General features: G+C 54.4%; 1 protein-coding gene and 1 non-coding gene across 5 annotated transcripts; one reads left to right on the plus strand and one right to left on the minus strand.

Moving 5' to 3' along the window:
• Positions 1 to 8,887: 8,887 nt before the first annotated feature.
• LOC147090601 (polyamine-transporting ATPase 13A3-like) lies at positions 8,888 to 107,561 on the plus strand. Of its 4 annotated transcripts, XM_085977370.1 has the most exons (34): positions 8,888 to 9,153; positions 25,437 to 25,521; positions 27,407 to 27,611; positions 29,868 to 29,961; positions 32,614 to 32,787; positions 35,268 to 35,453; positions 37,773 to 37,924; positions 42,924 to 42,993; positions 43,947 to 44,081; positions 44,169 to 44,241; positions 45,103 to 45,234; positions 46,744 to 46,929; positions 47,449 to 47,606; positions 48,946 to 49,134; positions 51,085 to 51,146; positions 52,724 to 52,874; positions 53,508 to 53,624; positions 54,478 to 54,495; positions 55,678 to 55,831; positions 58,340 to 58,460; positions 62,962 to 63,086; positions 65,433 to 65,608; positions 67,210 to 67,341; positions 69,551 to 69,630; positions 72,747 to 72,789; positions 74,543 to 74,652; positions 74,782 to 74,878; positions 75,814 to 75,886; positions 78,491 to 78,668; positions 82,706 to 82,899; positions 89,312 to 89,400; positions 92,183 to 92,263; positions 104,049 to 104,138; positions 107,093 to 107,561. In XM_085977370.1, exons 4-34 carry the CDS (start codon positions 29,911 to 29,913, stop codon positions 107,312 to 107,314), a joined length of 3,819 nt encoding a protein of 1,272 aa, XP_085833496.1. In that variant the 5' UTR covers positions 8,888 to 9,153; positions 25,437 to 25,521; positions 27,407 to 27,611; positions 29,868 to 29,910; the 3' UTR covers positions 107,315 to 107,561. The 4 variants fall into 4 exon arrangements, with proteins under 4 accessions (XP_085833496.1, XP_085833494.1, XP_085833498.1 ...); XM_085977368.1 differs by lacking the exon at positions 27,407 to 27,611; XM_085977369.1 differs by lacking the exons at positions 8,888 to 9,153; positions 27,407 to 27,611 and adding an exon at positions 20,365 to 20,649.
• Positions 72,369 to 72,442, minus strand: trnan-guu (transfer RNA asparagine (anticodon GUU)). The gene has a single exon. It is a non-coding gene; the product is annotated as a tRNA-Asn (tRNA).
• Positions 107,562 to 111,687: the final 4,126 nt, after the last annotated feature.

Consider the following 111,687-nt stretch of genomic DNA (forward strand, 5'->3'; position numbering starts at 1 on the left):
GGGCTGGGGTTACCGGGGGTGGGGCTGGGGAGGGTTACCAGGGGGCGGGGCTGGGGTTACCAGGGGGCGGGGCTGGGGAGGGTTACCAGGGGGCGGGGCTGGGTAGGGTTACCAGGGAGCGGGGCTGAGGGTTACCAGGGGGCGGGGCTGGGGTTACCAGGGTGCGGGGCTGGGGTTACCAGGGAGCGGGGCTGGGGTTACCAGGGGGCGTGTCTAGGGTTACCGGGGGCGGGGCTGAGGTTACCGGGGGCGGGGCTGGGGTGACCAGGTGGCGGGGCTGGGGTTATCAGGGGGCAGGGCTGTAGGTTACCAGGGGGCGGGGCTGGGGTTACCAGGGGGCGGGGCTGGGGTTACCAGGGGGCAGGGCTGGGGTTACCAGGGGGCGGGGCCGGGGTTACCAGGGAGCGGGGCTGGGGTTACCAGGGGGCGGGGCTGAGGGTTTCCAGGGAGCGGGGCTGGGGTTACCAGGGGGCGGGGCTGGGGTTACAAGGGGGCGGGGCTGGGGTTACCGGGGGCGGGGCTGAGGTTACCGGGGGCGGGGCTGGGGTGACCAGGTGGCGGGGCTGGGGTTATCAGGGGGCAGGGCTGTAGGTTACCAGGGGGCGGGGCTGGGGTTACCAGGGAGCGGGGCTGGGGTTACCAGGGGGCGGGGCTGGGGTTGCCAGGGTGCGGGGCTGGGGTTACCAGGGGGCAGGGCTGGGGTTACCGGGGGCGGGGCTGGGGTTACCAGGTGGCGGGGCTGGGGTTACCAGGGTGCGAGGCTGGGGTTACCAGGGAGCGGGGCTGGGGTTACCAGGGGGCAGGGCTGGGGTTACCAGGGAGCGGGGCTGGGGTTACCAGGGGGCGGGGCTGGGGTTACCAGGGGGCAGGGCTGGGGTTACAAGGGAGCGGGGCTGGGGGTTACCAGGGGGCAGGGCTGGGGGTTACCAGGTGGCGGGGCTGGGGTTACCAGGGGGCAGGGCTGGGGTTACCAGGGGGCGGGGCCGGGGTTACCAGGGAGCGGGGCTGGGGTTACCAGGGGGCGGGGCTGAGGGTTTCCAGGGGGTGGGGCTGGGGTTACCAGGGGGCGGGGCTGGGTAGGGTTACCAGGGAGCGGACCTGAGGGTTACCAGGGGGCGGGGCTGAGGGTTTCCAGCGGGTGGGGCTGGGTTTACCAGGGGGCGGGGCTGAGGGTTTCCAGGGAGCGGGGCTGGGGTTACCAGGGAGCGGACCTGAGGGTTACCAGGGGGCGGGGCTGGGGTTACAAGGGGGCGGGGCTGGGGAGGGTTACCAGGGGGCGGGGCTGGGTAGGGTTACCAGGGAGCGGGGCTGAGGGTTACCAGGGGGCGGGGCTGGGGTTACCAGGCGGCGGGGCTGAGGGTTACCAGGGGGCAGGGCTGGGGTTACCAGGGGGCGGGGCTGGGGTTACCAGGGGGCGGGGCTGGGGTTACCAGGCGGCGGGGCTGAGGGTTACCAGGGGGCAGGGCTGGTGTTACCAGGGAGCGGGGCTGGGGTTACCAGGGGGCGGGGCTGGGGTTACCAGGGGGCGGGGCTGGGGTTACCAGGGGGCGGGGCTGGGGTTACCAGGGGGCAGGGCTGAGGTTACCAGGGGGCGGGGCTGGGGTTACCAGGGAGCGGGGCTGGGGTTACCAGGGGGCGGGGCTGGGGTTACCAGGGGGGCGGGGCTGGGGTTACCAGGCGGCGGGGCTGAGGGTCACCAGGGGGCAGGGCTGGGGTTACCAGGCGGCGGGGCTGAGGGTTACCAGGGGGCGGGGCTGGGGTTACCAGGGAGCGGACCTGAGGGTTACCAGGGGGCGGGGCTGGGGTTACCAGGGGGCGGGGCTGGGGTTACCAGGGTGCGGGGCTGGGGTTACCAGGGTGCGGGGCTGGGGTTACCAGGGAGCGGGGCTGGGGTTACCAGGGGGCGGGGCTGGGGTTACAAGGGGGCGGGGCTGGGGTTACCGGGGGCGGGGCTGAGGTTACCGGGGGCGGGGCTGGGGTGACCAGGTGGCGGGGCTGGGGTTATCAGGGGGCAGGGCTGTAGGTTACCAGGGGGCGGGGCTGGGGTTACCAGGGAGCGGGGCTGGGGTTACCAGGGGGCGGGGCTGATGGTTTCCAGGGGGTGGGGCTGGGGTTACCAGGGGGCGGGGCGGGGCTGTGGTTACCAGGGGGCTGGGGTTGCCAGGGTGCGGGGCTGGGGTTACCAGGGGGCAGGGCTGGGGTTACCGGGGGCGGGGCTGGGGTTACCAGGGGGCGGGGCTGGGGTTACCAGGGTGCGAGGCTGGGGTTACCAGGGAGCGGGGCTGGGGTTACCAGGGGGCAGGGCTGGGGTTACCAGGGAGCGGGGCTGGGGTTACCAGGGGGCGGGGCTGGGGTTACCAGGGGGCAGGGCAGGGGTTACAAGGGAGCGGGGCTGGGGTTACCAGGGGGCGGGGCTGAGGGTTACCAGGGGGCAGGGCTGGGGGTTACCAGGTGGCGGGGCTGGGGTTACCAGGGGGCAGGGCTGGGGTTACCAGGGGGCAGGGCTGGGGTTGCCAGGGGGCGGGGCTGGGGTTACCAGGGGGCGTGGCTGGGGTTACCAGGGGGCGGGGCTGGGGGTACCAGGGGGCGGGGCTGGGGAGGGTTACCAGGGGGCGGGGCTGGGTAGGGTTACCACGGAGCGGGGCTGAGGGTTACCAGTGGGCGGGGCTGGGGAGGGTTACCAGGGGGCGGGGCTGGGTAGGGTTACCAGGGAGCGGGGCTGAGGGTTACCAGGGGGCGGGGCTGGGGTTACTGGGGGCGGGGCTGAGGTTACCAGTGGGCGGGGCTGGGGTTACCAGGGGGCAGGGCTGGTGTTACCAGGGAGCGGGGCTGGGGTTACCAGGGGGCGGGGCTGGGGTTACCAGGGGGCGGGGCTGGGGTTACCAGGGGGGTGGGGCTGGGGTTACCAGGCGGCGGGGCTGAGGGTTACCAGGGGGCGGGGCTGGGGTTACCAGGGGGCGGGGCTGGGGTTACCAGGGGGGCGGGGCTGGGGTTACCAGGGGGCGGGGCTGAGGGTTACCAGGCGGCGGGGTTGGAGTTACCAGGGAGCGGGGCTGGGGTTACCAGGGGGCGGGGCTGGGGTTACCAGGGGGCGGGGCTGGGGTTACCAGGGTGCGGGGCTGGGGTTACCAGGGAGCGGGGCTGGGGTTACCAGGGGGCGGGGCTGGGGTTACAAGGGGGCGGGGCTGGGGTTGCCAGGGGCGGGGCTGGGGTTACCAGGGGGCGGGGCTGGGGTTACCAGGGGGCGGGGCTGTGGTTACCAGGGGGCGAGGCTGGGGTTCCCAGGGAGCGGGGCTGGGGTTGCCTGGGGCGTGTCTAGGGTTACCGGGGGCGGGGCTGAGGTTACCAGGGGGCGAGGCTGGGGAGGGTTACCAGGGGGCGGGGCTGGGTAGGGTTACCAGGGAGCGGGGCTGAGGGTTACCAGGGGGCGGGGCTGGGGTTACCAGGCGGCGGGGCTGAGGGTTACCAGGGGGCAGGGCTGGGGTTACCAGGGGGCGGGGCTGGGGTTACCAGGGAGCGGGGCTGGGGTTACCAGGGGGCGGGGCTGGGGTTACCAGGGGGCGGGGCTGAGGTTACCAGGGGGCGGGGCTGGGGTTACCAGGGAGCGGAGCTGAGGGTTACCAGGGGGAGGGGCTGGGGTTACCAAGGGGCTGGGCTCGGGTTACCAGGGGGCGGGGCTGGGGTTACCAGGGGGCGGGGCTGGGGAGGGTTACCACGGAGCGGGGCTGAGGGTTACCAGTGGGCGGGGCTGGGGAGGGTTACCAGGGGGCGGGGCTGGGGTTACCAGGGGGCTGGGGTTGCCAGGGTGCGGGGCTGGGGTTCCCAGGGGGCAGGGCTGGAGTTACCGGGGGCGGGGCTGGGGTTACCAGGGTGCGGGGCTGGGGTTACCAGGGAGCGGGGCTGGGGTTACCAGGGGGCAGGGCTGGGGTTACCAGGGAGCGGGGCTGGGGCTACCAGGGGGCGGGGCTGGGGTTACCAGGGGGCGGGGCTGGGGTTATCAGGGGGCAGGGCTGTAGGTTACCAGGGGGCGGGGCTGGGGTTACCAGGGGGCAGGGCTGGGGTTACCAGGGGGCAGGGCTGGGGTTACCAGGGGGCGGGGCTGGGGTTACCAGGGAGCGGGGCTGGGGTTACCAGGGGGCGGGGCTGAGGGTTTCCAGGGGGTGGGGCTGTGGTTACCAGGGGGCGGGGCTGGGTAGGGTTACCAGGGAGCGGACCTGAGGGTTACCAGGGGGCGGGGCTGGGGTTACCAGGGAGCGGACCTGAGGGTTACCAGGGGGCGGGGCTGGGGTTACAAGGGGGCGGGGCTGGGGTTACCGGGGGCGGGGCTGAGGTTACCGGGGACGGGGCTGGGGTGACCAGGTGGCGGGGCTGGGGTTACCGGGGGCGGGGCTGAGGTTACCGGGGACGGGGCTGGGGTTACCAGGGTGCGGGGCTGCAGGTTACCAGGGGGCGGGGCTGAGGGTTTCCAGGGAGCGGGGCTGGGGTTACCAGGGGGCGGGGCTGGGGTTACAAGGGGGCGGGGCTGGGGTTACCGGGGGCGGGGCTGAGGTTACCGGGGGCGGGGCTGGGGTGACCAGGTGGCGGGGCTGGGGTTATCAGGGGGCAGGGCTGTAGGTTACCAGGGGGCGGGGCTGGGGTTACCAGGGAGCGGGGCTGGGGTTACCAGGGGGCGGGGCTGATGGTTTCCAGGGGGTGGGGCTGGGGTTACCAGGGGGCGGGGCGGGGCTGTGGTTACCAGGGGGCTGGGGTTGCCAGGGTGCGGGGCTGGGGTTACCAGGGGGCAGGGCTGGGGTTACCGGGGGCGGGGCTGGGGTTACCAGGGGGCGGGGCTGGGGTTACCAGGGTGCGAGGCTGGGGTTACCAGGGAGCGGGGCTGGGGTTACCAGGGGGCAGGGCTGGGGTTACCAGGGAGCGGGGCTGGGGTTACCAGGGGGCGGGGCTGGGGTTACCAGGGGGCAGGGCAGGGGTTACAAGGGAGCGGGGCTGGGGTTACCAGGGGGCGGGGCTGAGGGTTACCAGGGGGCAGGGCTGGGGGTTACCAGGTGGCGGGGCTGGGGTTACCAGGGGGCAGGGCTGGGGTTACCAGGGGGCAGGGCTGGGGTTGCCAGGGGGCGGGGCTGGGGTTACCAGGGGGCGTGGCTGGGGTTACCAGGGGGCGGGGCTGGGGGTACCAGGGGGCGGGGCTGGGGAGGGTTACCAGGGGGCGGGGCTGGGTAGGGTTACCACGGAGCGGGGCTGAGGGTTACCAGTGGGCGGGGCTGGGGAGGGTTACCAGGGGGCGGGGCTGGGTAGGGTTACCAGGGAGCGGGGCTGAGGGTTACCAGGGGGCGGGGCTGGGGTTACTGGGGGCGGGGCTGAGGTTACCAGTGGGCGGGGCTGGGGTTACCAGGGGGCAGGGCTGGTGTTACCAGGGAGCGGGGCTGGGGTTACCAGGGGGCGGGGCTGGGGTTACCAGGGGGCGGGGCTGGGGTTACCAGGGGGGTGGGGCTGGGGTTACCAGGCGGCGGGGCTGAGGGTTACCAGGGGGCGGGGCTGGGGTTACCAGGGGGCGGGGCTGGGGTTACCAGGGGGGCGGGGCTGGGGTTACCAGGGGGCGGGGCTGAGGGTTACCAGGCGGCGGGGTTGGAGTTACCAGGGAGCGGGGCTGGGGTTACCAGGGGGCGGGGCTGGGGTTACCAGGGGGCGGGGCGGGGCTGGGGTTACCAGGGTGCGGGGCTGGGGTTACCAGGGAGCGGGGCTGGGGTTACCAGGGGGCGGGGCTGGGGTTACAAGGGGGCGGGGCTGGGGTTGCCAGGGGCGGGGCTGGGGTTACCAGGGGGCGGGGCTGGGGTTACCAGGGGGCGGGGCTGTGGTTACCAGGGGGCGAGGCTGGGGTTCCCAGGGAGCGGGGCTGGGGTTGCCTGGGGCGTGTCTAGGGTTACCGGGGGCGGGGCTGAGGTTACCAGGGGGCGAGGCTGGGGAGGGTTACCAGGGGGCGGGGCTAGGTAGGGTTACCAGGGAGCGGGGCTGAGGGTTACCAGGGGGCGGGGCTGGGGTTACCAGGCGGCGGGGCTGAGGGTTACCAGGGGGCAGGGCTGGGGTTACCAGGGGGCGGGGCTGGGGTTACCAGGGAGCGGGGCTGGGGTTACCAGGGGGCGGGGCTGGGGTTACCAGGGGGCGGGGCTGAGGTTACCAGGGGGCGGGGCTGGGGTTACCAGGGAGCGGAGCTGAGGGTTACCAGGGGGAGGGGCTGGGGTTACCAAGGGGCTGGGCTCGGGTTACCAGGGGGCGGGGCTGGGGTTACCAGGGGGCGGGGCTGGGGAGGGTTACCACGGAGCGGGGCTGAGGGTTACCAGTGGGCGGGGCTGGGGAGGGTTACCAGGGGGCGGGGCTGGGGTTACCAGGGGGCTGGGGTTGCCAGGGTGCGGGGCTGGGGTTCCCAGGGGGCAGGGCTGGAGTTACCGGGGGCGGGGCTGGGGTTACCAGGGTGCGGGGCTGGGGTTACCAGGGAGCGGGGCTGGGGTTACCAGGGGGCAGGGCTGGGGTTACCAGGGAGCGGGGCTGGGGCTACCAGGGGGCGGGGCTGGGGTTACCAGGGGGCGGGGCTGGGGTTATCAGGGGGCAGGGCTGTAGGTTACCAGGGGGCGGGGCTGGGGTTACCAGGGGGCAGGGCTGGGGTTACCAGGGGGCAGGGCTGGGGTTACCAGGGGGCGGGGCTGGGGTTACCAGGGAGCGGGGCTGGGGTTACCAGGGGGCGGGGCTGAGGGTTTCCAGGGGGTGGGGCTGTGGTTACCAGGGGGCGGGGCTGGGTAGGGTTACCAGGGAGCGGACCTGAGGGTTACCAGGGGGCGGGGCTGGGGTTACCAGGGAGCGGACCTGAGGGTTACCAGGGGGCGGGGCTGGGGTTACAAGGGGGCGGGGCTGGGGTTACCGGGGGCGGGGCTGAGGTTACCGGGGACGGGGCTGGGGTGACCAGGTGGCGGGGCTGGGGTTATCAGGGGGCAGGGCTGCAGGTTACCAGGGGGCGGGGCTGGGGTTACCAGGGAGCGGGGCTGGGGTTACCAGGGGGCGGGGCTGAGGGTTTCCAGGGGGTGGGGCTGAGGGTTTCCAGGGGGCGGGGCGGGGCTGGGGTTGCCAGGGTGCGGGGCTGGGGTTACCAGGGGGCAGGGCTGGGGTTACCGGGGGCGGGGCTGGGATTACCAGGGGGCGGGGCTGGGGTTACCAGGGTGCGGGGCTGGGGTTACCAGGGGGCGGGGCTGAGGGTTACCAGGGGGCGGGCTGAGGGTTACCAGAGAGCGGGGCTGGGGTTACCAGGGAGCGGGACTGGGGCTACCAGGGTGAGGGGCTGGGGTTACCAGGGAGCGGGGCTGGGGTTACCAGGGGGCGGGGCTGAGGGTTACCAGGGGTTGGGGCTGGGGTTACCAGGGGGCGGGGCTGAGTGTTACCAGGGGGCGGGGCTGTGGATTATCAGGGGGCGGGGCTGGGGTTACCAGGGAGCGGGGCTGGGGTTACCAGGGGCCGGGGCTGAGGGTTTCCAGGGGGTGGGGCTGGGGTTACCAGGGGGCGGGGCTGGGGTTACCAGGGGGCTGGGGTTGCCAGGGTGCGGGGCTGGGGTTCCCAGGGGGCAGGGCTGGAGTTACCGGGGGCGGGGCTGGGGTTACCAGGGGGCGGGGCTGGGGTTACCAGGGAGCGGGGCTGGGGTTACCAGGGGGCAGGGCTGGGGTTACCAGGGAGCGGGGCTGGGAGTTACCAGGGGGCGGGGCTGGGGTTACCAGGGGGCGGGGCTGGGGTTACCAGGGGGCAGGGCTGGGGTTACCAGGGAGCGGGGCTGGGGTTACCAGGGGGCGGGGCTGAGGGTTACCAGGGGGCGGGGCTGAGGGTTACCAGGGCGCAGGGCTGGGGTTACCAGGGGGCAGGGCTGGGGTCACCAGGGGGCAGGGCTGGGGTTACAAGGGGGCGGGGCTGAAGGTTACCAGGGGGGCGGGGCTGGGGTTACCAGGGGGCGGGGCTGAGGTTTACCAGGGGGCGGGGCTGGGGTTACCAGGGGGCGGGGCTGAGGGTTACCAGGTGGCGGGGCTGGGGTTACCAGTGAGCGGGGCTGGGGTTACCAGGGGGCGGGGCTGAGGGTTACCAGGGGGCGGGGCTGGGGTTACCAGGGAGCGGGGCTGGGGCTACCAGGGTGAGGGGCTGGGGTTACCAGGGGGGCGGGGCTGAGGGTTACCAGGGGGCGGGGCTGAGTGTTACCAGGGGGCGGGGCTGTGGATTATCAGGGGGCGGGGCTGGGGTTACCAGGAGGCGGGGCTGGGATTACCAGGGGGCGGGGCTGAGGGTTACCAGGGGGCGGGGCTGGGGTTACCAGGGGGCAGGGCTGGGGTTGCCAGGGTGCGGGGCTGGGGTTCCCAGGGGGCAGGGCTGGGGTTACCAGGGTGCGGGGCTGGGGTTACCAGGGAGCGGGGCTGGGGTTACCAGGGTGCGGGGCTGGGGTTACCAGGGTGCGGGGCTGGGGTTACCAGGGAGCGGGGCTGGGGTTACCAGGGGGCGGGGCTGGGGTTACCAGGGGGCGGGGGCTGGGGTTACCAGGGAGCGGGGCTGGGGTTACCAGGGAGCGGGGCTGGGGTTACCAGGGGGCGGGGCTGAGGGTTACCAGGGGGCGGGGCTGAGGGTTACCAGGGGGCGGGGCTGAGGGTTACCAGGGGGCGGGGCTGAGGGTTCCCAGGTGGCGGGGCTGGGGTTACCAGGGGGCGGGGCTGGGGTTACCAGGGGGCAGGGCTGGGGTCACCAGGGGGCAGGGCTGGGGTTACAAGGGGGTGGGGTTGAGGGTTACCAGGGGGGCGGGGCTGAGGTTTACCAGGGGGCGGGGCTGGGGTTACCAGGGGGCGGGGCTGGCGGGAGGCTGCACCTCTTTGGATTCCAGCATCGAGCGGGAGCGGAGAGAGAGCGGGGGGCCGAGTGACAGGAGCCCAAGCCGGGAGAGAGAGCGTGAGGTCCGGGGCCGGAGCCGAGTGACAGGAGCCGGGAGAGAGAGCGGGAAGGCCCGGGGCCGGAGCCGAGTTAGCGGAGCCGGCGGCCGAGAGAGCGAGCGAGAGGCCGGGGCCCGGGGCCTGTGCCGGGAGCGAGGAGCCGCCGTCGAGCTGTGGGGCCGCTCAATGCCATGTGATGTGGAGCTTCACCTGGGTGAGTGGCGCCCGGAGCCTCAACACCCCGCGAACCCCCGATCCCCATTCCCGATCCCCGATCACCATCCCCGATCCCCACATTCCCCATTCCCGATCCCCACATTCCCCATTCCCGATCCTCATTCCCCATCCCCGATCTTCATTCCCCATCCCCGATCCTCATTCCCCATCCCCGATCCTCATTCCCCATCCCCGATCCTCATTCCCCATCCCCAATCCTCATTCCCCCTTTCCCCATCCCTAATCCTCATTCCCCATCCCCAATCCTCATTTCCTCTTTCCCCATCCCCAATCCTCATTCCCCCTTTCCCCATCCTCAATCCTCATTCCCTCATCCCCCGATCCCCTTCCCCATTCCTGATCCCCATTCCCATTCCTGATCCCCATTCCCTGCCTCCCCCTCCCCAGTTCCCCCTGATCTTTATTGCACCCCCCCCCCCAGATCCCCGCTCCCCCTCTTCCCGCATTCACCGAATCCCCCTGCTCCTCACTCTAGTACTCTCGGGCTGTGAGCGTGAATATAACCCCCAGTCACGAACCCCTCGCTGCGTGAGGATCATTGGGTTGGTGGAAAGGGGTCCATTTCACACAGGACCTGCTCTCAGACTGAAGTTATACCGTCAAGACAGAGCTCCTCTCCCAGGTGGTTTGGCCGAGAGCCTGGGTGGGGCTCCCCTCCCCTAGGACAGGGTGGCGTTCCCTAGGACACAGTGCATCTACCATATTGTCTGTCGCTGAGCTCGGGGGTGGGGAGGGCTTTTTAAATCTAATTGATGTGCAGAACTATAACAACAACTTGTATTTATAGAGCACCTTTTAACATAGTAAAATGTCCCAAGGCACTTCACAGGAGCGATTATCAAACAAAATTTGACACCGAGCCACATATGGAGATATTAGGGCAGGTGACCAAAAGCATAGCCAAAGAGGTAGGTTTTAAGGAGCGTCTTAAAGGAGGAGAGAGAGAGACGGAGAGGTTTAGGGAGGGAATTCCAGAGCTTGGGGCACAGACAGCTGAAGGCACGGCTGCCAATGGTGGAGTGATGGAAATCATGGATGCTCAAAGAGGCCAGAACTGGAGGAGCGCAGAGATCTCGGAGAGTCGTGGGGCTGGAAGAAATTACATTGATAGGGAGGGGGGGCGCGCGAGCCACGGAGGGATTTGAAAACAAGAATGAGAATTGTAAATAGTGAAATGTAGAGCGAAATGTGGCATCCAGCACGCCGGCTCCAGGCAGTCACCTCGCTCAGTGTTTAACCCACCTGAGCAGTCTCCTGGGAGGGAGAGGAAGGAGGGGGAGGGCAGGGTGGAGGTGGAGGAGATGAACCTGTAACTAATTCAGCAAAAAATTTCCTCCCAGACTCCCCGAGGAACTCGAGCCAGACTCATCGCCAAGCGGGAGCATGACTCACCCACAGCCAGGCTCAAATTTCCATCTGCTTTTACCTGGCGGGTGCCAGCCTGCCGCTGATGTGGGGGGAGCCATTTCAGACGGCTTTATAGCACAGAGGGAGGCCGCTCGGCCCATCGGGACCGTGCCGGCTCCCTGAAAGGAAAGAAAGAACTTGCGTCTCTACGCGCGGCTTTCGCAACCTCGGGACGTCCCGAAACGCCTCACAGCCAACCAAGTACCTTTTGAAGTGTGGCCTCTGTTACAGTGTAGGAAAGGCGGCGGCCAAATTGCGCACAGTAAAATCCCACACGCAGCAGCGTAATAATGACCAGATCATCTGTTTTAGTGATGGTTGCGCGAGGGTTAAATATTGGCCCCAGGACACCGGGGAGAACTCCCCCCCCCCCCCCCCCCCCACCCCCTGCTCTTCTTTGAAATAACGCCTCACGATTAAGGAGCCCTCCCCTCAGTCCCATTCCCCCGCCCTTTCCCTCCCTAGCCCTTATTTGATATATTTTCCTATTTCCCTTTTGAAAGCTATTCCGCTTCTCGCACTTTCTGGTTGGGCATTCCATCCCTCTAGTATCTAGTAGTGTCAGCTGTGACTCAGAGGGCAGCACACTCGCCTCTGAGTCAGAAGGTTGTGGGTTCAAGTCCCACTCCAGGGACTCGAGCACATAAAGCTAGGCCGACACTCCCAGTGCAGTGCTGAGGGAGCGCCGCACTGTCGGAGGTGCCGTCTTTCGGATGGGGCGTTAAACCGAGGCCCCGTCTGCTCTCTCAGGTGGACGTAAAAGATCCCACGGCCACTATTTCGAAGAAGAGCAGGGGAGTTATCCCCGGTGTCCTGGGGCCAATATTTATCCCTCAACCAACCTAACAAAAACAGATGATCTGGTCATTATCACATTGCTGTCTGTGGGAGCTTGCTGTGCGCAAATTGGCTGCTGTGTTTCCCTCATTACAACAGTGACCACACTTCAAAAAAAGTACTTCATTGGCTGTAAAGCGCTTTGGGACGTCCGGTAGTCGTGAAAGGCGAAATGCAAAAAATTGTCCTAATCTCAACCTTTGTTCTTTTGATAACGATCTTCAATTGATTGCCTCCAGTTACTGGCTAGCAATTAAATAGTTTCGAGGTGACCAGTTAATTGTCACAAAGCGTGAAGCATGTTGGATTCAGTGCCGACATTCCCTACAGTGGGTTGGCTTATCTCTGTGTAAACAGTTTACATGTGGTCACGCGCCAGTGTCATGTGACGCCAGCCGTGGCTCCACGGTAATCCCCTCGCCCCCGAGTCAGAAGGACGTGCGTTTGAGACCCACTCCAGGGACTTGAGCACATAATCCACGCCGATGCTCCCAGTGCCAGCACTGAGGGCAGTGCTGCACTGTCGGAGGTGCCGTCTTTCGGAGGAGACGTTAAACCGAGGCCCCGTCTGCTCCCTCAGGTGGACGTAAACGATCCCCCGGCCACTATTTCGAAGAAGAGCAGGGGAGTTCTTCCCCGGTGTCTTGGCCAATATTTATCCCTCAATCAACATCACTAAAAATAACAGGTTATCCGGTCATTGCTGCTTCCTACATTACAACAGTGACTACACTTCAAAAAGTACTTCAACGCACTCCTGGCTGGCCTCCCACATTCCACCCTACGTAAACTTGAGGTCATCCAAAACTCGGCTGCCCCGTGTCCTTCTTCTTCTTATCGTGTCCACGGACAGTCTATACATAGCCCAGCCAGAACTGGACACATTTTTGCGCCTTGTTGTTGGATTCGGCAAGATCTGCAACAGTGCAGGGTTCCTCTAACGATGGGCATTGCAGGAGATGTTGCATAGTCTGTGCCTCAGTTCCACATTCACAAGTTGTCGGGCTGGTTGAATATCCCCATTTGCTTAGTGACACCTTTGAGCAACCTACACCGGTCCTAAGTCTGTTAAGGCACTTCCAGATTGCCCAGTTGCAATTAGCTCCTGGGGGAAGGCTTTCATCAGGAAAAATTTCCATCGCTGGGGGTTGTTCAAGACTGGCGAGCCAGTCTTTCCACAAGGCGATGCGGGCTTCAGATGAGGTTGATTGTAATGGAACAACACTGTTCATGAAGCTCTTCCTTGACTTTAGGCGGCTGGGTGTAGGTGTATGACAATGCAGAGGGTGTCTCTCATCTGATGTTTGACGGAGTCGCTCTTTCTTGCTGACTACCGTTCTTCTTATATCAGGGGGAGCGATACCCACCAGGATATATAGGCTGTTGGTGTTTGTTGGTTTTAAGCAACCTGTGATAAATCGGCAGCTTGCATTCAGAACGGCATCCATCTTCTTGGCATGAGTAGACCTTTCCCATGCAGGGCAGGCATATTCGGCAGTGGAATAGCAAAGAGCAAGTGCACTGGTTCGCAATGTTTTCGGGCTTGCTCCCCATCTTGTGTTAGTGAGCTTATTCAGGATGTTGTTTCGTGCGCTCACTTTTGCCTTTGTCTTCTCGATGTGGCTTTTGAAGGTGAGGCATCGGTCAAGGGTGACTCCTAAGTAGATAGGGTGCTCGCAATGCGTCAGTGTTGCTCCACACCAGGTTACTTTCAGCTGGCGTTTGGCTTCACGGTTTCCGAGGTGGAATGCACAAACTTGCGTCTCTGATGGGTTTGCGCGAAGGTGGTTTTCTTCATAGTAGGACTTTAGTCCCTCCAAGGCCTCAGAAAGCGTTTTCTCCACGGTGTTAAAATCAGTGCTTTGGGCAGTGACACATAAGTCATCAGCATATATAAAACGGCGTGTGACACCGTCTATAGGTTGGTCATTTGTGTAGATGTTGTACAGCAAGCAGTGCAAGCACGCTTCCCTGAGGAAGACCATTCTTCTGAATACGCCACCTGCTGCGCTTCCCACCTAGTTCAACATAGAACCGGCGATTCTGAAGCATGCTTTCTAACAGCTCTGTTAAGTGAATCTCTTTTGTCATCTCTAGAATCTTGCAGAGGAGACGTCTGTGGTTCACTGTATCGTATGCTGCTGACTCACACCAAGTCCCGTTCACCCATCACCCCTGTGCTCGCTGACCTACACTGGCTCCCGGTTAAGCAGCGCCTCGATTTAAAAACTCTCATCCTTGTTTTCAAATCCCTCCATGGCCTCGCCCCTCCCTATCTCTGTAATCTCCTCCAGCCCCACAATCCTCCGAGATCTCTGCGCTCCTCCAATTCTGGCCTCTTGTGAATCCCCGATTTCAGCCGCTCCACCATTGGCGGCCGTGCCTTCAGCTGCCTGGACCCTAAGCTCTGGAATTCCCTCCCTAAACCTCTCCGCCTCTCTCTCTCCTTTAAGACGCTCCTTAAAACCGACCTCTTTGACCAAGCTTTCGGTCACCTGTCCTAATGGCCCAGAAATTCGGGTCGGGGGCTTCCCGCAGGTGCAAGCCCCCGACCTACACTTACCTAGCGCACCGGCAGTTGAGCTCTGGGCCTGCGTAGAATTCCTCTCCGGGGCCTGGCCCAGAGGCCGGCGCGCTGTGCTTGCGTGTCCCAGGGGCATAGTTAGTGCGATGCGTCCCCTGGGATCACGTGAGCCATGGGCAGCCAATCGGAGGAGGGAAAAGCCCATTCATAAGATTGACAGGAAGACCTGTGAGAACTTATAAATACTACGGGCCCTAAGCTCTGGAATTCCCTCCCTAAACCTCTCCGCCTCTCTCCTCCTTTAAGAAGCTCCTTAAAACCGACCTCTTTGACCAAGCTTTTGCTCACCTGTCCTAATGGCCCAGAAATTCGGGTCGGGGGCAGCACGGTGGCATAGTGGTTAGCACTGTTGCCTCACAGCGCCAGGGACCCGGGTTCGAATCCGGCCTCGGGTGACTGTCTGTGTGGAGTTTGCACATTCTCCCCGTGTTTGCGTGGGTTTTCTCCGGGTGCTCCGGTTTCCTCCCACAGTCCAAAGATGTGCGGGTTAGGTTGATTGGCTATGATAAATTGACCCTTAGTGTTAGGGGGATTAAATACGTGGGGTTACGGGGATAGGGTGGGATATGTGTTGGTGTAAGGGGTTCCGGGTTCGGGTGGGATATGTGTCGGTGCAGGCTCGATGGGCCGAAATGGCCTCTATCTGCACTGTGGGGTTTCTGTGATTCTGTGAAAACAGTAGTTAACCTTCAAATACATTTTTTTAAATCACACTTTTAAAATAAACTATAAATTACATTAAATAACTATTTTAAACAATAATTGATTTTTGGAAAAAATAATTTTATAAAAAAACAGGGCTAAAAATAAACTTACCTTGCTTTAAAGTATTTAAAAATAACAAACCTGTGGGAAAAATGTTTTAATTTTAATTAATTGACCACTTACCTTGTAAAAAGCAGTCCTTACGCCTGGTTTTTACATTTCTAAAATCTAAAGACTTACCCTCACGGAAAAACCTGTTTTAAAAAAAAAACGTCAGTTCAAAGCGCACGCGCAGACCCCCGCGCGCACGCGTTCGACCTCTGCACCCCTTCGTTCAGAGGATCGGAAGTGCTGGTTTCCCCCGCATGCGCAGTGCGTGCAAGGAAACCGGCACTTCCATCGGGTCCACGCGTGAGTACCCCGTGCGTACTCACACGCGTTGGGACCCGAAATTCTGGGCCAATATCTCTTTATGTGCATCGGTGTCACATATTGATAATCGCTCATGTGAGGCACCTTGGGACGTTTTACTACATTAAAGGCGCTGTATAAATACACGTTATTGTTGTTCATTGACCGTAAAGCGCTTTGGGACGTCCTGAGGTGGCGAAAGGTGCTATATAAATGTATGGTCGCATTTTAAGAAAATAGGGGAAAAAGAAAGACTTGCATTTCTATAGCGCCTTTAACGACCACCGGTCGTCTCAAAGCGCTTGGCAGTCAATGAAGTACTTTTAAAGTGTAGTCACTGTTGTAATGTGGGAAACGCAGCAGCCAATTTGCGCACAGCAAGCTCCCACAAACAGCAATGTGATAATGACCAGATAACCTGTTTTTGTTATGTTGGTTGAGGGATTAATATTGGCCCCAGGACACCGGGGAGAACGCCCCCCTGCTCTTTGAAATAGTGGCCGTGGGATCTTTTACGTCCACCTGAGAGAGGAGACGGGGCCCTCGGTTTAACGGCTCATCCGAAAGACGGCACCTCCGACAGTGCAGCACTCCCTCAGCACTGCACTGGGAGTGTCAGCCTAGATTTTTGTGCTCAACTCCTTGGAGTGGGACTTGAACCCACAACCTTCTGACTCAGAAGCAAGGGACCGGCAGCCTAAATCATCCCAAATATAGAAACATAGAAGATAGGAGCAGGAGTAGGCCATTCGGCCCCTCGAGCCTGCTCCGCCATTTAATGAAATCATGGCTGATCATCCAAATTCAGTACCCGGTCCCTGCTTTCTCCCCATACCCCTTGATCCCTTTAGCCTTAAGAAATATATCCAACTCCTTCTTGAATATATTTAATGAATTGGCCTCAACTGCCTTCTGTGGTAGAGAATTCCACAGGTTCACCACTCTCTGGGTGAAGAAATCCCTCCTCATCTCAGTCCTAAATGGCTTACCCCTTATCCTTAGACTGTGACCCCTGGTTCTGGACTCCCCGACCATCGGGAACATCCTTCCTGCATCTAGTCTGTCTAGTCCTGTTAGAATTTTATAAGTTTCAATGAGATCCCCTCTCATTCTTCTAAACTCTAGCGAATATAAGCCTAATCGACCCAATCTCTCCTCATACGTCATTCCTGCCATCCCAGGTATCAGTCTGGTGAATCTTCGCTGCACTCCCTCCATGGCAAGACATGCTTCCTCAGATAAACATGCAGGACATCGGTCTGATCTGTGGTGTGAGCTGAGTGGGAGGGAGGGAGAGCAGATACCAAAGGCACGACAGCGTGCCTCGGCATTCCTGGTCTCGGGAGGGCAGTGGAAAACCAGCCAGGATTTCCCGCTCCTGATCGCGATTCAGTGACACCCCCCCCCTGCAGACGCTGGACACCGCGCACCCCAGTTCGAGATCAACTGTGGTGCCACTCTCGGTGGAACAGCCTGCCAGCAGTCGCCATCCGAGCTCGACCACGATAAAATGGCTGCCCGGGCAAGGAAGCAGACTCCAGCTTTCCATGGGGTGGCCTGGAGTGGAGTTCCAGAAATCCCCCTGCTACGAAACAAAACCCCCGAACTCCCTTTCTTGAGGCGTAGTTCTCGAATCTCGCCCCTTCCCCACTTACGTAAGACCATAGGAGCGAGAGTAGGCTAGACGGCCCCTCGAGCCTGCTCCGTATTCAGTAAGATCATGGCTGGTATTCTACCTCATCTCCACTTTCCCGCCCAATCCCCATATCCCTCGATTTCCCCTAGAGTCCAAAAATCTATCAATCTCAGCCTTGAATATATATCAATTATATTCTATAGACTCTGGAACAGTTCCCATGGACTGGAGGATAGCTAATGTAACCCCACCATTTAAAAAGGGTGGTAGAGAATTATAGACCAGTAAGCCTGACATCGGTAGTGGAGAAAATGCTAGAGTCCATTATAAAAGATGTAATAGCAGAACACTTGGAAAAAAGTGACAGGATCGGACAAAGTTAACATGGATTTACAAAAGGTAAATCATGCTTGACTAATCTACTAAAATTTTTTGAGGATGTAACTGGTAGAATAGATAAGGGTGAACCAGTGGATGTGGTGTATCTGGACTTTCAGAAGGCTTTCGATAAGGTCCCGCATAAGAGATTAGCGTGTAAAGTTAAAGCACATGGGATTGGGGGTAAGGTACTGACTTGGATAGAAAACTGGTTGGCAGACAGGAAGCAAAGAGTTGGAATAAACGGGTCTTTTTCCGAGTGGCAGGCAGTGACTAGTGGGGTACCGCAGGGATCGGTGCTAGGACCCCAGCTATTCACAATATATATTAATGATCTAGACGAGGGAACAAGATGTAATATCTCCAGTTTGCAGACGACACAAAGCTGGGTGGGCGTGTGTGCTGTGAGGAGGATGCAGAGAAACTCCAGTAAGATTTGGACAGGTTGGGTGATTGGGCAGAAGCATGGCAAATGTAGTATAATGTGGATAAATGCGAGGTTATTCACTTTGGTGACAAAAACAGGAAGACAGATTATTATCTGAACGGCAATAGATTGGGAAAAGGGGAAGTGCAACGAGACCTGGGTGTCCTTGTGCACCAGTCGCTGAAGGTAAGCATGCAGGTGCAGCAGGCGGTTAAGAAGGCAAATGGTATGTTGGCCTTCGTAGCGAGAGGGTTTGAGTACAGGAACAAGGATGTCTTGCTGCAGTTGTACAGGGCCTTGGTGAGACCACATCTTGAGTATTGTGTGCAGTTTTGGTCGCCTTATCTGAGGAAGGATGTTCTTGCCATGGAAGGAGTTCAGCGAAGATTCACCAGGCTGATACCTGGGATGGCAGGAATGACGTATGAGGAGAGATTGGGTCGATTGGGCTTATACTCGCTGGAGTTTAGAAGAATGAGAGGGGATCTCATTGAAACTTATAAAATTCTAACAGGACTGGACAGACTAGATGCAGGAAGGATGTTCCCGATGGTCGGGGAGTCCAGAACCAGGGGTCACAGTCTAAGGATAAGGGGTAAGCCATTTAGGACAGAAATGAGGAGGAATTTCTTCACCCAGAGAGTGGTGAACCTGTGGAATTCTCTACCACAGAAGGCAGTAGAGGCCAATTCATTAAATATATTCAAGAAGGAGTTAGATATATTTCTTAAGGCTAAAGGGATCAAGGGGTATGGGGAGAAAGCAGGGACAGGGTACTGAATTTGGATGATCAGCCATGATCTCATTGAATGGCGGAACAGGCTCGAGGGGCCGAATGGCCTACTCCTGCTCCTACCTTCTATGTTTGAATGACTGAGCCTCCACAGCCCTCTGGGTAGAGAATTCCAAAGGTTCACCGCCCTCTGAGTGAAGAAATTTCTCCTCATCTCAGTCTTAAATGGCCGGCCCCTTATCCCGAGACTATGGCCCCTAGTTCTAGACTCTCCAGCCAGGGGGAAACAACCTCTCAGCATCTACCCTGTCAACCCCCCTCAGAATCTTGTATGTTTCAACGAGATCGCCTCTCATTCTTCTAAACTCCAGAGAGATCAAGCCCAATCTACTCAATCTCTCGTCATAGTACCACCCTCTCCTCTCGCTTGCGCATTTGTTGCGACGGCCCTGGCGAATCCAGCAGCCGCTTGCGCGCATTGTGTCCTCTGCAGCACTTAAAATGAAAAAAGAAAAGAACCAACCGCCAGCACGCCCCCGTGCACAAAGAAAACTTCGGTTTTTGGAGGATTGATAAAATGGCAACGTGTTTCCAAGGAAGTGGTTGCAGGAAGAGGCTTTTTTTAAAGGCCTTATTGTCATGCAGGGGTTGGCCGCCTTGTGCATTGTTTGGGCATCTCCTGTAATTGTGCCTGGCTCGCAAGGCTGCACGCTGGCTGCTCGCTGCTGCTTTCAGTGTGGGAGAAGGAGAGAGCAAGCTTGGTCCTCCTGGGTGCCTTGTCAGCTAAGCAGGTATGTTCAAGTAATTCTGTCTGATGCTTAGGCGACGGGTTTGCTTAACTACCTTTTTCGGCTCCGATCTTTTGCCCCAGGCTCCCAACGTTTCCCTCCCCCCCTCCTCCCCTTCTCCTGCTGCGCCCAGATGTCCACCGGGCAGCGAGCGTTGATCGACCGGGGGGAGCATCACAGCCCGCGTTCACCCTAAGCAGAGGAAGAAAGACCTTGCATTTCGACAGCGCCTTTCACAACCTCCGGATGTCCCAACGCGCTTTACAGCCAATGGTGTACTTTTTGAAGTGAAGTCACTGTTGCAATGTAGGAAACCTGGCAACCAAATTGCGCACCACAAGCTCCCACAGACAGCAGTGTGATAATGACCAGATAATCTGTTTCAGTGATGTTGGTTGAGGGATAAATCTCGGCCCAGGACACCAGGGAGATCTCCCGCTGCTCTTCTTCGAAATAGTGGCCGTGGGATCTTTTATGTCCACCTGAGAGAGCAGACGGGGCCCTCGGTTTAACGCTTCATCCGAAAGATGGCACCTCCGACAGCGCAGCCCTCCCTCGGTACCGCGTTGGGAGCGTGGGCCCGGATTATGCGCTCACGCCTCTGGAGTGGGGCTCGAACCTTCTGACTCAGGTGAGAGAGCGGACTCCGCTGGACAGGGAGTGGGAGGGCGGTGGTGTCGCTTGGAAACTGCCCCATGCTCCCCCCCCCCCCCCCCCAGATCCAGCACTGTGGAGGAAAAGCCCCCCCCCCCCCCCCCCCCGTTGTGACTTGTCCTTGTGATCAGCGCCGAGGGGTTCTGGGGTAATTCAGGTGGTAATCCCAACAGGATGTCCGTGGCCGCCCGGTCCGATCTTACTGTGGAGCGCCCATGCATAAATTTGACTCGTTTTGTTTAAACAGAAAAATGATTACAGCTTTGATCAAAATTGCAAATGCGTACAGAACCTGTTCAGAGAATTTTGCCTTTTAAGCTTCTCTTGCTTGAGCTCTGTAAATGCTGCTTTCGCGACTAGCTGTCTTAATTTTGTACAACCGTACATCATCTGGTGCGCTGTGTCGATTTGGTTGCCTTTGTCCTACTGGGCAAATCTGGCAGCAGAAGTACTTCTCTAGCATACTTCGGCATCGCTAATTAAAGGTTCGAGAGGGAGATGCGCCAAATTAAACACAGGTCAGCCTTGGCTTGGTGTCAAGTGGCCCCACTCCAGAGACTCCCAAGCACATAATGCAGGGCGGCGTTCCCAGTGCCGGTGCCAAGGGAGCGCTGCACTGCTGGAGGCGCCGACTTTCGGGTGAGACGTTAAACCGAGTCCCCCGTCTGCCCCCTCGGGTGGACGTAAAAGATCCCACGACACTATTGGAAGAAGAGCAGGGGAGTTCTCCTCGGTGTCCTGGGGCCAATATTAATCCCTCAATCCACGTAACAAAAACAGTGTTATCACGTTGCTGTTTGTGGGAGCTTGCTGTGCGCAAATTGGCTGCTGCGTTTCCTACATTACAACAGTGACTTCATTGGCTGTAAAGCGCTTTGAGATGTCCTGAGGTCGTGAAAGGTGCGATAGGAATGTAAGTTTGTGTGTTTTCTTTCTTTGTCTCCCTGACCTTTTTGCTCTCTCTCTCTCTCTCTATCTCTCTTTCTTTCTCCTTCTCTATTTCTTTCCTTGTCTTTTTTTCCCCCTGCATTCTTTCACTTTTCTGTCCCCTCGTGTAGCGGACGTGGGGAACCTTCTGCTTGTTTAAAGTGTGAGATGTACGGCAGGAGTCTCGGTGTGAGGGTTTAGTTAGTCTGTAAAGATATGAACGATCCATTGCAGGGAGTTACACTTGTGCCTCTTCCAGTCCCTGTCCTGGTGTATTCCTCTGTAACCGTGTTCAGCACACATGCCTGTCTGTGGAACCGTACCTACAATCGGTGCAGACTTTAGACTCTCTGTAGCTGTGCCTGACTCATTTACAGTTAAGGTAGAAACCTGTCCTGTGACTACACCTACAGTCAGTGCAGATGCCTGTCTGGGTAATGTACCTCTATCTCATCTGAACTACAATCGGTATACAGGCGCCGGACTATGGAAGTGTAGCTCGTCTAACTGTAGTTGTTGCAGGCATCTGACTGCATCTGCGGCTGTAACTGCAGTTGACTCATGCGCCTGTCTCTAGAACTGTACCTGAATCTCTCATAACGGCAGTCAGAGTCGATGCCTGTTCATAACTGCAACTTTGGCTACAGTCGGCGCGCAGGCGCCTGTCTAACTACAGTCGGCACGCAGGCGCCTGTCTGTAACTACAGTTGGCGCGCGGACGCCCGTCTGTAACTACAGTCGGCGCACAAGCGCCTGTCTGTAACTACAGTCGACTCGCGGACGCCCATCTAACTGCAGTCGGCGTGCAGGCGCCCGTCCGTAACTACAGTCGGCGCCCAGACGCCCGTCCGTAACTACAGTCGGCGCCCAGACGCCCGTCCGTAACTACAGTCGGCGCCCAGACGCCCGCCCGTAACTACAGTCGGCGCGTGAACGCCCGTCCGTAACTACAGTCGGCGCCCAGACGCCTGTCCGTAACTACAGTCGGCGCCCAGACGCCCGACCGTAACTACAGTCGGCGCGTGGACGCCCGTCCATAACTACAGTCGCTGCGTGGATGCCCGTCCGTAACTACAGTCGGCGCCCAGACGCCCGTCCGTAACTACAGTCGGTGCGTGGACGCCCGTCCGTAACTACAGTCGGCGCCCAGACGCCCGTCCGTAACTACAGTCGGCGCCCAGACGCCCGACCGTAACTACGGTCGGCGCCCAGAAGCCCGTCCGTAACTACAGTCGGCGCCCAGACGCCCGTCCGTAACTACGGCCAGCGCCCAGACGCCCGTCCGTAACTACAGTCCGCGCCCAGATGCCCGGCCGTAACTACAGTCCGCGCCCAGACTTTGCTGTGAAATGTAAATGAAAACGTGAAAATAGGCACAGAAAGAAATGGCCTAATTGCAAGTCTGTGGGATGTCTATAAAAAGCAAACTGGAGTTCACCCAGCAATCAGGCGGAGACTGCGAGGCGCTGAACCTTTTAATCACCGGGTATTAGAAAAGTTCCAGATCTGCGCTGCGGAGTGTGTTTATGGAGCAGTGGTGATTCGTGGAGCAGAGGCCAGGCACTTCACTGCGGGCACTTGTAATAGTGCGTAAAGTTGAGGTTATCCAAAATTCTGCTGCCCCGTGTCCTAACTTGCACCGAGTCCCGTTCACCCATCACCCCCACCCCCCCCCCCCCCACCCCGCTGTGCTCGCTGACCTACATTGGCTCCCGGTCCAGAAACGCCTCAATTTTAAAATTCTCATCCTTGTTTTCAAATCTGTCTCCACGGCCTCGCCTCCCTCCCTATCTCTGTAATCTCCTCCAGCTCTACAACCCTCCCGAGATATCTGCGCTCCTCCCATTCTGGCCCCTTGAGCATCCCCGATTTTAATCGCTCCACCATTAGTGGCCGTGCCTTCCGCTGTTGAGGACTTAAGCTCTGGAATTCCCTCCCTAAACCTCTCCGCCTCGCTACCTCTCTCTCCTCCTTTAAGACGCTCCTTAAAACCTACCTCTCTGACCAAGCTTTTGGTCATCTGCCCTAATATCTCCTTGTGGTTCGGTGTCAAATTTTGTTTGATAACGCTCCTGTGAAGCGCCTTGGGACGTTTTACTACGATTGAAATTCTCTTAATTTCCCTCTTCTCCGCCATATCTGGAATGCCCCGCTCCCTGTTCCAAGGGCAGGCGGGAGTTTCCGGCTTCTAGAAAATTCTGTCAGAATCCAGGCGAGACATGGCTGTGTGTTTATTCCTGGGCCGTGAAGCCCCGCGTGGTCGAACAGCCCGGGGCCCCGTGGAGCCCATAACCCCCTGCAAGAGTGGTTGCCATCGGGGTGGGGGGCGGGGCGAATGATTTGGAGATGGTCCCTTGGAAAGGAACAACATTACAGTTTGGCGTGGAAGTGCCAAAGAGTGAGTAATGGTGTCAGGAATCTACGGGCAGGCTCCCAGCGACCTGCCGACTCGAACAGCTACACAAATAACAACTGAGGCTCGGCACAGCCACCTTCTATTTATAGCCGAGGCGCCCTGCCTCTCGGCTTTGAGGCCAGCTTTGATGGGTAGGTGGGTAAACTGAGAAAACCTTTCAAGGCCAACTTCACGCAGGGAGCTCCCGCAAAATGGCCGACTTCACGTAGGGACCTCCTCCAAAATGGCCGACTTCACGTAGGGAGCTCCCGCAAAATGGCCGACTTTACGTAGGGAGCTCCCGCAAAATGGCCGACTTTACGTAGGGAGCTCCCCCAAAATGGCCGACTCTATGCAGGGAGCTCCCCCAAAATGGCCGACTCTATGCAGGGAGCTCCCCCAAAATGGCCGACTCTCTGCAGGGAGCTCCCACAAAATGGCCGAGTCTATGCAGGGAGCTCCCCCAAAATGGCCGACTCTATGCAGGGAGCTCCCCCAAAATGGCCAACTCTGTGCAGGGAGCTCCCCCAAATTGGCCGACTCTATGCAGGGAGCTCCCCCAAATTGGCCGACTCTATGCAGGGAGCTCCCCAAAATGGCCGACTCTCTGCAGGGAGCTCCCCCAAAATGGCCGACTCTATGCAGGGAGCTCCCCCAAAATGGCCGAGTCTATGCAAGGAGCTCCCCCAAAATGGCCAACTCTATGCAGGGAGCTCCCCCAAAATGGCCGACTCTATGCAAGGAGCTCCCCCAAAATGGCCAACTCTATGCAGGGAGCTCCCCCAAAATGGCCGACTCTATGCAGGGAGCTGCCCAAAATGGCCGACTCTCTGCAGGGAGCTCCCCCAAAATGGCCGAGTCTATGCAGGGGGGAGCGCCCCCAAAATGGCCGACTCTATGCAGGGAGCTCCCCCAAAATGGCCAACTCTATGCAGGGGGGAGCTCCCCCAAAATGGCCGACTCTGCAGGGGGGAGCGCCCCCAAAATGGCCGACTCTCTGCAGGGAGCTCCCCCAAAATGGCCGAGTCTATGCAGGGGGGAGCGCCCCCAAAATGGCCGACTCTCTGCAGGGGGGAGCGCCCCCAAAATGGCCGACTCTATGCAGGGGGGAGCGCCCCCAAAATGGCCGACTCTATGCAGGGAGCTCCCCCAAAATGGCCGAGTCTATGCAGGGAGCTCCCCCAAATTGGCCGACTCTATGCAGGGAGCTCCCCCAAAATGGCCGACTCTATGCAGGAGGGAGCTCCCCCAAAATGGCCGAGTCTATGCAGGAGGGAGCTCCCCCAAAATGGCTGACTCTATGCAGGAGGGAGCTCCCCCAAAATGGCCGACTCTATGCAGGAGGGAGCTCCCCCAAAATGGCCGACTCTCTGCAGGAGGGAGCTCCCCCAAAATGGCCGACTCTATGCAGGAGGGAGCTCCCCCAAAATGGCCGACTCTATGCAGGAGGGAGCTCCCCCAAAATGGCCGACTCTATGCAGGAGGGAGCTCCCCCAAAATGGCCGACTCTATGCAGGGGGGGGGCTCCCCCAAAATGGCCGAGTCTATGCAGGGAGCTCCCCCAAAATGGCCGACTCTATGCAGGGAGCTCCCCCAAAATGGCCGACTCTATGTAGGGGGGGGGCTCCCCCAAAATGGCCGAGTCTATGCAGGGAGCTCCCCCAAAATGGCCGACTCTATGCAGGAGGGAGCTCCCCCAAAATGGCCGACTCTATGCAGGAGGGAGCTCCCCAAAATGGCCGACTCTATGCAGGGGGGGGCTCCCCCAAAATGGCCGAGTCTATGCAGGGAGCTCCCCCAAAATGGCCGACTCTTTGCAGGGAGCTCCCCAAAATGGCCGACTCTATGCAGGGGGGGGCTCCCCCAAAATGGCCGAGTCTATGCAGGGAGCTCCCCCAAAATGGCCGACTCTATGCAGGAGGGAGCTCCCCCAAAATGGCCGACTCTATGCAGGAGGGAGCTCCCCAAAATGGCCGACTCTATGCAGGGGGGGGCTCCCCCAAAATGGCCGAGTCTATGCAGGGAGCTCCCCCAAAATGGCCGACTCTTTGCAGGGAGCTCCCCAAAAATGGCTGATTCTATGCAGGGGGGAGCTCCCCAAAATGGCCGACTTTAAGTCGGGAGCTCCTGCAAAATGGCCGACTTTACGCGGGCAGCTCCTGTAAAATGGCCGACTTTACGCGGGCAGCTCACGTAAAATGGCCGACTTTGCGCAGGCAGCTCCTGCAAAATGACCGACTGTACGCTGGGAGCTCGCGGAAAATGTCTGACGTCCCCCTCCCCGACGCTGAACGCGGTGGGCTGAGAAACGACCGCGGGCGCTGCACCAATTCGCGGGTCGGATTTATTAACGGTCTTGCTTTCTCTCTCTCCCGCAGGCAATCTTCCGATCGAGCCCTCAGGAAAGGGTCTGGGACGTGCAGTGGCAGCATTTCAGCTGACATAGAGACCGGAACCGAGGGGGTAAGTCCTCGATCGGCACATGTCAAAGGGGAGGGGTTGCGGTGGTTTACGCAAGACTCTCGGAATCTGGCGCCGTCCCCCCGGGGCATCTGTGAAGCCCAACGCTAAGGGGCAAACGGGAGCCGTTAGCGGGGGAGGGGGTGGTGCAGTTCGAGCGTCGGAGGAGGAGAGGCCGTGGTTCCTGCTGTTTTTTTCCCCCCATCACCCCCTCCTCAAAGGTGTCGGGTACGATTTCACCCGTGCTGCACTTTGCCCAATTGCGAGCCTATACGGTGAGGCTATTCAACCACAGGGGGCATCACCACTGACACACACTCGCCCTCCAACACACCTCCTCTGGGTTACCGTGGGAAGCAAGGACAGCTCTTTCCCCACCGCACACCCACGGCACCAAACCTTGCTCTGCGATGTGACGGGGTGGGGGTCCCAGGGACTTGAGGCGCGAGTCATTGGGGATCAACGGGTCCTCTCATTTTCTTTCGGGCTGCGCGGCCCATTCAGCGCTTTTTTTCCCATTCAAGAGCCGGCTGCGCGGGACCTCCAGAGCGCTGCACAGCCGTGCAGCTTAAAGGGGACATTGCCGGGGATGGCAGCAGGCGAAGGTTTGCTGCTCGGGCCGGTTATGGGATGGTTTTACTCAAGGTGCTCTGGTTCCCTCCTTGCCCTTTGTTTATTGCTCGGGTTTGGAGCCAAGTACTCGTCGGCTTGCAGTGATGCTCACTGCTCCTGCAAACCTGTCCCCAAAAGCCGGTTCAGTCAGAATCCTTTTTTTAAGTAAGGGAGTTATTTTGCTTGTAACAGCTTTCTGAGAAAAGGCTTTTATTTATTTCGTTATCTCTTGCTCTGCCAATACCTACTTCCTACCTCAGCTTCTCTCTCTCTCTCTCCATCTCACGTCCTCTTGATGTCTCTTTCATTCCCTCTCTCTCCTAGAATCAGACAGCACAGAAGGAGGCCATTCGGCCCATCGTGCCTGTGCCGGCTCTTTGAAAGAGCTCTCCAATTAGTCCCCCTGCCCCCCTGCTCTTCCCCCGCAGCCCTACAATTTTTCCTTGTCAAGTATTTATCCAGTTCCTCTTTTGAAAGTTACTGTTGAATCTGCTTCCGCCGCCCTTTCAGGCAGCGCGTTCCAGATCATAACAACCCGCTGCGTAAAAGAAATTCTCCTCATCTCACCGCTGGCTCTTTTGCCAATTACTTTAAATCTGTGTCCTCTGACTACCGACCCTCCTGCCAGTGGAAACAGGTTCTCCCTATCCACTCACACCCACACGCTCGCTCTTTCTCTCTTGCACTGATCTCTCATCTCCGCTCTCTGTGCACCTTCACTCGCGCTCTCTCGCACGCTCGCACTCATGTCCGGTCTCGGCACCCTCTTGCTCACTCGCTCCCTCTCTTCCGCCCGCACCCCTTCCCCCTGTGTCTGGTGAGCCCTGGCGCTCTCTTACTCTAAATTAAAAGCAGTCGCTGTTTGTCCCCGACTCTCCTCTGCTCCCCCCGCACCTGCCGGGACTCCAGCAGTCGTTCTGCGCTCACTCTGAACTGCTGCGATCAGACTCTTATTTCTTTAAACGCTTCAAGTCCTGTGGGCGCTGCTGGCAAAGGCGGCATTTATTGCCCACCCCCTAATTGCCCTGAGGTGGTGGTGATGGGTCTTCGAACTGAGGGGCTCGCTAGGCCACTTCAGAGGGCAGTTAAGAGTCAAACACATCCGTGTGGGACTGAAGTCACATATAGGCCCAGACCGGGACAGGACAGTAGATTTCCCTCCTCTAAAGGACGTTAGTCAACCAGTCGGGGTTTTTACGACAATCCGACAGCTTCACGGCCACATTTACTGATAACTGCTTTGCATTTCCATTCTTCTATTTAAAAAAAAAAACAGAATTCAAATTCTCAACATGCCACGTTGGCATTTGAGCCCGGGCTCATAACCACTACGTCACCGTCCCCTTGAACCTTGCCTGTCCCTGTGCTCAAGTGGTGAACTGTGCCAGCTCTGGACAGCCAGCTCAACAACAGAAACCAGCTCCTGTTCCCGTGCTCCCAGCTCTCCGCTCGCTCTGTGACAAGATGTCCCTCTCCTGAAGGTCAGTTGGAATCGCCACTCTACTCGTTGCCAATCCCCCCCGCCCCCCCTCAAAACAAGGTCAGCGACCCGCTCTGGATTGTGGTGACATTAAATTGTGGAAACGCACAGACACAGACGCGCGCAGACACAGACGCACACAGGCACAGACACAGATGCACACAGACACAGACGCGTGCAGACACAGACACACAGACGCGCGCAGACACAGACGCGCGCAGACACAGACGCGCGCAGGCACAGACGCGCGCAGGCACAGACGCGCGCAGGCACAGACGCGTACAGACACAGACGCACACAGACACAAACACAGACGCACACAGACGCGTACAGACACAGACGCACACAGACACAAACACAGACAGACGCACGGAGACACAGGCGCACAGACGCGCGCGCAGACACAGACGCGCGCGGAGACACACGCGCGCGGAGACACAGATGCGCACTTGCACAGACACAGACGCGCGGAGACACAGACGCACACAGACACAGATACGCACTTGCACAGACACACACACACGCACAGACACAGGCACACACATCCACCCACACAGTTTCTGGTCGGATATTCCAAGTGCTGACAGCCACCTTTTTATTAAAAAAAAAAAAAAATCTATTTTAAATTCTGCTCAATTCTCTCTCTTCACCATTCGGTGCTGATCTTAAATCAATGCCCTCTGGTTACCGACTCACTGACCAGTGGAAATAGTTTTTCGCAGCACGTACAGGGAGAAATCGTGGCTTTTCATAGTTCCCGTTATTAAAATTCCACGGCGCACTCGTGGTTCCCCATCCCAATCCACAACGACAGTCAGCGGGACCGTATAACCCAAAGCCATTGACGCAAACACTGATTAGGGAGGAGGCCGTTTCTCCGGGAAATACAGCTTATCGACCAGTCAGCAATCCTGAAAATCGTAACCCTAGCGAGCCCCAAAGTACAACGTGTCATCATAGGAACAGGAGGAGGCCATTCGGCCCCTCGAGCCTGTTCCGCCATTCAGTGAGATCATGGCCGATCTGTTCCTCAACTCCATCTACCTGCCTTTGCGCCATATCCCTCGATACCCTCACCCAACAAAAATCTAGCCATCTCAGTCTTGAAAACTCCAATTGATCCACAGCCTTTTGGGGGAGAGAGTTCCAGATTTCCACCACCCTTTGTGTGAAGAAGTGCTTCCTGACATCACCTCTGAACGGTCTGGCTCTAATTCTGAGATTACGTCGCCTTGTTCTGGACTCCCCCCCACCAGAGGAAATAGTTTCTCTGTAACCACCCTATCATATCATTTTAAACACCTCGATCAGGTCACCTCAACCTTCGACACTCCAGGGAATGCAAGCCTAGTCTATGCAACCTGTCCTCGTAATTTAACTCTTTAACCTCCGGTATCATTCTGGTGAATCTAGGCACATGGGAACAGGAGTCGGCCATTCAGCCCCTCGAGCCTGTTCCGCCATTCAATGAGATCGTGGCTGATCTGCGACCTAACTCTATGTACCTGCCTTTGGCCCATATCCCTTAATACCTTTGGTTAACAAATATCTATCAATCTCAGATTTAATATTAACAATTGATCCCGCATCAACTGCTATTTGCGGAAGAAAGTTCCAAACTTCTCCCACCCTTTGTGTGTAGAAGTGTTTCCTAACTTCACTCCTGAAAGGTCTGGCTCTAATTTTTAGACTCTGCCCCCTAGTCCTCGACTCCCCAACCAGCGGAAATAGTTTCTCTCTATCTATCCTATCAGTTCCTCTTAATGTCTTGAAATTACCCCTTGACCTTCTAAATTCTGGTAATACAACCCTAGTTTGTGTAATCTCGCTTCGTAATTTAACCTTTGGAGTCCGGCTGTCATTCTGTACTCCCTCCAAGGCCAGTATACCCTTCCCAAGGTGTGGTGCCCAGAACTGCTCTAGGTGTGGTTTAACCAGGGCTTTGTATAGCTGTAGCATGACTTCTACCCCTTCACTGCACCCCCTCCAAGGCCAATAGGGGAGACTCCATGGTGTCTCTTCCCCAACACCCCTCGGTATATTGGGTGGGGGGGAGCTGCGCTCTATGCCCCCACCCCCAGGATTGTACGGGCTGTTGAGCACAGTGTCCCCACAGTATGCGGAATGGCCGGTTCTTCCTCCCATTCAGAGGCCAAGGGGGGGGGGCAGTCCCTTGCGACCAGCCGGCCCTCGCTGTCTCGGGTACCCCCCTTTGCCGTGAGCTGACCGCCTGTGACCGGCTGCGTTGTTGTTGCAGGGCTGCAGCGGTGTGGCCGCAGACTGGTGCGACAGAGGGACAAATGGAAAGAACGGAGAAGAGGTACCTCAACGCTGAGGGCGAGGACGAAATGGTGAGTCGAGGATTCACCGTCCCGTGTGATTCTTGGGGAGCAGCGCTGGCAGAGAGGGTGGGGAGAGGTCATGGCTTGGGCAGGGGGGCCCTGGGAGGGGGAGGGTTGGGGGGACGTTAACCGAGATGGGGACAGGGCTGCCAGCACTGGGGTGTGGGGTGGGGAGATTGCTGGGCTGGGCTGCGGGATTGGGAGATGATTAGGGTGAGGGGTGGAGAGTTGCCTAGACTAGGGACGGGGAGATGGGTGGGGGGAGACGGGTTGGGGCGGGGGGAGACGGGTTGGGGCGGGGGGGAGACGGGTTGGGCGGGGGGGGGACGGGTCGGGGGGGGGGACAGGTCAGGGCGGGGGGGGGGAAGACGGGTCGGGGCGGGGGGGGGGGAAGACGGGTCAGGGCGGGGGGGGACGGGTTAGGGCGGGGGGGGACGGGTTAGGGCGGGGGGGGGACGGGTCAGGGCGGGGGGGGGGACGGGTCAGGGCGGGGGGGACGGGTTAGGGCGGGGGGGGGACGGGTCAGGGCGGGGGGGGGACGGGTCAGGGCGGGGGGGGGACGGGTCAGGGTGGGGGGGGACGGGTCAGGGCGGGGGGGGACGGGTCAGGGCGGGGGGGGACGGGTCAGGGCGGGGGGGACGGGTCAGGGCGGGGGGGGGACGGGTCAGGGCGGGGGGGGACGGGTCAGGGCGGGGGGGACGGGTCAGGGGCGGGGGGGGACGGGGTCAGGGCGGGGGGGGGACGGGTCAGGGCGGGGGGGGACGGGTTAGGGCGGGGGACGGGTCAGGGGCGGGGGGGGGGACGGGTCAGGGCGGGGGGGATGGGTCAGGGCGGGGGGGACGGGTCAGGGCGGGGGGGGGACGGGTCGGGCGGGGGGGACGGGTCAGGGCGGGGGGGGGACGGGTCAGGGCGGGGGGGGACGGGTCAGGGCGGGGGGGGACGGGTCAGGGCGGGGGGGATGGGTCAGGGCGGGGGGGACGGGTCAGGGCAGGGGGGACGGGTCAGGGCGGGGGGGGACGGGTCAGGGCGGGGGGGGACGGGTCAGGGCGGGGGGGGACGGGTCAGGGCGGGGGGGACGGGTCAGGGCGGGGGGGACGGGTCAGGGCGGGGGGGGGACGGGTCAGGGCGGGGGGGGACGGGTCAGGGCGGGGGGGGGACGGGTCAGGGCGGGGGGGGACGGGTCAGGGCGGGGGGGGACGGGTCAGGGCGGGGGGGGACGGGTCAGGGCGGGGGGGGACGGGTCAGGGCAGGGGGGACTGGTCAGGGCGGGGGGGGACGGGTCAGGGCGGGGGACGGGTCAGGGCGGGGGGGGGACGGGTCAGGGCGGGGGGGGACGGGTCAGGGCGGGGGGGACGGGTCAGGGCGGGGGGGGGGGCGGGTCAGGGCGGGGGGGACGGGTCAGGGCGGGGGACGGGTCAGGGCGGGGGACGGGTTAGGGCGGGGGACGGGTTAGGGGGGGGACGGGTTAGTGGGGGGGACGGGTTAGGGCGGGGGAAGACAGGTTAGGGCGGGGGGGGGGACGGGTCAGGGGGGGGGGGACTGGTCAGGGGGGGGACTGGTCAGGGCGGGGGACGGGTCAGGGCAGGGGGGACTGGTCAGGGCGGGGGGGACGGGTCAGGGCAGGGGGGACTGGTCAGGGCGGGGGGGACGGGTCAGGGCAGGGGGGACTGGTCAGGGCGGGGGGGACGGGTTAGGGCGGGGGGAAGACGGGTTAGGGCGGGGGGGGATGGGTTAGGGTGGAGGAGGGGGGTTAGGACGGGGGAGGGGGGTTATGGTGGAGGAGGGGGGTTAGGACGGGGGAGTGGGGTTGGGATGGGGGAGGGGTGTCGGGGCGGGGGGGGACGGGTCAGGGTGGGGGGGAGACGGGTCAGGGTGGCGGGGAGACGGGTCAGGGTGGCGGGGAGACGGGTCAGGGTGGCGGGGAGACGGGTCAGGGCGGGGGGGAGACGGGTCAGGGTGGCGGGGAGACGGGTCAGGGTGGGGGGGAGACGGGTCAGGGTGGCGGGGAGACGGGTCAGGGTGGCGGGGAGACGGGTTAGGGTGGCGGGGAGACGGGTCAGGGTGGCGGGGAGACGGGTTAGGGTGGGGGGGAGACGGGTCAGGGTGGGGGGGAGACGGGTCAGGGTGGCGGGGAGACGGGTCAGGGTGGCGGGGGAGACGGGTCAGGGTGGCGGGGAGACGGGTTAGGGTGGGGGGGAGACGGGTCAGGGTGGGGGGGAGACGAGTCAGGGTGGCGGGGAGACGGGTCAGGGTGGCGGGGAGACGGGTCAGGGTGGCGGGGAGACGGGTCAGGGTGGCGGGGAGACGGGTTAGGGTGGGGGGGAGACGGGTCAGGGTGGGGGGGAGACGGGTCAGGGTGGCGGGGAGACGGGTTAGGGTGGGGGGGAGACGGGTCAGGGTGGCGGGGAGACGGGTCAGGGTGGCGGGGAGACGGGTTAGGGTGGGGGGGAGACAGGTTAGGGTGATGTCTCTGGATTAGTGGCTGCTGCTGCCCGGGCTTGTATTGAAATCTTTTACCGTTGTGGCTTTCACAGTGATGGCTGAGCCTCTCCCCCGGGGTCAAGGACGGGTAGGTTTGGGGGTCAGGCGAGGTAGGGTTGGGCTCAGGCGGGCCGAGCTGGGCCGGATTCTGCCGACTCTCTTGGCTCTGTGTCTCCACAGGAGGTGTTGGGATTCCGGCCCTGCTGGTGGAAGCTGGGCCTGGTGGGCGCGGGCACTGTGTGCAGCGGCGGCCTGCTGCTCCTCTTCCTCTACTGGATGCCGGAGTGGAGCGTCAAGTGGATGTGCAAAGAGGTCTCGGTCAAAGAGGCGTCGGTGCTGTTGCTTTGGACCACGGTAAGAGAGCGGCGGTGGGGCCCACGGCCGTGGCGGCTTTAAGAGGGAGGGGGGGGCGGAAAAACTGTGAACCCGATAATCATGTTACAGTTTTGTACAAATCCACATCGGTTTGGCTCAGTGACTAGCACCCTGAGTCCATAAACCAGGCCGACACTCCCAGTGCGGTGCTGAGGGAGTGCTGCACCGTCGGAGGTGCCGTCTTTCGGATGAGATGTTAAAGGATCCCACGGTTACTATTTAGAAGAAGAGCAGGGGGCATTCTCCCCAGTGTCCTGGGGCCAATATTTATCCCTCAATCAACATCACTAAAAAAAACAGGTTGTTATCACATTGCTGTTTGTGGAGTCTTGCTGTGCGCTAGTTGGCAGCTTGTGCTGCAAGCTGGGTGCACAGTGCCACCTGCAGCTGGTCATTGGTACTGCCAGCTGGGTCTGCAGTGCCACCTGCAGCTAGTCAGTGGTACAGCAAGCTGGGTCCACAATGCCCCTACTAAATCTGCTAGGATGACCCCATTCCTTTTACTAAGCGCCGTCTCTCACCCCATTCCCCCCACTCTGCTAATGTTGGAAATGCGCCGGAGTTCTGTCAGAATTTGTAACGACCCCTAGTGTCAGCTGTGGCTCGGTGGGTAGCACACTCGCCTCTCTGAGTCAGAATGGCTGTGGATTCGAGTTCCACTCCAGAGACTTGAACGCAAAAATCACATGGGTTCGGGTGGGATGGAGAGTGATAGAAGATTTGAGGTTAGGATCAGATCAGCCATGATCTTATTGAATGGTGGAGCAGGCTCGAGGGGCCGATTGGCCTACTCCTGCTCCTATTTCTTGTGTAATCTAGGCTGACACTCCCGGTGCCAGTACTGAGGGAGCGCTGCACTGTCGGAGGTGCCGTCTTTCGGATGAGACGTTAAACCGAGGCCCTGCCTGCTCTCTCAGGTGGACGTAAACGATCCCACGGCCACTATTTCGAAGAAGAGCAGGGGGAGTTATCCCCGGTGTCCTGGGCCCAATATTTATCCCTCAATCAACATAACAAAAACAGATTATCCGGTCATTACAGGAAACTTTGGTTTATCCGGAGGTTGTATGTCCGGAAACCTCGATCTAACGGCAGAAATCAGCAGCCGTTTTGGTTAGGTTTTTTTTCTTCTAGCATTTTTTTTTTTTTTTTTTTAACAGTCTGGCTCTGGAAAGCGTCTCTGTAGCTTAGCAACAGCTTCAGAGACGCTTCCAAGGTACGGGCCGAGTGTTTACAAGCTGTTGCTAAGCAACAGTGTTTGTTGTCAGGTACGGAGATGAAAACCTCCCTATCCTTCAACATTAGCGCTGGTCTATCCGGAAGTTTTGATCGATCGGCAGCAGCTCGGTCCCGTCGGTGCCGGATATCGCGAAGTTTCCTGTATCACGTTGCTGTTTGTGGGATCTTGCTGTGCGCAAATTGGCTGCCGCGCTTCCCACGTTACAACAGTGACCACACTCCAGAAAAGTACTTCATTGGCTGTAAAGCGCTTTGAGACGTCTGGTGGTCGTGAAAGGCGCTATATAAATGTAAGTCTTTCTTGTGAATTAGAAAACTGGATAAAACAAGTCGGGGGGGGGGTTTCAGATTCTGACAGCTGTCACCGAGAGGCACTCCCGCTAATTCAGTTCCAAGGCTGCGAAGTAGTGCAAAGGCCTTTGATCAGGCAGCGAAAGGCGCCAGAAAGGCAGAAGGGGTAGTGAAAGGAGCTCAGTCGGGTAGGGAGGTGGCGCACGGCGATTGGAGCCCCCGGAACCAAAACTAAAACAACTTGCGCTTGTCAAGCGCCTTCAATGTGAAAAAAATGTCCCGAGGAGCTTCACCAATAGCACGAAAGGGGAGATGGATGTCAAGCCGAGAACAGAGAGACTTTATAAAGGGAGGTGCCTTTTAAGCGTAGTAAAATGCCCCCAAGACGCTTCACAGGAGCGATTATCAAGCAAAATTTCACACCGAGCCACATAAGGAGATAGCAGGACAGGTGTCCAAAGGCTTTGGTCAAAGAGGTCGGTTTTAAGGAGCGTCTTAAAGGGGGGAGGGAGAGGCGGAGAGGTTCAGGGAGGGAATTCCAGAGCTTAGGGCCCAGGCAGCTGAAGGCACGGCCGCCAATGGTGGAGCGATGATAATCGGGGATGCTCAAGAGGTTAGAATTGGAGGAGCGCAGAGATCTCGGAGGGTTGTAGGGCTGGCGGAGCTTACAGAGATAGGGAGGGGGGGGGCGAGGCCCTGGAGGAATTTGAACATGAGGATGAGAATGTTAAAGTCGAGGCGTTGCCGGACCGGGAGCCAACAACGTTGGTAAAGATCGGTGAGGGACATTTTGTGGCATTCGACATAAATGATTCGGCGGTAGAACAATGCTCGGAGAGCTGCACTCGCTGCGGCCTCCTGTACCTTTAAGGACAGTTACGGTATCTGTCTGGCCGACTGACAGGTTATTTCTTCCAACGTCTCTTCAGGACGAGTTCCGCACGTGTTTCAGAGTCAAAGTGCGCAGCATGGAGGCGCCGGGATACGAACCCCTGGGCGCGCTGTGGCCGAGCGATGACAAGGAGGCTGCGTACAGTCCGACCACCCCCGTGATCCAGCAGCCGGAGTGCGAGAAGGATCTGTTACCCAGGACCCCAGAGGTGGAAGGAGTTCAGGTCAGAGTGAGGGCTTTCTTTTCGCGTCTCGCTATCTATTTACAGGAAACTTTTTTTTTTATCCGGCACCGACGGGACCGGCGTGCTGCCGGTTGATCAAAAAGTCCGGATTACAGAGAGGTATACTTACTAAGGTACGAGAGCCCCGTACATGGCCACAGATCCAGGAGTCCCTGTTGCATGGCAACAGGTGCAGGAACCCCGGTTACACGGCCACAGATCCAGGAACCCCGGTTACACGGCCACAGATCCAGGAACCCCGGTTACACGGCCACAGATCCAGGAACCCCGGTTACACGGCCACAGATCCAGGAACCCCGGTTACACGGCCACAGATCCAGGAACCCCGGTTACACGGCCACAGATCCAGGAACCCCGGTTACACGGCCACAGATCCAGGAACCCCGGTTACACGGCCACAGATCCAGGAACCCCGGTTACATGGCCACAGACCCAGGAACCCCGGTTACACGGCCACTAATATGAAGTAAAACTTACCCGAACCTACTCCTGAATTTTGCCGGTTAAGAGAGGTTTCCGGTTATTTAGGTGCCGGTAAAAAGAGAGTTTCCTGTATAATGATTTGGTGCCCTCTGAGAGATCGGGAGGAGACGCGTCTTCAGGCTGCCTGGGCCCCTAAGCTCTGGAATTCCCTCTCTCTGCCTCTACCAACGTTGCCTCTCATTTTGTTTTGCCTGGCTTCAGAGTTTCTCCCATGTAAAAGCCGTTGGGCGGCCTGCGCGGGACCTCCAGACCGCTGCGTGGCCGCACAGCTTAACGGGAACGTTGCTCTCTGCCTCTCTCTCCTCCTTAAAACCTACCTCTTTTACCAGGCTTTTGGTCATCTGCCCTAACATCATCTTACGTGGCTCGGTGTCAAAGTTTTGTTTGATAACTGTCCTGTGAAGCGCCAGGGGACGTTTTACTACGTTAAAAGGCGCTATATAAATACAAGTTGTTGTTGTTGCAGTCGCTGTGACAGGGACAGACTTGCTGGTCTAACCAGTAACCATAACCCATTCCCCCCTGCATTATAACTGCACTACAGGAGACTGAGAGCATCCGTCCTATTGTCTAGCTTCATACGAACATGTCGGGCAGGAAAAGACGGGCTGCTCCATCAAGCCTGGCCCACTCACATGATGCCTGGAGCAGCGTGACTAGACATTATCCCTCTCTCCCTCCCCGCAGCCCGGTAATCTTCCGGGCGAGGCAACATAACAGAGACAAACCCAGGGCCAATAAGCGGGAGGGGGGAAAAATACCCTGGGACAATTCCTCTCCGACCCCCTCAGGCCATCGGGACTAGTCCCGGGAGATCGCGCGCACCGAGTGTTAATATGCACTTCTGAACTTTTCTTTCGTGAACTCCACATGGCCTCCCCGCCCTCCACTCGCATCCTATGAGGAGAGCTTGAGGAGACTCGGCCTATATTGCCTCGTATTTAGAAGAATAAGAGGTGATCTCATTTAAACGTATAAAATTCTTAGAGGGCTTGACAGGGTAGATGCTGAGAGGTTGTTTCCCCCTGGCTGGAGAGTCCAGAACTAGGGGTCACAGTCTCAGGATAAGGGGTCGACCATTTAAGACTGAGATGAGGAGAAATTTCTTCACTCAGAGGGAGGTGAATCTTTGGAATTCTCTACCCCAGAGGGCTGTGGAGGCTCAGTCGTTGAGTATATTCAAGACACAGATCGATAGATTTTTGGATATTAAGGGAATCAAGGGATATGGGGATAGTGCAGGAAAGTGGAGATGAGGTAGAAGATCAGCCATGATCTTATTGAATGGCGGAGCAGGCTCGAGGGGCCGAATAGCCGACTCCTGCTCCTATTTCTTATGTTCTACACGCTGATCCTCCTCAGTGTGATATTGAGACTCACCGGCTCCTACTCTCCTCCACCGCCCCCCCCCCCCCCCCCCCCCCGAGCTCTCCCCCCTCTTCCCCTGTGGCTCAGTGTGTAACTGCACTGCCCGGGGTAGATCCGAGTGATGGACCAGAGGGATCGAGTGAGCCGACCTCAACTGGCGCACCTCTGTATCCATAGTCTAGCGATAGGGAGGGAGAATTCACCAAGGTTCCTGTTCCAGATTGCAACCTGGCGATCCTGGGGGGGGTTGGGGCTGGTTGGTAGAGTTGGGCTTGGCTGAGATGCACCCCTTGCACGAATAGTGCACCGACACTCGTCTGCCTAGGCTGCGAAGGGGGCCACTTGGGCGGGGTGCAGCGGTGGAAGCGCGAGACTCCGGAAAGGTTGTGTTCCGACCCTCGACCCCTCCCGACCCTGATTTTTGCCTCCTCTCTTTCCGCCAATCAGGTTCGATATTTCGTCCACCAGAACGTCAAGTACGTGTGGAGCCCGCGGGGGCAGGCGTTCTGCAGACTGGCCGCACTGGAGGAGGGAGTCCCGTGCTCGGCGCTCCACGCCTGTCACAGCGCCGGGCTGCCCGCGCTCGCCAACAGCTATCGGTACGAGCCTGCGGAGGGTGAGGGGTGCTTGGGCCTAGGGATCAGGAGGGTGGGTCGGGCGGTGGGGTGGCGATTGTACAAAAAAGAAAACAGACTTGCATTTATATAGCGCCTTTCACGACCCCAGGATATCCCAAAGTACTTTATAGCCAATGAAGTACTTTTTGAAGTGGAGTCACTGTTGTAAAGCGGGAAACGCGACAGCCAATTTGCGCACAGCAAGCTCCCACAAACAGCAATGTGATAATGACCAGATAACCTGTTTTTGTGATGTTGATTCAGGGATAAATATTGGCCCCAGGACACCGGGGAGAACTCCCCTGCTCTTCTCCAAAATAGTGTGAGTTGGAGACACTCCGACACACAAGGGAGGGGGGACGAATTTCTGGACAGATTTATCCAGAATGCTGTCACACCCTAGAGGAAAGCACAGGTTCAGGAAGGGGAGGGTGTGACTGCTAGGGAGCCAGGTAGCGGGGATTTAGGAGAGGTTGAGAAGGAGGTCCCGCAGACACTGGCCCAGCCCAACAGGTACGATGTACTCGCTACCTGTGAGGACAAGGAGAAAGACTGCAGGGAGGTCAGCCACAATGCGGACCAAGGCACCCTGGCTCAGAAGGCTGTCCAAGGCGGGGAAGAGCAGGAAAAAAATGTGGTAGTGATAGGGGACTCTATAATTCGGGGGATAGATAGTGGCCTCTGCAGCCAAGAACGAGAATCCCGAAGGCTGTGTTGTCTACCCGGTGCCAGGGTAGGGGATATCTCACGGCGGCTGGAGAGGAACTTGGAAAGGGAGGGTGGAAATCCAGTTGTTGTGGTCCATGTTGGAACAAACGACATAGGTAGGAACAGGGAGGAGGTCCTGCTGAAAGAGGATCAGGATTAAGGATCTAAATTAAAAAGCAGGACTTCGAGGGTAATAATCTCTGGATTATTGCCCGAGCCATGTGAAAATTGGCATAGAAGTAGACAGATCAGGAGAATTAACACGTGGCTAAAGGGCTGGTGTGGGAAAGAGGGGTTCCTTTTCATGGGACACTGGCACCAGTTCTGGGACAGGAAGGAGCTGTACCGATGGGTCGGGCTCCACCTGAACTGGGATGGGACCCGTGTCCTAGCGGAAAGAGTAAATAGGGAGGTGGCAAAGGCTTTAAACTAGTAAGATGGGGGGAGGGATCTACAAGAAATGTAACCAGCCTAAATATAAATAAAACAGGGAAAGACAGCACAGGAAAGAATAAAGTAAGGGAGGACATTGATGGCAGGGGAATAAATAGAGTTATAGGACAGGAGTCTAAAAAGATGGTTAAACATAAAGTGAGAGGAAATCCTATTAAAAATGAGTTAAACTGTCTGTACAGCAATGCACACAGTGTCCGTAATAAAACAGGGGAGCTGGAGGCAATCATGCGTCGTGAGGAACCAGACATAGTAGGGATTACTGAGACATGGCTACAGAAAAATCAGGACTGGGAATTAAACATTGCAGGATATAACATATTTAGAAAAGATAGAGAGGGAAAAGGGGGGGTGGAGTAGCTGTACTTATTAGGGATAACATAATGGCAGTAGAAAAAAGTGATGTAGATATCAGCAAGACAAAAATAGAATCCATATGGATTGAGATAAAAGATAATAAAGGATCAATCACACTAATAGGTGTAGTCTACAGACAGACAAATTAGGGAAATGAGTAAAAAACATTGAATAATAATCCTGGGGGATTTCAACTACCCCAATATTAATTGGACAGAAGAGGTAGGTAATGGGGATAAGGGAATGGAGTTCCTACAATGTGTACAGGAGTCCTTTCTAACCCAATATGTAAAAAGCCCAACAAGGGAGGATTCGATATTGGATCTAGTAATGGGGAATGAACCAGAGAAGAGAAGTAAAGGTTGGGGAACATCTAGGCAATAGTGACCATAATATAATACGCTTTAAGATGATAATTGAGAAAGACATAAGAATGGCGAAAACCAGGGTAATAGATTGGAGAAAAGCTGATTTTTGAGGGGCTGTGACTAGAACTTGGGAAACAAAAATGGGCAACCATATTGGCAAACAACGATGTAGAACAGCAACAGGAAACATTTAAAACGGTGTTCAACAGAGTACAGGAAAAATATATTCCGCTAAAAGGAAAGAACAAACTACAGGAAACTCTTTGGTATCCAGCACCGACGGGACCGGGATGGTGCCGGTTGATTAAAAATTCCAGATAAGGAAGAAGGGACATGGAGTGACAATGGCCCAAGGTATGAGAGCCCCGTAACACAGCCAGAAGTGCTGGAGCCCCGATCACACAGCCAGAGGTGCTGGAGCCCCGATCACACAGCCAGAGGTGCTGGAGCCCCGTAACACAGCCAGAAGTGCTGGAGCCCCGTAACACAGGTACAGGGGACCAGGTTACACAACCAGAAGTGCAGGAGCCATGATTACACGGCAAAAGGTACGAGATCCCCGGTTACACAGCTGCAATTATACAATATACGGAAGCCTCAAAACCTACTCCTGAATTTTGCCGGTTATTAGAGAATTCCAGATAATTAGGTGCCGTTTAAACGAGAGTTTCCTGTAAACAATAATGAGACTCCATGGATGAATAAAACCATAAGGGAACAACTGAGGATAAGGAAAGAGGCGTACATTGAGTACACAGACAGCAGGGGAGTGTATGATAAGAGAGAATACAAAAAGATTAGGAGAGATGTCAAGAAAACAATTAGGGAGGCAAAGAGGAACTATGAAATTAAATTATCAAGGAACATAAAACAAAATAGTAAAATATTTTAGAGGTACATCAATAAAAAAGGAAGGTTGGGATGGGAATAGGGCCATTAAGGGATAGATAGGATAATACCACAGATAACGATCGAGAGATGGCAGAAATATTAAATAATTATTTTGCTACAGTGACATTGGATGATGAGATTAGTAATGAGATAAGTGCATTTAAAATTTAAAAGGGGATATATTAAATAAACTAATCAAACACAAAGAGGATAAAACCTCTAGTCCAGATGGATTGCATCCACGCATTTTAAAAGAATCTAGGGAAGAGATAGCAGAGGCATTACTACGCATATTTAATAATTCGTTAGAAAAAGGTGTAGTGCCAGAGGACTGGCGGATAGCTAACATAATACCGATATTTAAGAAGGGGGATAGAACATGTCCAGGAAATTATAGACCAGTCAGCTTAACATCGGTGGTAGGAAAAATAATGGAATCTCTACTAAAGGAGAAAATAGAAGAACATCTAGAAACCAAAAATAATATAATGAATAGTCAGCAAGGATTTCAAAAGGAAAAGTCTTGCTTGACCAACCTCATTGAATTTTTTGAACAGGTAACAGAGAGAGTAGACAAGGGTAATGCAGTAGATGTAATTTATCTAGATTTTCAAAAGGCCTTCGATAAGATACCTCATAATAGACTGATGAACAAGGTCAGAGAATGCGGAGTCGGGACAAGTAGCAGAATGGATTGCTGGCTGGCTTCAAGACAGAAAGCAGAGAGTGGGAGTAAAGGGTACCTATTCACAGTGGCAGAAGGTGTGTAGTGGTGTTCCACAAGGATCAGTGCTGGGACCACTGCTGTTCACAATTTACATTCACAATTTAGACTTTGGAATCAAAAACATAATTTCTAAATTTGCGGATGACACCAAATTGGGGGGGATAGTCAATACTGAGGAGGACTGCAACAAGTTACAAGAGGACATTAATAAACTTGCAGAATGGGCATATAATTGGCAAATGAAGATAAATGTGAGGTATTACATTTTGCTATGAATGATAGGGAGGTCACTTATCACTTGGAGGGAGCGAGTCTAGGTGGGGTAGAGGAACAAAGGGATCTCGGAGTACAAATACACAAATCACTAAAGGTTGCGACGCAGGTTAGCAAGGCCATAAAAAAAGCAAACCAAGCACTAGGGTTTATTTCTAGAGGGATAGAATTGAAAAGTAGGGAAGTTATGCTAAATCTGTATCGAACCTTGGTTAGGCCACACTTGGAGCACTGGGTGCAGTTCTGGTCACCATATTATAAAAAGGATATAGAGGCACTGGAGAGGGTGCAGAGAAGATTTACAAGGATGGTACCAGAAATGCAAAGGTATACCTATCCGGAAAGGATGAACAGGCTGGGTCTCTTTTTCTCTTGATAAAGGAGGCTGAGGGGTGACCTAATAGAGGTCTTTAAAATTATGAAAGGTTTTGATAGCGTGGATAGAGAGAGAATGTTTCCACTTGTGGGGAAGAGTATAACTACAGGCCATCAATATAAGATAGTCACCAAGAAATCCAATAGGGAATTCAGAAGAAACTTCTTTACCCAAAGAGTGGTGAGAATGTGGAACTCGCTACCACAGGGAGTGGTTGAAGCGAATAGTATAGATGCATTTAAGGGGAGGCTAGATAAGCATATGAGGGAGAAGGGATTAGAGGGTTACGCTGATAGATTTAGATGAGGAAAGACGGGAGGAGGCTCGAGTGGAGCATAAACACCGGCTTGGACGGGTTGGGCCGAATGGCCTGTTTCTGTGCCGTATATCCTATGGAATTACGCCATGGGGATCTTTTGCGCCTACCTGAGAGAGCAGGCGGAGCCTCGGTTTAACGTCTCATCCGAAAGACGGCACCACCGACGGTGCAGCGCTCCCTCAGCACCGTACTTGGAACAATATTCCCGATAAGGACCGCGCGCGCGTCCGCTCGGTAGTCTGAAATGTCCTTCGCAATCGCAAAAATTTAAAGGGGCCGCGCATTAAAAGGCCACGCAGAACAAAGCGCAGGTTGCTCCGGGAGTGTCAGCCTAGATTTTTATGCTCTAGTCTCTGGAGTGGGGCTAGAACCCACAACCATCTGACTCCGAGGCGAGAGAGAGTGCTACCCACTGGGCCAAGGCCGTTCACTCTGCGGCGGCGGGGGGGCGGAAGTGTTCACTGTGGGGGGAGATTGACTCCAGCCTCACGATTGTTCTCGTTCTGCAGGAAACTGTTTTACGGAGAGAATCAGATTGACGTGAAAGTGCCTTCAATCGCCCGGCTCCTGGTGAAGGAGGTAAGGATCCAGGGAACAAAACCTTTTCCCTTTTAGCCATTCGTCCCCGCCAAACGCAGCGGACACACCGCCGATCCAGGACGCAGGGAGATCGAGAGGCGCTGTTTCCTCGCAGCCAGTGCTGTTCCAGTAGACGAGACTCTGAACGTCGGCTGGAAAACCCTGGTCACCGTGTGACGTTCCCCCCCCCCCCCCTTGCGCTTGGGGGAAGGGGTGAGAGCAGGGTCAGTGTGGGGATAGGGCGCTGTGTTTACTGTGCGAAGGCTGGTCAAAGCCTGATCCTAGGCGAGCAGAGCCTGATGCTCCGGCCTGTCTCCCCTGCGACAAGTTCAAATGCCGACGGAAAGGATGGCAGTCTCTCCCGACTACAGTCTGCAACGACCCAAGTTTGCTGTGCTCTCCATCCCTGTAATTAAAGACAAAATTGGAAATTTTCTTCTGATAATCTGCATCTAACCTGTGCTGTACCTGCCCTGGGAGTGTTTGATGGGACAGTGTAGAGGGAGCTTTACTCTGCATCTAACCCGTGCTGTACCTGCCCTGGGAGTGTTTGATGGGACGGTGTAGAGGGAGCTTTACTCTGTATCTAACCCGTGCTGTACCTGCCCTGGCAGTGTTTGATGGGACAGTGTAGAGGGAGCTTTACTCTGTATCTAACCCCTGCTGTACCTGCCCTGGGAGTGTGATGGGGCAGTGTCGAGGGAGCTTTACTCTGTATCTAACCCGTGCTGTACCTGCCCTGGCAATGTTTGATGGGACAGTGTAGAGGGAGCTTTACTCTGTATCTAACCCGTGCTGTACCTGCCCTGTGCGTGTTTGATGGGACAGTGTAGAGGGAGCTTTACTCTGTATCTAACCCGTGCTGTACCTGCCCTGTGCGTGTTTGATGGGACAGTGTAGAGGGAGCTTTACTCTGTATCTAACCCGTGCTGTACCTCTCCCGTTCTCTCTAGGTGCTGAACCCATTCTACATTTTCCAAATCTTCAGTGTGATCCTCTGGTCCTTTGATGATTATTATCTGTACGCATCCGCCATTGTCTTCATGTCTGTCCTCTCCATCTGTACCTCACTGTACACTGTGAGAAAGGTAAGCGAGCTCGCTGTCCAACCATCAGTAAACCGGCCTGGGCACATCTGAAACCTTCTCAGCCGCTCCTTAATTTTGTCTCCTCAGCAATACGTCCTCCTACACGACATGGTGGCTGCTCACAATGTGGTGCGAGTGAGGGTTTACCGCAGTAACAATGGTGAGTCAGCCTCTTGCACACACCGTGATCTCTCTCGCTCCTTCCCTCTGTTTTTCATTCTCTCTCTCTCTCTTTCTCCCTTGCCCTTTCTCGCGCCCCCTGCTCGGCCTCGTACACCACCCCCCCCCCAGCCTCACGCCCTGCCCTGTGCCTCTCCCTCCCCTCTCTCTTTCTCCCTCGCTCTGTCTCTCTCTCTCTCCCCTCTTTCTCCCTCGCTCTGTCTCTCTCCCCTCTTTCTCCCTCGCTCTGTCTCTCTCTCTCTCCCCTCTTTCTCCCTCGCTCTGTCTCTCTCCCCTCTTTCTCCCTCGCTCTGTCTCTCTCCCCTCTTTCTCCCTCGCTCTGTCTCTCTCTCCCCTCTTTCTCCCTTGCTCTGTCTCTCTCCCCTCTTTCTCCCTCACTCTGTCTCTCTCTCCCCTCTTTCTCCCTCGCTCTGTCTCTCTCTCCCCTCTTTCTCCCTTGCTCTGTCTCTCTCTCCCCTCTTTCTCCCTCGCTCTGTCTCTCTCCCCTCTTTCTCCCTTGCTCTGTCTCTCTCCCCTCTTTCTCCCTCGCTCTGTCTCTCTCTCCCCTCTTTCTCCCTCGCTCTGTCTCTCCCCTCTTTCTCCCTCGCTCTGTCTCTCCTCTTTCTCCCTCGCTCTGTCTCTCTCTCCCCTCTTTCTCCCTCGCTCTGTCTCTCTCCCCTCTTTCTCCCTCGCTCTGTCTCTCTCCCCTCTTTCTTACTCATTCTGTCTCTCTCCCCTCTTTCTTACTCATTCTGTCTCTCTCTGTCAGTACCACACCTGTCTTGTTCCTGGGCGGGGCTGAGGGGTGAAATGTTCTCTAATTACCTGCTTGGGTGGTAATAAATTCCTCCGTTGTCCGCAGTAACCGAGGAAATCTTCTCCACCGACCTGGTGCCCGGTGATGTCATCATCATTCCGACCAATGGCATGATGATGCCCTGCGATGCGGTGCTGATCAACGGAACATGTGTCGTCAACGAGAGCTTGTTAACCGGTGAGCGCCCAGTGCTGGGGGTGGGGGGTGGTGAGGGGAATGCTCAGTGTTACAGTGCTGGGGGGGAACGCCCAGTGTTACAGTGCAGGAGGTGGGAACGGCCAGTGTTACAGTGCTGGGGGGTGAACGCCCAGTGTTACAGTGCTGGGGGGTGAACGCCCAGTGTTACAGGGCTGGGGGGATCGCCCAGTGTTCCAGTGCTGGGGGGGTGAACGCCCAGTGTTCCAGTGCTGGGGGGGTGAACGCCCAGTGTTCCAGTGCTGTGGGGTGAACGCCCAGTGTTCCAGTGCTGGGGGTGAACGCCCAGTGTTCCAGTGCTGGGGGTGAACGCCCAGTGTTCCAGGGCTGGGGGGTGAACGCCCAATGTTACAGGGCTGGGGGGGAACGCCCAGTGTTACAGGGCTGGGGGTGAACGCCCAGTGTTACAGTGCTGGGGGTGGGATGCCGGGTATCTTCCTGCTTTTGCAACAGTGCCCATTGCTGGGTTCCTCCCACGCCACCCTCCCCAGCAGGCAATGTCATCCAGCCAGTAACTGGCGTTGCCCTGGCGATGAGTCGCCGCTGCCAATCCCGCCAGAGGATTCATTGGCAGGCGGACAGCAATTTCCCTCTAATTTTTGGTGGAATGCGCGGCCCATTGACATTTCCACGCACGCGCGGTTTTTCCATTTAAAAAGCCTGCGAGTGGCCGCGCATCTTCACGGGAACATTGGCTCACTCGCGGTGTTGCTCGTGCTGGTCTCTGGCCAACATTCAGCGGGTTAAAGTTGGGCAAGGCGTTTACGCTGAACCTTTATAAATCACCCACCAGTGATACTCAGCTGGAGTGTTGTGTTCAATTCTGTGCACCGCACTTTAGGAAGGATGTCAAGGCCTTGGAGAGGGTGCGGAGGAGATTTACTAGAATTATACCAGGGATGAGGGATTTCAGTTATGGGACGAGACTTAGAGAAGCTGGGGTTGTTCTCCTTAGAGCAGAGAAGGGTAAGTGGAGATCTAATAGAGGTGTTCAAAATTACGAAGGGTTTTGGTAGAGTAAATAAGGAGAAACTGTTTCCACTGGCAGGAGGGTCGGTAACCAGAGGACACCGATTTAAGAAAATTGGCAAAAGAACCAGAGGGGGAGATGAGGAAAATGTTATTTTACACAGCGAGTTGTTATGATCTGGAATGCACTGCCTGAAAGCAGATTCAATGGTAACTTTCTAAAGGGAATTGAATAAATGCTTGAAGGGGAGAAAATTTGCAGGGCTGCGGGGAAAGAGCCGAGGGGAGTGGGACGAATTGGAGAGCTCGTTCAAAGAGCCGGCACAGGCACGATGGGCCGAATGGCCTCCTTCCGTGCTGTGTGATTCTGGGCTAATGCATCACGGGCTCCAATCTGTTTGAGCCAAACTCTGCTGCCGATCGCCGCCAGCAATGGGCCGCGGGTGTTTATAGTGGGTCGGTTGACTGGTGCTTTCACCGATATCGCGGCATTTAATGGCGCCGCCCGTCTCTCGTCCCCAGGGGAAAGCGTGCCCGTCATGAAAACCAACCTCCCGGACCCCGCCCGGTGTGCCAACGGGACGATGCAGGAGGAGGAGGTGTACAGCCCGGAGAACCACAAGCGCCACACGCTCTTCTGCGGCACAGCCGTCATCCAGACGCGGTTTTACAGCGGAGAGCCGGTGAAAGCCGTCGTCGTCCGGACAGGTACTGATTGTGGGGTGTGGTAAACCACTTTTACCGTTCACTATCGTTACACTATAGTTATCACTGTTAGATCGTTTCCCTATAGTTATCACTGTTCACATTGTTGTATCACTGTACGAGGTCGCCTCTTGTCACGCTGCTATACCTGGGCTGACCACTGCCGACTCCGCCCATGGCTCCGCCTACCTGCCCGGGTATAAAGGTGGTCGACTGGCTGGTATTCCTCCTTCTTGGATCCGATCACCCACGAGGGTGGGCTCTGTTATTCAGTCAATAAAAACCTATAGTTACTTTCTTAACTCGTCGCTTTTCATTGGACGAATTGATAGGTATATCATGGGGTATACGGGCGGGGGGGGATTTCTGGGCCAGCGCAGCAGCACAACCTACAGATCTGCATTGAAATACTAAATTAGGACGGGCATCGTGGGGCGGGCATCTCGGGCCACACGGGGCGGGCGTCTCGGGCTGGTTAAATGTTTTGAGCTGGTTAAATGTTGTGTGTTATTTTCCCCTCAGGTTTCTACACCTCGAAAGGGCAGCTGGTCTGCTCTATCCTGTACCCGAAACCCACGGACTTCAAGCTGTACCGCGACGCCTATCGCTTCCTGCTCTGCCTGGTGTGCGTGGCTGGGATCGGCATGGTCTACAGCATCATTAGCAGCTCCCTTCAGGAGGTGCGTACAGCGCGCTCGATAACCTTAACACCTTAAACATCCACCACCAGCGCACCGTGGCTGCAGTGTGTGCCATCGACAAGATGCACTGCAGCAACTCGCCAAGGCTTCTTCGGCAGCACCTCCCAAATCCGCGACCTCTTCCACCTCCAAGTTCCCCTCCAAGTCACACACCATCCTGACTTGGAAATATATCGGCCGATCCTTCATCGTCGCTGGGTCAAAATCCTGGAACTCCCTCCCTAACAGCACTGTGGGAGCACCTTCACCACACGGACTGCAGCGGTTCAAGAAGGCGGCTCGCCACCACCTTCTCAAGGGCAATTAGGGATGGGCAATAAATGCCGGCCATGCCGGCCTTGCCAGCGACGCCCTCATCTCGTGAATGAGGTGGTGATGCTCGCAGTCCGCTGCTGCGTCTCGTCGTCTGGGCTGGCCCGTCGCCGTGGAAATGATGGGCCCAGTGGGTGAAGGCACAGCCTCGATGTGGGACTGAACCGAACGGACCAGACAGTCTCAGGACACATCCCTGGTCACTTCAACCGGGACACCGGCTGTGGAGGGGTCGGGGGGGGGGCCGCGGAGGGCTGCTAGAATTAGCCTCAGTGCTGGAAACCCACAGCAGGTCAATAAGTGGTCCATAAAGAGATGAGACAGATCGTGACGTTTTTTGGGTGTGTGGGAGACATATTTTAGTGCGGTTGGATAAGATTTGAGGACAATAGGGGGGGTGGGGGAGAATGCATCAATTATAGAGAGGGGGCGGTCGGCTAAACGACCTGGAAATAATAATAATGGCCCTTTGTTGTCAAAATGGCCGTTCGTAGGAGGCCATTCGGCCCATTGTGCCATTGTGCTATGCGCCACGGCAGAACCGCCCAGAAAAAAACGATCCGCCACGTAGGGTTCCTACTCGCCGCTGGAGGCTTTTGAGCTTGGACCCAGGACCTAGCTCCGACCGGGGAAATGAACCCGGGTCCTCCGGCCTTGCGAGGCAAGCATGTTATCCGCTATGCTACGGGAGTCTGTTCCCAGTCGACCGACCTATTCTGCCGGGCGGAAGAACAAGAGGGAAGTAAGGAAGATGAGCGCCGCGCTCCAGTTCGTCGGTCGTGCCGTGCTGTCCCAGCACTTGGATCTCCGCAATGCGACCCTACATGGTAACTCGTTACCGTAATATCCAACGTATAGGCGCACTTTAAAAAAAAAAAAGTAAGCTTCGGTTTAAGTTGGGGTGTGCGGCTTATACGCCAGGCCGGCCTATAGGGGTGTCAATAGAGTGTTTATACTATGGGGGGCCGCTGACCTTTGCTGACCTCTGCCCTTCTCTTGACCTCAGGAAGAGACTCACCGCATCATCGTCGAGGCGCTGGACATCATCACCATCACCGTGCCGCCCGCGCTCCCAGCTGCCATGACGGCCGGCATCGTGTACGCGCAGCACCGCCTGAAGCGGAAGGGGATCTACTCTATTAGCCCGCAGCGCATCAACGTGTGCGGGCAGCTCAACCTGGTCTGCTTCGATAAGGTCAGTCGCCCGTGGCGGGGGGAGGGGGGCGCCCTCGAGATGTGTTCCCCCTCACACCGCGTCAGTGGCATCGCCGCGCTTGCGACGGAGGCAGTGTTGAGGGCAGAATCCCCCTCCCCCCCCCCCCCCCTCCCCTCCTATCAGCTGCTCTGATGAAGTTAGAAAAGAAGAAAGAAAGCCTTGCATTTATATAGCGCCTTTCACGACCACCGGACGTCCCAAAGCGTTTTACACCCAATTGAAGTGGATTCACTGTTGTAATGTGGGAAACGCAGCAGCCAATTTGCGCACAGCAAGCTCCCACAAACAGCAATGTGATAATGACCAGAGAATATGTTTTCAGTGATGTTGATTGAGGGATAAATATTGGCCCCAGGACACCGGGGAGAACTCCCAACCCCCCCCCCCCCCCCCCGCTCTTCTTCAAAATAGTGACCGCGGGATCTTTTAACGCCCACCTGAGAGAGCAGACGGGGCCTCGGTTTAACGTCTCATCCGAAAGACGGCACCTCAGACAGTGCGGCGCTCCCTCAGCACCTGCACTGGGAGTGTCAGCCTAGGATTTTTGTGCTCGCATTAAGCTACAGCCTCCTCCCGCCCCCACCCCCTTCCATTCTTGCCCCCTCCCTCGCTGGCTTGGCTGCTTATGACGGTTAACGTCTGTGCTGTACAGAAACCAGAACGGTCGCCGGTTCCCGTCCCTGGCCTCCTCCCGTCCCTCTTCATCAACATATCCTTCTATTCCTTTCTCGCTCATGTACTTGTCCAGCTTCCCCTTAAATGCATCTACATTATTCGCCTCGACCACTCCCTGCAGTAGCGAGCTCCACATTACCACCACTCTCTAGGGAATTCAGAAGAAACTTCTTTACCCAGAGAGTGGTGAGAATGTGGAACTCGCTACCACAGGGAGTGGTTGAATTGAATAGCAGAGATTCATTTAAGGGGAGGCTAGATAAGCACTTGAGGGAGTAGGGAATAGAGGGTTACGCTGATAGAGTTAGATGAGGAAAGACGGGAGGAGGCTCGAGTGGAGCATAAACGCCGGCATGGACTGGTTGGGCCGAATGGGCAGATTCTGTGCCGTACGTCCTGTGTAAACTCTGGGTAAAGAATTTCTCCTGGGTTTATTAGTGACTATCTTATATTGATGGCCTCTAGTTCTGGTCTCCCCTCCCATCGAGAGTATCCTGTCCGGCTGCATCACTACCTGGTATGGCAACTGCACCGCCACAGACCGCAAGGCTCTACAGATGGTGGTGAAAGCTGCACAACATACTATAGGAATTAAACTACCTGCTGTGCAGGATATCTACCCCGAGAGGTGCCGGGGGAAGGCCCTGAGAATCATTAGAGACGCGAGCCACCCCAGCCACAACCTCTTCGCCCTGCTCCCGTCCGGTAAGAGATACCGAAGCATACGGTCTCGTACCAGCAGGTTTCGAAACAGCTTCTACCCCCAGGCCATAAGACTCATTAACGAATAATTTATTATTATTTATTACTGTTGTTTTATTTATTAATACTGTATTTCTATTAGTATTTTATCATTGTTATGCCATATTTATTCCAATGTTGGGAGGACTCGTAAAAATCAACATTTCATTGTGCAGTACACACGTCTGCTGCATATATGACAAATAAAATTGAATTGTAATTGTAAGTGGAAACATCTTCTCTACGTCTACCCTATCGAACCCCTTCATAATTTTAAAGACCTCTATCAGGTCACCCCCTCAGCCTTCTCTTTTCTAGAGAAAAGAGCCCCAGCTTGTTCAATCTTTCCTGATAATTTATAACCTCTCAGTTCTGGTATCATCCAGTGGCTATCTTTTGCGTGCGTGCGGGGTAGAATTATCCCATCTCCCTAGCGCAGGCCCCCCCCCCCCCCCCTCCCTCCCCACACGGCCGAATACCTCCTTTTATTGAACCGTTTTTATCGCTCTGCAGACGGGGACGCTGACTGAGGACGGGCTGGACATGTGGGGCTTCCTCCGCGCACAGGATGGCAGGTGAGATCAGGAATGCGTTGTCCCCCCCCCCCCTCCCCAAGGCCGTATATATAGCGGTGGGTGGGGGGATCACCAGACTTGTCCTGGGAGGAAGGGGGGGGTTGCATGACTTGGGGTTGCAATAATCTGCTCGCTCCTGTTTATGGCTCGTTTGCAACTGACCCAGGTGGGGATGTAACGATGAAAGCAGACGAGGCACCCTGGGATAGGCGTGCTGTCTTGGAGCACGAGCCATCTTGGCTGTACGGTAGCATAGTGGTCTCATGGAGCTGGACTAACAACCTAGAGGCGGAGAGATTAAATCCCACCGTGGTAAATTGTGAAACTGAATTCAATAAATCTGCTACCGTGAAAGGTGTTGGATTATAGAACCATACAGCACAGAAGGAGGCCATTCGGCCCATCGTGCCTGTGTTAGCTCCTTTGAAAGAGCTGTCCAATTATTCCCACTGGAAAAATCCAAGCTTGAGGGGTGAGACTTAGTGATTATTGACACCTCAGTCAGCTAATGAGCTAGAGGCGGGGCGGCTTTTGGGGATTAGTGACACCACTGTCAGCCAATGAACTGAAGGCAGGGTGGGGAATTCGTTATAATTGACAGCACTGTCGGCCAATGAGCTGTCAGCCGGGGCGGGACTCGAGAGTCTCCAAACTCATGACCGAATCTACAGCAGAGTCTCCCGATAAAAGCAAGATTACTTCTCTGCACGCCGAAAGTCCAGCTCTTGGCACTGTTATTTAAGTGAGTGGAAGAGAGTTACATAAATACAAATTCTGTCAGTAAAATCAATCCCAGTTACTTACAGCAGTGATTGAAGGCAATATTACCCAATCAGCTCCATTCTGGTCGTGAATAGTGGTGATGTCGTTATATTCAGCCATTTTTTTGAAACCCCTGCCCGTTTGAGACCAGCTGACTCAGCCTAGACCAGTAATTTGCAGGTCAGAGGCTGGGTATTCTGCGGTGAGTGTCTCACCTCCTGACTCTCCAAAGCCTTTCCACCATCTACAAGGCACAAGTCAGGAGTGTGATGGAATATTCTCCACTTGCCTGGATGAGTGCAGCTCCAACAACACTCAAGAAGCTCGACACCATCCAGGACAAAGCAGCCCGCTTGAGCGACACCCCATCTACCACCTTAAACATTCACTCCCTCCACCACCGGCGTACCGTGGCTGCAGTGTGTACCATCTACAAGATGCACTGCAGCAACTTGCCAAGGCTTCTTCGGCAGCACCCCCCAAACCCGCGACCTCTACCACCTAGAAGGACAAGGGCAGCAGGCGCATGGGAACACCACCCCCTCCAAGTTCCCCTCCAAGTCACACGCCATCCTGACTTGGAAATATATCGGCCGTTCCTTCATCGTCGCTGGGTCAAAATCCTGGAACTCCCTCCCTAACAGCACTGTGGGAGTACCCTCACCACACGGACTGCAGCGGTTCAAGAAGGCGGCTCACCACCACCTTCTCGAGGGCAATTAGGGATGGGCAATAAATGCTGGCCTTGCCAGCGACACAAACATCTCAGGAACGAGTTTTTAAAAATCCTTCCTCTCTCTCTGTTGTCTCCGCAGGTTCTTCTCCCTGGAGCGTGACATCGCCAGCCAAAGCCTCACCCGGTCCCGCTTCATCGCTGCCATGGCAACCTGCCACTCGCTGACAAACATCGAGGGGAAGATTTCCGGAGACCCCCTGGACTGCAAGATGTTCGAGGCGACCGGCTGGGTGAGTGACCAAAACTCTACCCCACCACCCCTCCCCGTATCCTAACTTGCATCAAGTCCCGTTCACCCATCACCCCTGTGCTCGCTGACCTACATTGGCTCCCGGTCTGGCAACGCTTCAATTTCAAAATTTTCATCCTTGTTTTCAAATCCCTCTATGGCCTTGCCCCCCTCCCTATCTCTGTAACCTCCTCCAGACCCACAACCCCCCCGAGTTATCTGCGCTCCTCCAATTCTGGCCTCTTGTGTATCCCCGATTTTAATCGCCCCACCAGTAGCAGCCGTGCCTACAGCTGCCAAAGCCCTAAGCTCTGGAATTCCCTCTGTGAACCTCTCCTCCTCTCTACCTGTCCTCCTTTAATCAGCTTCTTAAAAGCTACCTCCTGTCCTAATATCCCCTAATGTGGCTCTGTGTCAATTTTTTTCTGATTACGCTCCTGTGAAGCACCTTTAGGAAGTTTTACTATGTTAAAGGTGCCGTATAAATGCAAGTTGTTGTTGAAATAAGACTCGCGCGGCCCACGGTCTCCCAATCTAACCGTCCCTACAGCGAGGTGTTGAGGCTGACTCGCTCTTTTCCTGCCTCCTCACACCCTCTTTTCATTTTGGTCACCTTTCTTCTCTCTCGTCACAGGCCCTGGAGGAGCCCACCACCGAGGAGACGGCCCTACACGACCAGATCATGCCCACGGTCGTGCATCCGCCACGGCAGACTACCTCTGCGACACCCAGCTGTGGCGATGCCGACATGGTAGGTGGGGCGGCGGCGGGGGGGGGGGACCCGGGAAAGCGTCCCGCTCGCGGTCGTGAATGAAATACACGGGAGCGCGAGAGCTCAGAATGCATTGCGGGAAGGGCAAATGGTGTCGAGCTCCCCCCCACCCCAGGGAACAGTGTTATCGCCAGGCCATTCGGCCCATTCAGCTCCACCTCAAAGACCCTACTGTCCTTCGTTAGATCAGCTGAGTAGATTATTCCAAGTGATACAGGTTCGGAAGCCAGAGATCAATCAACTTGTTGGTTTCATTAATATCAACAGAATGTACAAGCAAGTTATACATCTATATACTTACCAGTAGGATAGCCATCGAGGTCTGCAGACTACTCGCCAATCCAGTCTCAGCACGGAATACCAGAGAAGGTGCAAAAAGATTTACAAGGATGATACCAGAACCGAGAGGTTATAACTTATCAGGAAAGATTGAACAGACTGGGGCTTTTTTCTCTCGCAAAGAGAAGGCTGAGGGGTGACCTACTAGAAGTCAACTACTGACCGGTACAGGGAGAAAGGTGGGCCAACCTGGCCACTCGGCGATTCCTAGATCCTCTCATCAGTGGGCCCAAGATTTATTTTTTCCAGTTGACTTGGTTGGAAAGTGGCGGGGTGGGGAGGAATATATACGAAGCACCATAAGCAGCACCAGCAGCAATGTATCAATCGGTGACAGGAGTGAGTGAGGGGCACAGAGCTGGTGAATTATTTCTGCATGTACTCAATCATTCCTTTGTTAACCTTTATCCATGAGCAACTCCACGAGTGGTCGGCTAATAGTTTGTAAATATATCTATACTCAGATTCTTTATTTTTTTCTCTTCCTCTGCAGGAGCTTCAGGAGCTGATGGTGAGTACGATGCTCTCCTCCACGGGTCTGTTTCTGCCGCCATGTTATTTCTCCCTATTTGACCCGGGGGTGCATCATACAGTCTGGACCGCAGACACCTCAATGCGCCTGTAACTCACCGGTGGGTCTGTGTGGGTGGGACTGCTCCGACGGTTTCGTGCAACTACCGCCACCGCCCCCACCACCCACCACTTTCCAGGGGCCTGAGCTGCTCTTCCACCATGTGAGGCCTCACCCTACACAACCTGGCAAATCCTTTTCCAGTGTGAGACGGAGAGCTTCTGTGGCGATGGCTATCCTTATGGGGGGTGGGGGGGAGGAGAAGATTACATGGGAGGGGGCTGGGGGGGTGCTGAAGTCAGTGTCGCAGATTAAAACGCTTCATGTGCTCCAGGCTCACGCGTCTTATGTTGCATTAAGCGTGCTCACGGCAACATCTTGCATTTATATAGCGCCTTTTAACGCAGGAAAACGTTCCCAAGGCGCTTCACGGGAGCGTTAATCAGGCAAAATTTGACATCAAGCCGGAGGGATTACATGGTTTATGTGTTTAAAAGAAAAACTCGCTGTTAAGCATAGCGCCTTGAACATAGCAAGACTTCCCACGGTGCCCCCCAAAATAGGGTGGGGAGGGGATGCCGAGTATGAGGAGTTGATAGAAGAGGCGGGTTTTTAAAGGTGGGGAGAGAGGTGGCAAGCAGGGGAGGGGGAACATTGGGCCATGACGACTGAGGTTGTGCCATCGATGGCGGAAGGGCAGGTGAACGGCTGGCGGACCGGGGACGAGATGTTGCTCCGACGCCCTGTGCTTCTTCGGAGGGGGGTAGCAGGCAGGGAGCATCAGAAGATCCCAGGAGGAGGAGCACGGGGAGTTCTCCCCGGTGTCCTGCTGGGCCTACATTACCCCCTCGGCCGACACCGCCGCCGCCCCCCCCCCCCGCCCCGAGAAAAGCACATTAACTGGCCGTTCGTCTGGGCGGCCTGTGGTGGGATCTTGCTGTGTGCAAAATGGCCGCCTCATTAGCCTGCCCAACAGCGGTCGTCGCACGTCGCGGCCACTCGGCATCTGAAGCTCCTCGATGAGGCGTCATATATCGTCGGTCTGCAACGGTGCGGTTTGCTCGTTCCGTCCTCGTATCTCGGGCTGCCTTTTTAAAATATCTTTCTTTTGCTTCCTTTCAGAATTCCTACGAGATCGGCATCATCAGCCAGTTCCCCTTCTCCTCCGCCCTGCAGCGCATGAGCGTGGTGACCCGGACCCTCGGCGAGAGGCGGCTGACTGCGTACATGAAGGGGGCGCCCGAGACAGTGGCCAGCCTGTGTAAAAAGGAGACGGGTGCGTCTGGCGCTCTCGTCGCCACCGCCTCCCTCCACCCCTTACCCGGCTGAGTCTAACGGGGTGGCGCTGCTTACGTCCCGCGCAGGCGTTCGTGAGGGGGTGTGGGATGGTTTGCTCGTGTGTTTGTGTGTGTGAGAGGGTTTGAGTACAGGAGCAAGGATGTCTTGCTGCAGTTGTACAGGGCCTTGGTGAGACCACACCTTGAGTATTGTGTGCAGTTTTGGTCGCCTTATCTGAGGAAGGATGTTCTTGCCATGGAAGGAGTTCAGCGAAGATTCACCAGGCTGATACCTGGGATGGCAGGAATGACGTATGAGGAGAGATTGGGTCGATTGGGCTTGTACTCGCTGGAGTTTAGAAGAATGAGAGGGGATCTCATTGAAACTTATAAAATTCTAACAGGACTAGACAGACTAGATGCAGGAAGGATGTTCCCGATGGCCGGGGAGTCCAGAACCAGGGGTCACAGCCTAAGGATAAGGGGTAAGCCATTTAGGACTGAGATGAGGAGGAATTTCTTCACCCAGAGAGTGGTGAACCTGTGGAATTCTCTACCACAGAAGGCAGTTGAGGCCAATTCATTAAATATATTCAAGAGGGAGTTGGATCTATTTCTTAAGGCTAAAGGGATCAAGGGGTATGGGGAGAAGGCAGGGACTGGGTACTGAATTTGAATGATCAGCCATGATCGCATTAAATGGCGGAGCAGGCTCGAGGAGCCGAATGGCCTACTCCTGCTCCTATCTTCTATGTGAGGGAGGAGGGAGGGCCTCTGAGTGTTTGACAGAGGACGTTACACGAATTATACCAGAACTGAGAGGTTATCACTATCAGGAAAGACTGAACAGGCTGGGGCTCTTTTCTCTAGAAAAAGAGAAGGCTGAGGGGTGACCTGATAGAGGTCTTTAAGATTATGAAGCAGTTCGATAGGGTAGACGTAGAGAAGATGTTTCCAATTGTAGGGGGAGTCCAAAACTAGAGGCCATCAATATAAGACAGTCACTAATAAATCCAATGGGGAATTCAGGAGAAACTTCTTTACCCAGAGAGTGGTGAGAATAGAAACATAGAAGATAGGAGCAGGAGTAGGCCATTCGGCCCCTCGAGCCTGCTCCGCCATTCGATGAGATCATGGCTGATCATCCAAACTCAGTACCCCGTACCTGCCTTCTCCCCATATCCCTTGATACCTTAAGCTCTAAGAAATATATCTAACTCCTTCTTGAATATATTTAATGAATTGGCCTCCACTGCCTTCTGTGGTAGAGAATTCCACAGGTTCACCACTCTCTGGGTGAAGAAATTCTTCCTCATCTCTGTCCTAAATGGCTTACCCTTTATCCTTAGACTATGACCCCTGGTTCTGGACTCTCCGACCATCAGGAACATTCTACCTGCATCTAGTTTGTCCGGACCTGTCAGAATTTTATAAGTTTCGATGAGATCCCCTCTCATTCTTCTAAACTCCAGCGAGTATAATCCCAATCGACCCAATCTCTCCTCATACGTCATTCCTGCCATCCCAGGGATCAGCCTTCTGAAATTTCGCTGAACTCCTTCCATGGCAAGAACAGCCTTCCTCAGATAAGGCGACCAAAACTGCACACAATACTCAAGATGTGGTCTCACCAAGGCCCTGTACAACTGCAGCAAGACATCCTTGTTCCTGTCCTCGAACCCTCTCGCTACGAAGGCCAACATACCATTTGCCTTCTTCACCGCCTGCTGCACCTGCATGCTTACCTTCAGTGACTGGTGCACAAGGACACCCAGGTCTCGTTGCACTTCCCCTTCTCCCAATCTATTGCCATTCAGATAATAGTCTGCCTTTCTGTTTTTGACACCAAAGTGGATAACCTCGCATTTATCCATGTTATATTGCATCTGCCACGCTTCTGCCCAATCACCCAACCTGTCCAAATCATCCTGGAGTTTCTCGGTATCCTCCTCGCAGCACACACGCCCACCCAGCTTTGTGTCGTCTGCAAACTTGGAGATATTACATCTAGTTCCCTTATCTAGATCATTAATGTATATTGTGAATGGGCAGAACTCGCTACCACAGGGAGTGGTTGAAGCGAATTGCAGAGATGCATTTAAGGGGAAGCTAGATAAGTACATGAGAGTGAAAGGAATAGAAGGATCTGCTGATAGGATGAGATGGAGTAATGAGATGAATGGCATAGACGCATTTCACATAAGCATGGATGAGGGTTTCAGCAGTAGCTGGATGGAGACAGGTGATGATAAGTAGGCGGTCTTGGTGATGGAGAGGCTACGGGCTCGGAGGCTCCGGCGCCGCCTGATCTGTGTACTGATTGCCGCGCGGTGCATTAACCCGGCCCCGGACTGCACTGATGTGTCGGTGATAACCTGGTGCTCTGCGCGATCCCGGGCAGGAGGCTTTGTCGTCCCGCCGTGGAGACAGTGACACAGCAGGCAAGAATTGATTCAGTTTTACCACGCCACCTGTGATTGACCCCCGACCTTTTCTTTTTGTGACAGTCCCGGAGAATTTCTCCGACGTTCTGGAGAAGTACACGAGACAGGGGCTAAGGGTGCTCGCGCTGGCCCACCGCAAGCTGGAGGCCAAGCTAACCTGGCACAAAGTACAGAGCGTCAACAGGTAATAACAGACAGGTAGAGCAAACACAATCCCAGCACCGCAACACCCCGATCTCCCAGCCACACTCGGTGAGTCTACTCGATCCCAGCGCTCCCAGACACGCCATTCCTCAATCCCTGAGCTCCGACACTCCGATCCTCAGTCTCTGTGCTCCCTGACACTCCGATCCTCAGTCCCAGTGCTCCCTGACCCTCCGCTCCTCAGTCCCAGTGCTCCCTGACACTCTGATCCTCAGTCCCAGTGCTCCCTGACCCTCCGATCCTCAGTCCCAGTGCTCCCTGACCCTCCGATCCTCGGTCCCAGTGCTCCCTGACCCTCCGATCCTCGGTCCCAGTGCTCCCTGACCCTCCGATCCTCGGTCCCAGTGCTCCCTGACCCTCCGATCCTCGGTCCCAGTGCTCCCTGACACTCCGATCCTCGGTCCCAGTGCTCCCTGACCCTCCGATCCTCGGTCCCAGGGCTCCCTGACCCTCCGATCCTCGGTCCCAGTGCTCCCTGACCCTCCGATCCTCGGTCCCAGTGCTCCCTGACCCTCCGATCCTCGGTCCCAGTGCTCCCTGACCCTCCGATCCTCGGTCCCAGGGCTCCCTGACCCTCCGATCCTCGGTCCCAGTGCTCCCTGACCCTCCGATCCTCGGTCCCAGTGCTCCCTGACCCTCCGATCCTCGGTCCCAGTGCTCCCTGACCCTCTGATCCTCAGTCCCAGTGCTCCGACACTCCGATCCTCAGTCCCAGTGCTCCCTGACCCTCCGATCCTCAGTCCCAGTGCTCCTTGACCCTCCGATCCTCAGTCCCAGTGCTCCGACACTCCGATCCTCAGTCCCAGTGCTTCCTGACCCTCCGATCCTCAGTCCCAGTGCTCCCTGACCCTCCGATCCTCAGTCCCAGCGCTCCGACACTCCGATCCTCAGTCCCAGTGCTCCCTGACCCTCCGATCCTCGGTCCCAGTGCTCCCTGACCCTCCGATCCTCAGTCCCAGTGCTCCGACACTCCGATCCTCAGTCCCAGTGCTCCCTGACCCTCCGATCCTCGGTCCCAGTGCTCCCTGACCCTCCGATCCTCAGTCCCAGTGCTCCCTGACCCTCCGATCCTCAGTCCCAGTGCTCCGACACTCCGATCCTCAGTCCCAGTGCTCCGACACTCCGATCCTCAGTCCCAGTGTTCCCTGACCCTCCGATCCTCAGCCCCAGTGCTCCCTGACCCTCCGATCCTCGGTCCCAGTGCTCCCTGACACTCCGATCCTCAGTCCCAGTGCTCCAACACTCCGATCCTCAGCCCCAGTGCTCCCTGACCCTCCGATCCTCGGTCCCAGTGCTCCCTGACACTCCGATCCTCAGTCCCAGTGCTCCGACCCTCCGATCCTCAGTCCCAGTGCTCCCTGACCCTCCGATCCTCAGCCCCAGTGCTCCGACACTCCGATCCTCGGTCCCAGTGCTCCCTGACCCTCCGATCCTCGGTCCCAGTGCTCCCTGACCCTCCGATCCTCGGTCCCAGTGCTCCGACACTCCGACCCTCAGCCCCAGTGCTCCCTGACCCTCCGATCCTCAGCCCCAGTGCTTCCTGACACTCCGATCCTCGGTCCCAGTGCTCCGACACTCCGATCCTCGGTCCCAGTGCTCCCTGACCCTCCGATCCTCAGTCCCAGTACTCCGATCCTCAGTCCCAGTGCTCCCTGACCCTCCGATCCTCGGTCCCAGTGCTCCGACACTCCGATCCTCAGTCCCAGTGCTCCGACACTCCGATCCTCGGTCCCAGTGCTCCGACACTCCGATCCTCAGTCCCAGTGCTCCCTGACCCTCCGATCCTCGGTCCCAGTGCTCCCTGACCCTCCGATCCTCGGTCCCAGTGCTCCGACCCTCCGATCCTCAGTCCCAGTGCTCCCTGACACTCTGATCCTCAGTCCCAGCGCTCCGACACTCCGATCCTCAGTCCCAGTGCTCCCTGACACTCCGATCCTCAGTCCCAGTGCTCTGACCCTCCGATCGTCGGTCCCAGTGCTCCCTGACCCTCCGATCCTCAGTCCCAGTGCTCCGACCCTCCGATCCTCGGTCCCAGTGCTCCCTGACCCTCCGATCCTCAGCCCCAGTGCTCCGACACTCCGGTCCTCAGTCCCAGTGCTCCCTGACCCTCCGATCCTCAGTCCCAGTGCTCCGACACTCCGGTCCTCAGTCCCAGTGCTCCCTGACACTCCGATCCTCGGTCCCGGTGCTCCCTGACCCTCCGATCCTCAGCCCCAGTGCGCCCTGACCCTCCGATCCTCAGTCCCAGTGCTCCCTGACCCTCCGATCCTCAGTCCCAGTGCTCCGACACTCCGATCCTCAGTCCCAGTGCTCCCTGACCCTCCGATCCTCGGTCCCAGTGCTCCGACACTCTGATCCTCAGTCCCAGTGCTCCCTGACCCTCCGATCCCCGGTCCCAGTGCTCCCTGACCCTCCGATCCTCAGTCCCAGTGCTCCGACACTCCGATCCTCAGTCCCAGTGCTCCGACACTCCGATCCTCAGTCCCAGTGTTCCCTGACCCTCCGATCCTCAGCCCCAGTGCTCCCTGACCCTCCGATCCTCGGTCCCAGTGCTCCCTGACACTCCGATCCTCAGTCCCAGTGCTCCAACACTCCGATCCTCAGCCCCAGTGCTCCCTGACCCTCCGATCCTCGGTCCCAGTGCTCCCTGACACTCCGATCCTCAGTCCCAGTGCTCCGACCCTCCGATCCTCAGTCCCAGTGCTCCCTGACCCTCCGATCCTCAGCCCCAGTGCTCCGACACTCCGATCCTCGGTCCCAGTGCTCCCTGACCCTCCGATCCTCGGTCCCAGTGCTCCCTGACCCTCCGATCCTCGGTCCCAGTGCTCCGACACTCCGACCCTCAGCCCCAGTGCTCCCTGACCCTCCGATCCTCAGCCCCAGTGCTTCCTGACACTCCGATCCTCGGTCCCAGTGCTCCGACACTCCGATCCTCGGTCCCAGTGCTCCCTGACCCTCCGATCCTCAGTCCCAGTACTCCGATCCTCAGTCCCAGTGCTCCCTGACCCTCCGATCCTCGGTCCCAGTGCTCCGACACTCCGATCCTCAGTCCCAGTGCTCCGACACTCCGATCCTCGGTCCCAGTGCTCCGACACTCCGATCCTCAGTCCCAGTGCTCCCTGACCCTCCGATCCTCGGTCCCAGTGCTCCCTGACCCTCCGATCCTCGGTCCCAGTGCTCCGACCCTCCGATCCTCAGTCCCAGTGCTCCCTGACACTCTGATCCTCAGTCCCAGCGCTCCGACACTCCGATCCTCAGTCCCAGTGCTCCCTGACACTCCGATCCTCAGTCCCAGTGCTCTGACCCTCCGATCGTCGGTCCCAGTGCTCCCTGACCCTCCGATCCTCAGTCCCAGTGCTCCGACCCTCCGATCCTCGGTCCCAGTGCTCCCTGACCCTCCGATCCTCAGTCCCAGTGCTCCGACACTCCGGTCCTCAGTCCCAGTGCTCCCTGACACTCCGATCCTCGGTCCCGGTGCTCCCTGACCCTCCGATCCTCAGCCCCAGTGCGCCCTGACCCTCCGATCCTCAGTCCCAGTGCTCCCTGACCCTCCGATCCTCAGTCCCAGTGCTCCGACACTCCGATCCTCAGTCCCAGTGCTCCCTGACCCTCCGATCCTCGGTCCCAGTGCTCCGACACTCTGATCCTCAGTCCCAGTGCTCCCTGACCCTCCGATCCTCGGTCCCAGTGCTCCCTGACCCTCCGATCCTCAGTCCCAGTGCTCCGACACTCCGATCCTCCGTCCCAGTGCTCCGACACTCCGATCCGCAGTCCCAGTGCTCCCTGACCCTCCGATCCTCGGTCCCAGTGCTCCGACACTCCGATCCTCGGTCCCAGTGCTCCGACACGCCGATCCTCGGTCCCAGTGCTCCGACACTCCGATCCTCAGTCCCAGTGCTCCCTGACCCTCCGATCCTCAGCCCCAGTGCTCCCTGACCCTCCGATCTTCGGTCCCAGCGCTCCGACACTCCAATCTTCGGTCCCAGCGCTCCGACACTCCGATCTTCAGTCCCAGCACTCCGATCCTCAGCCCCAGTGCTCCAACCCTCCGATCCTCAGTCCCAGGGCTCCCTGACCCTCCGATCCTCAGCCCCAGTGTTCCTTGACCCTCCGATCCTCAGTCCCAGTGCTCCGACACTCTGACCTTCGGTCCCAGTGTTCCGACACTCCGATCTTCGGTCCCAGCGCTCCAACACTCCGATCTTCGGTCCGAGGCTCCGATCTCCCAGCCACACTCGGGATGAGTTACTCCCGTTCACAACCAGCCAGCTGAGTATCATCTAGCTAGCCCGTGCTACAAGGCTCCATTCTAACAGTCGCTCTTCAATGAAGCTATTGAGGTTCAGCTCCTCTGTTACAGAGCCTTCCGGCAGAGCGTTCCTGTAACGCGCAGCGCGCGCGTGCACAGTATTTCAAGCGCAGTCCACTGGAGCCCTGCCTTTGGGTGATGGGCTTAATAAACAATCTAATTCCCTCCGCAGGGCCGTGATCGAGGGCAACATGGAGTTCCTGGGGCTGATAATGATGCAGAACAAGCTGAAGCCTCGCACTGTTCCCATCCTCAGCGAGCTACGGAGAGCCTGTATCCGCACAGTGATGGTGACTGGTAGGTGGCTGCGGGTCTGAGAGTGAGCCCCGGGGGGCTAGAGATCACACACACAAACACAGAAACCCCACAGTGCAGATAGAGGCCATTTCGGCCCATCGAGCCTGCACCGACACATATCCCACCCGATCCCCGTAACCCCTACACCAACACATATCCCACCCTATCCCCGTAACCCCACGTATTTAATCCCCCTAACACTAAGGGTCAGTTTATCATAGCCAATCAACCTAACCCGCACATCTTTGGACTGTGGGAGGAAACCGGAGCACCCGGAGGAAACCCACGCAAACACAAGGAGAATGTGCAAACTCCACACAGACAGTCGCCCGAGGCTGGATTCGAACCCGGGTCCCTGGCGCTGTGAGGCAACAGTGCTAATCACTATGCCACCGTGCTGACCACGGGGGTTGGGGGTGGAAGCGTAGTCTCTGGGTTTTTCTTATTTGCTTATGGGATGTGGGGGTCGCTGGCAAGGCCAGCATTTATTACCCATCCCTAGTTGCCCTTGAGAAGGTGGTGGTGAGCCGCCTTCTTGAACCGCTGCAGTCCAGTGTGGTGATGTAGGAAACGCCGCAGCCAATTTGCGCACAGCAAGCTCCCACAAACAGCAGTGAGATAAATGAACGGATAATCTGTGTTTTAGTGATGTTGATTTGAGGGATATATTTTGGCCAGGACGCCGGGGAGAACTCCCCCTGCTCTTCTTCGAAATAGTGCAACGCGATCTTTTACGTCTGCCTGAGAGAGCAGACGGGGCCTGGGTTTTATGTCTCATCAGAAAGACGGCACCTCCGACAGTGCAGCACTCCCTCAGTACAGGAAACTCTCTTTTAACCGGCACCTAAATAACCGGAAACCTCGGTTAACCGGCAAAATTCAGGAGTAGGTTCAGGTAAGTTTTACTTCATATTAGTGGCAGCTCCTGGATCTGTGGCCGTGTAACTGGGGTTCGTGCACTTGTTGCTAAGCAACAGGGACGCTTGGTCTGTGACCGGAGTTCCTGCACATGTTGCTAAGCAACAGGGAAGCCTGGATTTGTTGCTGTGTACGGAGCTCTTGTACCTTTTAAACGATGCCTCTCTGTAATCCGGACTTTTTGATAAACCGGCACCACGCCAGTCCCGTCGGTGCCGGATAATAAAGAGTTTCCTGTACTGGCACTGGGAGCGTCAGCCTGGATTTTTGTGCTCCAGTCTCTGGAGTGAGACTTGAACCCACAACCTTCTGACTCCGAGGTGAGAGAGAGAGTGCGACCCACTGAACCACGGCTGTCACCTTAAAGTAGAGACGAGACACATTGTGATGTTGAGGCTAAAATTTGAACAGCGAGTCCAAATGGTTCTCCTGACCCCTCTGGGCATGGTAGGGGAGAGAGAGAGGTGAAAGGTCAGTAATGCACTTGGCCACTCCATTCCCTGGGCTGCAGATGTGAGATGAGTTGACTAGATTGATCCCTGAGATGAGAGGGTTGTCCTATGAGGAGAGTTTGAGCAGATTGGGCCTCTACTCTCTGGAGTTTAGAAGAATGAGAGGCGATCTCGTTGAAACATATAAGATTCTGAGGGGGATTGACAGGGTAGATGCTGAGGTGGTTTCCCCCTGGCTGGAGAGTCTAGAACCAGGGGTCACAGTCTCAGGATAAGGGGTCGGCCATTTTAAGACTGAGATGAGGAGGAATTTCTTCACTCAGAGGGTTGTGAATCTTTGGAATTCTCTGCCCCAGAGAGCTGTGGATGCTCAGTCATTGAGTATATTCAAGGCTGAGATCGATAGATTTTTGGACTCTAGGGGAATCAAGGGATATGGGGATAGGGCGGGAAAGTGTTGAGAAAGATCAGCCATGAAATTATTGAATGGCGAAGCAGGCTCGAGGGGCCGAATAGCCGACTCCTGCTCCTAATTCTTTTGTTCTTATGAGTGCTGGGGGCTGTGGGTGGGACAGTGGGGCAGGGTCACAGAAGTCACAGAAACCCCACAGTGCAGATAGAGGCCATTTCGGCCCATCGAGCCTGCACCGACACATACCCCACCCGATCCCCGTAACCCCTACACATATCCCACTCTATCCCCGTAACCCCACGTATTTAATCCCCCTAACACTAAGGGTCAATTTATCATAGCCAATCAACCTAACCCGCACATCTTTGGACTGTGGGAGGAAACCGGAGCACCCGGAGGAAACCCACGCAAACACGGGGAGAATGTGCAAACTCCACACAGACAGTCACCCGAGGCCAGATTCGAACCCGGGTCCCTGGCGCTGTGAGGCAACAGTGCTAACCACTATGCCACCGTGCTCTCCGGACAGCGCAGTTAAAACCATCCTTCACTCTGATTTGGCAGGAGACAACATGTTGACAGCGGTGTCCGTGGCTCGTGAGTGCGGGATGATTCCCCCACACGGGAAGGTGATCGTCACGGAAGCATCGCCGCCGAAGGACGGTCAGTCCGCCGCCATCAACTGGCAGTATGCTGAGGATCCGAGCGGGTGGAGGGCGCGCATGGGAAACGACACTAAGGTAGGCATGTCGGCGGTGAGCTCAGGCTACACGTGACTCCAGTCCCACCCCTACCTCGGCCCCGCCTACACGTGACTCCAGTCCCACCCCTACCTCGGCCCCGCCTACACGTGACTCCAGTCCCACCCCATCCCGGTCCCGCCAACACGTGACTCCAGTCCCACCCCATCCCGGTCCCGCCGACACGTGACTCCAGGCTCACCCCATCCCAGCCCCGCCGACACGTGACTCCAGTCCCACCCCTACCTCGGCCCCACCTACACGTGACTCCAGTCCCACCCTATCCCGGTCCCGCCGACACGTGACTCCAGTCCCACCCCATCCTGGTCCCGCCTACACGTGACTCCAGTCCCACCCCATCCCGGCCCCGCCTACACGTGACTCCAGTCCCACCCTATCCCGGTCCCGCCGACACGTGACTCCAGTCCCACCCTATCCCGGTCCCGCCGACACGTGACTCCAGTCCCACCCCATCCCGGTCCCGCCTACACGTGACTCCAGTCCCACCCCATCCCGGCCCCGCCTACACGTGACTCCAGTCCCACCCCATCCCGGTCCCGCCGACACGTGACTCCAGTCCCACCCTATCCCGGTCCCGCCGACACGTGACTCCAGTCCCACCCCATCCCGGTCCCGCCTACACGTGACTCCAGTCCCACCCCATCCCGGCCCCGCCTACACGTGACTCCAGTCCCACCCCATCCCGGTCCCGCCGACACGTGACTCCAGTCCCACCCCATCCCGGTCCCGCCGACACGTGACTCCAGTCCCACCCCATCCCGGCCCCACCGACACGTGACTCCAGTCCCACCCCATCCCGGTCTCGCCGACACGTGACTCCAGTCCCACCCCATCCCGGTCTCGCCGACACGTGACTCCAGTCCCACCCCATCCCGGTCCCGCCGACACGTGACTCCAGTCCCACCCCATCCCGGCCCCACCGACACGTGACTCCAGTCCCACCCCATCCCGGTCTCGCCTACACGTGACTCCAGTCCCACCCCATCCCAGTCTCACCTACACGTGACTCCAGTCCCATCCCCAACCCGGCCCCACCTACACCATCCAGGACAAATCGGTGCTTGTTGGCACTCGTTCCACCACCTTGAACATTCACTCCCTCCACAACTGATGTACTGTGGCTGCAGTGTGAGCACCATCTACAAGATGCACTGCAGCAACTTGCCAAGGCCTCTTCGACGGCACCTCCCAAACCCGCGACCTCCACCACCTAGAAGGACAAGGGCAGCGGGCACATGGGAACACCACCACCTCCAAGTTCCTCTCCAAGTCACACACCATCCTGACTTGGAAGTATATCGCCGATCCTTCATCGTCGCTGGGTCAAAATCCTGGAACTCCCTCCCTAACAGCACTGTGGGAAGTACCTTCACCACACGGACTGCAGCGGTTCAAGAAGGGGCTCACCACCACCATCTCGAGGGCAACGAGGGACGGGCAATAAATGCCGGCTGTGCCAGCAACACCCACATCCCATGAACCTGTCCCCGTTAATGTCTGTATTAATGTGGGGCCAGAGACTTTAGCGCTTCTTAGTCCTGATGCTTGGCGCTGCCCTCATTAACTTCCTGACTTGCCAGGATCTCCGAATCGACGTGGAGGATGACGGCCTGAAAGACAGGCCCCAGCCGCCTGAAGCCTGCTACCATTTCGCGATGAGCGGCAAGTCCTTCGCTGTGATCACGGAACACTTCCCCGACCTGCTCCCCAAGGTTAGTCTGTGTTCCCTTTCTTTCCTGCACCGACATCCCTCCCCCACCCCGGTGCCGCATCCCAATTTGCCGGTCAGCCGATGGCCTGTGCGCGCAGTGCACTGCAAACAGCTCCCATCAGGGCACTTTGGAGCTTGTCTGCTTCTCTGCTCCCTGTGGTGAAAGTCACAGTAACCTTAACCTTGAGCAAGCTTTGGCCAGCAAGCCTGCCCCGCTCTGCCCATTTTTTACATAGAAATTCATCATAGAATAGTGCAGCACAGAAAGAGGCCATTCGGCCCATCGAATTAACAGCACAGAAAGAGGCCATTCGGCCCGAGAGATCTTTATGCTCCACCTTATTTCATCTCACCCAATCGACATATCCTTCTATTCCTTTCTCCTTATCTGTCTTCCCCTTAAACGCATCTATGCATTATTGATTTGAGCTGCCTACCTAACTTCAGGCCACATTCCCCCACTATTCCCATTCCTCTTCTCTTTCCCCCACCCCTTGTCTTCACTCACACTGTCTTCTCTCTCTCTCTCTCTCTCTCTTTTCCCCCCCCCCCCACCGAACCATGTGTTCTCTTCCCCCACCTTCTATTCACCCTTCCCCCTCTCTCCCTTCCTTCAAAAGCATCCTTAAAAACCCATCTCTGCTTCCGATTCCTGCCCCCTCTCTTCCCCGCAATCCTTCCTGACTCCTGCTCAATATTACTGCGAGGTAAATGAACCATTTCCATATTCTGCACCCGATGACAGCACAAACACTCCCAGGACACAGCACGGGTTAGATACAGAGTAAAGCTCCCTCGACACTGTCCCATCAAACACTCCCAGGGCAGGTACAGTACGGGTTAGATACAGAGTAAAGCTCCCTCGACACTGTCCCATCAAACACTCCCAGGGCAGGTACAGCACAGGTTAGATACAGAGTAAAGCTCCCTCTACACTGTCCCATCAAACACTCCCAGGGCAGGTACAGCAGGGGTTAGATACAGAGTAAAGCTCCCTCTACACTGTCCCATCAAACACTCCCAGGGCAGGTACAGCACGGGTTAGATACAGAGTAAAGCTCCCTCTACACTGTCCCATCAAACACTCCCAGGGCAGGTACAGCACGGGTTAGATACAGAGTAAAGCTCCCTCTACACTGTCCCATCAAACACTCCCGGGGCAGGTACAGCACGGGTTAGATACAGAGTAAAGCTCCCTCTACACTGCCCCATCAAACACTCCCAGGGCAGGTACAGCACAGGTTAGATACAGAGTAAAGCTCCCTCTACACTGTCCCATCAAACACTCCCAGGGCAGGTACAGCACGGGTTAGATACAGAGTAAAGCTCCCTCTACACTGTCCCATCAAACACGCCCAGGGCAGGTACAGCACGGGTTAGATACAGAGTAAAGCTCCCTCTACACTGTCCCATCAAACACTCCCAGGGCAGGTACAGCACGGGTCAGATACAGAGTAAAGCTCACTCTACACTGTCCCATCAAACACTCCCAGGGCAGGTACAGCACGGGTTAGATACAGAGTAAAGCTCCCTCTACACTGTCCCATCAAACACTCCCAGGGCAGGTACAGCACGGGTTAGATACAGAGTAAAGCTCCCTCTACACTGTCCCATCAAACACTCCCAGGGCAGGTACAGCACGGGTTAGATACAGAGTAAAGCTCCCTCTACACTGCCCCATCAAACACTCCCAGGGAAGGTACAGCACGGTTAGATACAGAGTAAAGCTCCCTCTACACTGTCCCATCAAACACTCCCAGGGCAGGTACAGCACGGGTTAGATACAGAGTAAAGCTCCCTCTACACTGTCCCATCAAACACTCCCAGGGCAGGTACAGTACGGGTTAGATACAGAGTAAAGCTCCCTCTACACTGTCCCATCAAACACTCCCAGGGCAGGTACAGCACGGGTTAGATACAGAGTAAAGCTCCCTCTACACTGCCCCATCAAACACTCCCAGGGCAGGTACAGCACGGGTTAGATACAGAGTAAAGCTTCCTCTGGTGAAATTTGTGGGTGAAGTAGGGTGATTTTGTGCAGAGGTCAGATGAAATGTATATAGGTTTTGCGTAAAATTTTAGTTCAGACGTGGCCCAGAAATGATTCGAGCGGCGTGAGTCGGTTGAGCGAGCAGTGATGGATGTTTGCATCGGTGTTGCCATGTGTTACTGTCGGAGGTTTGACGCTCGATGTTTTGAACCCTAACCAGCTGCTCTTGTGCGGGACGGTTTACGCCCGAATGGCCCCGGATCAGAAAACCCAGCTGGTGGAGGCACTTCAGAAAGTGGAGTGAGTATAGACGCTGTCCTTGGGGCAGGGCTGGATTGTTCCGAGCTAATTATTAGCATCACTGTTCCTTGTGTTTATTGGCATATCTTAATTTTCCTGCTGTCCAATGAAGGTACAGGAAACTCTCGTTTAAACGGCACCTAAATATCCGTAATTCTCTATTAACCGACAAAATTCATACTCCGAAAACACATCAATAACCGGAAATGTTGCCGAGTCAGAGTCCGAGTCTCCCGTGGTGGCCGAGTTAGTCAGTGGGGGTAGTTCTCTAAACTGCCACTACTCCGTCTTCTTGGCACTGTCAGAAGTCCGAACACCTCAATAACAGGAGTTTGACTCTGTTTGTTAAAAATAACCTCGGTAGATAACCCTCTCCGTCATCCGGAATTTTTAATCAACCGGCACCATCCTGGTCCCGTTGGTGCCGGATACCAGAGAGTTTCCTGTACATAGCAACAACAGCTTGCATTTATATAGTGCCTTTAACGTCGTAAAACGTCCCAAGGTGCTTCACAGGAGCGATTATCAAACAAAATTTGACACCGAGCCGCATAAGGCGATATTAGGACAGGTGACCAAAAGCTTGAGGTAGGTTTTAAGGGGCGTCTGGCGTCTTAAAGGAGGAGAGGTTTAGGGAGGGAACTCCAGAGCTTAGGATCCAAGTGGCTGAAGGCACGGCCGCCAATGGTGGAGCGATGGAAATCGGGGATGCGCAAGAGGCCAGAATTGGAGGAGCGCAGAGATGGGGTGGGGTTGTTATCGGGCTGGAGGAGATTAGAGACAGGGAGGGGGCGAGACCACCGAGGAATTTGAACACAAGGATGAGAATTTTTTTAATGGAGGCCTTGCCAGTCCCGGAGGGCCAATGTAGATCAGTGAGCACAGGGGATGATGGGTGAACGGGACTTGGTGCGGGTTGGGACACGGGGCAGCAGAGTTTTGGATGGGTTGATGGTTACGGAGGGTGCAAGGTGGGATTATGCGGTATGTACCTGGAGTGCCTTATTACCAAGGCAAGTGAATCTGCTCTGAAACCCGAATTATCACTGACTCCAGGATTCTTTTTGCAACATAGAAACATAGAAGATAGGAGCAGGAGTAGGCCATTCGGCCCCTCGAGCCTGCTCCGCCATTTAATGAGATCATGGCTGATCATCCAAATTCAGTACCCTGTCCCTGTTTTCTCCCCATATCCTTTGATCCCTTTATCCTTAAGAAATATAACTAACTCCTTCTTGAATATATTTAATGAATTGGCCTCTATGGCCTTGTGTGGTAGAGAATTCCACAGGTTCACCACTCTCTGAGTGAAGAAATTCCTCCTCATTTCTGTCCTAAATGGCTTACCCCTTATCCTTAGACTGTGACCCCTGGTTCTGGACACCCCTGCCATCAGGAACATCCTTCCTGCATCTAGTCTGTCTAGTCCTGTTAGAATTTTATAAGTTTCAATGAGATCCCCTCTCATTCTTCTAAACTCCAGCGAATATAAGCCCAATCGACCCAGTCTCTCCTCATACGTCATTCCTGCCACCTTAGGTATCAGTCTGGTGAATCTTTGTTGCACTCCCTCCATGGCAAGAACATCCTTCCTCAGATAAGGCGACCAAAACTGCACACAATACTCAGTGTGGTCTCACCGAGGCCCTGTACAACTGCAGCAAGACATCCTTGCTCCTGTACTCGAATCCTCTCGCTATGAAGGCCAACATACCATTTGCCTTCTTGACCGCCTGCTGCATCTGCATGATTATCTTCAGCGACTGGTGCACAAGGACACCCAGGTCTCGTTGCACTTCCCCTTCTCCCAATCTATTGCCGTTCACAGAATAATCGGCCTTCCTGTTTTTGCCACCAAAGTGGATAACCTCGCATTTATCCACATTATACTGCATCTGCCCAGTCACCCAACCTGTCCAAATCATACTGGAGTTTCTCTGCATCCTCCTCACAGCACACACGCCCACCCAGCTTTGTGTCGTCTGCAAACTTGGAGATATTACATCTAGTTCCCTCGTCTAGATCATTAATATATATTGTGAATAGCTGGGGTCCAAGGACTGATCCCTGCGGTACCCCACTAGTCACTGCCTGCCACTCGGAAAAAGACCCGTTTATTCCAACTCTTTGCTTCCTGTCTGCCAGACAGTTCTCTATCCAAGTCAGTACCTTGCCCCCATGTGCCTTAACTTTACACGCTAATCTCTTATGCAGGACCTTGTCGAAAGCCTTCTGAAAGTCCAAATGCGCCACATCCACTGGTTCTCCCTTATCTATTCTACCAGTTACATCCTCAAAAAATTCCAGTAGATTAGTCAAGCACGATTTGCCTTTTGTAAATCCATGTTGACTTTGTCCGATCCTGTCACTGTTTTCCAAGTGCTCTGCTACTACATCTTTTATAATGGACTCTAGCATTTTCCCCACCACCAAACTGTGGTGCCCGGGGAGCATGTCTCTGGACTTAAACCCATAACCTTGTGACTCAGAGGTGAGTGCGCAACCATAGGATTGCACAGGATATACGGCACAGAAAAGGCCATTCGGCCCAGCCAGTCCCTGCCGGCGTTTATGCTCCACTCGAGCCTCCTGCCCTCTTTCCCCATCTAAATCTATCAGCATAACCCTCTATTCCCTTTTCCCTGATATGCTTGCCTAGCCTCCTCTTAAATGCTTGCGGTCCTGTTTCAACTCTGGGTTTTGCCAGTTTTCAGTTCAGATGAAACAGTTAATGACTTCGTCCCTGGGTGGGGTCGAACCACCAACCTTTCAGTTAACAGCCGAAGGCGCTAACCGATTGCGCCACAGAGACTGATTTTAAAAAAATACAGGCCTGAGATTTTTTTACGTCCACCCGAGAGGGCAGACGGGGGCCTCGGTTTAACGTCTCAAACGAAAGACGGCACCTCCGACAATGCAGCACTCCCTCAGCACTGCACTGGGAGTGTCGGCCTTGATTTTGTGCTCAAGGCTCTGACGGTCCACGGCGCTGTTGGGGTTTGCCTCGGTGGGAAGTGATGGGCAGGGGGTGGGGGTGCTAGAGGAGCAAGTAAGGCAGCTGCTCTGCAATATGTTCAAATTAAAACTTTTGTGCCTGCATTTTTGTTTTCAAACAGCTATTTCGTGGGAATGTGCGGTGACGGTGCCAACGACTGCGGGGTGAGTAACCGATCTGCTCAACCTCTCTGTCGTAGTTGCAAGATTTTTCTCTTCCCTCCCCCCCAGAGGGCGCTGGCTCACGTTCGGCCCCGATCAGTGGGTTCCCGCTGCCCTCCAGTACTTAACCCGAGAGCCCTTGCCTGCTGTGCAGGTCTAGCCGGTGAGTGTCAGCAGGGCAATGGGAAGCGGGGCCAGATGCGAATGGTGCCTGGCGACCTGTTCTTGTTCATATACAGGAAACTCTCGATTTACCGGCACCTAAATAACCGGAAATCTCGGTTAACCGGCAAAATGCAGGATTAGGTTCAGGGAAGTTTTACTTCATATTACAGGAAACTTTGATATCTGGCACCGATGGGACCGAGCTGTTGCCGTCCCATCAAAACTGCCAGACAAACCAGCGCTAATGTTAAAAAATACGGAAGCTTTTGAGCTCCGTATCTGGCAACAAACCCTGTTGCAGCTTCTAAACAGTCGGCCGTAGCTTGCAAGCGTCTCTGTAGCTAAGCAACAGCTTTAGCTAGACCTTGCAGAGCCTGACTGGTGGGGAAAAAAAAGCAACGAAAATAAAAAAAACTTACTGAACCGACTCCTGAATTTTGCCGGTGGCTCGAGCATTCCGGACAGTTAACCTCCGGATAAACCAAAGTTTCCTGTACTGGCCTTCCTCGATCTGTGGCTGTGCAATCGGGTGTGGCTGCAGCTGTTGCTAAGCTACAGAGACGCTTGGATCTTGTGGCCATTGTTCTGCACCTGTTGCTAAGCAACAGGGAAGCCTGGGTTTGTTGCTCTATAAGGAGCTCTCAGCTCTCGTACCTTTTAAACTATAGCTCTCGGTAATCCGGACTTTTTGATAAACCGGCACCACGCCGATCCCGTCGGTGCCGGATTAAAAAAAGAGTTTCCTGTACATCAAAGGGGGAAAAAAAGAATTTTGAAATCCAGGCGCTGCTCAACCGGGTTGTCAGTGTAGGTCAGCGAGCACAGGGGAGATGGGTGAACGGGACTTGGTGCGAGTTAGGACACGGGCAGCAGAGTTTTGGATGAGCCCAAGTTTATGCCGGGTAGAACTAGGGAGGCCAGCCAGCAGTGCGCTGGAATAGACAAGTCTAGAGGTAACAGGGATTGGCCTCCTTCTGTGCTGTAAAATGAGATGATCCTGTGCACCACAGACTCAAGGAGAGACAGGCAGGTACCAGACACGCAGCCGGCTTTGCTGCTTCATATTTCTGATGCTGGTGGTGTTCCTTTGCTTCGTATTCCCTCTGCCCTCCTCCCTGCTGTGTACAGTACTCACCGACACTTAGCGGTTAATGCTGACAATCTCTGTATCAGGAAAGACTGAACAGGCTGGGGCTCTTTTCTCTAGAAAAGAGAAGGCTTGAGGGGTGTCCCGATAGAGGTCTTTAAAATTATGATGGGATTGGACAGGGAAGATGTTTCCACTTGTGAGTGAGACCAGAACTAGGGGCCATAAATATCAGATAGTCACTAATAAATCCAATCGGGAATTCAGGAGAAATTTCTTTACCCAGAGAGTGGTGAGAATGTGGAACTCGCTACCACAGGGAGTGGTTGAGGCGAATAGTATAGATGCATTTAAGGGGAAGCTGGATAAACACATGAGGGAGAAAGGAATAGGGTGAGATGAAGAGGGGTGGGAGGAGGCTCATGTGGATGTAAACACCAGTTGGGCCGAATGGCCTGTTCCTGTGCTGTAGACTTGATGTAATTCTACGTATTCCTGCCACAGGCGTTGAAGCGAGCTCACGCCGGAATCTCCCTCTCGGAACTCGAGGCTTCCGTGGCGTCGCCTTTCACCTCGAAGACTCCGGACATTTCCTGCGTGCCGGATCTCATCAGGTAATCGACACGTCGGCTGAAATCCACGCACCCTCCGCGCTGGGTTTCGAAGCTGGGATGGGGGCGGGGGCGGGGGGTTTGTGCGGTCTATGCTTTGCTGCTGTTATTAATGGCATCTTTCTTCCGCAGAGAGGGCCGGGCAGCCCTGGTCACCTCCTTCTGTGTCTTTAAATTCATGGCTATGTACAGCATCATCCAGTACCTGTCCGTCTTACTGCTTTACTCGGTAGGTCATGACCTTTCTGTTTCTGGGGGTTTTGATGAAATGGAGGGTGTGGTGGGTGGACGAGGAAAATGAAGGTGAGCGAAACTCCGGGAGGCTGAGGCTGGAAGCTGGGGCTTCAATCCTTCCCCGCTGTGAGTAGGAGAGATATTCCCGCTGTTATCAGACTGTGTGTGGCTACAAGAGCAGGCCACAGGCTGGGTATTCTGCGGCGAGTGCCTCACCTACTGACTCCCCAAAGCCTTTCCACCATCTGCAAGGCACAAGTCAGGAGTGTGATGGAATACTCTCCACTTGCCTGGATGAGTGCAGCTCCAACAACACTCGAGAAGCTCGACACCATCCAGGACAAAACAGCCCGCTTGATTGGCACTCCATCCACCACCTTAAACATTCACTCCCCCCACCACCGGCGCACCGTGGCTGCAGTGTGTACCATCTACAAGATGCACTGCAGCAACTCGCCAAGGCTTCTTCGGCAGCACCTCCCAAACCCGCGACCTCTTCCACCTAGAAGGACAAGGGCAGCAGGCTCATGGGAACACCACCACCTCCAAATTCCCCTCCAAGTCACACACCATCCTGACTTGGAAATATATCGGCCGATCCTTCATCATCGCTAGGTCAAAATCCTGGAACTCCCTCCCTAACAGCACTGTGGGAGCACCTTCACCACGCGGACTGCAGCGGTTCAAGAAGGCGGCTCACCACCACCTTCTCGAGGGAAATTAGGGATGGGCAATAAATGCTGGCCTGGCCAGTGACTCCCATATCCCATGAACTAATTTTAAAAAAAATATTCGAGCTGTTAACAGACAGTGTGTAAATGAGATATTCCAGCTGTTCTCGATCTCTGTTACGCACAGTGACAGTGTAATAAATAAAGCTTTCTGCTCGTCATGTTGTGTGATGTACTTTTTAAATTGCTTCGGTTGCAGGTCCTAAGCAATCTGGGAGACGCGCAGTACCTGTTCATCGACCTGGCCATCATCATGTCCATTGCGTTCACAAGTGAGTAAGGGCTGGGCCGGGATAGCACGCCTGCGTCGACGGAGTTTTTGGAAAGGTGGCCGTGTTTGTTCCAGGAGATGGGAATGTTGGCAGACGCTGAACATTTGGCTTCGACCCCAATGGACCTGAGCGCAGTCCGACTTCTGACCTCCTGCTCTGTACACCCCGGTTACCAACTGAATCACAGGGACATGTGTCAGCCTGTGTACATCTTAGTCTCCTTACCTAAGGAAGGATATACTTGCCTTAGAGGGAGTGCAACGAAGGTACACAAGATTGATTCCTGGGACGGGGAGGGATCGTCCTATGAGGGGACTAGGCCTATATTCTCTAGAGTTTAGAAGAATGATCTCATTGAAACATATAAGATTCTGAGGGGGATTGACAGGGTATGTGCAGGGAGGATGTATCCCCTGGCTGGAGAGTCTAGAACCAGAGGTCACATTCTCGGAATAAGGGGTCGGCCATTTAGGACTGAGACGAGGAGAAATTTCTTCACTCAGAGGGTGGTGAATCTTTGGAATTAAGGGCTGTGGATGCTCCGTCGTTAAGTATATTCAAGACAGAGATTGATAAATTTTTGCACACTTAGGGAATCAAGGGATATGGGGATAGGGCGGGAAAGTGGAGTTGAGGTCGAAGATCAGCCATGATGTGGAATGGCGGAGCAGGCTCGAGGGGCCGAATGGCAACGTTTCCGAGCACTTCCCTCAGGTTTGGGACTCAGACACAGTATGGAGGGAGCTTTACCCTGTGCTAAACGCAGGAGCTGCTTTGGAAGAGTCTCAATCCCCAGATCTTCTTATCCCTCACCTCAAATCAGCACAAAGAAAAAAAAAGCAAATGGATTATAACCCTGACCAATAGGGTTTCAACTCGTATTCCTGGAGGTTCCATCACATTAACCCCGCCCCGCTATTGGTCGCCCGACACATCAATCCTCATGATGCCCCACCTTCTCAGCCAATCAGAAAGCGAGCCGACTCTTCATCACCCGATTGGATGATGCTTGACTGCCAGTCAAGCGGCCTTGTCAGCCCCTCTCCAATATTTTTATAACTGTTAAACAGAAGTCTTCAAAGAAAATGGGGAAAAAAACTGCTCACAGCGGTGTCCTGGAGATTAACTTTCAATTCCTGGAGACTCCAGGCCAACCCTGGAGGGTTGGCACGGCGTCGCTGCTTGAAAAGGGAAGGGCGGATTTAGGCTTGAGGCCTATGGCCTGGGCCCTAGGAAGAGGGACATGGATGGCTTGGATGACGAGGGGCAAGCCGGGGATAGCTTAACCTGTTTTCGCCTCTCTGCTTGGGTCATTGCAACATAGAAAAATAGGAGCAGGAGTAGGCCATTCGGCCCTTCGAGCCTGCTCCGCCAGTCAATACGATCATGGCTGATCCTCTATCTCAATACCATATTCCCGCTGTCTCCCCATACCCCTTGATGCCTTTTATGTCTAGAAATCTATCTACAGGAAACTTCGCGATAGCCAGCACCGACGGGACCGAGCTGCTGCCGATCTATCAAAACATCCGGATAGACCAGCGCTAATGTTGAAGGATACGGAGGTTTTCATCTACGTATCTGACAACAAACACTGTTGCTTAGCAACAGCTTGTAAACACTCGGCCCGTACCTTGGAAGCGTCTCTGAAGCTGTTGCTAAGCTACAGAGACGCTTTCCAGAGCCTGACTGTTTTTTAACAACAACAAAAAACAAAAAAAAATTGCTAGGAGAAGAAAAAAAACCTAACCAAAACGGCTGCTGATTTCTGCCGTTAGATCGAGGTTTCCGGACATACAACCTCCGGATAAACCAAAGTTTCCTGTATCTCCTTCTTAAATATATTCAGTGACTTGGCCTCCACAGCCTCCTGTGGTAGAGAATTCCACAGGTTCATCACCCTCTGAGTGAAGAAAGTTCTCCTCATCTCAGTCCTAAATGCCCTACCCCGTATCCTGAGACTGTGACCCCCTCGTTCTAGACCCCCCAGCCAGGGGAAACATCCTCTCTGCATCCAGTCTGTCTAGCCCTGTCAGAATTTTATATGTTTCAATGAGATCCCCTCTCATTCTTCTAAACTCTAGTGAATACAGGCCTAGTCGACCCAATCTCTACGACAGCCCTGCCATCCCAGGAATCAGTCTGGTGAACCTTTGCTGCACTCCCTCTATGGCAAGTATATCCTTTCTTAAGTAAGGAGACCAAAACTCCACACACTACTCCAGATGTGGCCTCACCAAGGCCCTGTGTAACTGTAGTAAGACATCCTTGCTCCTGTACTCAAATCCTCTTGCAATGAAGGCCAACATACCATTTGCCTTCCTAACTGCCTGCTGCACCTGCATGTTTGCTTTCAGTGACTGGTGTACAAGGACACCCAGGTCCCTCTGTACATCAACATTTCCCAGTCTATCGCCATTTAAATAATACTCTGCCTTTCTGTTTTTCCCACCGAAGTGGATAACTTCACATTTTTCCACGTTATACTGCATCTGGAGCCGAGAGGCAGTGGATGGGGGGAGGTTGTTGGGACGATTAGAGGAATGCTCGGAGCCAGAAATGAGGGGAAGTCTAACGCTGCCCTTGTAACTCCTTGCCTTGCAGTGAGCTTGAATTCATCCTGGAAGGAGCTCGTCCCACAGAGGCCACCGTCCAACCTGATCTCGGTGCCCATGCTGCTCTCCGTGTCGATGCAGATCCTCCTCTCGCTGGCCTTCCAGGTCGCGGCCTTCCTGCTGGTTAAGGAACAGCCCTGGTACGAGGTGTGGACCCCCTCCTCAAAGTAAGGCTCACTCGGCGACGACGGAAAGATTAAATTCATTCTCGGGGATGTGGGTGTCGCTGGCAAGGCTGGCGTTTATTGCCCATCCCTAGTTGCCCCTTGAGAAGGAGGTGGTGGGCCTTCATCTTGAACTGCTACAAGGGTAGGTAGCATAGCGGTTATGTTACTGGACTAGTAATCTAGAGGCCTGCACTAATGATTCAAGAGACTTGAGTTCAAATCCCACCACGGCAGCTGGGGAATTTAAATTCTTTTAATTTAAAAAAAATCTGGAATTAAAGAGCTAGTACAGGAAACTCTTTTTTATCCGGCACCGACGGGACCGGCGTGGTGCTGGTTTATCAAAAATTCCGGATAACAGAGTTATAGTTAAAAGGTACGAGAGCTCCGTACACAGCCACAAAAACAAGGCTTCCCTGTTGCTTAGCAACAGCTGCAAGAACCACCAAGCGTCCCTGTTGCTTAGCAACAAGTGCAGAAACCCCCCGATTACACAGCCAAGAATCAAGAAACGGCCACAAATATGAAGAAAATGCACGGTGGCATAGTGGTTAGCACTGTTGCCTCACAGCGCCAGGGACCCGGGTTCGAATCCGGCCTCGGGCGACTGTCTGTGTGGAGTTTACACATTCTCCCCGTGTTTGCGTGGGTTTTCTCCGGGTGCTCCGGTTTCCTCCCACAGTCCAAACATGTGCGGGTTAGGTTGATTGACCATGATAAAAATTGACCCTTAGTGTTAGGGGGGATTAAATACGTGGGGTTACGGGGAGAGGGCTTGGGTGGGATGGTTGTTGGTGTAGGGACCGGGTGCTAGGGTTTGGATGATCAGCCATGATCTCGTTGAATGGCGGAGCAGTCTCGAAGGGCCGAATGGCCTACTCCTGCTCCTATCTTCTATGTTTCTACGTTACCTGAACCTACTCCTGAATTTTGCCAGTTAACCGAGATTTCCGGTTGTTTGGGTGCCGGTAAATCGAGAGTTCCCTGTATCAGTAATGGTGACCATGAAACTACCGAATTGTTATAAAAACCCATCTGGTTCACTAATGTCCTTTGGGGAAGGAAATCTACTGTCCTTACCCGGTCTGGCCTACATGTGATCCCAGACCCACAGCAATGTGGTTGACTCTTAACTGCTCCCTCTGAAATGGCCTAGCAAGCCACTCAGTTCTACCAAACCACTACAAGGAAGTATACTACCTTCACCACACGGACTGCAGCGGTTCAAGGCGGCGGCTCACCGCCACCTTCTTTAAGGGCAATTGGGGATGGGCAATAAATGCTGGCCTTGCCAGCGACGCCCATGTTGTGGAGTATTTTAAACCAACACTCGACACAAGTTGTCAAGTTGTCTTTATTGCACCGGTGGGGAAACGGTCTGCTCTGTCTTAGCCAGGCCTTTCCAAATTGGTACAGCAAACGCCACATTTTTATACATTACAACACACATGTCCAGCTCATTCAAAATTCATTCCTGCCACCTGATTGGACCTTGGCCCGCATGCATCTTCACTGATTGGTCGCCTATGCCGCGTTACATTAAAGTACCGCCTTTATTATCGGAAAGGTATATGTCCGTTATCCCCCAAGCTGTTGTTGCACCTATGACCTTCGTTTATGCCAGATGGGGTTTCATCAACATTGTACTTCTGACTCATTGTCCTCCTTTCCTGCCTCTCCAGGCCTCTACTTCCAACTCATTGTTTTACTTTCCTGCCATAACAGAACTTACATCCATGTCCGGCTAGGTAATCTCAACTGCCAGCTCAGCAACTTGGAAAAAAGCTTACCACTGAGATTATTACACCATTCAGTGAAACTGCCAGCGATGTCCGTTTAACTCTTTCCCCACTGCACCCACATCCCAGGAACTAATTAAAGTCCCATGTGGTGAAGGTGCTCCCACAGTGCTGTTAGGGAGGGATTTCCAGGATTTTGACCCAGCGACGATGAAGGAACGGCCGATATATTTCCAAGTCAGAATGGTGTGTGACTTGGAGGGGAACTTGGAGGTGGTGGTGTTCCCATGCGCCTGCTGCCCTCGTCCTTATCGGTGGTGGAGATCGCGGGTTTGGGAGCGGTGGCAATCCTGCTGTGCGCAAAAATGGCTGCCACGATCGTCTACGCAACGGCAGCTCATGCGCGTCAAAGGGTAATTAATTACGCGAAGCACTTTCGGGACATTCCACCAGGTAAGTTGTGGTGTAAAACCGAGCGCTCCTGATGGCCATCCAGGGCGCTCCCTGCTGGCGTGTGTGTCTGTCAGTGCCGGGTGAGGAGGGGATCAGAGTCAGCTGAAACTGCGAAGCCCCCCCGCAGCAGCCAAATAGCCCGCCGAGAGCATTCAGACGGACGCACGAGGCCACCTGGGGAGGGCTGGGGTTGGGGTGCTGCGAGATGTTGTAGGGTTGGCTGGCAGCCCGTTTGATTGGCACCCCGTCCACCACCTTAAACATCCACTCCCTCCACGACCAGCGCACCGTGGCTGCAGTGTGTACCATCTACAAGATGCACTGCAGCAACTCGCCAAGGCTTCTTCGGCAGCACCACCCAAACCCGTGACCTCCACCTCCGAGAAGGACAAGGGCAGCAGGCGCACGGGAACACCGCCATCCCCAAGTCCCCCTCCAAGTCACACACCATCCTGACTTAGAAGTATATCGGCCGTTCCTTCATCGTCACTGGGTCAAAATCCTGGAACTCCCTCCCTAACAGCACTGTGGGAGCACCTTCACCACACGGACTGCAGCAGTTCAAGAAGGCGGCTCACCACCACCTTCTCAAGGGCAACTAGGGATGGGCAATAAATGCTGGCCTTGCCAGCGATGCCATAAGCATTTAAAGAAAAAAAAAAGCCGTGAAACCCTACACAAGACTGTGTTATACTCGTGGCCTGATTGCAATGATCACTCACTGCTGGGAGTCAGCAGCTCTCTACTGCTTGTACGGGTCCCATGGAAACCCCTGCAAGGACACAGCAGGTCTGTAGAGAGACAGTAAGTTCATGTTTTCGAGTAGTGAACCTTTGTTACCTCTGGTTCACTCAACATTTAGTCTTTTCCCTCCCAGACGCTGCTGTGTGTTTGCAGAATATTCTGACATTGAGTTCAGGTTTTCTTTTTTTTACTTCCTTCATGAAATTGGTTCAGATCCATATCAATCCAGTTCCTTTTTGAGATTGCAGCTGAGACGCGTTCATTGGTCAGTGTAGAGGGAGCTTTACTCTGTATCTAACCTGTGCTGTACCTGCCCTGGGAGTGTTTGACGGGACAGTGTAGAGGGAGCTTTACTCTGTATCTAACCCATGCTGTACCTGCCCTGGGAGTGTTTGATGGGGACAGTGTAGAGGGAGCTTTACTCTGTATCTAACCTGTGCTGTACCTGCCCTGGGAGTGTTTGATGGGGACAGTGTAGAGGGAGCTTTACTCTGTATCTAACCCGTGCTGTAACTGCCCTGGGTGTGTTTGATGGGACAGTGTAGAGGGAGCTTTACTCTGTATCTAACCCGTGCTGTACCTGCCCTGGGAGTGTTTGATGGGACAGTGCAGAGGGAGCTTTACTCTGCATCTAACCTGCCCTGGGAGTGTTTGATGGGGCAGTGTAGAGGGAGCTTTACTCTGTATCTAACCCGTGCTGTACCTGCCCTGGGAGTGTTTGATCGGACAGTGTAGAGGGAGCTTTACTCTGTATCTAACCCGTGCTGTACCTGCCCTGGGAGTGTTTGATGGGACAGTGTAGAGGGAGCTTTACTCTGTATCTAACCCGTGCTGTACCTGCCCTGGGAGTGTTTGATGGGACAGTGTAGAGGGAGCTTTACTCTGTATCTAACCTGCCCTGGGAGTGTTTGATGGGGCAGTGTAGAGGGAGCTTTACTCTGTGTCTAACCCGTGCTGTGTCCGCTCTGAGAGTGCATGCTGACACCGGATGCCTGAAATGGCCGTCGTCCCTGGTTTGAACGAACAACAACTTTTATGCCAAAAAACCTCCACGGCACACGGACTTTGTTTAACTGTAAGCGACTTGTTTTCTCTCCTCAGTGCTTGTAATCGGAGCCGGGGCGACGAGCTGACAAACACCAGCATTTCAGTCCACAATGAGACCGAAGTGGACGAGCACAATATCTCGAATTATGAAAACACAACACTTTTTTTTGTCTCCTGTTGCCAGTATCTGGCAGTTGCATTTGTGTTCTCGAAGGGAAAGCCCTTCCGACAGCCCGTCTACAGAAACTGTGAGTCCAACGCCCGCGCACGGCTTGTGTTGGGTGCGATTTAGGGGTTGTCATTTTGGCTCAGTCGTGGGCTAAGAACATAAGAAGTAAGAGCAGGAATAGGCCATACGGCCCCTTGAGCCTGCTCCGCCATTCAATAAGATCATGATGTGGAGATGCCGGTGTTGGACTGGGGTGGACAAATGTGAGAAGGCACACAACACCAGGTTATAGTCCAACAGCTTTATTTGAGATCACAAGCTTTCGGAGTGCTGCTCCTTCGTCAGGTGAAGTGAAGAGATGCATATAGGCACAGCATATATAGTCAGAGAACACTGCCAGATGATTACAGGTAATCTTTCTAACTGCCCTTTATCACACCTCGGCAGAGAGATAATCACAGCAATCAAAGGTGTGAATGGTGTCCAAACAGGTCAGTCAGGAAAACATTACATCAAAGAACACAGTGGCATAGTGGTTAGCACTGTTGCCTCACAGCGCCAGGGACCCGGGTTCAAATCTGGCCTCGGGCGACTGTCTGTGTGGAGTTTGCACATTCTCTCTGTGTCTGCGTGGGTTTCCTCCGGGTGCTCCGGTTTCCTCCCACAGTCCAAAGATGCGCAGGTTAGGTTGATTTGGCTATGATAAATTGACCCTTAGTGTTAGGGGATTAAATACGTGGGGTTACGGGGATAGGGTGGGATATGTGTCGGTGCAGGCTCGATGGGCCGAAATGGCCTCTATCTGCACTGTAGATTCTGTGATTCTGTGAACAATGAGGTGGGGTCACAAGGGGTCAAATGTTGCAGATGCTACACAGATGCGTCCGGACCTGCTGTGATTTCCGTTTGTTTTTTGTTTTTCATACAGACCCCAGCATCTGCAACATTTGACCCCTTGTGACCCCACCTCATTGTTCTTTGATGTAATGTTTTCCTGACTGACCTGTTTGGACACCATTCATACCTTTGATTGCTGTGATTATCTCTCTGCCGAGGTGTGATAAAGGGCAGTTAGAAAGATTACCTGTAATCATCTGGCAGTGTTCTCTGGCTATATATGCTGTGCCTATATGCATCTCTTCACTTCACCTGACGAAGGAGCAGCGCTCCGAAAGCTTGTGATCTCAAATAAAGCTGTTGGACTATAACCTGGTGTTGTGTGACTTCTCACAATAAGATCATGGCTGATCATCGACCTTAACTCCACTTTCCCACCCGATCTCCATATCCCTTGATTCCCCTAGAGTCCAAAAAAATCTATCTATCTCAACCTTGAATATCTTCTTCTTAATAATAATCAACTTTATTGTCATTGTTAGTGCACAAGTGCAGTACAACGAAATGTAGGCTTGCGGCTCCCGAGAGTGTACATTTAGATTAAGACATTTAAACATTCAACATTCATTTGGCTTGTAATACATTAACATAAACATAACCATAATAAAGTGCATTGGCAGATGTGCAGGCTTTAGAGTTTATTTGTGGAGTTCAGTAGGATGACAGCCCTGGGAAAGAAGCTGTTCCAAAATCTGGTTGTTCGGGTGCGAATGCATCTGTAACGTCTCCCAGATGGCAGGAGGGCGAACAGACTGTGGCTGGGGTGGGTAGGGTCTTTGATGATGGTCCGTGACCTCCGTAAACAGCGTTTCTGGTATATGCTCTATGGTCGGTAGCCGGGTGCCGGTAATGCGTTGGGCAGTTTTGACTACTTGGCTTGACTTCTTGGGCAGTCCCTCGGAACAGAGGATGACTTGCTTCCACATTACAACTGAGTTCTCAGGTGACTGATGAGTCCAATGCGGGACCTACAGTCTCTGTCATAGGTGGGGCAGACGGTGGTTGAAGGGGCGGATGGGTGGGGTGCTTGGGTTGACGTGCGCTCCTTCCGCTGTTTGCGCTTGGCTTCCGCTTGCTCCCGGCGAAGAGACTCGAGGTGTTCGGCGCCTTCCCGGATGCTTCTCCTCCACTTTGTGCGGTCTCGGGCCAGGGATTCCCAGGTGTTGGTAGGGATGTTGCACTTTTTCAAGGAGGCATTGAGCGTGTGCTTGAAGCATTTCCTCTGCCCACCTGGGGCTCTCTTGCTGTGTCGGAGCTCGAGTGGAGCGCTTGTTTTGGGGGTCTCGTATTGGGCATGCGGACAATGTGACCCGCCCATCGGAGCTGGTCGAGCGTGGTCAAAGCTCCGATGCTGGGGATGTTGGCCTGAGCGAGAACACTGACGTTGGTGCGCCTATCCTGCCAATGGATTACAGGATCTTGCGGAGGCAACGTTGGTGGTACCTCTCCAGTGCTTTGAGGTGCCTGCTGTACATGGTCCATGTCTCTGAGGCATACAGGAGGGTGGGTATCACTGCTGCTCTGTAGACCATGAGCTTGGTGCTCATGGTTTATATATTCAATATACTCAAAGACTCGGCAACCACAGCCCTCTGGGGCAGAGAATTCCAAAGATTCACAACCCTCTGAGTGAAGAAATTCCTCCTCATCTCGGTCTTAAATGGCCGACCCCTTATCCTGAGACTGTGCCCCCTAGTTCTAGACACTCCAGCCAGGGGAAACAACCTCTCAGCATCTACCCTGTCAATCCCCCTCAGAATCTTGTATGTTTCAATGAGATCACCTCTCATTCTTCTAAACTCCAGAGAGTATTCTACACAATCTCTCCTCATAGGACAACCCTCTCATCCCATGAATCAATCCAGTGAACCTTCGTTGCACCGCCTCCAAGGCAAGTATATCCCTCCTTAGATAAGGAGACCAGAACTGTGCACAGTACTCCAGGTGTGGCCTCACCAAAGCCCTGTACAATTGTAGCAAGACTTCCCTACTCTTATACTCCAACCCCCTTGCAATAAAGGCCAACATGCCATTTGCCTTCCTTATTGCTTGCTGTACCTGCATGCTAGCTTTCTGTGTTTCCTGTACGAGGACGCTCTCGGGGGCCTGATTTATTAATTGATTCCTGGCGCGAGAGGACTGTCGTATGATGAGTAGATTGGGCCTATACTCTCTGGAGCGTAGAAGAATGAGAGGTGATCTCATTGAAACATATAAGATTCTGAGGGGGGATTGACAGGGTCGATGCTGAGAGGTTGTTTCCCCCTGGCTGGAGAGTCTAGAACCAGGGGGCATAGTCTCAGGATAAGTGGTCGACCATTTCAGGGGCCGTATGGCCTACTCCCGCTGTGACATGCCGCTTGCTGCGTCGCTGACCTGCCAGCAACCTTTCAATCTGCGTCGTGGCAGGGGGAGTGCGCCCATGCTCCCGACTTCGAAGTCACAAACTTTACTGTCAAACTGCATGACACGCCACTCGCCCAGTGGCCCTCCAATCGAGGGTATGTCACAAAAACAACACGCACTAAGTTACAGGCTAGAATCTAATCGAGGGGTTCGGGGGGTTTATATATAGAATAACAGATACCCGGGAGTGAGTTACAGGCTGGAATCTAATCGAGGGGTTCGGGGGGTTTATATATAGAATAATGGATACCCGGGAGTGAGTTACAGGTTGGAATCTAATCGAGGGGTTCGGGGGGGTTTATATATAGAATAACAGATACCCGGGAGTGAGTTACAGGCTGGAATCTAATCGAGGGGTTCGGGGGGTTTCTATATAGAATAACAGATACCCGGGAGTGAGTTACAGGCTGGAATCTAATCGAGGGGTTTGGGGGGTTTAGTGCGTCTGGCGCTCTCATCGCCACCGCCTCCCCCCACCCGCTACCCAGCTGAGTCTAACGGGGTGGCGCTGCTTACGTCCCATGCAGGCATTCGTGAGGGGATGTGGGATGGTTTGCTCGTGTGTTTGTGTGTGTGAGAGGGTTTGAGTACAGGAGCAAGGATGTCTTGCTGCAGTTGTACAGGGCCTTGGTGAGACCGCACCTTGAGTATTGTGTGCAGTTTTGGTCGCCTTATCTGAGGAAGGATGTTCTTGCCATGGAAGGAGTTCAGCGAAGATTCACCAGGCTGATACCTGGGATGGCAGGAATGACGTATGAGGGGAGATTGGATCGATTGGGCTTGTACTCGCTGGAGTTTAGAAGAATGAGAGGGGATCTCATTGAAACTTATAAAATTCTGACAGGACTGGACAGACTAGATGCAGGAAGAATGTTCCTGATGGTCGGGGAGTCAAGAACCAGGGGTCACAGTCTAAGGATAAGGGGTAGGCCATTTAGGACAGAAATGAGGAATTTCTTCACCCAGAGATTGGTGAACCTGTGGAATTCTCTACCACAGAAGGCAGTAGAGGCCAATTCATTAAATATATTCAAGAAGGAGTTGGATATATTTCTCACGGCTAAAGGGATCAAGGGGTATGGGGAGAAAGCAGGGACCGGATACTGAATTTGGATGATCAGCCATGATCGCATTGAATGGCGGAGCAGGCTCGAGGTGCCGAATGGCCTACTCCTGCTCCTATCTTCTATGTTTCTATATATAGAATAACAGATACCCGGGAGTGAGTTACAGGCTGGAATCTAATCAAGGGGTTCAGGGGGTTTATACAGGAATCTTTATGCTATCCGGAGGTGAGCTATCCGGCAATCTGGAGCCACCGGCAAAAATCAGCAGCCGTTTTTTATTCTTTTTGTTTGTTTTTTTTGCTTTGTTTGAAAAGTCAAGCTGTGCAAGGTCTGTAGCTATAGCAACAGCTTCAGCTACAGAGCTTTAGGGCCACACCCGAGTGTTTAGAAGCTGTTGCTAAGCAACAGTGTTTGTTGTCAAATACGGAGATAAGAATCTCCGTATCTCTCAACATTAACTCTGGAGAGTACGGCACTTTTTAGGCAACAGCAGCAGCTCGGTCCCGTGGGTGCCGGATAGCACAAAGTTTCCTGTATATAGAATAACAGATACCCGGGAGTGAGTTACAGGCTGGAATCTAATCGAGGGGTTCGGGGGGGTTATATATAGAATAACAGATACCTGGGCGTGAGTTACAGGCTGGAATCTAATCGAGGGGTTCGGGGGGTTTATATATAGAATAACAGATACCTGGGAGTGAGTTACAGGCTGGAATCTAATCGAGGGGTTCAGAGTGTTTATATATAGAATAACAGATACCCAGGAGTGAGTTACAGGCTGGAATCTAATCGAGGGGTTCGGGGGTTTATATATAGAATAACAGATACCTGGGAGTGAGTGACAGGCTGGAATCTAATCAAGGGGTTCGGGGGTTTATAAATAGAATAACAGATACCCGGGAGTGAGTTACAGGCTGGAATCTAATCGAGGGGTTCGGGGGGTTTATATATAGAATAACAGATACCCGGGAGTGAGTTACAGACTGGAATCTAATCGAGGGGTTCGGGGGGTTTATATATAGAATAACAGATACCCGGGAGTGAGTTACAGGCTGGAATCTAATCGAGGGGTTCGGGGGGTTTATATATAGAATAACAGATACCCGGGAGTGAGTTACAGACTGGAATCTAATCGAGGGGTTCGGGGGGTTTATATATAGAATAACAGATACCCGGGAGTGAGTTACAGGCTGGAATCTAATCGAGGGGTTCGGGGGTTTATATATAGAATAACAGATACCTGGGAGTGAGTGACAGGCTGGAATCTAATCAAGGGGTTCGGGGGTTTATATATAGAATAACAGATACCCGGGAGTGAGTTACAGGCTGGAATCTAATCGAGGGGTTCGGGGGGTTTATATATAGAATAACAGATACCCGGGAGTGAGTTACAGGCTGGAATCTAATCGAGGGGTTCGGGGGTTTATATATAGAATAACAGATACCTGGGAGTGAGTGACAGGCTGGAATCTAATCAAGGGGTTCGGGGGTTTATATATAGAATAACAGATACCGGGAGTGAGTTACAGACTGGAATCTAATCGAGGGGTTCGGGGGGTTTATGTATAGAATAACTGATACCCGGGAGTGAGTTACAGGCTGGAATCTAATCGAGGGGTTCGGGGGGTTTATGTATAGAATAACAGATACCCGGGAGTGAGTTACAGACTGGAATCTAATCGAGGGGTTCGGGGGTTTATATATAGAATAACAGATACCTGGGAGTGAGTGACAGGCTGGAATCTAATCAAGGGGTTCGGGGGGGTTATATATAGAATAACAGATACCTGGAAGTGAGTGACAGGCTGGAATCTAATCAAGGGGTTCGGGGGGGTTATATATAGAATAACAGATACCTGGGAGTGAGTGACAGGCTGGAATCTAATCGAGGGGTTCGGGGGGGTTATATATAGAATAACAGATACCCGGGAGTGAGTTACAGGCTGGAATCTAATCAAGGGGTTCAGAGTGTTTATATATAGAATAACAGATACCCGGGAGTGAGTTACAGGCTGGAATCTAATCGAGGGGTTCGGGGGGTTTATATATAGAATAACAGATACCCGGGAGCGAGTTACAGGCTGTAATGTTCTCACCCTGACCTCTCTGTCTCTGTTTCAGATTTATTCATGGGTTTTATTCTGGTCCTTTACGGCCTCATCATTCTGATTATGATGTACCCGATCGACATTATTGATAACTTCTTTCAGGTAATGGAGATAGGGTTACTGTTTAACTGGGAGCGAGTTTGGGACCGACCCACCTTCATTCGGACTCAGCACCATCCCCACCCATAAGGGCTCAATTTAAACCCTAGTCCCAGTGGAAAGGTGTGTAGCTCACTGCACTGCCCATTTGCTAACCGGACTCTTGGTGAGGTTAGGGTATATCTGGAAAGATGTGGTCTCCGGTCTCCTTGCTTCTCCCCACAGGTTTCTGGCTGGTGCAATGGTGGGGAAGGAGGCCATTCAGCCCATCAAGTCCGTGTCGGCTCTCTGTAGAGCAATCCAGTCAGTCCCATTCCCCCGCTCTATCCCCGTAGCCCTGCAAGTTTATTTCCCTCAAGTGCCTATCCAGTCTCCCCTTGAAAACATTGAGTGTCTCCGTTTCCACCACTTCCGTCGGCAGCGGATTCCAGGTCCTCACCACTCGCTGCATAAAAAGGTTTTTCCTCACATCCCCCGTGTATCTCTTGCCCAAAACCTTAAATCTGTGTCCAACTAGTGGGAACAGCCTTTCCCCATCTAGCCTATCCAAACCCGTCAAAATCTTGTACACCTCTATCAAATCACCCCTCAACCTCCTTTGCTGTAATGGAAACAAATCCAGCTTCTCCAACCTGTCCTTGCAGCTCAGATCCCCCCTCCCCGGAACCATTCTGGTAAATCTCCTCTGCACCCTCTCAAGGGCCTTCACATCCTTCCTAAAGTGCGGTGACCAGAACTGGACGCAACACCCCAGTTGTGGCCTAACCAGCGCTTTATAAAGGTTCAGCATAACTTCTCTGCTTTTGTACTCAATACCTCTATTTATGAAGCCCAAGATCCCATATGCTTTTTTAACTGCTCTCTCCGTATAAGAACATAAGAAATAGGAGCAGGAGTAGGCCAATCGGCCCCTCGAGCCTGCTCCACCATTCAATAAGATCATATCTGATCCTAACCTCAAATCTTCTATCACTCTCCATCCCACCCAAACCCATGTGATCTCCTGGGAGAGGCGAAAAACCAGATAAAAAAACCCAATGGCCAATTTGGGAGAAAAAATCTGGGAAATTCCTCTCCGACCCATCTAGGCGATCGAAACTCGTCCAGGAGATCACTCTGTCCCTATATTTTCTACAGTACTTACCTTCTGTAAAAGGCGATCTCCACCCCAGCCAGGAACAGGAATAAAACCATGTCCTGAAATCTAACACAGAATTAGAACACAAGAAGTAGGAGCAGAACCAGGCTACACAGCCCCTGGGCCCGCTCCGTTACCCACAGGGCCATGACCATTCCGAACCACCTTTAACTCCCAGGTCCCTCTGTCCCTGCACACTCTTGAAAACTGTGCCATTAAGTGTATATTGGCTCTCCCTGTTCGTTCTGCCAAAATACATCACCTCACACTTCTCTGTATTAAATTCCATCTGCCCATTCTGCGAGCCTTTCTATGTCCTGTTGGAGCCCCAGCATCCTACATCAAAGGAGTATGGGGGGGGGGGGCGGGAGGAACGTAGGACACGGTTTCAGTCCCTCAATCCCACCCATGCGCTATCCTGTCCAGGGCAATTGTCTCCCGCTGTATGCCTCAGCCCTGTCCTCCACCATCAAGGACCGTTCCTTCAGTCCCTGCTGCCCCGAGCCACTTTTACTCTCTTTCCTTCCTTCAGGAGCCCCTTGGAAAACCCTCCCTCTTCGACCGTGCGTCCCGATTCTCCTTCCCTTCTCACCTCGCGCTTGGCCACTCTCCGTTTCTTTTCTAAAACATTTGGAGACGTTCCCTTGTGTGTGGTGTGCTAAAACTACAGGAACAGGAGTCGGCCATTCAGCCCCTCGAGCCTGTTTCCCCCATTCGATGAGATCATGGCTGATCTGCGGCCTAACTCCCTATACCTGCCTTTGCCCCATATCCCTTAATACCTTTGGTTTAAAAAAAAAATCTGATTTAAAATTAATAATTGATCTAGCATCAATTGCTGTTTGCGGAAGAGAACATAAGAAATAGGAGCAGGAGTAGGCCAATCGGCCCCTCGAGTCTGCTCCGCCATTCAATAAGATCATGGCTGATCTGATCCTAACCGCCAATCCACTATCACAGAACCATCTCCTGAATCTAACAGAAATAGACACACGAAATAGGAGCAGGATCAGGCTACACGGCCCCTGGGCCCGCTCCGCTACCCACAGGGCCATGACTGATCCGAACCTAGACTCATGTCCAAATTCCTGCCCACTCCCCGTAACCCTTAATTCCCTTTACTTCTAGAAAACTGTCTATTTCTGTTTTAAATTTATGTAATGATGTAGCTTCTACAGCTTTTTGGGGCAGCATATTCCATGGACCTACCACCCTCTGAGTGAAGTAGTTCCTCCTCATCTCAGTTTTGAAAGAGCAGCCCCTTATTCTAAGACTATTCCAAACTTCTACCACCCTTTGTGTGTAGAAGTGTTTCCTATTTTCACTCCTGAAAGGTCTGGTTCTAATTTTCAGGCTAGGTCCCCTAGTCCCAGCCTCCCCAACCAGCGACAGGCTCAAGCCGAACTGAGATGCCCCTGCAGTCGAATAGCCTGGCGACAGGCCACTGACTGAGGAACCTGCCAACCGCTGTGGAATTGTACCTCGGCTTCAGGAAGAGAAGAACCAGGCGAGAAGCATCTCGAGCTCCGGGGGGGGTGGGGCTGTGGGAAAGAAAAGGATTTAATCGAAAAATATCTTTTGATGATTGATGCGATGGCCTGATAATCAAACTCTCCTTCCCTACCTCTCTCTCTCTCTCTCTTCCAGCTGGTCTGTGTACCCTCGGATTGGCGAAATAAGATGCTGCTTTTAATTCTGGCCAACGTAGCTCTTTGTATTCTAGCGGAGGTGAGTGCACGGTGTTGTATCCGTGTGTTAATGGAGACACGGAATGCAGGAGTTGGTTTAACAGGTGTTTACTGGACAAAGTCTGGAGGTGAACTAAAAGATACAAGACACTATACAGGCTTATATAGCCCGAGTGGCCACTACCGGCATTACAGTACACAGGGGCTCTTAAAGGCACATACACCACAATTCCTCCCCTTCTAGACAACCAGTACATAACATTTTAAGTAATTGTTATTAACATGTGTACAAGAACAATAATCTACACATTTGCTGCAGTTAATCAATTATAAGTCAGTCTCTCTGGAGGCTTCCTGACTCGGTCCGGATAACGCCTCAGTGGTGTTGTAGTTTTCGGTGGTGTAGTAGGTTCTTTTGGCAAGGTCGATTCGGCTTGAATGCCAGTGTCGGGTTCATCTGGTTCCAGTATCACCGGATCGGAGGTAGATACTATGGGTATCTCTGCTTCATCATTAGGCGTATAGAGTGGTGGTGTAGGTTGTCCCTTTTCGGATGACTCTTATGATCTGGTCAGCATGGCACCTTATTATGCTTTCTCCAATGTCCACGGTATACATCAGCGGTCCTAGTCGTGTGCAAATAGTTCCAGGCTGCCATTTCTCGGTACGGTAGTCCCGGGCCAAAACTTGTTGACCTATCTGGAAGGTTCTAGTTGACCTTTCATTCATGCCTTGAAATTGCCGGTTCTCTACGTCCCTACTGATGTTTGGCTTGATCAAATCCAGCCGGCATCTTAGTCTTCTATTGAAAAACATCATGGCGGGAGTTTGGTTCGTAACCACATGTGTTGCATTCCTGTAGGCAAACAAGAAGTTATCTACCTTATGCTGTAGATTAATGTCTTCATTACCCATAGCCTTTATGGCCTTCTTGAAGGTCTGGACAAACCTTTCAGCCAATCCATTGGTGGTGGGATGGTATGGGGCGGACGTGTAGTGCTTAACCCCATTGTTTTTTAAGAACTTCCTGAATTCTTCGGATACAAATTGTGGTCCATTATCAGAACCGATCTGTTCAGGCAGCCCATTCCTGGCAAATATGGTCCTTAATACTGTGATGGTTTTTTCCGTGGTGGTGGAGGACATCTTTATTACCTCCGGCCACTTGGAGTGTGCATCAACCGCGATTAAGAACATTGAGTCCATAAATGGACCAGCAAAGTCGATGTGCACCCTTTGCCATGGAGATGAGGGCCACTCCCATGGATGTAGAGGGGCTTGTGGTGGGGCATTTTGGACCTTCTGGCATCCTAGACAGCCCTTGGTCATTTCTTCGATGTCTCCATCGATACCTGGCCACCACACAAACGCTCTGGCTAGGTTCTTCATTTTCACTCCACCCAGATGCCCCTCGTGAAGCTCCTTTAGCACTTTATCCTGGAGTTTGGGTGGAATCACCACTCTGGATCCACACATCAAGGTTCCTCGGCACACTGACAGCTGTTCTCTTCTTTGCGAGAATGCTGGCAACAGTGGTTCGCCATATGCTGGCCATCCCTTCACCGTTAAATCGTAGACTCGTGAGAGAGTCGGGTCATTTCTCGTTTCCTTTTCAATGGTAGAATTTGTTACTGGTAGACATTCCACTATGGTTGAGTGGAACATTTCCACTGGGTCCACTGTAGGTGCCTCTTCTACCGTTGGCAACAGTAGACGCGATAAACCGTCAGCATTTCCATGCTGTTTTGATCCTTTGTATTCTATGTCATATTGGTGTGCCCCTAGGAAAAGGGACCACCTCTGTAGCCTTTGCGCTGTCATAATGGGAACGCCCTTTTTAGGGTTGAATATGGAGACGAGGGGTTGATGGTCAGTCAACAAGGTAAATTTTTGTCCGTGTAGGCAATGGTTGAATTTCTTCACTCCCCATACCAGGCTGAGTGCTTCCCTGTCAATCTGGGGATAGTTGCGCTCAGCTGAGTTTAATGAGCGTGACGCAAAAGCTATCGGCCGCTCCGAGCCATCAGGGAATCTATGTGATAATACCGCTCCTACGCCATAAGGGGATGCATCGCACGCCAGTCTGATTGGCAGTGATGGGTTGTAATGAGCCAAAACTTCCTTGGACGTGATCAAGCCTTTACATTTATGGAAGGCACGTTTGCAGTCTTCGTTCCATTTCCAAATTACTCCCGTTTGTAGCAGTTCGTTAAGAGGGTGCAGAACAGTTGACAAGTTCGGTAAAAATTTATGATAGTAATTTATCAATCCCAGGAACGACCTTAATTGTGAGACATTTTCAGGTGCTGGGGCTTTTATGACCGCTTCAATTTTTTCAGGTGACTTATGCAACCCTTCTTCGTTAATTATGTGGCCACAATATGATATTTGTTTCTGGAAAAATTCGCACTTGGGGCGATTTGCTCGTAGGCCACGTTCTCTCAGCCTAGTGAGCACCTGCTCCAAATTGGCACGGTGCTCGTTGTCGTTTTCTCCTGTTACAAGGATGTCGTCTAGGTAGCATTGAGTCCCCGGAATCCCTTGCAGGACTTGCTCCATAGCTCTTTGCCAGATAGCTGGAGCTGATGCTACTCCGAAAACCAGTCGATTGTACTGGTACAGGCCTTTGTGTGTGTTTACCGTGAGATACTTTTTAGAGGCCTCCTCAACCTCCATCTGTAGATATGCCTGTGCCAAGTCAATTTTGGTGAAACGTTTCCCTCCGGATAGTGAGGCGAAAATATCTTCTATCCTCGGAAGAGGATACTGTACCGTGTGAAGAAACGGGTTTACAGTCACCTTGTAGTCCCCACAGATGCAAATTTTTCTCTGTTCTTCAGATTTATCATTATTCAACGTTTTCTTCATGACCAGGACGATGGGTGTTGCCCACTCGCTCCAATCTATCTTGGATAACACGCCTGTCTTTTCCAAATTCTCCAGCTCTACCTCGACTGCTGGACGAATTGCGTATGGCACCGGCCTTGCCTTAAAAAACTTGGGAATTGCCGCATCTTCCACTTTTATTAAGGCGGTGACGCCTTTCAAGGTTCCTAGTTCCTGTTGGAACACTTCTTTGGCGTTGGCCAAGATGTCTTTTAATCGTTTAGGTATGACGTCATCATCATTTTTTTTCTTACTGGTCACCGTTAGTGCCTGAATGGAGTGCCAGTCTAAACGTATCTTCCTGATTCATTCACGTCCCAACAGCGGTGGACCACCATCTTGCAGAACGTATAAATACAACTTCTGTATTTCCTTGCCGTTGTATACAACAGGCACCCTTATTTTCCCTCTGGGGTATACTTTCTGCCCTGTATATGTTTTCAAGATAATGGATGTGTCTTTCAAAGGTATATGCGGAAATAGCCGCTCGTAATCCCGTCGACTTATGACGGTCAGAGCTGATCCTGTATCTAGCTCCATTTTAACTGGGGACCCCGCTATCGTGAGGGTAACCCAAATGGTCTGGTAATCTTCTTTGGCAATTACATTATGTAATTTGAGACAGCTTAGTCTCTTGTTTCCGGAGTCGCTATCGCTCTTCTGGTCTTCGGAGCAACTGTCTGTCATCATTTGTACCTTTCTGTACTTTTCCTTATTGATTTTTTTTCTGTCAGTGGATTTTTTGTTTCCAGATCGGCATACACATGCAATGTGTCCCATCTTTCCGCATTGCCTGCATGCTTTGTCCTTGAACCAGCAGTCCCTCTGGTCATGGGTGGATCTGCCGCAGTGATAACATCTCTCGAAACCCTGTGTCATTTCATGGGTGCCGAAGTCCTGTGGCTTTTGCTGTATCTCTGCAGCTCCCCTTGCTGCTGCTTTGTATGATACAGCCACACTGAAAGCCTTGTCCAGTGTTAAATCTTTCTCAGAAAGTAGTCTTTTCTGTGTTCCTTCACTTAGGAGACCGCAGACGAATTTGTCTCGAAGAGAATCTGCCAGTCCTGCTCCGAATTGGCAGTGCTTTGACAGCTTCCTTAATTCGGTGAGGTAATCAGCGTTACTTTCATTCTTGTGATGATTCCTCCTGAAGAATTTGAATCGTTCCGCTATCAGCAGTGGTGTTGGGTTTAAGTGCTCCTGTAGGGTATCAACAATCTCCTTAAAATTCTTGTCCATCGGTTTGGCTGGAGTGATTAAGTTTCGCAACAGCCCGTATGTCTTTGCGCCCATTAGATTTAGAAGTATCGATGCCTTTTTATCATCCTCTATTTCATTCGCTGTGCAACATACCTCCACTCTTTCCACATATGTGGTCCAATCCTCTACATCACTATCGAAAGCAGTAATATTGCCAGTCTTAGGCATCCTGAAAAAAAAATGGCACCTCCCGCGCTTTCCTTTCTTCCCTGCCGAGAAAAAAAAATGGCGCCTCCCGCGCTTTCCCGCCGCTGTCACTGCTGACAATGCTGTTCTCCGCGGTTTTTATTTATACAGATATTTTTAATAGTCGGAGACTCGTTCCCGCCGGACTCTCTGGTACTTTTCCCTCCCTCTGCTTGGTCCGAACGCCGACCTGCTTTGCAGAGCTGGCCGTCTCCCGAGTGCTTCACCCTTCGTCTCTGTTTGCCTCCGCCTTCGCTGCTCGGCCCCGCTGCAGAGCCAGCCGATCGAGCCCCAGCTCGCCACCCAGGAAGGATTATTGCAGTACCTGCCACCAGCCCGGCTAGCTGGTGAAAGCACAATTTTTTTTATTTTTATTTATTTATTTATTTATTTATTTTTCGGCCTTCGTCTGAGGTATCGATCTCCTTGAGGTGCTGCCGAATTGCAGGTAAGTCCATTTCCAATTCGTCGCCACTGTTGTATCCGTGTGTTAATGGAGACACGGAATGCAGGAGTTGGTTTAACAGGTGTTTACTGGACAAAGTCTGGAGGTGAACTAAAAGATACAAGACACTATACAGGCTTATATAGCCCGAGTGGCCACTACCAGCATTACAGTACACAGGGGCTCTTAAAGGCACATACACCACACACGGGACCTGAAGCTTCCCCATCGGGGATCTCCCGTTCTCGGAGCTGGGAGACGCGCAGGAGGCGGAGGAACACGGCCAGATTCCTGCTGGGGCGGTTGGGAGGGGATAGAAATTCGGTCAACCTGTAATAAAAGCTATGGGGGTGGGAGGGTGTGGATTATTGGGATCCCTCTCAAACGTGTAGTTAAGATCGAATGTGCGCAGGTTACCGGTATTATTCTGGATTAGGATTGACGGGAGGAGAAGGCCGGATGGGAGTAGGAAAGGCACAAAACAGAAATGCACATAAGAACATAAGAAATAGGAGCAGGAGTAGGCCAATCGGCCCCTCGAGCCTGCTCCACCATTCAATAAGATCATGGCTGATCTGATCCTAACCTCAAATCTATGATCACTCTACATCCCTCCCGAACCCATGTGATCTCCTGGGAGAGGCGAAAAACCAGATAAAAAACCCAATGGCCAATTTGGGAGAAACAAATCTGGGAAATTCCTCTCTGACCCATCTAGGTGATCGAAACTCGTCCAGGAGATCACTGTCCCTATATTTTCCACAGTACTTACCTTCTGTGATCTCCACCCCAGCCAAGAAAAGGAATAGAACCATTTCCTGAAATCTAACACATAATTAGAACACAAGAAGTAGGAGCAGAAGCAGGCTACACGGCCCCTGGCCCGCTCCGTTACCCACAGGGCCATGACCGTTCCGAACATAGACTCATGTCCAATTTCCTGCCCGCTCCCCGTAACCCCTAATTCCCTTTACTTCTAAGAAACTGTCTATTTCTGTTTTAAATTTATTTAATGATGTAGCTTCCACAGCTTTCTGGGGCAGCAAATTCCACAGACCTACTACCCTCTGAGTGAAGAAGTTTCTCCTCATCTCAGTTTTGAAAGAGCAGCCCCTTATTCTAAGATTATGCCCCCTAGTTCTAGTTTCACCCATCATTGGGAACATCCTCACCACATCCACCCAATCAAGCCCCTTCACAATCTTATATGTTTCAATAAGATCGCCTCTCATTCTTCTGAACTCCAATGAGTAGAGTCCCAATCTACTCAACCTCTCCTCATACGTCCACCCCCTCATCCCCGGGATTAACCGAGTGAACCTACTTTGTACTGACTCAAGAGCAAGTATGTCTTTTCTTAAGTATGGACACCAAAACTGTATGCAGTATTCAAGGTGCGGTCTCACCAATACCTTGTACAACTGCAACATTACCTCCCTATTTTTATATTCTATCCCCCTAGCAATAAAAGCCAACATTCCATTGGCCTTCTTGATCACTTGCTGCACCTGCATACTAACTTTTTGAGTTTCATGCACCAGGACCCCCAGATCCCTTTGTACTACAGTACTTTCCAGTTTCTTGCCATTAAGATAATAACTTGCTCTATGATTTTTCCTGCCAAAGTGCATAACCTCACACTTTCCAGTATTGTATTCCATCTGCCAAATCTCTGCCCACTTACTTAGCCTGTCTATGTCCCTTTGCAGGTTTTTTATGTCCTCCTCACTCACTACTTTCCTTCCCATCTTTGTATCATCTGCAAACTTTGATATGTTACACTCGGTCCCCTCCTCCAAATCATTAATATAGATTGTAAAGAGTTGGGGACCCAGCACTGACCCCTGCGGAACACCACTAGTTACTGATTGCCAGTCTGAGAACGAACCATTTATCCCAACTCTCTGCTTTCTGTTAGATAGCCAATCCCCCACCCACGCCAGAATATTACCCCCAATCCCATGATTTTTTATCTTGAGCAATAATCTTTTGTGTGGCACCTTGTCAAATGCCTTTTGGAAGTCTAAATACACTACGTCCACTGGCTCCCCTTTATCCACCCTGTATGTTACTTCCTCAAAGAACTCGAGCAAATTTGTCAAACATGACTTCCCCTTCATGAAACCATGCTGACTTTGTCCTATTAAATTATGTTTATCCAAATGTCCCGTTACTGTCTCCTTAATAATGGACTCTAAAATTTTACCAACCACAGATGTTAGGCTAACAGGTCTATAGTTTCCAGCCTTCTGCCTACTACCCTTTTTAAATAAGGGTGTTACATTCGCAGTTTTCCAATCTGCCGGGACCTTTGCTGAGTCCAGGGAGTTTTAGAAAATTATTACCAATGCACGTTTCGTGTTTTTCCGTTTTCCGATGCATGTGAACAGGTAAAGTCCCACGCGTCCCGTCCCACACAACTGCAATGCCTTGTGCATCACCATATATACCCTCCCCTCCCCACCCCACCCAGAAAGCCATGGGGAGAGGCAATAACAACAGATTAAAAACCTAGGCCGGGTGGGGGGGGGGAAGCTCTGGAAAATTGTTTCGATGCCTCGTCCCTGCCGACGTGGTTCATTCTTCCGTGCCGCAATGCTCCCTGGGAAGAGTGGCAATGTTGGGCATTTTATCAATCAGCTCCTGCACCATGGCTTAGAAGTGAAGCAGTTTCGCAAAGCCAAGAATTTGCGGCACCTCATAGAATGACACAGCACAGAAGGAGGCCATTCGGCCTATCGTGCCTGTTCTGGCTCTCTGAAAGAGCTCTCCAATTAGTCCCACTCCCCTCTGCGCTTTCCCCGTAGTCCTGCAAAGTTTTCCTTTTCAAGTATTTATCCAATTCCACTTTTGAAAGTCACTATTGAATCTGCTTCCACTGCCCTTTCAGGCAGCGCGTTCCAGATCACAACAACTCGCTGCGTAAAAAAAAATGTTTCTCAGTGTCTCATTATATTGGAGTATAATGTGGGAAAATGTGAGGTTATCCACTTTGGAACGAAGAATGAAAAAGCAAATTATTATTTAAATGGAGTGAGAGTACAGAATGCTGCGGTACAGAGGGATCTGGGGGTCCGAGTACATGAAACACAAAACGTTAGCGTGCAGGTACAGCAAGTAATTAGGAAGGCTAATGGAATGTTGGCCTTTATTGTAAGGGGGATGGAGTATAAAAGTAGGGAACATAAGAACATAAGAAATAGGAGCAGGAGTAGGCCAATCGGCCCCTCGAGCCTGCTCCGCCATTCAATAAGATCATGGCTGATCTGATCCTAACCGCCAATCCACTATCACAGAACCATCTCCTGAATCTAACAGAATTAGACACACGAAATAGGAGCAGGATCAGGCTACACGGCCCCTGGACCCGCTCCGCTACCCACAGGGCCATGACCGATCCGAACCTAGACTCATGTCCAAATTCCTGCCCGCTCCCCGTAACCCTTAATTCCCTTTACTTCTAGGAAACTGTCTATTTCTGTTTTAAATTTATGTAATGATGTAGCTTCTACAGCTTTTTGGGGCAGCATATTCCATGGACCTACCACCCTCTGAGTGAAGTAGTTCCTCCTCATCTCAGTTTTGAAAGAGCAGCCCCTTATTCTAAGACTATGCCCCCTAGTTCTAGTTTCACCCATCATCGGGAACATCCTCCCCGCATCCACCCGATCCAACCCCTTCACAATCTTATATGTTTCAATAAGATCGCCTCTCATTCTTCTGAACTCCAATGAGTAGAGTCCCAATCTACTCAACCTCTCAAGTTTTGATGCAACTTTACAGGGCGCTGGTGAGACCGCACCTGGGGTACTGCGTACAGTTTTACTCTCCCTATTTAAGGAAGGATATACTTGCACTGGAGGCAGTGCAGAGAAGGTTCACGAGGTTGATTCCTGGGATGAAGGGGTTGACGTATGACGAAAGGTTGAGCAGGTTGGGCCTATACTCATTGGAGTTTAGAAGAATGAGAGGTGATCTTATTGAAACATATAAGATTCTGAGGGGGCTTGACAGGGTCGATGCTGAGAGGATGGTTCCCCTCGTGGGGCAATCTAGAACTAGGGGGCATAGTTTCAGGATTAGGGGTCGCCCATTTAAGACGGAGATGAGGAGGAATTTCTTCTCTCAGAGGGTTGGGAATCTTGGGAATTCTCTACCCCAGAGAGCTGTGGAGGCGGAGTCAGTGTCAATCTCCGCCTTGAATATATTCAGACATTTGAACTACAGGGGAGTCGAGGGGTACGGGGAGAGCGGGAAAGTGGTGTTGAGGCCAAGATTGGATCAGCCATGATCTTATTGAATGGCGGAGCAGGCTCGAGGGGCCAAATGGCCGACTCCTGCTCCTATTTCTTATGTTCGCCTCAGGTTCTTTTGCCAGTCACCTTAAATCTGTGTCCTCTGGTTACTGACCCTCCTGCCACTGGAAACAGCTTCTCCTTATTTACTTTATCAAAACCCCTCTTCAAGGTTTTGAATTCTAGTAAATCTTCCCTGCATCCTCTCCAAGGCCTTGACATCCTTCCTAAAGTGTGGTGCCCAGAATTGGCCACAACACTTAACATAGAAACATAGAAGATAGGAGCAGGAGTAGGCCATTCGGCCCCTCGAGCCTGCTCCGCCATTCAATGAGATCATGGCTGATCATCCAAATTCAGTACCCTGTCCCTGCCTTCTCCCCATATCCCTTGATCCCTTTAGCCTTAAGAAATATATCTAACTCCTTCTTGAATATATTTAATGAATTGGCCTCAACTGCCTTCTGTGGTAGAGAATTCCACAGCTTCACCACTCTCTGGGTGAAGAAATTCCTCCTCATCTCAGTCCTAAATGGCTTACCCCTTATCCTTAGTCTGTGACCCCTGGTTCTGGACTCCCTGACCATCGGGAACATCCTTCCTGCATCTAGTCTGTCTAGTCCTGTTAGAATTTTATAAGTTTCAATGAGATCCCCTCTCATTCTTCTAAACTCCAGTGAGTATAAGCCCAATCGACCCAATCTCCTCATACGTCATTCCTGCCATCCCAGGTATCAGCCTGGTGAATCTTCGCTGCACTCCCTCCATGGCAAGAACATCCTTCCTCAGATAAGGCGAGCAAAACTGCACACAATACTCAAGATGTGGTCTCACCAAGGCCCTGTACAACTGCAGCAAGACATCCTTGTACCTGTACTCGAACCCTCTCGCTACGAAGGCCAGCATACCATTTGCCTTCTTAGCCGCCTGCTGCACCTGCATGCTTACCTTCAGTGACTGGTGCATAAGGACACCCAGGTCTCATTGCACTTCCCCTTCTCCCAATCTATTGCCGTTCAGATAATAATCTGCCTTCCTGTTTTTGCCACCAAAGTGGATAACCTCGCATTTATCCACATTATACTGTATCTGCCCAATCACCCAACCTGTCCTAATCATACTGGAGTTTCTCTGCATCCTCCTCACAGCACACACGCCCACCCAGCTTTGTGCCGTCTGCAAACTTGGAGATATTACATCTAGTTCCCTCATCTAGATCATTAATATATATTGTGAATAGCTGGGGTCCTAGGACCGATCCCTGCGGTACCCCACCCGTCACTGCCTGCCACTCGGAAAAAGACCCGTTTATTCCAACTCTTTGCTCCCTGTCTGCCAACCAGTTCTCTATCCAAGTCAGTACCTTACCCCCAATCCCATGTGCCTTAACTTTACACGCTAATCTCTTAGGCAGGACCTTATCGAAAGCCTTCTGAAAGTCCAAATACACCACATCCACTGGTTCTCCCTTATCCATTCTACCAGTTACATCCTCAAAAAATTCCAGTAGATTAGTCAAGCACGATTTAACTTGATCACAAATGAACCGGGCTTCCCCTGTTGGCCTTGTGGCTTAAAGCAATGGCTAGTGTATGAGAAATTGTACAAGTTTATCCACTGGTCTATTTGGGACAGTCCCATCCCTCAGGGTAGGATCAAGTTGGGCTACGATACCTCCCTATCCAGACTGGAATATCCTGCTGCATTCACAAGAATGACTAAGATATTTTTTAACGGAGTGAGTATTGACATCAATGTGCTAGCCAATGAGCTGGAGACTGGGCAGGGCGGGGAGGGACTTGCAGCAAACAGAGTCTATTTTTACAGCAAACAGAATCTATTTTACAGCAACAAACAGAGTCTAGTTTACAGCAGAGTCTATTTTACAGCAAACAGAGTCTATTTAATACAATTTGATTATTTCTCCAGCAAAGTGCAGCGAGTGGCGAACAGTTACAGAATACAAATTATGTCCGTAAAGTCAATCCCAGTCCCTTACAGCAGTGCAGGTGTGATTGACGGGGGCAATTACCCAATCATCTCCAATCTGGCTGGAGCTTGTGGTGTCACAATATACAGCCACTTTTAAATTAATTCTCGGGATGTGGGCGTTGCTGGCAAGGCCGTTAATTATTGCCCATCCCTAGTTGCCCTAGGTGGGTGGTCTCCTTGAACCGCTGCAGTCCGTGTGGTGAAGGTGCTCCCACAGTGCCATTAGGGAGGGAGTTCCAGGATTTTGACCCAACGACAATGAAGGATCGGCCGATATATTTCCAAGTCAGGAAGAATGGTGACTCGGAGGGGAACTTTTGAGGTGGCGGTGTTGCCGTGCGCCCGCTGCCCTTGTCCTTCTAGCTTGGTGGAGGGCGCGGGTTTGGGAGGCGCAGTCGAAGAAGCCTTGGCGAGTCGCTGCAGTGCATCTTGCAGATGGTACAACACTGCCGCCACGGTGCGCCGGTGGTGGAGGGAGCAGATGACTTGGAGGGGACAGTGATCCCATGCACCCGCTGTCCTAAGTGGCGGAGGTGGCGGGTTTGGGAGGTTATGCGAAGGAGCCTTGGCGAGTTGCTGCAGTGCATCCTGTGGATGGTGCACGCCGCAGCCACAGTGGGGGAGGGGGGTGGTTGTTTCGGGTGACTGTCTGTGCCCAAGGGGCCCCAGCAAGAATCAGCAACTTTTTGGAGAGATGGGGAGGCGCGGCGAGTGGCTACAGTAAAGTGTCATTAATTGCTGTCTTTGCTGCTCTGTTGCAGAATATCTTGTGTGACTGTAGCTTCCAGCGGCTAAAGATTCTCTACACTGGGAACCACGACGAGCTTCCTGTCCCTAATATCTACCCACAGGTAGGGGGGGCAGTCAGCCAACACCTTTATAGGGGACTGGGGCTCGGTACGGTGGGTGGGTGGGGGGCAGCGAGGGTCCGAGAGGTGGAGGCTCCTCCGCGGTTGAATCCCGGGAAACGGTTGAGCCCGTGCGTGCTACACCGCGATTCGCTGGACGCGCGTTACGGCCAGTGGGAGCCTCGCCCGGAGCGGGGCTGATTGGATAGCTCTACCACGATGGGCCGAGTGGCCTTCTGTTTTGCCATATGATGTGGCAGCTGCCGCCCCCCCCCCCCCCAACCGTCGGCCAGGGCACCGAGCGTCCTGGCGGAGCTGGAGACCCGATCCGCCAGATTGCCGACAGGATGTCTCTGTTCTTTCTAGCGCACCTTTGCCCAGCCACGCCTTCAGCCGTCGAGGCTCCACGCTCTGGAACTTGCTCCCTTTAATCCCTCCACCTCCCTCTCCTTTTTAAGACCTTCCTTAAAACCCACCGGTTTGACCAAGGTTTTGGCCGTCACCTCCTAACCTCTCCTCCTGCGAAGTGCCTTGGGGTGTTTTCCGACGTTATGGGCGCTATATAAATGCAAGTTGTTGCCTATATTTGATCCACGTGTCTTGTTTATTCTTCTGAAGTGTGGGGGAGGCTTTGATGTCCCTGCATGTTCCCTTGACGTCCCTCCTCCTTTTAATCTGGGCCGGACTACCACCTCCTTGCACCCTCTGTAAACTTCAGCTCATCCAAAACTCGGCTGCCCGTACCCTAACTCATGCCAATTCGCCCATCGCCCCCTGGGCTCGCTGACCTACATTGGCTCCCAGTTAAGCAACCCCTCGATTTTAAAATTCTCATCCACGTGTTCAAATCCCTGCGTAGCCCTCGCCCCTCTCCCTATCTCTGCAATCTCCTCCAACCCCCCCGCGATCTCTACGCTCCTCAAATTCTGGCCTCTTGCGCATCCCCCGATTTTAATCGCTCCACCATTGGCGGCCGTGCCTTCAGCCGCCTGGGCCCTAAGCTCTGGAATTCCCTCCCTAAACCTCTCCGCCTCTATCTCTCTCCTCCTTTAAGATGCTCGTTAAAACCTATCTCTTCGACCAAGCTTTTGGTCACCTGTCCTAATATCTCCTCATGTGGCTCGGTGTCAAATTTTGTCCACTAACGCCCCTGTGAAGGGCCTTGGGGTTTTTTCCCTGTTAAAGGTGCTATATAAATACACGTTGTTGTTGTTGTTGTAATCCCTGATCCCGGATTGAGAGTCCTCTGATCATGACTCAGTTATAAGGAGTAGACCCACTGGGTGTAATTGCCGAGTGGATAATTAAGCAGTGACGCTCAGACCCTAATATCTAATAAAATGCGGTAGCATGGTGGTTATCTCACTGGGCCAGTAATCCCGAGGTCTGGACTAATAATTCCGAGAACGTGACTGTAATTCAGTCTAACAGTAAAAAGTGACCATGAAACTATCGGATTGTCGGAAAATAACCCGACTGGTTCGCTACCGTGCTTTAGGGACGGGAGCCTGCCGTGCTTACCCGGTCTGGGCCTATATGTGACTCCAGTCCCACACCAACCTGGTTGACTCTTAACAACAGCTTACATTTGTATAGTGCATTTAATGTAGTAAAACGTGCCAAAGCGCTTAACAAGAGCAATATCAATAAAAACATTTTTGACAGCGAGCCACAGAAAGACGTATCAGGACAGGTGACCAAAAGCTTGGTCAAAGAGATAGGTTTTAAGGAGCGTCTTAAAAGAGGAGAGAGCGAGACGGAGAGGTTTAGGGAGGGAATTCCAGAGCTTAGGGCCCAGGCAGTTGAAGCCGCGGCCGCCAATGGTGGAGCGATTAAAATCGGAGAGCCGCTAGAGGCCGGAATTGGAGGAGCGCCGAGATCTTAACTGCCCTCTGAAGTGGTCTACTACAGGAAACTTTCGATTTACCGGCACCTAAATAACCGGAAATCTCGGTTAACCGGCAAAATTCAGGAGTAGGTTCAGGTAAGTTTTACTTCATATTCTACTTGCCTTCCTCGATCTGTTGCTGTGCAAGGGTGTGGCTGCAGCTGTTGCTAAGCTACAGAGACGCTTGGAACTTGTGGCCATTGTTCTGAACCTGTTGCTAAGCAACAGGGTTTGTTGCTTTATACGGAGCTCTCAGCTCTCCGTATCTTTTACTATAGCTTTCGGTTATCCGGAATTTTTGATGAACCGGCACCACGTCAGTGCCGGATTTAAAAAAAGGGCAACTGAGGAAGGGAACATAGGAACAGGAGGAGGCTATTCAGCCCCTCGAGCCTGTTCCGCTAATCAATTAGATCACGGGCGATAAATGCCGGCCTTGCCAGCGACGCCCACATCCCGAGAATGAATCACAAGAGAAATTCACCCCATGCATGAGGGTGACGGCATCCGTCACAAGATGTTCTTTCACCCCCCTGACCCTTCTTTGAGAGTCGGCCGTGGCTCAGTGGGTCACTCGGCATTCTCGCCTCTGAGTCAGAAGGTCGTGGGTTCAAGTCCCACTCCAGAGATTTTGGCGCCCGAGGTTGACGCTCCCGGTGCCTGCGCTGAGGGAGCACCGCACTGTCGGAAGATTCCGTCTTTCGGATGAGACGTTAAACCGAGGCCCCGTCCGCCCTCTCAGGTGGATGTAAAAGATCCCCACAGCCACTATTTCGAAGAAAGGCAAGCGGGGGAGTTCTCCCCGGTGTCCTGGGGCCAATATTTGTCCCTCAATCAACATAACAAAAACTGATGATCTGGTCATAATCACATTGCTGTTTGCGGGAGCTTGCTGTGCGCAAATTGGCGTTTCCTACATTACAACCGCGACTGCAACAAAAAGTACTTCATTGGCTGTATTGTAAAGCGCTTTGGGGCGTCCGGTGGCTGTGAAAGGCGCTACATAAATGCAAGCCTGTCTTCTTGTAAATGTGTGGCTTATCTTGGCCTCTTTCTGTCTCTCTTTTAGCTGGACGCGGACCCTGCAAGGCTGACCTGTGAGAGGAGACTGTGGTGCTGGGGAGGCCGGCCCCCCAAGGCCAAGTACAAGCGGCTGGCGCAGGAGCTGCTGGTGGACCCGGACTGGCCGCCCAAACCAAAGACCAGCACCTGGGCCAAAGGCCTCCCCGCGGAGAGCGGCGGCCGCCGGTGGCAGGGCAGGGGCCCGGGCGACTCCGCCACGCAGCTATGACTAACCGCAGGCGGCTGCGGCGATTCAGAAAGGCCACGGTGGGGTGGGGTGGGAGGGGGTTGGGCCGTCCAGCGGCGGCTGTGGCGTCGGAAGACATATCGCGAAGATGAAAGAAAAACCGCCAAACTTTTCCAGGGGAGAGCCTACTTTCCCAGGAAGATCGCCATGCTCGTCGACCGTTTTTGGTCCTGCGTGTTTCGCGCGCGCGACGTCCGGGTGCAGCCGTTTTATCACGCGTGTGCGGGGTGGGGGGCGGGTGCGTGTTCGAGGGGGGGGGGGCCACTTTTCAACGGGCGCCGGGACGGATCGTTGAGTCACGGGCCAGTTCGCTGGCCGCAGGGCGGCGGCATCCGTTGGTGATCCTCTCGCGACTGGGCGAGGCGACCATTCTATTCCTTCGTGGCGTCAAAAGGGCCGATCTCCCCGCCTCAGATGGTAAACCGAGCACTCGGGCGAGGTTTTGTATTTGCACCAGGCGGCGGGCGGGCCTCTCACGAGCGCGACGGGCGGGCCTCTCGCACCAGCGCGGCGGGAGGGCCTCTCGCACCAGCGGAGCGGGCGATCCCCTCTACTTGAACCGGTAGCTGGAGGGCTAGTTGGCTGCAGACTGTGAGAATGCAGACTGTCTTCCTATACAGCAGCCACTGAACGGCCCACACGACTCTCGGGTTTGGGAGGGTGGTGGGGTGGTGATGGTGGGCGGGGGGGGGAGAAAACTACCTGGAATCAAAAAGAAACTTGGTCATTCGATCCATATTTTTTTAAGTTTTAAAAAACAACGCAATTTTTTTTGCTTTTTTTTTCTGTTCACGAGGGTGGGGGGGGGGGGGGGGAGGGGGAATCAAAGCACATTGAGAGAGAGAGAAAAATAATAATAAATCCGGGAGGGATGGCAATCATTTTATTCCTTGAAGCTTCTCGCAGTGCAGTCGGGCCGGAGGTTGCAGCCTCACCCAGGGGTCGTGTCCTCACGCAGGGTTCACTCGCCCAGCTTACTCTGCCACCAGTCTTGGGTGTCCAACTCCCGTGTCCGAACAAGGCCGGAGAAACTTTTTTTTTTTATAAAAGGGAGAAATTAGAAATCTCAAATAAAAAATTGAAAACGCCCCAAACCGGCCTGCTTCTGAGAGGGAGAAAGTTCCAGGCACCCCGTTCTGATCAAAGATTGCTGCCCTCTCTCTCACCCCTTCTCTCCTCCTCTCTCTCACCCCTTCTACATAGAAACATAGGAGATAGGAGCAGGAGTAGGCCATTCGGCCCTCGAGCCTGCTCCGCCATTCAATGAGATCATGGCTGATCATCCAAATTCAGTACCCTGTCCCTGCTTTCTCCCCATATCCCTTGATCCCTTTAGCCTTAAGAAATATATCTAACTCCTTCTTGAATATATTTAATGAATTGGCCTCAACTGCCTTGTGTGGTAGAGAATTCCACAGGTTCACCACTCTCTGGGTGAAGAAATTCCTCCTCTGTCCTAAATGGCTTACCCCTTATCTTTAGACTGTGACCCCTGGTTCTGGACTCCCCGCCATCGGGAGCATTCTTCCTGCATCTAGTCTGTCCAGTCCTGTCAGAATTTTATAAGTTTCAATGAGATCCCCTCTCATTCTTCTAAACTCCAGCGAGTATAAGCCCAATCGACCCAATCTCTCCTCATACGTCATTCCTGCCATCCCAGGAACAGAAGCGGCCAGGCCGACCCCAGCACCACCCGCTCTCCTCCTCTCTCTCTCTCCTTCTCTCCCCCTCTCTCCTTCCCCCTCTCTCCCTCCCTCTCTCTCCCTCCCCCCTCTCTCTCCCTCCCCCCTCTCTCTCCCACCCCCTCTCTCCCTCCCCCTCTCCCTCCCCCTCCCTCTCTCCCTCCCTCTCTCTCTCCCACCCCCTCGCTCCCTCCCCCTCCCTCTCTCTCTCTCTCTCTCCCTCCCCCTCTTTCTCTCTCCCTCCCCCCCTCTCTCTCGCTCCCTTCCCCCTCTCTCTCGCTCCCTCCCCCCTCTCTCTCCCACCCCCCTCGCTCCCTCTCCCTCCCCCTCCCTCTCTCTCCCACCCCCGCTGTCCCTCCCCCTCTCTCTCCCTCCCTCCCCCTCTCTCTCTCTCTCTCTCCCTCCCCCCTCTCTCTGCCTCCCCCTCCCTCCCTCTCTTTCTCCCTCCCTCTCTTTCTCCCTCCCTCTCTTTCTCCCTCCCTCTCTTCCTCCCTCTCTTTCTCCCTCCCTCTCTTTCTCCCTCCCCCTCTCTCACTGCCTCCCCCTCTCTCTCTCTCTCCCTCCCTCCCCCTCTCTCTCTCTCCCTCCCCCTCTCTCTCCCTCCCCCTCTCTCTCTCTCTCTCCCTCCCCCTCTCTCTCTCTCTCCCTCCCCCTCTCTCTCTCTCTCTCCCTCCCCCTCTCTCTCTCTCCCTCCCCCTCTCTCTCTCTCCCTCCCCCTCTCTCTCTCCTCCCCCCCTCTCTCTCTCCCTCCCCCCCTCTCTCTCTCCCTCCCCCCCTCTCTCTCTGCCTCCCCCTCTCTCTCTCTCTCTCCCTCGCCCTCTCTCTCCCTTTCAGCTGCTGACCTGAGGTGAATTTCTGCCTCTTTTTCAGCCCTTCCACACCCCCTCCCAAACCCCCATTTTCTAATTGGTTTCTATTTGAACCGATTTTTGTCGACAATCGCAATTACGCCGAGCGTGTTTTGTTTAGCCAGCGAGTTCAGACTCAGTGACGCTGGACGGAACCTGTGAGAAGTGCGCTCAGAGTCGAAGAACCCAGGCTTCGATTTCCAGCTTCCCCTGACTTGAACGCGGGGCTTTCCCCTTCCCCGCCCCGGTCACAGTGGGTTTTGAGTTTGTCGGGATGGGGAGGTCGGCCGAGAGCAGCCAACACAATCCGGGAGGGCAAGGCCCGAATTCAGAAACATGCACAGTGGCTCTGCCCGGTGGCCGAGTTGGTGACAGCGCCACCCGAGGGCCATTCAGCCCCAAAGGTCCACCTTTGGCCTGCGACCCGTTCACCGATCCGACCTGCCTGCTTCTGTACGAGGGAGGCCTCTGCGGCAACCGCGTTCAGAGTCATGTCGAGCCCCCCCCCCCCCCATGGACGAGGAGACGGTAAAGATGCTGGAAAACGCAGATTGCCGGGGCCGACGAGGGCTGCCTCCAGTGGTCGAATAGGCGGCCAGGTCTAAGCTCACCGGGCATGAAGAACAGCCACTTTAGGCGAGGCATCAGGGAGAGTACGTGTGGCATCTTTGCAAGAGTACCCCAGCAACAGTCAGCGATTGAACGGTAGGGGTAGGGGGGGCATGGAAATCCAAAGCAACAATTTTTTTAATGTCGCTGGCTCGTGGTGGGGTCCGTGTAGACGGACACCAAGCGCGGTTTCGTGGGAGCGAGACTTGGGGTCTGAGTGAGATGCTGTCCAGCCGCAAAGCATCCATAACTTATATTTATTTATTGCCCCGCAGCACAGTTTATTCTGGGTGGAGGATGGATGCTTTTAAATTATAAAACGCATTGATGGATTGCAGTCCTTGCTCTGAGAGACTTGCCCCTTGGCTCCCAGCTCCCAGCTCGATCCCTTCAAAGCCAGCACCTTGAATTTGAGGTTTAAGACAAAGTATATTGAAGAGGCTTTGCTATTGAATATTTTAATTAATATAAGTTCACAATAAAAGAAATTATATTAAATTCGCCCTGTGTGCACGGTTCTTGAAAATCTTGCCATGTGCTGTAGGCGCAACAGGCTCGAGGAGCTGAATGGCCTGCTCCTGTTCCTCTGTAACAGGCCCGAGGGGCTGAATGGCCTCCTCCTGTTCCTCTGTAATAGGCTCGAGGGGCTAAATGGCCTACTCCTGTTCCTAATGTAACAGGCTCGAGGGGCTGATTGGCCTGCTGCTGTTCCTATGTAACAAGCTCAAGGGGCTGATTAGCCTGCTCCTGTTCCTATGTAACAGGCTCGAGGGGCTGAATGGCCTGCTCCTGTTCCTATGTAACAGGCTCGAGGGGCTGAATGGCCTGCTCCTGTTCCTATATAACAGGCTCAAGGGGCTGATTAGCCTGCTCCTGTTCCTAGCTTCTCCCACAGTGTTGCTCCTGGTCACTCGGTGGGGTTGCGTGAAGTACAAATGGTTAACCTTGGCGATGCTCGGATGGGGGGTGGGTTGGAAGGTGATGGTAACAACGGCTGATGGGCAGTGCATTAGTGATAAGGCGAAAGGAGTTTGTACAGACCCAAAACATTTAATATAAGGGACAGAATTACAGACTAGGCCCAACCATCGTCAGCTGCTTCATCAATGACCTTCCCTCCATCATAAGTTCAGAAATGAGGATGTTCGCTGATGATTGCAGTGTGTTCAGTTCCATTCGCAACTCCTCAGATAATGAAGCAGTCCATGCCCAAATG

Source organism: Somniosus microcephalus, unplaced genomic scaffold (assembly GCF_052327205.1).
Source record: "Somniosus microcephalus isolate GS21.2 unplaced genomic scaffold, FLI_Smic_1.0 unresolved_chr4, whole genome shotgun sequence".
In the NCBI taxonomy this organism is placed as follows: Eukaryota; Metazoa; Chordata; class Chondrichthyes; order Squaliformes; family Somniosidae; genus Somniosus; species Somniosus microcephalus.

Bases quoted from the DNA above. Each gene is read 5' to 3' on its own strand.
- LOC147090601 (XM_085977370.1), top strand. From the start codon at position 29,911: ATGGAAAGAACGGAGAAGAGGTACCTCAACGCTGAGGGCGAGGACGAA. The intron at 37,925-42,923 runs GTACGAGCCTGC...CTCGTTCTGCAG, and splicing joins GCGCTCGCCAACAGCTATCG to GAAACTGTTTTACGGAGAGA. The intron at 44,242-45,102 runs GTGAGTCAGCCT...CGTTGTCCGCAG, and splicing joins GGTTTACCGCAGTAACAATG to TAACCGAGGAAATCTTCTCC.